The sequence below is a fragment of the Papaver somniferum genome, chromosome 2 (genome assembly GCF_003573695.1).
Source record: "Papaver somniferum cultivar HN1 chromosome 2, ASM357369v1, whole genome shotgun sequence".
Classification (NCBI taxonomy): domain Eukaryota; kingdom Viridiplantae; phylum Streptophyta; class Magnoliopsida; order Ranunculales; family Papaveraceae; genus Papaver; species Papaver somniferum.
Window position 1 is genome coordinate 7,559,604 of NC_039359.1, and position 144,179 is coordinate 7,703,782.

Consider the following 144,179-nt stretch of genomic DNA (forward strand, 5'->3'; position numbering starts at 1 on the left):
CTAGTAGGTAGGATTTACCAAAGGATCATGAGGGGTTCTGTTAGAAACAATATGTGAAAAGGTCACAATATGTTGAATCGGTTTTGGTTTAGCATAAAAGCGTATGTGTTTCGACGGTTTTCAACTTTTGCTTGCAATTGTTAAAACCGGTTTTCAACCTTTCTCTGATAAAGGTTGTGGTGTGTTGTTATTCTTTTGTTTATGCATAAGGATGACAACATGGTGATATTTCGATATCAATTCTCCTTGGACGAAGATGCTATCATACTGGAGAAGTGGATGTGAAACTTGAGGTAACAATCTTGTTAGTTAATTGTTTCCCTGTTTAAGAAAAGCCTGAGTTTATATTATATATATTTGTTGCTTTTGCTTAACAAAATTTCGGTTCAATTGATATTTATTCCATGATGTGTGTGTGGAGGTGTGTTTCAGTTGGTTCCGGTTAAGAAAAACTATTGTTATCTTGCTTTATTGTGTGGTATCAATTGTTTAGGCTTACGAAATTTCGGTACAATTGATGTGTATGTGATTCAATTGGTTCCGGTTAAGAAAAATTATTGTTATCTTGCCTTTGTACGGTGCAATTGCGGTGCTTTTAATGTCTATGTTGTTTCAATTGCTTCCGGTTGAGGTGAATAATTATGCAAGTTGATTTATTTTGGTTTGTATGAATTATTTATGGCTTAACGAAATAATTTGTGTACGAGATGAGTTGTTTAGTCCAATTCGATTCCGGATAAGAAACTAATTTAATTCTGATCTTAGTTTGTCTTATCAAAGTGAGGTTTCGGTTATTCAAGTCTAATCGAATGCCTAAACACAGAATGCTAGTTAACTAACCTAGTACTTGTCTTTTTTAAAATTGAAAGGTCTAAGTTTATGGATAATTAGAACCTGATGAGAAAAATGGAGTTTATCTTTATTTTGGTCTTATCGAATTAAGCGGTTGTTTTTGAACAATCGGTTTATCAAAGGGACTAATGTGCTTAGTTGTTTTTAGTTTGCTAAACTAAATTCGAAAAATTATTTCGGACAATTGTTTCCTTGGTAACATATCAAAATAAGACTACTTATAGTTTCAGTTTCGATATTGGTTATCATAACGTGATGTGTGGAACCCTCGTTCCTAACTCTACAGGTTTGCAAGTCTATTCTGAGATTTGTAAGATTCTTTTCGTGTTGTCCTTTTTTTTCTTCGTTTCTTTGTCATTTTTGAGACAAAAAGGGGGAGAAATATATGGAGTAAACAGGTGATGCTGGAATTGATTTTATATTGATTGGCATCGCTAGGGAAAAAATATTGGTACTTGAATGTTTTATCTAACGAAAGAGTGAAAACACAGACTAAGGGGGAGTAACATGTCATATAAATTGGTATAACAAAGACGTGCGTATTTAATATCTACCTATCTTCCTTAGGAGGGGTATTAGCGTTGTTATTATAATGTCAACAACGACATTTTCAAGGATTGAATGTAAGCAGTTTTACTGTGCTATTGAATCGAGAATCAAGCGGATTGTAATGAATTCTTGTAATTTGTTTATCCATATGATGTAAGAGTTTTGTCACTAAAATTGACAAAAGGGGATATTTTTAGAGCATTGCTCAGTTGAACCCACTAAGCGTTGGTATGTCAAGTTTGGTTGTCATATTTTAGTGAATCAAAACTCATGTTAAGAGTCGCTTGATTATGTACTAGAGTCAACTTCGTTTAGGTTAGCTTGAAATTATTAGGATATGAGACATTACAAGTATTGTGAAGTCTTGAAGATGTGAAGAAGCAAGAAGCTACAACGATAACAATCATCCTTCCACTTGAGGTTAGTGATATTTGACTTGAACTGTTTCATTCCCTAACATATCTTTCAAGTCGTGCATATTGAAAACATAACTGCGAAGCATATTTGAACTCTAGGTAGACATAATATTAAGGAATACAATACGAGGTTTATTTCTTAACCATTAAACTTTGTAGATAAGACATCGCCATAATCATTTGAAGGAACAATGTTTACATGTGTTCTAACGAAGTAAGTTCATAAACTTGTTTGTGGACTAAAAGGAAATTGCCAGGTGTTATTGGTTTTGTTATTTATTGCATATCTTATGAACAACCAATATGTGTGATAGAGTATAACCGCTCACAACTTGTTATGTTCTTGGTAGAACTATTCACAAAGGCCTGACTTATGTACTGGTATAACTTTTATTAGTAAAACCGATATTAAGTAATCACTTGTGGTATGATCGGATTTTGTATGTCTGGCCAATTAATAGGAAAGGGAACCGATCCTTATAAGGGGTGCAGTACATCAAAGGGAACCGATCCTTGTATGGGGAGCATCAAGGTTTATATCAGAAAGGGGAACCGATCCTATGGACATGTGCAACACGTTTTTAGGAAAAAAGGAACCGATCCTATGGACATGTGTAACACATATAAGTTAGATACCACATATATGTGGGGAATCGATCCTAGTACCTAGTCAACCAAAAATTTTGAAAGCTAGTGTGACTATGCACAGTACTCGCATGGAGGTATAACCGAAACTTGTTTTGGTAGAACCGTAAACCCATGATTGTGATTGAATGTTGGTTTGATCAATCACATAGTTCTTGAAAGTCAGATGAACCAATTCTAAACTTGTTTGGAAGTGTGGAAAATCAATTTCAAGGTTGTAAGTGTGAAAGAGAACTTACAAAGTTAAGATGTCGACAAACTTTGAACACGTGCTGTGAATGTTTATTTCTTTAATTGTTCAAAGATATTCCTTAACGTCTAAGGGAAGAGAATCCCAGGATTGAAACATAAGTAAGTTAAGAATCTTTTAATTAAGGTTATTAATTTCATTTTGTAGGGAAATTACAAAATTAGTAATGTGCATTTACTAATTAGATTTTCCGAGAGATTCGATCGTTATTTTTGGACAGAGCATTTCTAGGAATTATGAAAAATGAATATGTGCTTTAATGAGTATCTTGAGAATATTTTCGGTTTTGGAAATTCCTTGGTGTCCAAAATTCCTTGTCTATAAATACTCTAAGTTTTCCTTTCTAGCAAACTAATCCTTCGTAACAACAGATTTACTCTTTTGTTGTTGTTACTGGTGTAGCCGCCTATTCGGAGAGGAGAGTAACCTAATTAAGTGAAATCTCTTACAGCCACTCAGTAAAGTCTTATTTGGGATTGAGAAGCTCTAGCGCGACCCGTTGGTGGGAAACTAGATAATTGCGGTTTATCTTTTGTTTTCAATTGATTTGATTGACTAACGGTGGTTGAAATCTGATTGCACCTAGTTTGTTTATTCCTGAGAATCTTCTCTTCTGGTATAAGATTCACTCAAACTAGTTCAGAGTTTCGACAGGGATCTTTAGACTGTTGTTAGTTTTAAATACGATCTTGTGATAATCCATTTTTAACAGACTCTGTTCTGTGCGTGATTGATCACAAGAGATTCAAGTGATTGTGTACAGGTTTTTATTGAAGATTTAAGAAGATTTGAAGACAAAGAAGATATTGAAGATCTAACTTGGGTATTATAAGTTTTGGTGTGCACAATACTTGTTTCGTTAAAAGAGGATCCAATTAATAATCTGTTTATCCTTGTGGTAGATTGGATTGATTAATTGAGTAGATCGACATCAACACGATTCTTCGGATTAAAGGTGTTGTTGGCTTAATATTAATCGATTACCTTTGGGTGATTGAATATAAGATAGATTTAAGGACCTGACGAAGGAGTTTATGTTGAGATAAACGGAAGATCCTTTGTCCGACTCATATCACTTGGTTGAATAGAGTTGATACCAAACAGATTTGTTGTTCCTTTACTGTTTGGAATATGAACCAAAGGAATTGTTACAGGTACGTGACTTATTTATAAGTTGGAGGCGTGGGAATACAAAGGGAACTAGGTGAACTATAGGGTTAGTTACTTGGTCTCAACTATACGAAGTTAGTATAATTTTGTGTAGCGGCTTAATCCTGAGAGTATTCAATTCTGGACTAGGTCTCGGGGTGTTTCTGCATTTGCGGTTTCCTCGTTAACAAAATCTTGTTGTGTGTTTTTCTTTTATATTCCGTATTATAATTGTTTTATTATAATTAAAGTAAATTACACAAACTTTAATTCCTATTTACTTGATAAGCAACCCTATTGTGTTTGGTTAAGTCCGAACCTTTGTATCAAGTAAACATACTTCGTTGTTGTATTGTCTCGATCTCGTATCCATAGACGATCACACGAAGTGTGAACCGATTAGTTGTATTGTCTCGACTCAGTCCATAGAAAATCACTTTCGGAGAAAGGACTTATAGATAGGAAAAGTTTTAGCTTGAGGTATATTTGGGTACCCTCGCCTTTTCATTATCCATCTTTAAACATTTTTGGTGTTGTTGAACACTTGGGTTGGCAATTTTGTTCCAATAGTGGTTGGTATCTTAAAGTAAGTAATTCAAAAAAAAAAACCGTTTTATTCAGGTGTATGTGCATCTGTTCGTGTTTAAAATTCAAGTCTTCTTTGGTAGGTGTAATTATGTCCGATTTGTCTCGATTCTATATATTGTTAGGGCTTATTTTTGTACTTATTATGGTGTTTTATTTATTTGTAGGTACTTTTGGCCAATAAACATTTTTGGAAAAAATTGGCTCGAAAAGTTGTCGGAAAACACCCGGAGGACACTTGCTATTCGGACCCCCGATTTGGATAAGGGACACCCCCATGACACCCCTTAAGGCAGCTGCTAAAGGAACCCCTACTCTGGATAGGGGCGCCTCTTCTCAAATTTGGCGGGAAACTGTTGCAAGTGAAGAACATATTTGGGTTTAGATTTTGGACGTGATTTTAAGAGATTCAATCACTAAACTCGATTGGGTTGGACCTGTTTATCTTAAACAGGGATGGTATGACTGCTTGGATCGACTAAATTGGGCTAGGTATCGATCAGAAACAAAACAGGGGAGAAAACTATTTACGGAAACATGAAAATATTTGGTCGATGTTTTGTTGGATTTTCTCAACTGTTGGATTTGGTACTAGTTGTAACAACACAACAGGATTTCTACGCGTGCTAGAATTGAGAGAAAATAGGAGTTGTCGACAAGTCAGGAGACATATGCTCGACATTGTTTTGATTTATCTTTGGAATTTACGTGCAATGGGAGAAGGTATAATCTTCATGGATTCGTATCTTCCAGATTTGGGAAGTTCATAACCATCAAAAGACGCGTTAACTGAGGTGGCAGAGTTATTATCGTTACTTGGAAGAAAATAAAAAAAAGATAACTCCGTAACTTTTGGTGAAAGGCATGGGAGATTTTATCGAGTGTTTTTGGTCCTGTTTCCTATATATAGGTTGAGAAGGAGTCATCACAGGGTAATTGAGAGTTGGGGGAATTTTGGAGAAGAACAGAGAACGAAATCAAGAGTTGCAGGAAATCGTTTCTGCTGGTGCACATGGAAGAACACGAAGAACAAAATGCCATTGAAGACAGTCGTTTCTGGGGTCTTAAAATCAGCGACAAAGCAACAATATTTACAACTGTTTTCTGTAACAGTTCCATTGTAACAGCTGTTTTGTAACTCCGATACACTGTTGCAAATAGTCTGTGTTATTACTTTTCACTCTTTTAATCATCTTTTGAGCAACAAATACATATTTTGAGACCATGATTAATATGAGGAGCTAAACCCCATTGATGAGGCGATAGAGGAAGCTATTTTTCCAGCAAAAAGTGGTATATTTTATTTTATCTTTTTATTTGCAATAATTATATGATTATTTGCCTTGAACTATTATTGAATATGATTTTTGTTTGAGTGATTGTGATCTATTTTGATGGAGTATGCTTATTTTTAAGACTTTTGATGCTTCATACTTGGTATTTACAATTACTACTTTTGAAAATCTACTTGTAGCAATATTTTAGAATCAAATTAAACGAGAAAATTGCATAAATATAAGTATTGGTTTAATCACTTTGAACTTGGAAAATAGTGGAATCTTAGCCTCAGTGTTTCTTTTAATATTGATATCATCTTTGATTGAGTTTGCTATAATTTTCTGTGAGTTTTCTATTTTAGTTTTGAATTTAAGTCTAAAAAAATCTTTCACAAGTCTGAGAATCGAACCACTTTTACCACTATCAACAAATCACATCAGTGTCTTCACCTTGGCTTGATTGTTTTCCGTTTAGATCCAATGGTAACCTTATTGTTTTAGCATTCTTATGTTTGCGAATTTATAAATTAATTTGAATAAAATCATCATCACAATTTTGGCCAGTCATAAAACCACATCTAAACATGTGCTCCTCTGACCAGATAAAACCCAAAGGTAAGCTGACTTTATATTTTGATTTCATTCTTTCAAGTTCCTTCCATCTTACTATAAATTTTCTTATGTCGTAATTTATTGTATTCAAGATTTTTTGTGTATGCTTTCTGGCGATTCTATCTGAAGTGCTCTCTACTGTTTCAATAATCAAGAATTGACAGCAGGAATTCAGGTAACAAAAGCTTGAGGTTTGTATTCCACTTAAGCTTTTGACTTCTAACCTCTTATTTAAGATAGTCCATTGTTTTATCAATTCCATCCTTTTTTCTGCTATTTCTTATTATTGTTTTCAATCATTTGTCTTTCATTATATGCTTTTACTATTTACCTTGTTAAATATGCTAATAATTGTTGTTCTGCTAATAGGTACTATTTTGTCTTTGAAATTTCTGTTTTGGTTAATAACAATCATGAAAATACTTGCATGGAATATCCAAGGATTAGCGAAAAAGTTTTCAAAAGATCATCTTGTTGTTTTAATTAATAATCAAAATCCGGATTTTCTATTTCTCTCTAAAACAAAAGTTGATAAAGATAGGATGTTAGCTGTTGCAAGTTCCATAAATTACTGTAATCATGTCATCATTGATAAAATAGGATTGGTTGGTGGTATTCTCCTAATGTGGAAAGATGGTATAAAATGTGATATACAAGAGGCTTCGAATAATATGATCCATGTTGTTACAAAAATTTATCCAGCTAAACCTGAGGTGCTTATTAGATTCATGTATGGTTCAACATATTTAGATAATAAAAAAGAACATTGGGAATTCATGACAAGAATTAGTGAAAACATTATGCAACCATGGTTAGTTATAGGTGATTTAAATGTTCATTTACATAGTCTTTCGGATTCTAGTAGTGCTACTATAGAGGATAAGTATGTTCAGGAAAAAATTAATTTTTGTTGTCTTATGGACCTAAGTTTTGTAGGTAGAAATTTTACTTGGTCCAGCAATAAATTTGGCACTGGTAAGAGGAAATCTAGGATTCATATGGCTTTAGAGCATCCACAGTGGGCGAGTATAACCAAAAATTTGGGATGAGATCGTAACACAGTGGGACGGAGTAAAGATCAAATCCCAACCAAAGATCAAATTCCAGACCAAATATGGTCGCGACCAAATCCCAAATTCTAATATAGTCGGGCGTAAATTTAAAGTACGCTTGTTGCTGGGCGTAAATTTAAAGTACGCTTGTTAACGGGCGGAGATTTAAATTACGCCCGATGAAATTTTAATTAAATAAAAAAAAAAAAGAATGAGGCGGACTTTTAAAGTCCGCCTGTTAAAATTTACAAAGAATGGGGCGGACTTTTAAAGTCCGCCTGATGAAATTTTAATGGGGCGGATTTTTAAAGTCCGCCTGATGAAATTTATAAAAAATGGGGCGGACTTTTAAAGTCCGCCTGATGAAATTTTACAAAATAAAAATGGGGCGGACTTTTAAAGTCCGCCTGACGAAATTTTAATCATGTACCGTTGCGTCACAACACGGACTAAACCCAAATTTTGGTCTTTTTTTTGATCTTTGATCTTTGGTTTTGATCGCACCACTGCAGTTGCTCTTAGGTAACCTGGATTGGATTAGAAATTTTCCTCAAGCTAAACTCTTTCACTTAGTTCAAGATGGACCATATCATTGTCCCATCCTTCTTACTTCTGAATAAGAAGCTAGAAATAGTTGGAGACCTTTTAAATTCTTTGCCATGTGGATGAAACATTTTTCTTTCAGATCCCAGCTTGAAATTGCTTGGAATTTGGATGTTAATGGCTCCTTAGCATTTCAATTGTCCTCTAAACAACATTGCACTAGAAAACGACTTTCCCTCTAGAATAAGGTTGAGTTTTGTGATATTGATAGAAACATAAATTCTTTGCAATGCTAATTGGATTTGGTTCAAAAAGATAACTTCTCTATTACTCAGTATGATAAAATTGTTAATATCACTAAGAATTTAGATAACTGGTTTAGTATTCAATCTGAATTTTATAAACAGAAATATGGAGATAAATTCATTACTGAAATGGATAATAATACCAAGTATTTCCACACCCTTACTAATAGAAGAATGTTCAGGAAAAACATTGACAGTTTGTGTGATGATAATGGTGTTTGCTCATAATGATAGAAATGACATATATAATATGCTTGTTTCCCATTTTAGTGCTGTGAGTAACACGTCTAATCCTTCTTTTTCTGACAATACTTTTGATATTATTCCTAGTATAATTTATGTCCAAGATAATATCAATCTCACTAGAACTCCATATAGTGATGAAATTCATCTTACTTTGAAACATATGACTGCTTGGAGCTCTCCAGGCCTGGATGGCTTTCAAGCTGGCCTTTATCAATCTAAGTGGGACATAGTTGGTAACTCTGTTTTTGAAGTTGTTCAAAGTTTTCTTGAAAATGGATATATGCCCCTTGAATTCAATAGGACTTTTCTATTTTTGGTCCCTAAAACCGATGATGCCAAGAGTCCGGTAGATTTTAGAACAATTGGTCTTTGTAACACTGTCTATAAGGTGATTTCTAAAATTATAGCTGATAGAATTAAACCTCATATCAAGCACTTGATCTCACCCTATCAAGCTGCCTTTGTTCCTAGGAAAGCAATTCATGATAATATAATATAATAGTAGCGATGATTCATACCATGAAGCATAAAGAAGGTTATAGTAGAACTATGGCTGTAAAACTTGATCTTTCAAAGGCTTTTGATAGACTATCCTGGTCTTTTTTACTAGGTGTCCTTAAAAAATTTGGTTTTGATGATAAATTCTGCAAGTATATTGATCAATGTATATCTACCACTCAGATTTCCATCCTCTTGAATGGATATCCTAGTAATAGTTACACTCCTACTAGGGGTATAAGGCAAAGGGATCCTTTATCCCCTTACCTCTTTATCCTTGGCATGGAATATATTTCGAGACTTATTTTGAATGCAGAAACTAATCATATGATTTCAGGTGTTAAAGCTGCTAGAAATGCTCCAGGTATCACCCATCTTATGTTTGATGACGATATTCTCATCTTCACTAAGGCGGATATGCACATAGCTGGTATTATGATTGTTTTATATCAAATTGGTAAGGTCTCTTGTCAAATGCTAAATCTTGGTAAGTCCAATGTTTATTTCAGTAACAATATTAGCCCTGGTGCTAGACATGATCTTGCTAAAGAGCTTAACATGTCTGAGATGTTGGATACTGACAAGTATTTGGGTGTCACTCTCCTTTTAGGTATAAACAAAACTAAACCTTTTAAACCTATCATGTATTCATTTGGTTCTAGGCTTAAGATTTAGAAAGGGGAGACTATGAATCATTCTGCTAGGTCCATTATGGTTAAACATGTTCTTAATGCATTGCCATCACATCAAATGGGGAGTTTTAGAATTCCTAAAATCACGATTACTCAAATGGAAACAATTCAGAGACAATTCTGGTGGGGTCATAAAAACAATAGAGGTATCAATTTTATTGGTTGGGATAAACTTAGTATTCCTAAAGCCTTAGGGGGGTTAGGTTTTAGAAATCTTGAACATTTTAACACGACATTACTTACTAAACTTGCTTGGAAAGCTTGTAGTGATGAAGATGCCCTTTGGTTCCAAATTGTTAGAGCTAAATATGGCAGATATGGTAGTATTATTCATTTAGACAAACTCAAAGATAAGTGCTTTTGGCTCTGGAAAAGTATTTATTCTGGTCTTGAAGTAGTCCAACTCCACTTTATGTGGGCAGTTAGGTGCGGTACTGAAACTAACATTTGGTTAGATAGATGGGTTATTGGTTATAATAGCTCACCTGTTCCAGTTACTGGATTTTCTAGCATGTTTTCTTATAATCTTGTATGTGATTATTTCTACTTGACACTAGAGTTTGGAATATTGATCTCATTAACTCTTTATTCTCTCCGGATACTGCTAATGCTATTCTCAATATGAGAATTCCTCTTTCTGGTGAGGATTCCCTTTTATGGAAACCTGATAGAAAAGGAAAGTTTTTTTGTCAAAAATGCCTACAATACTATTTGCAGCAACTATGTCAATGATCATGTCATAGGGACCTTATTCCTAGCGATGTCTGGAAAAACCTTTGGCATGTTAGAGCCCCTCACAGAGTTCAATTGTTTGTTTGGAAATGTCTGAAAGATATAGTACCCACTAGAGATAAAATTGCTAGATACAAACAAGATATCGAGTTGCATTGTAGTTTCTGCAATAATAGTATATAAACTGTTAATCATTTGTTTATGGAGTGTACTTTTTCCAGAGCTATTTGGATGGGTATGGATGTGAATATCTCTGCCATTATACTTAGATTTACTACTTTTCATAATTGGGTAATTTGGTTTACATCCAATGATATGCACTTGAATGATAGTTTTATGGATCATGAAAGAAATATTTGCATATTAATGTGCGCGTTTTGGCATATTTGGAAGGATATATGTAGCTTGGTGTTTCAGAACACTAAACCTAATCCACATGGCACAATAATCATGATACATAATTTAATTCAGCAATGCAATCTTACTATTTCAACTAGTAACACAAATACAAATTCTACTATCCTGATCAAACAATGGTTACCACCGGACAAGAAATTTTTTAAGATTAATTTTAATGCTTCATATAAATATGACACCAAAAAAGGTAGTATTGGCCTAGTTGTTCATGATTTTGCAGGGCTATGCTTAGGAGTTAAAGGATTCAAGCTGGAAGAGGAGGTGGATGCGGAATTCAGAGCTGAATATTTTGAATGCAAAGCTCTGGATAAAGCTGTGGAGTGGATTGAAGAACTTGATACATTCAAGTCGTTTTTGAGCTGGATTGTGATAACGTTGCAATCTCTATTAACTCTCACGAGTTGCAAGTTCACTGGTTCAATCAAGGCTTAATTTCTGCAATTAAAAACAATTTTTCAAGTAATGATTTATGGTTTTGTAAGTTAGTTAATAGGCTGGGAAACAACGTAGCTCATGCCTTAACAAAAAAAAAAACTAAAATAGAAGACGATAACTTTTGTTTCTTAAGTAATTATCCAACTGATATAATCAAATGGATAGAAGAAGACGAGTGCAAATTTGTGCACCCCTCGTATACCGGGGTGCACGTTACAGCTGTCCCTATTCGCTTAAATTCTTTGCGAAAACAACTAGTGGGTTTGTTTTCCCCAATTTATTTTCCTTTTCTTTTTTCGTTCCTTAAATCAAGTGAAAAATATAAAAGAAGAACAACCCAAATTAGTAAACCTCCATTAACTTCTCTCTTTTCCTCGCTCTCCGTGTGTCTCCGTTCTCCTTTCCCTCTAGACCTTCTGCATAAAGTACTTAATACACATAGAAGATGCGAAACCAAGATCTCCATCCAAAAACATAATCAAATATTAGATTGGATTGATATCTACTGTATTAAAAGATCTTAAGTAATGGCCAAGTTTCTCAATTATGATATCTACTGTATTAATTGATCCAATGTTGCCGATAATTTTGATCTCTTTGATTTCATTTGTTATCAACGATTTATATAAGATTTAGATTGGTTTGTCAGAAGTCAACAAATATTAGGTATGTTGAGTTTCATGGATGAAGATTTTGGTTGAGAAAAAAATGAATCCAATAGTAGGAATGAAAAAAATTGATTGTATTGCATTCAAAACTCTAGCAAATTCTTATACAAGCTGTAGAGATTATAAGTTATTTCAGAATTATGTTTAGTGAGAGACTATGAAATCATGATAGAGAATCTGATTTTAATCAATCTTATTGTAGAAAGGAAGAGGGAAGTTCTGGGAGAGAGCAATATTATCTTTTGTAATTTCCAAAGAAAGAAACAGTAGAAAAGTAAATTAGGAAAAAAAAAACCCACTAGTGGTTTTCTCAAAATATTTAAAAGAATAAGGGTAGCTGTAACGTGCACTCCGGTATACGAGGATGCACAAATTTGGACTCGAAGAAGCCCATGTACCATCAAACCAATAAAAAAATTTAGTATAAAAAAAAAGAAAAAAAAAATAAGGATATTTAGATTTTGGGTCTCAACTTTGTGACCAACTTTGAGTTTGGGTCCTGTGAAAATTTTAATTAGAGTTTGGGTCTCAGGATTGTCATTGACCGCGTTGACAGTTATGAAACTGGTTAAAAGAGGAAAAGACCAACTAAATCTAACGTTTCTTTTTATTTACTAACTATACCTACCGTTTACACGTGTGTGGAGGAGAACTGCCCAAGAATCGACGGTTCAAGATAAAAAAAAATTTGACCTAACTATATATCGAAGAGAATAGTAAAACTTACCATTTTTCTAGGGTTTTTTTTCTACGCTCAACACGGACATTTTTCGTCTGAAAAATGGTGATTTACTAAAATCGACCACAGAAATGTGTTTAAGCCTGATTTGAGTTGAGTGTGGTCTTATTATTGTCGTTGTACAAGACTTCTGCAGTTGATTCATTGTTTGATTAATCTGATTTGAGGTAAGTTAAAAAGTTTTATTTTTGGGGTTTTGTAGACCCATTGATTTGGGTTTTTTCTGGGTTGTTCTGATTGATGTCTATGAATTTTAGGACAGGAATACTAATTTAAACGATGAATTTTGTTTTTCACTTTGTCTTTTAGGGTTTTGTTCTGTTCAAGTATTTCTTTAGATTTTCCTTTTGATTATTTTTCTGCTTTTGTCGAGTGATGTTTAAATAAAGAAAGGGAACATGGAATAGTTAATTCACTGATGGAAGAGTTTTATTGTGGTCCTTGTTTTGCCTTTAATAATTTCTGTGAACTGTAAAGAAAGGAAAAGGATTTTTTCCTGTGTTGTTGTACTGTGGTTGTTTATCAATTACTGAAAATTGACTTCACGGTAGAAAGAAAAAAAATTGTTCCAGTAACATGGCTAAACTAAAGGACAAAATAAGTAGAGAAATGAAGTAATTTTATGGTTTGCTGAATAGATTGGTTGTTTTCTTGATTTTGTATAGGTTCCATAGAAATGAGGTCACCTGGGGTAGTGTATGAAGACTACTCCAGTGGGTGGAAACTTCACTCCCACTTCTTAGAACTATTCATGTTAAACATTTCGGTCATATATAGTAGCTTATACCGAGGTGGCATTACTGTATAAATGGTGCTCACGCAGAAAATAAGATCATGTACTCGGTTATATTGATACTATTTTGACATTTGAGGTGGCATTATTGTGTTCTATGTTGTTGTACTCCAAGTACCGTGGTTGTGATTTTTTTTTTTGGATCAACTATTGTGGTTGTAGTTAGTGTGTGTTGTTGAGTCATTGTTGGGTAACTAATGCAAGTATGTGTGGGTATTAAAATGCAGGTACCATGGATGACTTGTTTAGATATTATCCCACTAGAGGTGGATATCTTGTTGGAAAATATAAAAGATCCGAGCATCCTAATTTGGAGAAAATGCCTGACTATAGACCAGAAGAGGACTTGGACTTCCTTCCTATTTTGTACCCCAATAAAACTGCAACACAAGGAAGCTGTCAAGTTGAGTCAAGCACAACTGGAAGTCAAGCATCTGGTGTTGTAGACCCATTGCAAAGTAATGAAGTTTTTTCACAGGTTGATGATGATGAACTATTTTCTAGTACATACAATACTAGTGAGACAGTCAATATAGAGGAACAAGATATACCTGATGAAGACTACGATAGTGAAGATGTGGAACTCTTACATGAACCAGAGATAAATGATGATGAAGAGATTGATCTCACTGGTAAAATTCAAGAAACGTTAAATTCAACCCTTGAATTCAAGGAGTTCGTTGAAGATACACATAAGATTGATGGCGACTTCAAGTTATCTGAAAAGCAAGAATTTGTGGAGAAGCTATTTGTTGGGCAGCAATGGTTGAGCAAACAACATTGCAGGGATTATTTGAAGGATCTAGCACTTGAAATGAATTATTGTATGGTACAAAAAAAGAACAAGGAAAAGATTCAATCATACAGATGCAAGGATGAAACTTGTGAATGGAAGATTTACTGCTCTGTACTACCTGATGGGCAAACATTTGAATGCAAAGCAGGTTAGTAACTCGAATTTGCTTCTATTTTACATTTATAAGCTTGACATACTTCTTTATTTCATGTTATCTTGTTGTTTTTGAATTTCATGAGTATCCTGTATTGACTTGTAGAGATGGTCCTACTTTTGAGATTGACTTTATGGTGTTCAAAATTTCAGGTCATTTCATTCACACCTGTGAGTCTATACATGGGCTCAATCATCCATTAGCCAATGCAAGATGGGTGGCCAAGGTGATGTTGGAATGCTACAAGGCCCATCCTAACTACAAGCCCAGGGACTTTATAACTGAGGTGAAGAAAAATCATAAAGTTGATATTTCTTATTTTACTGCATGGCATGCTTTCCATTTGTGTAATGAGAAAATTATGGGTAGTTACGAAGAAGGTTATTCTTTACTTCCTGCTCTATGTGATCAAATTAAGAGAGAGAATAGCAGGAACATAGTTAAATTGAAAACAGACCCTGTAACCGGGAGATTTGTGTCATTATGTATTTCATACAGGGTGTCTTTAGATGGGTTTTTGAAAAATAGACCTATACTAGGACTAGATGGATGTCATCTAAATGGTAAATATGGTGGTGTATTGTTGGCAATCACATCTCTTGATGGCAACAATGGTTTATTTCCCATTGCGATATACATTTGTCAGTCAGAGTGTAAAGAAAGTTGGATAGATTTTCTGAGTATAATGGCTGAAGAGTTAAAGCAACATCCAATGGCTCTGACTTTCATTAGTGATAGACAAAAGGGGCTGATTGAAGGTGTTTCAAGAAATTTTAGTGATGTAAATCACAGTCATAGGTACTGTTTTAGACATCTTTACAAGAATTTTAAGAAATCACATCCTGGTAAGAACCTAGAGTTTATTGTATGGAGAGCAGCAAGGTCATTCTCTGAAGTAGGTCATAAAATTTGGATGGACAGACTTAAAGAGGCAAAGCCTTCTGCACCAGAGTGGTTTGACAGAGAACCAGTTGAGACATGGGCAAGATGTTATTTTGATAGGTCATCAAAGTGTGAGCATGTTACGTCTAACTTCTGCGAAGCCTTCAACTCATGGATTCTGGATTACAGGAAGATGCTTGTATGTAAGTTGGTGCAAAAATTTCATTTACTTATGATGCGAATATTCTTTGATAGAGAACAAGTGGGTGAGCAAATGCCTGATGGTGGTGTGGTCCCTAGAGTGACAAATATCGTAAAGAAGCATTTGTACTTCAGCCACGAGTTCACTAAACAACAGTCAACTAAGCATCTTTGGTCGGTCTCTGATACAAAAAAGGACATATCTTGGGTGGTGAACCTGGAGGAGCACACTTGCACCTGCAATGCATGGCAAGTATGTGGAGTACCATGTGTACATGGTATATGTGCAAGTTTATATCATAGAACAAAGAACCATGACAAGTAAGTGACAAACTGAATTACTGAAATCACTGAATTGAGCTATTTTGCTTTTAACTCTCAACTGTTTGAATACTAATTACTTAAGTCAACTGAATTTATGTTTGCAGGTACGTCCATGAATACATGTCTGTTGACACCTACAGAAAACTATATGCTCCTTCTATTGAACCTCTATTGGGTAAAGCTTTATGGGAAGTGGTAACAATCTTAAACAATGTTGTTTTTTAATATGACATCTCTTATATATATCTCTTATACATCTCTTATTCATTTTTATACAGAATCCCATGGACGTGAAACCTCCTAAATGCTCTAGGCCACCAGGTAGACCTAGAAGTCAAAGAAGAAGGGACAGAGATGAGGGTGGGAATAATAGGAAATATATGTGCGGGAAATGTTATGTCTATGGTCATAATAGGGTAACTTGTAAAGGGGCTGCTGCTGAGGACCAACATCAAGGTAATATATATGTGTGGACATTGACTGTGTATGCTCTGAATTACTTTGAATTTGGCTTATGATCAAAATTCCTTGTGCTAGGATTGTTTTTGCAGCTCCAGCCACCTTCAACAGGTCCTCATGTGAGGCCCAATCCAGCATTTAGGCCACCTCCACCAACACCAGCTACTGCATCAAATTCTGCATCAAATTCTGCATCAAATTCAACTACGACATCAGCTCGAGGTGGTGGTACCAGAAAGAGGAGAGGTGGTGCAACAACATCAGCTCCAACATCAACTACTGTTGCACCTTCTTCAGTTGTCACTGCATCAACTTCAACTACACTAGCAGAACAAGGTCATGCAAAAAGAGGAAGAGGTGGTAGGGGTAGCAGAGGCGGAAGAGGAGTTTCTACTGCACCAGTTGAACCTGTTGTTCAAGTTCAAGCATCTACAACTGTTGCCTTTGGAAGAGGAGTTGCTACTACCAATGCAAGAGGTGGTAGACCAAGAGGAAGGGGATCTAGATCCAATGCAAGGGTAAGGCTTGTGCATAGAAGACATGGCGAGATTGTTGGTTTTGGTATATTACAAACTGAACCGCCAACACTGCGTAGAGAACCAACACTAGCTCAGGTAACATTTAGGCTCAATTTATTCCCGTTTGTCATTCTTTACAACTTGTAGTTTCTTGTTGCTTGTCATTTTTTTGTAATTTACAATTTCTTGTTACTCAATGTTTTAGGTATTCAATACTGGCAGAGGGGGTGGCAGAGTGGGTCGCGGAGGAGGTGGCCTAGTGACAAGGGGTGGAGGTATATTTTCATCATCATATGGAAGGGGAAGTAGGAGGTTCATAGACTGGTTTGGCACACCAGAGCAGTGGTCCAATGATTAAAACTAAATGCATCAGGCTTGTTTAAGCTCTTCGTAGTCTTTTATTTAGCATACAAGTTAGTTTCTTTTGCAGACATCTTACTATGGGATAAAGGCGAAACATTGTCATCTTTCTTTTGAGAATATGAACAAGTTGCAGTGACAAACAAGTTGGGTACTATTGAATCTGATAACTCTTGGTTTATGAATGCAACTTACCTCTGGTTCTTGTATTCATATGTTCTTCATTTTATATTTGTGGACATATATGTTGATGTGTGAAATTGTGAGCTTAAATCTGTCCGCAGGTGTAAAGTTGATGTGTGAAAAATGGTTGAAACCTGGTTTGTGCAGAGGTTTGAGGTTGGGTGCAACAGTCAGGTAACAGATGAATAATCCAGACCGTTGGTGTACATCTATTCTGCACCGTCAGATGCGTTTCAGGAGATACTAAATAACACGTGTGTTTCACATGTTTGACGGCAACTTACGCCGTTAAGTAAATATAAATTAATTTTAATTATAATAATTTTCTTAACTGTCAAGACGGTCAATGACGGTCCTGAGACCCAAACTCTAATTAAAATCTTCACAAGACCCAAACTCAAAGCTGGTCACAAAGTTGAGACCCAAAGTCTAATTATCCCAAAAAAATACTAATCCTAGGAGTATGGTATTTCCACCGTTCCCGAATGCCAGAAAAGAAAAAAAAAATCCAAAAGAAACCGATAAAGTAACCTCTTTTATCCACTCCCATTTTCCCTCTCTCTTTCTAAAACCAGAAGCAGAGAAGATATGATTCTTCTCCCTCCATCACCACCACCACTTCCTACTCGCTCCACTTCACCACCAACAACTGTTTTCTCCTTAGTTCTCCGCCACCACCATATCTTTTCTCCATCACCACCACTAACCTCTACAATCACCACAACCGCCATTGCTTCAACCTCTTCCCTCTATTCTTCTTCTTCTTCATCATCTGCAACTGATGATTTAACTTCACTTCACAACCGTCGTTACGATTTCACACCACTAATTAGATACCTATCATCATCAAATAAACCCACCAATTTCAAAACTGAGAATTCCGAGTCGCCGATTTCATTAGACCCAATTGAGATAAAATTGGCTGAAACATATAGAGCTGTATCAGCTCAACTATGGCATTCCTTACTTAAATCATTATGTTCATCAAAATATACTCTTGATACAGCTTATTCCTTGGTTACTTGGTTACAAAAACATAATTTGTGTTTCTCTTATGATCTTCTTTACTCTATTTTAATTCATGCATTAGGTCGTTCTGATAAATTATATGAAGCTTTTTTGTTATCTCAACAAAGAAGTTTAACCCCATTAACTTATAATGCTTTAATTGGTGCTTGTGCTCGTAATGGTGATCTTGAAAAGGCTTTGAATTTGATGTCTAGAATGAGAAAAGATGGGTTTCAATCAGATTTTGCAAATTATAGTATTATTATTCAATGTCTTACGCGTGGTACGAATACAGTTGATTCGTCTGTTTTACAGAAATTGTATCAAGAAATGGAGTCTGATAAGATTGAATTAGATTGTCAGTTGATGAATGATTTAGTTGTTGCATTTTCTAAAGCTGGGGATCCAGATAGGGCTATGTTTTTCTTGGCAATGATTCAAGGTCAGGGTTTGAGTCCTAAAACTTCATCACTTTTGTCTATTATATCTGCATTAGGGAATTGTGGAAGAACTATGGAAGCCGAAGCGATTTTTGAAGAGATGAAAGAGGGTGGATTGAAGCCCAGAACTAGGGCTTATAATGCATTATTGAAAGGGTATGTGAAAAATGGGTCTCTGAAAGATGCTGAATCAATTGTGTCTGAGATGGAAAAATGTGGAGTTTCTCCAGATGAACATACTTATAGTCTTCTTATTGATGCGTATGCTAATGCTGGACGATGGGAAAGTGCAAGAATTGTGCTGAAAGAAATGGAAGCTAATGATGTTCAGCCCAATTCATATGTGTTTAGTAGGATTTTAGCGAGTTATCGTGATAGAGGGGATTGGCAGAAATCATTTTCAGTTCTTAAAGAGATGAAAAATAGCGGGGTTAAACCTGATAGGCATTTTTACAATGTCATGATTGATACGTTTGGTAAATATAATTGTTTGGAACATGCCATGGCTACTTTTGAGAAGATGAAATCTGATGGAATTCAACCCGATAATGTTACATGGAACACATTGATTGATTCTCATAGAAAATCAGGGCATCATGGAATGGCCGAGGAGTTGTTTGATACAATGCGAGAGAGTGGATGTCCTCCTTGTGCCACTACATATAACATTATGATTAATTCTCTAGGGGAGCAGGAGAAGTGGGATGAGGTCAAGAGCTTGTTAGGGAAGATGCAGGGCCAAGGCTTGATACCGAATGTTATCACTTACACTACGTTGATTGATATATATGGGCAATCAGGAAGGTTTCAGGATGCTATGGAGTGCTTAGATGTCATGAAATCTGCTGGTCTAAGACCCTCTGCACCTATGTACCATGCGTTGATCAATGGATATGCTCAAAGGGTATGTTTGTGCATCTTAACCTTATATATGTGTGTGAATCTGAATATAGTAGTTATGCTCGTATCCCCTTCGTCTTCAGTGTCTTAGCCTTGACATATTAACAGTATATAAATCACCAAACGTTTTGGTTAATATGTATGTGCTAACAAGTTTTCCCCACGTAACTGCAATTTTCAATTCCCAAGGAAGAATATAGCATCACTATGGTACTATTGGCTCAGTGATATTAATATTTGGCCAGAGAACATAGATCAGTACTAAAATCCTCCAATTGTTGACAGGGTTTGTCTGAATTAGCAGTAAATGCTTTTAGGATCATGAGAGCTGATGGATTTAAACCTAATGTTCAAGTTCTGAACTCATTAATCAATGCTTTCGGCGAGGATAGAAGAGATGTTGAAGCGTTTGCCGTGTTGCAGTTTATGAAGGAAAATGTGAGTTCCTGACTACTTATTTCGGTGATGCTATTCTTCTTTCATACAATTTTTTCCAAAAGCTCTTTAGCCTGTCTCTTGATCTTCTGTTTATTTCTTGTAACTGTAGCATTTGAAACCAGATGTTGTGTCATATACGACCCTCATGAAAGCACTAGTCCGTGTTGAGAAGTTTGAAAAGGTAAAGTGCTGATCTTCTGAAGCTTATTTAATATATCACATGAAATGTTTACTTTTATTTAATGATTATATGAAATTTTTGTGTACTCACACTACGGTCTTGTTTAGCATTATCAAGTCTAGGATTGAAGTATTATGTTATGCAGTAGTACATTTGAAACCTCTGCTAGGACTTTCAATATTCAGATAATCAAGGAATGCCAAGCTGAGCTCTAACATAGCCCTATATGTATTCATCACTACATAAATATCGCTCACCAGATTTTGCCATGTTAAGTATTATTAGACGATGATCAAAGATACTACTGTAGTTTTTAGGTTTGGTTAGGATGCTCAATTTGATATGAAGGTGCAATACTGTTGTACCTTCTCCTTTATGTAGTTTTGGTGATAAAGAGCTCAGTGCAATTTATTGGCAGCTTGACTCGTCAAGTTGGCAAGCGTCCTACACTTAATAACCCAATCGTAATTATGTTAAAAGTGCTTTCAAATTTGCATCTAACCTTTGCACTTGGAGACTAAACTAAGTGTCCAGGCGTGGTTCTTGCCATGCTGATTTGACTTGCTTTTTTTTTTTTTTTGCATAACATTGTTCAAGATAAATATCAAGTGAATATGCTTATGGAGCAGGTTCCAGCTGTGTACGAAGAAATGATACTGTCTGGTGTCTCTCCCGATAAAAAAGCTAGAGCAATGCTGCGATCTGCACTGAGATACATGAAGCACCTTCTGAATTCATAGCACAACATTGAAGCACTCGGGGAAACAAATAACTGCTTAATTGCTATATCAGATTATTCAAGGCCCATTTCAGGTAGATTTCCCCTGGTTTTTGTAAATAGGGAAATTGGATGAGTACACTTAGGATATACCACAAATTAGGGGTCTTTTTAATCTATATGCTGGAGTTTCCCATACGATGAATTCTGTTGTTTCTGAATTTTGTTACTGTTTGTTCTCAGGTAGAAAACCTGTACTTGATGAAAGGGGCGGCAAAGAATACATGTTTCAACATAGTTGAAAGATTTGAATTCATGTTTCTTCCAGAATATGTTTGTATGTAATTTATTTCCAAAAGGGATCACCATAGTATGGATAGCTTGTACATGAATTTCCAATTGATCAATACTAATTCTGTATTATAACCATCAAAGATATGAAGTATGAACAATATATTGTCGGTCTTCTGGTTCACCGTTGTATTATAATCGAAGTTTCTTTGTTTAATTGATAATGACAGAGATTTGTTGAATTGTGATAATCTTCATCTTTATTTGGCAATGGTTTGAGATCTCTACTTAGAGTGAGCATAGACGATGGATAAACCAAAGTTCATTTGGGACATCCAGTACAAACTAAATAATGCTTAGGCCTATTCCTGTGCACATGTCAAGCAGTTGATTTTGCCACTTTAGCACCCACTATGGGTGTGTCAAACATACCTACATATATGTCAAATATAGACATACACAACAAACTTTCCAGCAAGCGATAGAGTGTCCACTGCTCAGCTTTAGTCAGTATGTCGTTCGCTGACTTTATCGTCGCTCATCAGTTCCTCATCCAACGGCTATAATTTCCCCCCTCTACAAATACCGAAGTTCAAACTCTATTCAACTCACAGCAGAATTTCTAAATCTCTCTAGAATTTCTCAATCTCCAATTCTTTTCATCACTCTTCCAATAATATTTCAAAGAGCATAGCTGATAATATGAACATGTCTGAGTACATAGCAAACCAACATGCTGCTGAAAATCTTCGTGTCAATGTGCAAAGTCGAATTAGGAGGCGATTACCAAAATTTACTATTGAGGAAGATGAATGTCTTTTGTACTGAGACTATATTCGTAAATGCTTCCCGTCGCAATTTTTTTGGGAAACGATATTTAGAAAATTTCAAGAACTAACAAGGAACCCCAACAATCGTGATGTTTCAGCGTTGTCTCATCGCTTCACTGTAATGAATAAGGAAATAGTAAGTATCTTGTTTTACTTCAGCAAGAAGGTAAAATCATGAGGGATGGTGAAACCATGATGGAATTTGAACAAAGGTGTCATGTGGAATATCGTCGCATCAACGGAAAAGACTTCAAAATTGGAAGTTGTTTCGAGTTTTTAAGAGGGTTTCCAAAATATGATCCAATATTTATGTTTCAATTTCTTAATTGTCAACTTAAGTCTAAGTATTAAGTTTTAATATTTGTCCTTTACTTTAAACTAGATGACCGCTACCACAGTGGGTCGGCCGACCGAAAAAATTGATGCAAAACTAAATTTTGTACTCGCAATTAAATCCTGCCATAATGGCACGGAGTCGGACTTGTAAATTTGTAAAGCAAACAGATATTCAAACAAATATATCATATTTCTAAAATTGTATACAAATGAAAAGTTAAATTGAATTCAGTTGATAAACAAAGATATCATATTTCTTAGAAAATTTAGAGATTGTCAAAGGAATAGAAGATCCAGAGAGAGCAAAGTTGAAGAATAAGATAAATGTGAGAAAATTAAATCTAAGGTGGACCATCTCCAATGGAGAAGATGTTATGGTTATGCAGGGTCTTCGGCCTCACCCCAATTTGAAAAAGCTGGATTTGTTTGGATTTCCGGGTTTAATCTTCACATGTGGATGGGCCTCCTTTTGAATTTGATGGCATTAAATTGTATAAAGATCTAACGGGTTTAAATTATTCAAACAAATATATCAGATTTCTTAATAAAGAGGTACAAAAGAAATTTCTAAAATTGTATACAGAATTACAGATGAAAAGTTAAATTGAATTCAGTTTGATAAAGAAATTGAACCGCCAAACCGGACCGAAACCGATATAACCGGATTGAAATCGAGCCGAACCGTTCATCCAACGGTGGGTCACAGTTTGGATTTTCATAACCGTTAGGTTTTCGGTTCGGTTAACAGTTTGAACCTTTAAACCCGAAGAACCGAACCGTATGAACCGTGATAATAATACCCATTGATATAAAACGTAATTAGTCATGTACGTTTATCATGCATATATATAGGGTTGTTCATGGTCGGTTTTGGCTCGTTTCCAGCCAAACCAAACCAATACCAATACTATCGGTTTCTAAAAAATATTTCCATCACCGAACCATTAACCATTGGTTCGGTTTCTTAATGGTTTTAGCTGGTTTCGGTTTGTTCCATTGGGTTAATGGAAAACCGACTGTATGTCTCAAATCTTAAAAAATAAATAATCACAGTAGAATTTTAACCTACATGTAGAATGTAATTAACACAAGCATAGTTCATATTTCAAGTTTAGAAGCACAGTTCAAATACATAAGCATTACAAATTCAAAAAATATAAACAATAGAGAGATTGAGGCTAAGAAACTGGTCGATGATATCTAATACCAAGGTTAAGAAAAACGAAGGGTGTAGATTAAATCTTAGGTTTTAATCTAATGGTTAAACATAACCAGTTTTACATTGGTTTTTTGTTTGGTTTTGCGGTCAAACCAAAACCGAATCAGTAATGTCGGTTTTCAAATCATTTTACCATAACCAATCCTTTAGTAAATAGTTCGGTTCAGTTTCTTCCTAATTGGTATGGTTCGATCCAGTTCCGTCAGAAAATCAAAATCATGTTCAGCCCTGGGCACGATGTGTCTTACAGACAGCATACCAAATTGTAGAAATTAATCGTTTGTCCCAAAATTATTGGGCTTTGGATGCTCTAATCCTACACTTCCAGGCCTGGTACTGATTAGTCCTAATTTATCCAATAACGAACGAGTTGGTCCAGATTTTAACGATTCAGTCCAAATTGAATTTCGGCGATGACTAAAATGACCCTCTCCTCTATTTCCTTCTTCCAGTCAGTTTTCTCTTCCCACGATCTCCTTTCTTATCCACTGAAAATTTGCTCCCAAATCGTCTCTATCATCAAAACTAGAGTTTTTTAATCGATATAGTCTTTTCAAAGGCGATGAAGAGGAAATCATCATCATCATCATCTGTGAAAAAAGAGTTGATGTCTTTAGTTTTAACGAAGATGATGCACAAATTTAACTTCTTTCTAAATCAAATACTAAGAAATTCCAAAATGGATCCAGTCTTTTAAGATCTTCTCAATTGTTGTAAGTATTTTTGTTTTATCGATTAATTGAATCACTGTAATTATTTTTCCCATCTTTTGTATGATGTTTTCGAGATTCTGTTGACAACTTTTGCTTATTTGGGTTCTTATGTTTCAGTCAATCATTGATATAGATGGAGCAGTCACTTGGCAGTTGTTGAGTATGTTTTTTATTATGAGGATGATTCTTTTGGACTGGTTAATTGAAATAGATAAAAAATTTGAAAATTGGTTCAATTTAGGGATTTAATTCCATTTATTTTTGAAAATTAGATTGGTTAATTAATGAACAAATGATTTTTTTTTATTTTTTTTTGTGATTCAGGTTAGTTTGAGTGCATTTGCATTCTTGTTTTCGGAGCTAGTACAATATAATCAGACTCAAGTCGATAACATTGTCGAGTTATAACGAAGGTTAGCTAGCTTGGATCATTTGATCGTTACTTGATATCTAAATTTTGAACTGTACAGACACATTTCTTATTTTCATTTGTACACTAAGAGAGCTAGTTACATATTTCTCGTTAACATTGCAGGCTAGATAATGCGTGGTATGCTGTTGGAGCAAGAATTCATGGACTTCTTTTCCACAGAGATAAAGTACTCTGATCATCTTTATTTTATTTTTCTTTGGTTAATCTTTTTCCCTTTTGGAAGCACCGAGTGAATGGTGCGGCTTAAACTTGTTAAAGTATCACTAGTGATGGAAATACTGTACTAGGAAAACAAAGGATAACTCACTTAACGATAGAATTTAGAAAATTAGAGATCATACTTTTAACTTGATTTGGAATAGGTAGTAGTTGTTGGTGGCGTAATCTGAATTGCACATATGTTTAAATTCTTTGTTTCAAAGTTTAAGCTCTCATTCTAAACCTTGACTCTGTCTAAGTCCCAGACATTTTTCTGCTAGTTCTTTTTGAACTGTTGCTGGCGTTTCAGCAGGTTTTTAATTTGTACTACTACCTACTTGGAACTCCTCTGCTGGAACTTAAATATAGTAGCAAGTTATGTTTGTGTAATGCTTTCTCGTAAGGGCTAATTAAATTAGTCTTGTCATTTAATTGATTTTCTTAAAATCATCAGGTACCTAACACACTACTATAGGTTTTACCTTGGAATCTGTTTAATTGAAGTTTGAATCTGGGCAGTGAACCACTAAGTGAAATTAATAGCTAATTATATACACTTCCTTATGAAATACTTAGTTGTTTACGTGTATGTATCCTTCGTCCAATTCCTCTTGCAAGTCCAAGCACGTATTTTAAACTCAGGCTCCTTAATCATTTTCTTGTTGTATAAATCAAAATTAAAGTGTTATCATCTATGAACTTTCGTTTGTGACCGATGGACTAATTGGTCACTTCTAAATTTCAAAGCATATTACATACATGGTTCATGCCAAATCAAATGTGTAGTGTCGCTTCTTATTATATTGAATTCTTGCTACCATTCTTTTGTATGTTACGTATCATATATGGGGCTTGGTATTGCTAAATGGATTAGTGCTCAACTGCTATTGAAGAGTCACTGACTGTTGGTTATGATAGAAATTAGGTGTGTACATATTGGTACACATATAATATAAGTGTACATTGTTGTATGCATGTGACATAAATTACATGTGTGCATAATAGCCCACTATAGGATCTTAATCAAATTTTAGTGAGCAATCTTTTTTCATTTTTGGATGTCGAATCAGTGATGCTATGAGTCACTGGTTGTTGATTATGATGAAATTACATGTGTACAGATTAGTACACTTATAATATAAGTGTACATTGTTGTATACATATGACAGAAAAATACGAATGATGATGTATATATATATATATGTGTAAATTGTCTCTTCCTTTACTTTCTGTTGTCGTTCACCATCATTCGGTAGTTACCCTACTGTTGCAGCCGTTATGCAAATGTTGCTTGTTGCACTAGTAGTATCTTTTTTTAATAGAATCTACTGCGCTCTCCAAGTCGAGTCCACCCGTAGCTGAACCAGTAACTTAACTCACTACTAGTGTAACGAACCTAACGATTGAATGTAGTAAAACTGAGTTGTAATGGGAAGTGAATAAATAACTTAACTTAATTGAGTACTTGACATTGACAGTGTCATGTAAAAGCCTAGCTGGTCTTTTTGACCTTAACTTTAAAGAGTTTGAGAATGAGTCCAAATGTGTAAAAGTATATAGTCAATTTCTGTTTGGTTTTTACTTTCATTTTAACTTGGACTAAGACAAAATGAGATCATGGCCTCATGTGATCAAGTGTAAACGAGAATGTTGTGATGAAGTGTCTGCTGAACATGGCATTAGAGAGTGAAATAGGAAATAACTATAATCATCGGTATCATTTAAAATTGCTGAACATTTAATTTCTACCTATACCTTTTACAAAGAATAGCATATTTCTTGACATATCATACCATCTATGTATTTGCTGAACATTTAGTTTCTTGATAAGAAGGTGGATGAATTGGATAAGGCGATTGTTCTGGCAGCTAGAGACCCTTCCTGGTATTGCATTGATGAAGTAGGGCTTGAGAAACGTAGACGATGGAACTGCTCGCACTCCGGTATATCACAAGAATCCCTTCCTGGTATGGCATTTGATTAGCACAACACTCGTTTCATAAAATATATTCTATATGATGGATCAACCTTCATGTGCACCAACATGATGGATGTAGCTTAGTGCTTGTTTTTCCTTTGCTTTATGTATACTGGTTGTATATGCATTAAATATTCAGGGACTCAATAGGCATCAAAGAGCTTAGTTAACGCATCTAGCATGTATTGGGTAAGGGTCCTAGTGAAAGCTTTATTAGTCTGAGTTGAATAATTTAACATTTAGTTGTAAAGATCGTCTATAAAACATTCATTTACCTAAGATTTGTATGTGTTAACATCAAATAAAAGGTCACTTTATAGGTGTAGTAAATCATGTATAGCTGGATTAGTGCTCGGCTGCTATTGAAGAGTCACTGACAGTCGGCTATAACAAAAATTACTTGTGTACATATAGGTACACCAATAATATAAGTGTAAATTGATGTACGCATGTGACAGAAATTATGTCTGTGCATAGTAGCCCACTCTAGGACTCTTAATCGCATTTGGTGAACAATGTTTTTTCGTGTCTTGGATGTCGAATAAGTGATGTTAAGAGTCACTGACTGTTGGTTATGACAGAAATTACATGTGTACATTTTTGTACACCTGTAATATAAGTGTACATTGTTGTACACATGCGACAGAAATTACACGTGTACATAATAGCGTACCTGTAATACAAGTGTACATTGTTCTACACTTTTTAATACAGGTGTTGACTGTTAGGCACCTGTTATATGGTGATTTAGAAAAGGATTTGAAGTGGTTTTAGCTTAGAAGAACATAGAAGGGTGTAGTTTTAGCATCTGGTATGATTCGGTTTGAATTTGTGTTGGATTTGCTCCGAATTCTTGAGCTGCGAATCAATCAAAATAAGTTATTACATGCCAAATTTGTTTGTGGGTATGTGCCATGAACTCGGGTGTCCCCATTGGACATACTGGGATGGGTTTCGGTGATTGGTAAGAACGGAAGTGTTGGATGCAGATTTGTTTAGGAATCAGTGAAGGTGGTAGCTTTAGATTGCTGGTTTGTTACGGAGTTAGTGGTCTGTTTAAAGAAGATTGGCATTCCTCTGAAATTGAAGTTGGTAATAGTTAATCGATGAAGCTTTTTAATTTAAAGAGTGTGAATTTGCAATTCCATCTGATGGCAGACATGCGGTTCCCATGGGCGATGAGTGATCGATTTTATGCATGTTTTGCAGTGGTGTACACATTGGTGCACCAGTGTATTTTCCATGAAAAAATAGGTTTGTGTGTGGTTATGAAGGATCGATTTTAGGTATGTTTTAGCAGGGGTAAACCTATTATTGCACTAATGTAATTTCTCATGAAAAAGTAGGTTTGGTGCAGTAATATGTATATGTATGAATGATCGATTTCAAACATATTTTTTTGTAGGTGTGTACAAAGTAGTGCATGTGAAAAAATGATTCCATAAGCTCATGCAAATTTTATGCATCTTTATTTTGTTTTGTACATATTAGATCGGATAACAAAAATTAGATTTTTAAGAAATGAAAATTATAGTCATATGGGTACCCTTTTTGCAGGTCTCGGAAACAGCTTGTGTGGTGCTAGATGGACGATTCGAGTTGTATGCGGTGTGCAAACTGGTGCACTTTGTCTTTGGATTTTTATAGATGTGTACATGTTTGTACACCAGTGTAAACTAAGATTAAAAAAAATGAGAATTATATAGTCATATCGGTACTCATTTTGTAGCTGTCGGAAAGAGCTTTCCGAATATATAAAGTTTGTGAATTTTGGACGAACTGTTCGAAAGATAAATTGTTTTTAATTTTTTTTTTATATTATTTAAAATTATTGACATCTTCGTGAATCATTTTGGACTAAACTTCAAATAAATGGACTAAATTGTAATCATGAAGATTATTTAAGTACTTTTCATAAAAAAAAAAAAGACTAATTTGTATTTAGTTGAATGGGTAGGACTAACTAGTATTTTTGGATGAATTTTGGACTAAACCATATATTTCCCTGCCAAATTTAGGTTGAGGCAGAGAATCGTGCCACGGTTATTTTTTATTTAATGCCACATGTCGCAGAAAAGCTAACGGTGTGAGACACGCGTGTAAAATTTTTGTAGGTTAAATTTTCTATGGATAAAAGACGAACATACCTAATCTTTCTACTCCACCTCTCACTTTCTCTTCATCTTTTTCTTTGTCGTTTTTTTAGGTGCTGCAAGACTTGCAGTCAATCAAATGCGTTCGAGTGAACGGATTTTGTTAGAAGTTGGGAACTTATATTTGATATATTTGGCAGAAACTAATCATTTATTCCTTTGATTTGATGAAGTTTATGGATTTGGAAAAAAAAAAAAAAAAAAGTGTTGGTAGTGGTGGTAGAGGGGTTGGCGGCGGTGGCCTGAATATATAGTGTTGACGGTAATTTTGTGTTAGTGGTGTAGAAGGATAAAGAAGAAGAAAAAAGGTCACCCTCACTCTCTCCCATCTTCACCCACTAAAAGATAAAGGTCAAAATTTTCTGGAAAGAGAGAGAAACCATGAGCAAATTTTAGTCGATCTTCTACTCTACTCTCTAGTATTTTCATTTCTCTCTCTCTAAAGTTTATCAATACAGCCGGAATCTGAGGAAATGAAACCGGGAGAAACAACAATTATCCGATCAACACTCGATAAACCCTTACAACAACTAACAGAAGATGATATTTCACAACTGACTCGTGAAGATTGCCGGAGATACCTCATACAAAAAGGTCCCTTTTATTTTATATTTTATTTATATCCCTTTTCGGATTATATTAGAACCTAAATTTCAGGAAAAGAAGAAGAAGAATAATTACTTACACGTGTCAGTTGTTCTATTTTGTCCGTACATGTATTCGACAGGTATGAGACGCCCTTCTTGGAACAAATCACAAGCTATAGAACAAGTTATCTCCTTAAAATCTTTGCTAGAAACTGCATTTGACGACGCTTGCAGTAATAACAACACCTCTGTTCGTCCCCCATCTTCTATTCCAATTTCAAGTCCGGTACAAACCCAAGTAAGTTATTTCTTGAATTAATAATGATGAAAGATTAATTAATTTTTTAATGGAACTTTCGTATTGTATGCAGGTCCCAAGCACTACAGCGAGTGCTGATTTCCAGGTATCATCTCCTAATAACAATGAATCGGTTTCACATAGGCGAAAAGATCACGGGTTATCTGGTGATTTGTCTTGTCGTTCACCAGTTTCCGACAATAACACCACTCCTCCTCTTCCTCTTTCCAGGTTTATCTCTCTCGTGTACTGCTGAAACTTGAGCTGTGTTTTGATTATTATTATTTAAACCTTTCTGTTCGATTTGGAGTTTAGGATTCGTTTTAGATAATTAATTAATTATAACTAACTCCACAGAGATACTGAAAAAACAAGACCACACTATAGTAGTAATTGTTCAGTACTGGGCTTACCGGGCTCCAGAATGACCATACTAGAAAATGATTGAAAACTTGGGTTTCAGTGGGTTCTCTGTAGCTCAGGCTCCACAGTTGGGCAAAAGATGGAAACCTGTTTTGAGGCATACATCTGTCTAAGTTGGTCTGAAAAGTTATCAGCCGAACCTTGAGTTATCAGCCGAACCTTGAGTATGCCTCAAAATATGAGCATAAATGAAAGGGGATAATTTGTTTTACAAGTTATTGAACAAGCTACCCTGCAAATGTGTATTGTGTTAAAGAAGAGATTGGGATGACCTCAGAGATGTTGGTGTCACGGCATATTATGATCTTTTGACGTATAAAATGGGTAACATGGTCTTTTTTGGTAATTGCTTTGCAGAAATATGGGTGCAGCAAATGAGTTAGAGAGTCAGATGACGATTTTCTATAGTGGCAAAGTGAATGTTTATGATGAGGTTTCTGTTGAGAAGGTATGTATTTTATTTTCTTGATTTTGCATTGTAGTTTAATTTTTGTAGATATTTAACGTATCTAGTAGAATTGAAGAATAAAACAGATAGTTTATCTAGTAGAATTGAAGAATAAAACAGATAGTTTTTTCTTTCATCCACCTGCTGATGAATGTGCAGGCCCGAGTTATCATGCAATTTGCAGCGAGCCCATATCATTTTCTTGAGGACGATTTATCTGCTGGAACTTCAGTAGTTCCACCATGTCGATTACAAGCAGCATCTACCAGACCAGGTTCGAGTTGCAATAACTCCTACCTTGCAAATGAATAGACCTGATTCTTTGTTCATTTAGAAATTGTAACATGTTTTAGTATCAATTATCATCCTAACATGTCAAACCAAATGATCCTTTTGTTCCAAGTCCTGAAGATTATTAGTGAGACAACATGCAACCTTTGGTGCCTTGTGTAAATCACCCTCTAACTGCTGATTCATGGTATTGCTCATGCTTGATGGGGTAGTTGAATAGCTAAGGTTGGCTTCTTTACCTTCTAACTGTGTTTGTAATTCCACAGCAAGTGCTGAAATTTCTTGGCAATATGGGAAGGAAGGAACAGTGTCTCGCGGTGCTGAACCAGGTGAGACTTTTTTTTTTTTTTGAGATCTTAGTAATGCCTCTGGAATTTCTGAACATTCCCTTTATGTTGTTATATATAAGTACAACTTTATCAATACTTGATGGACCACTTATGTTACATGCAAGGTAACAACTAACAAGTGAGGGGCTTGAGTCCGATGTGATTAATGAGTTCCATTAGAATTCATACTAACAGTAATGTAAACTGAAGTAATACAAATTCTCAGAACAATTCAAACTGCTCAACAACTAGACGTGTTGTTTCTTATTTCAATCTGATGTGTCAAAACTCAAAGAGACTACTTTAATGTCGTAAAGCCTTATGGTCATTCTTTAATCCGTTGAAATATAACATTTTCTACGTGCCATTATTACGTATCACATTGATGATCAAATTCTCGGTGTACTAAGTGCTTCTGTTATGCAGAAGGTCCAGCAAGCAGAAAAGCATCATTGCAAAGATACCTGGAGAAGCGCAAAGATAGGTATTGGTTTTGGATATACTGATTTCTCATTTTCCTATTTAATAATCATATATGCATGATAATACACTATCATTGCTTCTTCAAATATTGCTTTCATTTATAACTAGGGGAAGATTTAAGGTAAAGAAGAAACTTGGGGGGTCTTCTACGAGCTTGGAGATGTACGTGAATCCTCAAATGAAGTGTCAGAACCCAAATGAGCAATTAAGTCCGAGTGGCACCTGCTCCCCTTCAAGGGATGGACATATGTGAGGCTACGTCAAGCTGTAACTAGTCCCAGATTCATTTGTAGTGTTGATGGGCTTGTATTTTGTTCTCAGCTTGTAAACAAGTTGGGAAGAAGATTTCTGACTCTTCTTCATTAATGGCACCAAATTGGTCACTAATCTCAGCCTCCCTTGATCCTAGTTGTTTTTTCCAACACGTTTTCCTGATCTAGTGTGGATTCATTCACCATTTTTTCAAGAGTGCTGGTAGACCATGGAAATGGAATCCTTTTGTGACCACGTCTTATGATGGGTTTCTGCCTTTTAGTACCAAATCTGGTAGGTATGTTAACTGAGCTCATTGAGCTCGGTGCTGTAATACACTAATACTCGAACTCATGTCCATAGGTTGGATCTTTCACACAGATTTTAGAACTTTCACGTATTTGCCAGTTTCGATACCAAATGAAAAATCCAGGGCCTTTTTTTTACAGGGCTGAATTGCAAAAACTTTTTCATATCTTTGAGCAGGCTATGATTGGAACTTTATAGCTAGGGAAGCACATTGTTTAAACTTTTCATACCTAGAAGGAGAACCAAGAACATATTTTACAACTGACCTTATCCTTTTAACAGATTCATTAAAGAGTCGTACTGCATCTTTTATGACAAGAGCAAGAACATGGGCTGAACACCTCACCTGATAACAATAAACAAATAATCAATAAAAATTAGTCATAACTCATAAGATGCATGTGACAAATTCCAAAATAAATTAATGATGTGAAATGAAATGAGAATGTTACATGTAAATATTTAGCTCTAATTGGTGATCTTGTCCAGCTAGTAACAACTTGCTTCAGATGATCCATAGCTACTGTGTTGGCGCTGACATTGTCTAGAGTGACACCAAATATATCTTTTAGACCCCAATCTTCCAAACAATCCACCAACTTCTCACCGATTGCAATACCTGTGTGACCTTCAACTTGACAAAACATGAGTATTCTCTTCTGCAGTTTCCAGTTCTGATCAATGTAGTGAGCGGTTACACAAATATAATTAAAATTATTTGGTGATGTCCATGTATCAAAGATACCCTCTGCTTAGATGTCAAGAACTAAGTTTTTTGGCTATTCTTCTCTTCTACATACATCTTTAAAATATCCCTATAAATTGTCATACATCCTGGAACCTTGAACCTAGGTTGTGCCTCTTGCATCAATGCCACAAAGCCTGACCCTTCTAATTTTCTAAAAGGAATTTCATCCATAATTATCCACTCAACAAGACGCCTTCTTAACCTATCATAATTGTAAGTATGAGCAATAAGTTTACCATCCTGACCTGGTTTTGGGGGTGGCATCAACAGAGATGGTTGTCCCTTTTCTTTCTTCTTATTAGGATTCTTTAGACATCTATTCAAATGCTTTCGCAATCCAGAAGTGCCATTATTGTCATTGTGAGCTTTGTATTTATTGTGGCAATAACGACATTTAGCCCATTCATCATCTATCCTAGTCATTTCCAACCAAACAGATGATCTCACTCTGCCGTGCTTCTTTTTGCTATCACCAACTTCAACTGCTTCAGCTCTGCCTTTACTTGTTGGAGTTGCAGTTTCAGTTTCAGATTCATTTGTGTGAGATGCAGCTTGAGAGGATGATCCAACTTCTGTTTGTTGAGTTGTACTTGTAGTTGGAGTTGCAGTTGCATTTGTAGTTGGAGTTGCATTTGATGTGGTCATTTAACAAACATAAAACAGAACCAATTACATTCAGATTATTGCAATCACACACCAACAATTACAAATTTACAATGCACAGAATGTCCTACAATTTTACATTCTAGCTAATACATAACACAGTAAGAGTGTAAGACTAGTTCCCAATAAGAAAAATGAGAAAAATGAGAAGCAATTTAGAAAATTTACAAGTAGCATGGTTCATATCACTACCAATACATAACACAGTAAGAGTGTAAGACTAGTTCCCAAGTACCAACTAACATTAACATTCTTATAATAGAACTATCCCTGTGTAAAATCTAACACAATTTCTAAAACTTCAGAAATTACACTATACGCTCCTTCTCAGCATCAGTGTACTGATCTAGTTCTTAACACACCACTCTCAAATCCACCCAAGATGCTTTACCCTTTTATAAAATTTTCTTGATATTTCAAATTCTATAAACCCAGAATACAAGCATTAACCTAACACAATTGAGAAATTTTTATCAAATAAATGACATCCCATAAGAATTCAAGCATAAAAGAGCAATTTTTATCAAATAAAACAACTACAATTGCAACTGACTGTATTTATAGCCATAAAAGAGCAATCTTTATCTTCCATGTAATTCTAACCCAACACACACAACAGTGTCAATTTATGGCACTGAACATTTATCTTTGATTGAAATAAGATCAAATCACAGAGGAAGAATAGAAAGAACGATTTACCTTCACTTCTTCACGCCACTGAACATATAGATCAAATCACAATTCTGTAAACAAGTAAAAACCCTAAATCAATCTAAAATCAAACCCTAAATCAATATACAATCAAACAATTCGAACCCTAAGGAGAAGAATACTGACCTGATAGAGATGGTGGTGATACACTGATAGTGATTTTCAATCTAAATGATTCAAACCCTAAGAGAAGATCAGAAAAATCCAGCATGCAGCGGTGCAGCCTGCCGCCTTCGCTGAGAAAGTGAGAAAAAGAAACGAAGAAGAAGAAATGAAGAATGTTTATTCTGTTTTCTTTTTCTCGACATATTATGTCTTGGACGGCTAGGATTAAAACCCTATACATATCTTGACGGCTAATAATAACCGGTACATATGATCCGGTTCAAGTCCGGTTCTCCCCAAGAACCGGTGTCTGTACCGGTCAAGTCCGGTTCTCAAATTTCAGAACCGGTGTCTGTCCCGGTAAAGCCGGTTCCGGTTCGGTACCGGTCCGGTATCACCGGTTCTACTCCGGTCCAGGTCGTTTAGACCGGTTCTTGTGCATCCCTAAGCATCGGACTGCTCTTTTAATCAAGTTCACTCTGCATTGAATGAAATCACTATTTCTTTCGTGGTTTGGTACATCAGCTGTAAATATATCCATAACTCTGCCCCAAAACTCGTTATTTGTAATTAGAAGATTTATGTAATCCTGATGTTGTGCACAGGTAAACCACGAACTAATCAAGGCTACGTCTTCTCTCTCGCTAAAGTTCACCATAATTCTGAAGATGGGGAAAGAAAAACTCTATCACAATAATATTTAAGAGGAGAGAGAAGATAAGTATAATCTTTAACTCGGATAGAAGGCTGGCTTGGTTGGATATGTGTTACTGGGAAAATAAGGATCCTCTTTATAAGGGTTTTTGAATTATTGATGTCACTGTTTTGTGTCACAAAACGAATTGATAATACGATTGCTCACAACACTATAAGGATCCAAATCAAGTACTATTGATTTGATCTAAAAAGGCTAGTACATCAATTGAAAATAAAATCTGGAAAAAAAAACAAGACTAATTTATTAAAATATGCCATTGTCGCTGGGAACACGGTTGCACTTAGCCCGTGCAACAAGCCTTTAAACCCCCAGGTGACCCTGGAGGACGAGTTGTGTCTCGTGAGGGATTACTTAGAGGTATACCCACAAAACCTTTGATTACACTAATACAATGGGAAAAAAATTAAAAAAAAAAACAAACAGACGTATTACATTATTAATTATTCAAATACGAGTATTAAATAATTCGTTTGCGCCGAAATTTGTAAAAGGATGCTTCTTTTCTGCTTCATATAGGGATAATGCAACCACTTGGTCACCATTTGCGAGAGACATATAATGCCTAAATATCTTACAATTTCTTTTTAGTATTTTAAGGCGATGCGTCAGAGATTGCACCGACCTGTGGTTCTGGTTGCCATCGACAAGAACAAACTCCTCCCTAACTCGATCCAGAATTGGCTCTACTCTGATTCCTTCCTGTCATTGGGACCAGATCTAACACTTTGCAAAAACTTCTAACGAGGTCATTATCTTCCTCATTTGAATATGCCATTGCAGTGAATGTTATTGCAATTTTTTTTTTTAAAAACTTGACAAGCTTGGGGTGAGAAAGTATGGTTGAGTATTTTAGTTTATATAGCATTACTACCTGATAGGATTACTGGTGAAAATGTATAAAGTTGTCATTCCCCTATTTATGGACATCATGCAAAGCAATAATAAAAGGAAAAAAAAAATCTCTCTGACAACACAAGATAACGTTGAATAGAAAATAGTTTGGTGTGGTTATAAACAAATATATGTTGTCTGAATTAATGAGTACATATAACTCCTGGATAAGCTACATTATTATTCTGAGGGCCATACATTGTTGTGACAACACAACGTCACACTACACCATAAATATAACGACAATGCAATTGCACACTGCACCATAAATTATGCATAGGGTATTGTTTACAAGTCAAATATAAATCGAAATATATATAACATACAAACAAATTTATATTAAAGAAAAAAATCTAATACATTTATTGAAAAAATATTCTGAAAAAAGAAACAAGACAAATTTATTAAAATATGCCATTTTCGCTGGGAGCACGATTGCACTTAACCCGTGCAACAAGCCTTTAAACCCCCAGGTGATCTTGGAGGACGAGTTGGGTCTCGTGAGGGCTTACATATAGTTACACCCACAAAACCTGTGATTAAACTAATACAACGATAAAATAAAATTAAGAACCACACGACCACGTTATTCGGTTTTATATAGGAGTACCAAATATTTCATCGCATCCGGAATGTTTAAATGGACGCATCTGCTTCGCTTGATACATTTCCATCGCCATATCCTTATCACTATTTGCTAGAACAACATATTGCCTAAAGAGCACACAAAACCTCTTTAAGATGACAAGCCGGTGCTGGAGTTTCATGAGTTTCCTAATGGTATCATTGGAAATTGTACCATTATAATATTCAGTAACTCGATACCAAAATCGCCTTCCCGTTGAACTGTTTCCCTCATCTAAAACTTTACAATAGCTTCAGACCAGACAATAATCCTCTGCAAGTGAAAAGGCAGGCATTTCGGTGGTGATTCAAACTGGAATATAATATGGAACAACACAAGTTTGGGATGAGGAGGTTACACTAACTGGATGGGCTTGAAAAAGAGGGGGTCTAACAACCTCACCCAATATTTCGATTAGCAATCTGTATGGACTAACTATAATATACTTTTAAGAGAATCAACTAAACAGTTGGACTCAATCTTAATAAAAATTATATCGAGGAGTTAATATCTCAATCTCTTGATTTAATACTCAAGCAAATAGAAATCTGCGAGTCTAAATAAAATCAAAGAGATATAAACTTGGATGGTACCAAAGACCAATATCCAGGATCAATCAATTTCCAATCAACAACCAAAGGTTGGATTTCACAATTGATCGATACAACGCACAACCTGTGATATTTCAATTATAAAGATAAACAATATAATGCGGAATAGAAATAACACAGACACCAGAAATTTTGTTAACGAGGAAACCGCAAATGCAGAAAAACCCCAGGACCTAGTCCAGGATAAACACACACTGATTATAAGATGTTACACCAATTTCCTACTACATATTCGGACTAGATTTAATACCTTCTTCAGCTGTATTCAAGCACTTAATAAAACTCCTAGCACAACACCGATTGTCTTTAGGAATTCTCCATGCAAATCTTCTAGCAGAACCCGAGGCTCTCTTTAGAAGATACCACAACACGATTGATACGATTCGATTTTTTTTTTTGCATAAAATACCGGTTTGATTTCCCTTTAGATGTAAATCAAGGTTTTGTAAATCTTGTGTTTATTTTGATAAAAACAATTACTAGGTAACAGTAATATCAAAACAAACTTGTAGATTAGGGTTTCAAGTTACAATCAATATACGTACACACAAGGAGTCTGTGAACCTGATTTCCGTAAGTGAACTTGGGCGATTCCAAAGATCAATTTCCAAGTTAAGAAAACCCTAATAATTCTACAACAAGAACAACTAGATAAATCTAGAGATATCTTGTTTAAAACTTCTTAAGGATTTTTTCGAGATACCTTAATCGAAGTTTTCTTTCTAGCTTCCAATTTAGACTAACAAGTGTTGGTATATTATCGGAAACTGAAATCTATCAAACCTAGGGTTTATGATCAAAAACTCTTGAATGGTTTTATATCAGAAGAGAAAACCATAAAATAGACAAGAGGTGAAAAACCTGGATTACAAGTTGTATGATCAATCACGAAGATTAAATCCAACTCGGCTTTGTGATCCCCAATACAAAGACTTTTATCTCACTCTTGTTCACGAAGAACAGAAGACATGGAAAACAACCTTATGAAGCTTACACCAATTTTCCAAAGGGGATGAAAAACGTGAAGACTCATAAACCCTTTATTTATAGTGAAAAGTTAGCTTGAAAACTAAGCTAGGGTTTAGGCTATTTTCCTTTTTCAAGACTCTCCTAATTATGTGAGTCTTTCCTAAGTTACAAATATTATGCATAAATAATTAAATAAATAATTAATTAGAAAATGTTTTATTTATGTGAATAAATCACATTTTAACTTAGACAAGAATTGAAAGTTATCACAAACATTTTAATATGGTAATCAAATATGTTTGGATTAATAGTCATCTTGCCTATATAAGGAAACATCACCAACTTGACCAAAAATACCTTTTAGTCACGTAATTGGGACCAAGTCCATGAACTGTTATAAACAGTCCATGGATTGTTTCCTACTAACGAACTTTAACAAATCACTCATAACTTCATCGTTATAACTCGGAATTGAGTGATTTTTGGCTCGTTGAATTCGTAAGCTCATTCACTATAACATGAGAATCTTTCCAAGGATAAAGGTTATTATCACAAAAGTCGTGGATCAAATAACCTCAAGTATATATACATAAATGTATATTAACCGTCATTGGAATTGTTCCATAGAGTGAGCATTTACTTGATAGATTAGAAAGGTAGAATTGAACAAGAATCCAAATGAAATTAATCACATACCTTTGTTGATGAAGTACTTGTTCGTGTCTTCTTGTAGTCTTCGATCTTCATCCTTTAAGGATAACTTCGATTCAACTTTTTAGACCTAATCTAGTCCGAAACTATCTTTAGTATGCTAAATCAAGAATACTTTTTGGAAACTAAATTTGAAAACTAGATTGACATACCAACGCCAGTGGGTTCAACCAAGCAATGCTCTAACAGGGTTTATATAACTGTGATGCTATAGAGGTAATTTGGAAGACGGCAGATTGGAATTATTAAAAGGACACAGTGCTGATCGACATCCTACATAGATTTTCAATAACATAAAAAGGATAAGAAACTAACAAAAATGGTGGACCACAAGTGTAATTGGAAAAAGATAAACTTTTTATAAAATAGTGGATCCCCGGTTACGGACAACATATAAAGCAACAATAGAAGAAAACACACAAAACTAAAGACAACTCTTATAATAGAGATACTCACTCAACACTCAAATAAAATACTAATCTCTTAAACATATTAGCCCCACCTCCCTTTTTTTGGAGGTGCTCATAAATTCGGTGGGTTTTTTAAACTAGAACGGTACTAGACTACCACAATGATTTAATTTAAAAAGCATAAAATAAAATTTCTTTATTTCTTAGTGCGAGATTCAAATATCAATGCGTCTTCGAAATGATAAAACGACTCTTTTTTCCAGTTGGTATAAGCATCCTGTGCCGCAAACCGGTCATCTCTGTGCCTGGCGAGAAACTCATTGTACTTGGTGCACAATTTCCTAACATGAACAAATCTATCACTTACGTGGGAAGCTTCATAATGAAAGCGTGGTTCTTTCCGGTTATCTCCCAACCTTCCCACAAAAGGACCATCCCTTACCTGATGCCAAAAATAAACTCTCATATTGATGTTCTTCAGGAAGATCCTTGAATATGTAATAATTTTTAACCCATTCGGTATCTTCCTCAACTTGCTTCATTCTTTCCCTTAGGTTACGTTGATCTTCACCTCGTTTCTTTGACGTCATTTTCTCTTCATATTTTTTCACATCCTCTGGCGAATTTATGCTTTCATAAGTTATAGGTTTTCGTAAGTTAGGTGATGAAGACGAAGTTGCATTTGAAGCTGCCTGTTTGCTTCTATTCCGTATCTCTTCTTCCATTTTCGTAACTAGTTTGGTTGTTCTCTTGCATCTTCTAAGTATGTTTTCGATAGTTGATGATGATGGAGTTGACATCTTAAAATGAAAAAAATTAGCAGTGGAGAAAGATTTCTGTAAATAAGGTAGTGTGTGATACTGATTAGGGTATCCTATATATATACACACACAAGGAAACAACGGCTATAATTTTAAATTCATTTGAAAAATAGTTGTAATGCTATATAGATTATTGGGAAAACTGCTTATACTTTTAAATTAAATAACCCCCCTTTTTTCGACATACTGACAAGCAATATTCACCGAATGAGACCTTGGAAAATTAACAAGTTGGAGGGCCAATAATTTATTTGGGAAAACTACGAATATTTTTAAATAAGTACATTATTTTCGGAATATGCCAAGCTATAAAAGCTGAAGGAGACGTTGGAACCCGGGAAACGCGGAGAGCCAACACTTTTATTGGGATAACGACATAAAATAAAGTTGGTTCTTTTGTAAAATCAATAAAGCAGGTTTGAATTATTTATTACAATATTGTGTTGGATACCCTGCAGACACTATTAAAGGAATCAGAGTGAACGCAAGTTCGGAAGAAATCAGTGTCCCCTACCACACAAAATAACCACGAAAGACCCCTACCACAAGGTGTATCACAACCAAATTATACAGATACAAAAATGTCCAAATACGTCTAGTCAACATCACACTAAATATGGCAAAGAAAATTACTAATATAAAAAAGTTTTTTCTTTAACATACATACTAGTTTCGACAAACTTTTTTTGTCATTTGAAGCTCATGAACCAGGTGGAGTATCATAATAACACCATCAAAAGTGCAATCCATCGTAAGACCAATGTTGAGATCCATACCCATCGGGTCATCTACATGACTCTCCAAACCGATATCCATATTTCCTTGATATTCATTTGCATAGGGGTCTTCCATGGTTGAACCGGCTGGTGACATTCTTCGAGATTATACATAATAGTACATGATGGTTGGGGAGTTGCCGCAACACCTTCATGTTGTCCAAACGTGCCGTGTACTGCCTGTTCCTCTGGGAATTGGGGTGAACTACTCCAAGTCGGTGTCCCGCCCGTGGTAAAACCGGAAGAAGAAGAGCTCCCACGAAGACAGTACTTTCTTGTATGATCCTTAACAATTCTTTTACATTCATTAATAAACATGTGTTGCTCGAAAAGCTTGTTCAACAAATCCTCCTAAAAATAAATATAAATTAAACAATTAATCTATTTCACAACAAATTTAACAACTAATCAATCAAACAAGGGAAAAAAAAGGTAACGTTCTTACCCGTCCGACGGTAATATGATCATAATTATAGGGATAAGATGTAGGCCTCGACACCGCCAAATCTGTAAGATCACCATTCATGTAAACAGGGATACACCAATCGACTATTGGTAGTTCACTCACCGACTCGTCCTCAGGATAATCTTCGTAAGACTGAGACATCATGTCGGGAGGTGTACGGGATGGTCGGAATAGACGTGTACTATTAACTACACCTATCACATTATGGTTATGTATGTGTGTAACTCCTTCAAAATACCATGTTCTAAAAGTCTTCCCCTTCCACCATGCATTGTACATCTCGGCATCAGGGGGAAACCAATAATGATGTACTCCTTCAAAATCGATCGCCTGGACAGAATCTAAATCGGGGGATCACATGGGATGACTATTTCACCCGTAATCTGATGCACAAATCTCTCACCTAGGTACACACTCAACCTCTCACCCTTCCATCCATATAACACAACTCTTTTCTTTGATAAGTTTCTTGCCTCCAACACCTCTCTAAAATCGCTGTACTTATCATCTCTCCAAGGTTGCCATATTACAGCTTCTCTAGTTCTCGTGTCAATATGGTGTCGGGCTGTACTAATTGAATGCTTAAAGCTATCTACTTGACTTTGACGATTTTCCTTCCTAAATAATAAAATTGCGGGATACATGCACTGATTATTGATGATAGTCTCGTCTATCCTCAAAAGTGGTTGGCAATTGCGGAAATAAAAATAGTACCAATACTCAAGAATATTTCACATCCCACCCATTTCATTACGATCGCTAGAGGTCCATCTGTCAAGGCAGTCATACAAATTTCCTAATGTGGCACTACCCCAATCATATTCGCCCAAGTTATAAAAATTCTACAACAATTCTATCCATCCCTTATTTACTCTTGTAGTGGTATTTCCTAACAGAAATCTACCAATGCACCACAATAAAAAATTCTAGTCAATTCTTCCCATACATCCCCGTTGTCTTTGTTTTCCATACTATTAATGTAGTGTACAGGAAAACTGATTGGAATGGCACTAGCAGAAGAATCCCATAAACCAACTTTGTCACCCTTACGACCTTCTCTAACCGCTTGCTCATAGGCAGCTGCTCTTTCACCATGGTTTTCCTTCACACAAGAAAGATACGTGCTATCATATCCTATATAATTTACCTTCTTCAAACCGGCAGGTATTCCTGGCAAGTTTCGGCCACCACCTATTGGAATACCAGTTAGCCTTACAAAACCTAAAGGTGTGATTCCTAACTCGAACTTCGGAAAATGAAATGACCTGGGTTTCTTCCGACATCTCTCCATAAGTGCTTCGGTTAATTTATAATCGGCACAAGATAAATCAAATTCAAACACCGAAGAAAAACTACACCTTTGTAACACATCCAAGGCTTGAGGATTATCTTTCACCACCATGTCATAATATTTCTTCACCTGAGACCAACTTGTTTTAAATTGCAAACCCCTATCTACATCCTTAAAATTATCCTTACTTTTACGATTTTCATCACCCTTCCTAGACAAAATCTTACTTGACGCCATGGCCATTGACTACAATGAAAACAAGCACAACATATATTACTCTCATTCTCCAGTTGTGATTATAAAGTTTTCATCTGAATTGAAAATTTTAAAAATTAACCAACCATTACGTTGTATATCATTAACAATTCTTTCACTACAAATATCAGTAACAATCACTACAAGGGACAATTCAATTTACCAAGAACAATTCAAAAGTTCACCAAGAACAGTTCAAAAATTCTAAAAATCAAAAAAAAAAAAAATCACAAATAAATGTTTTCAAATTCCTAAATAGATGTTTGCAAGCAATGAATCAGTAACAATCAATCCAAAATACCAGAAACAATTCAATAAAATCCCATATAGGTGTTTGCAATTCAAAATTACTCTCATGCTCCAGATAACCCTAAAATAAAAAGATACCATGAACAATTCAAAATCAAATTAAATAAAAAACACATCCATCAACATATTATTAACATAATCAATAAAAATCACTACAAATACTACAATAAACAATAATCAACATAATTAGTTCAACTACATACCTCAATGAGTTCTAGGTCTTGAAAATCAAATTAACTTAAACCATATGTTCACCATCCCATATTTGTTAAATCCTCCAACGATTTCGCTTAAGATTTCACCAATCACCCACAATCAATCACCAAGAATGATGAAGATAAAACTCTAGATGAAGAAGAGATTTTGAGAAGAATTACTGATGAGGTCGAATGAGGAGTACAAAACGATGCTGCCGTCTGTAATAAAACTGGAGCGAGGTCTAGCTTGTCGCTTCAATGCTTGTTAACCAGTCAAGCGAGGTCACAGACCTTGCCTGTGTTGAAATTCCCTCCCCTACCGCTACACTCAGGCCTCTCTTCAGCGTGACGTGTCAACACTGCTCAACCATACCTTCCCTTCTCCATTACACTCAGCCTAAGAACAATCCATCGACAAGCTTCCTAATGTTGGCTTTGTGGACAACTGTTACCTTCTTTCTGTTGTTAAGATAAGCATATTCAAAGGCATATTTTGCAATACGTTCTGAACAAAACTTTGTGATTACCTAGCAAAACATATGTATCAGAAAATAATATACATTGGAAGTACACAATTGCTATGCAAACTTACATGATCAACTTTCGAGTATTTGATATTAAAATTCTGTTCACACAAATAAAAGTCAACATGGTGATTTAAGGTATGAGGAAGACTCAATGAAGATGACTATACATACACGAATAATAATACTGTCATATTTTAGGTAGAGAATGTTTTCAACGAATACAACCAAGACAAAAAAGCTCCATTCCATGAGTCTCAAAGACAAACCTACAAAACAATTCTGCGCATACTATCTGATGATTCTATACAGTAGCCAACTTAATAAACCCACCAATATCAGACTATTCCTAACATCAACACCATTTCTTTATCAACTCTAGCATTATACTTTCCTATCAAAAAAACTCCAGCATTAAACTACAACTGTTGCTGGGAAACCCATAATATTCCCATAACTTCTGGTGACCACTAACTTTTGCTATTAGATTATCAGTGGAGACAATTAAAAAAAACTATGAGAGCAGAGCTATTAAACTTCCATATCAATAGCCGAAGTTTTATGCTTGAACAAAAACATCAAACAACCGTACCCTACACAAAAATAATTGAAATGTTACCTAACCTATTCATTTGAACTATTAAATAACACCCCCCCTCCTCCCCTATACTAACCAAGTATATCAAAATCCATGGGTCATACCGAAACAAACAACAATAAACACCATAAAATGATTTTTGGAAAATGATGAAATTACCTTAAGACTTTCAACAACATCCCTGAGAAGGGTAGAAATGTCGATTTTAACCCCTTTAAAAAAATAAAAAAACAGGTAAAAGTCTTTTCAATACCATTACTCGAGGATATGAAAAGAATAAACAAAATTTCAGAAAACCAAATTCATAATACAAACTAGAAGAGTTTCTGACCCTAGAGCCCGACTGTGCACAACTCTTGTCTCTGTTCAAAATACGGGCACATGAGACAAGATGCGCTTTCAACACAATTAGACTGTGTTGGGGTGAAAATAATCTGTTCACCATATGGTTCCTGCATGGAATTTTCAACACCTCTTTTTATAGGTCGTTTCGACCTAGTTCTTTTCTGTAGTGATCTAACTTTTTCCTTAGAAATCAACCTCTTAGGAGATGGGTTAAGTTTACATATCTCGGATGGGATTTGACTTTAGAACAAGTTTGATCTTGTTTGCTAATTGATTATCTCTCCGTTGCAGTTTGTTGACATACCTTACTTTATGTTTTACTTGAAACAATTAGAGACTTAATGACCCTTCATAGTACAATAAGAAAATGTCAATGTGGAGGATGGCTCAGGCACCATAATCGAACATGCTGCTAAACAAAGCGAAGTTACTGAAACATGTGAGATAGAGTTTTCATTAGATAGAGTAAAATCCATTTCATCCTCCAATGTGGTCGATGAAGTTTCTCCAGGAAAAATATTAAGGTTGATGTGAGTATTGCTACAACTATCAAAATTAATATTTTTGCCAACGAGTGCTACACTTGATTTTTCATCTTCAGTCGAATTATAGTGATCAGACATTTCATCAAGAGTTGCAGCAAGACCTTTGTTCCCAGTGTATTTTCTACAATTTGGACACTCATTAGCCAAATGACCAAAACCTTTACACTTGAAGAACTATGACATATCCTCAACATCAATGTCGACGGTATCCCTATTTTTAGGAGAGACATGGTTATGAGGCTTAACTGATGATCTAGGTTTATCTCCGGTGAACCATTTACTTCTCTTCAAAACAAGATCTTTAAACTGTCTTGTGATCAGAGAAACTGAGTTGTCAAGATCTTGACTGATGATTCAGTCTCAATAGGATCATCCACAGAGTTGCCAACACTTTTACTTTTATCAAGTAGTTTAGTGTTCTTTTACGCTTTGAACGCAAAATCCTTTCCAGTTTTGGATATATGCTCATGATCAAAGATCTTAAACTTTCCAACAAGATTCATGGAAAGTGTTTCAAGGTTATTTCCTTCTACGATGGCATGTTTCTTAGAATCATAGCTAGCTGGTAGAGATCTGGGAATTTTCATTATAATGTCCTTTTTAGTAATATTCTTACCCAATGCAAAAAATGCCTTAACAATTTCAGACACTTTGTGATTAAACTCATCAAATGAATCTTTATCAGTCATACGAAGGTTTTCCGATCAGAATTTAGGTTTTGAATCCTAGCTTTTTTCTCAGAGGTATTCCCTTCAAATACGGTTGCTAAGATATCCCAAGCATCTTTAGACCGAGTGAAAGTAGTCACATGGTGCATAATACCTGGGGTAATGACATGGATGATAGCATTTAATCTGTCAGAATTTTGCTGTGTAGCAAGAATCTCAACATCATCATAATCACCAATATCCTTATTTGCAACAGTTACACGGTCTACTGTAACTAATGGATGATTATAGTCATTAACAATACAAACCCATGATTGAAAATATCGCGCTTGAAGAAAGGCACGCATAGCTGTATTCCACCATAATTAATTTGAGCCATCGAGGACTGGTTACAAACACAGACTTATGAGGTCTTAGCGTGTTTGCCTGTTATGATACCAATTGAAAAGGCGGGGGTGTAACAACCATACCCAATAATTCGTTTGGCAATCTGTATTGGACTAAACCCCAATATAATTCTGAGAGCACCAACTTAAAAGTGAGACTCGATCAAGATATGTATCAAAGAGCTTTATCTCTTTCTCAATACAATCAACAAATTAAACAGATAGAAATCTGTGAGCCTGATTGATATGAGAAATACTTGGACGGTACCAAAGACCAATGCCCAAGTGTCAATTAAGTTATATCCAACAACAAGGTCGGAGTTTTCAACTGTGATTGAGCTACGCACAACCTGTGCTATTTCAATTATATAAACAAATACAATGCGGAAAACAAATAACACAGACACCAAAATTTTGTTAACGAGGAAACCGCAAATGCAGAAAAACCCCAGAACCTAGTCCATATTTGAACACCACACTGTATTAAACCGCTACAGACTCTAGCCTACTACAAGTTAACTTTAGACTGGAATGTAGTTGAACCCTAACCAAGTCTCATACAGATTAAGGTACAGTCGCGTTCCTTACGCCTCTAGAAACACAGTATATTCTGCGCACTTGATTCCCTTAGCTGATCTCACCCACAACTAAAAGTTGCTACAATCCAAAGTCGGAGACTTATAGACAAATCTGTCTCCCACAAATATGTCTATTCTTGGTTTTGTTTCCGTCTTACGATAAATCAAGGTGAACAGGAAACTCAACTAATTATCCGGTCTTATACTCCCGAAGCGCAGCCCAGAAATAGTAGTCTCCTCACAATAACCTAACTGATTAACAGATGAAGCTATTGCGAAATCACAAGAGTCTGAGACGAAGAACTCTTGTGATTACTTTTTATATCTTACCTATCGGAGACGAATTTCGCGAAAATCGTAGAGAAGATAAAACTCAATACGATAGAACAAGTAAGATCATAGTATTTAATCAAAGATAAAATAGTTGGATCTGGCTTCACGAATCCCAAATGAAGTCTTTAAGTCGTTAACCTAATAATGGTTTTGGAAAACATAGGTTAAAGGAGAATCGACTCTAGTTTGCAACTAGGACACACGGAAGTGTCAGAATTAGGTTTCCCAGATGCTAGAGTTCTCCCTTATATAGTCTTTCAAATCAGGGTTGCTTACAATCAAAGATAAGATAGCTTAGTAACAAAGCATTCAATATTCACCGTTAGATGAACTCCTGATTTAAGATTCAAGCTAAGTCTGCTTAGAAATTAAGAAATCAATCTCCACCATAGGATGGTATTAACTTGATACACACAAATGAAATGTACTTATATTTAGATATGGACGAACCGTACCTAAACAGGTATACCTTGTTTGCTCAATAATAGTTAACCGAAGTTATCCATATTAACACTTATAACTTAGACATATTCATCTAACACTTTTGGATCAAATATGATGATCAATCAATCATGATAGATAATCAAATGAATCTAAATGTGTTTTAAAGAGAGTTGTTCAAATGTTCATCATATTATAGGAATATGTATATGAACCATTTGAAGCAAAATCGGTTTGGTTTGTAATTGTAGAAAGTACTTATACAAGAACCAATTCATGAACATAATGCCACGGTTTGTAAAACTAGTTCACATACCTTAATGCATTAAAGTTCCAAGGACTTTAGTTCGCAAACGAACCTGAGTTCATGAGTGTGAAAATCATACTTCACCGATTTTAGAACATAACCGCTATGTTCGCAAACTGAGTACGCGGACAAGAGTTCCGGACTTTGGCTTTGTCTAGACGTTAGCAAACAGCATACGCGAACAGGAGTTCCGGACTTTGCCTTGTCTAGCCCGTTCGAAAACAGGGTACGGGAACACAAGCTCCGGATCTTTTCACATGTAAACCAAGTCATAAACAGAGTTCACGAACAATAGTTCCGGACCTGAACTAGACTTTCACAGTAAGTATACAACCTGTATTATATCCATACATGGTAGTTCCAAAACTCTCATTTAATTATTGAAACATCCTAGGAAGACAATAATGGTAATCTCACAGAACCACTAGCTTCAAGTAATTCTCAAGTGATTAATCGATCAACACAAAACTTCCCAAGTCGACATCAAATGATTGTCTCACAGAAATCATATAAGATGTTTCAAAGTAATTTTCACATGATCATCTTTTGACTTAATATTTAGTTTCCAACAAATAAATTGTCCCAACTAAACTCGTCAAGAATACGATGAACTTAGCTAAAGTTAAAAGCTTCCAACACATATTTCGAGAAATAGATAAGCGAGATAAACTCGACTCGAAATATCAAATGTGTATAATGTAAATGTCTATATAGCTATACGACGTAGTCTCGAAGATAGAATAGACTTCCGAGTGATAGATAAGTTTTAATCTCCACATATTTTTTGTTGATGAAGTTCCTCCAAGCTCTTAAGTAGATCTTCTTCTTCAATTGGTGAACGTCGTGAAGTCTAAAGCTCAACTACACGCTTCTATATATCCTAGTCCGAGACATAGCTATAAGTAGACTAGAAATCAAGTATATAGTTTTGATCAATTAAACTTGACAATCAAGCTTGAGATAGCAACGCTTGCGAATTCGACCGAGAAATACTCTAACATTAACAACTAATCATTGTTATTAACATTAATACTAAAAAGGCATAATTATCAATACAAAAAAATATTTGATCAAGGGGCTTTTGAATTTACTACCTGCATCCATTTTTGTCCTTATTCAGTATCTCCTGATAGGTATATGCGCTAAAACAAGATTCCCCAAAAAAAACCTTATAGTTAATTTATATTTTCGTACGCACACAAAAAAAAGGCCTAAATGGATAGAATAAAAAGTATTTGGGCTTGGGGAAGAGGCCCTATATTTTCCTACGCACACAAAAAAAAAGCCCTAAATGGATAGAATAAAAAATGTTTGGGCTTGGGGAAGAGGCCCTAATAATAAGTAAGAACTAGGGCTGCACATACCCGACCCAACCCGCCGACCCAACCCGTACCCGACCAAAAATACCCGCACCCGACCCAACCCGCCGAGGCATGGGTCGACTATGGGTGAGGCACGCCATAACCCACCTATTTTGGGTCGGTTGCGGGTAGAAACTTCCGTCACCCGAACCGACCCACCCACCCGCCCAAAACTAACGTAGGATCCTGACCCTTAGATCTAACCTAGGATGGATTATCAGAGCCGTTGAATTTATGTATAAAAGACCTAACTTAACCTAACCTAATCGCAATCTCCTTCTCTTCTCTTCTGCGGCCTCTCCCTCTTCTGAGTCTTCTCTCCTTCTCAGACAGACTCATCTCCATCCAAGTCTCCAACTCCATTCTTTTTTCTTCTCTCAGTCTCAGATTCTCTTTGTGGATCATCGGCATCACCAGAAGCAAACCAATAACGGAAGGTAAGATTAGGAACTCAGTAATTTTCAATTTAGGGTTTATCTGTTTAGGGTGTTGTTTTTTAATTTCAGTTTGGAATGAATTGGTATGATGTTACTATGTTAGAACTCAGTAATGAAGAGTTTAATCAGTAGATTCAAAGGATTCTTGAATGTTTATGTGTTTAGGGTTTGTCAAGATTGAAGAACTGAATCTGAATCTAATACCCTTTATTTTATTTTTCCATGTTAGGGTTTGTCAAGATTGAAGAACTGAAGTTCAGTTCATTGGAGCTTGAAGAAGAACTGGTCAGAGACTCAGAGTTGGTTTAAGAAGAACTAAGAAGGTATATCCAACTATGAAATTGTTTTGATTATTTAGGTTCCTTTTATATGTCCTTTCCATTTTATGGTTTGTTCACTTTGTTGTTTATCTGAATCTAATGTTTTTTTATATTCCATGGTAGGGTTTGTCAAGATTGAAGAACTGAAGTTCAGTTCATTAGAGTTTGAAGAAGAACTAATCAGAGTTGGTTTAGGAAAACTAAGAAGGTATATCCAACTGTTTTGCTTATTTTGGTTCCTTTTATATTGTTTAGGTGAAGTTTGATAGAATCTCATTGAGCATGATAAAAATGGTCCTAGCGGTGAATCGCAAAAGCTACTTGTAGCTCATTCTCTCTTTGTTGAGAGGATGTTTCTGTCGTTAACATAAGGCCTTCGGCAACCCTACCGCTAGGACTCAGTTGAAGCTACATGTTAGAAATACCTAGTTTATATGGACTGAATTGATTACCTAGCAAGTTCTAATTGATTTTTTAAATCAATCTCAGTTCTTTAGTACAACCTAGTTAATTTATTTGGTATTTGAACTAAGTCATGAGTATTTTGTTCAATTCAGTATGGTGTTAGTACTTTCAATTGTTTCTTTTGTGCAGGTTACCATGGTTGAAATCTCAGAAGATGATTCTGCTTCTAATCTTCCAATTATACATGGAGTGGCATCACAAATGGGACCTCCCCATCCACGTCCACCGCGTTCTGGACAAGTGCATGGACCATCAGCAGGGACAGGGAGTACCGCTGGCTCATCTACCCTTGGAGTCGAGGAGGAGGAGATTGATATTGCTGAGTCTGGTATGTCTAAATTTTCCTTGGCTCTATTGTTGTTCATGACACTGTGAGTTTTACTGCAGCATGTTTATTACATGAAAGTACATGGTTTACTAAACATAATGCATGCTATGTGAATAGATTAACTGCCCTGTTATGTTAACTGCCCTGTTATGTTAGTAATCTATAACAAAAATCTTTTGAAATCCGAAGATCACTCATAGTTATCTCTATATCAACATGTCAGAGGCATTGTCACAATGTCGTGTACCTCATATCAATTGGATTTCTTAAATTCAGTTATCTGTTTGATGTTTGTTATACTGTTTTCTATGGTTTGAGAATCTTGAAATTTGGCTTTTCAAATTTTGCTTTGATCTGTATATTGTCTGTTATCTTGATGTTCTTAGTATTAGGATATTTTATATGTTCTTATAGTTGAATTTGGATGTTGAGATTATGATGAAGCTGAGTTATTCAGTTTAATTGTTCATTTGAATCATTTCGCTTGCAGAGCTATTCAGTTTCAGTGACCTTGCTTCTTCTTCTATCGTCATAGACTCATAGACAAGGTAATGACGCCAAGGCCCAAGGGTCATTGTCAGTAGCTTGATATTTCTGAGTTCATCTTTGTTACTGTAACTAATTTACAGACTTCGTTTTATTTCAGGCTTTCAGCCATTCGGAGGTAAAACATCCACAAACTTGCAGGCTTGCAGCGACTCGCTGTTGGTCGCTTTATATGATATTAGGCTTTAGTATAGTACGCAATACTCAATAGTAATGCACTCTTTTATCTTTTGAGCTTTGAACAATTGAACTCTGTTCCTTTTTATTGTTAGCTTTATCAACTTTGTTATACACTTATACTGTTATACAGTTATACACTTATACTCAATAACTCTGTTCCTTGTTAATGTAATGTACTAATGTCATTTTATTTTATGGTGGGTAACCCACCACCCACCCGACCAAACCCGCCGTCACAATGGGTCGGGTGACAACCGACCCATTGTGTTGTTGGGTCGGTTGCGGGTGACAACTTCTGTTACCCGCCATCAGTGGGTCGGGTGGTGGGTGAGGCCAAAACCGACCCATGTGCAGCCCTAGTAAGAACGTGGTTTTTCTCTGGGTCGGGCCTTGTGCGTCACTTGGGGGAAATGCATGGGAGCCCTATTTGGCCATTTTGTGCAAAGAAATAAAAAAGGTTGGTGGTTAGTGGTTACTAATACTATGTACAAATTCATCTGATTGATGAACGAGTATCCGTCTTTTCACTGTTTTCAGGATGACTAGGATGGATTTAACATTAGGTTTTTTATGAATCACATTTGAAGCCTCATGCACAGTGGAACAAGAAATGCCACTCCTGCGGGCCTTGTTACAAACAGGGGATATTTAGAAGTAGCCAGCTTTTCCTGTCTTACAGTCATCTACTGGTAGTCAAATCAGCTAGAATATTCATTCGCCAAGCAGGTGCACCAGAAGATATTTTGCAGGAGTGAAAATAACCGATTCCGTGTTTTCTATGAAGATAACAGAACACTGAATATAGAAAGAAAAAGGCTTCTTATTTTGCACTCCAAATTGTGGCTCATATAAATGAATGAGGACTCGAGTTCAATTATTTCAACAAAAATTCGCCAACATACGCGTCTGATTTGCGACCTCTTCCAGGAGGTGAGTTAACCAGTAAATACTGTAAAAAAAAAACAAGTAAATAGTATACTCTGCAAGAGAGAGAAAGGGAGGCTTGTTGGAGTTTCTCTAGCTAAACAGACCATAACAGGAAAAGAAGGTAGTGTGTAGGTTGTTAGGCCAGAACATCAATAACAGCATCGACTACCTCTTGGGTGGTGCTTGTTCCTCCAAGATCTTTGGTCCGATACTTTCCCTCTGAAACTACGCGCATTACGGCACATTCTAACCGGTCAGCGAATGATGGAAACTGCAAATGCCTCAGCATCATAGCAGATGATAGAAGCAGGGCAGTAGGGTTCGCTTTCTTCTGCTCCACCAGCTCAATTTTCCCAACATTTCCAGCCGAAGCACCTTGCTCAAAAATTGCATGATCAGCACCGACATTTCCTGCAGATACCAAGCAGTCAATTTTAATTATAATTCTGCAGATGGCACAAGGGAAGATTCTAAGCATGATATCAGGGGACAACAATATTTGACTAAGGCAGATGGAACAAGGGAAGACTCTTAAGCATGATTCCAGGGGACAACACTATTTGACTAACAGCATGGTGACTACGTCCGCTTTACCCAATAGCAGCAACAATGCGTTGCAAACAACTTTTGTCTGTACACATCGCTCTAATAGATAATTCACCAGCAAGGTCTTATTTCACCCAAGGTGTTGTCCTAGTTATTTGAATTATGCATTTACACCTAGCTACATATGGTCTCGAAGATATAATAGATCTAAGACGGTGGCCTGTAATTCTAAGGATTAAGTTTGTAGTGAATGCGGGAGGAAATTATAGTGATGGATAATAGACCAATTTACTCTCAATAGTAGATATACTACAAGAAGTCATCATGAAAGTTGCTCATTCAGTAAAAGTACAGAATTTGAACCGAGCCAATGATCATGAAAGCATACCAAAAGGGTAAGCTATTCTTAGATCTAAAGATTAACATGCTTTATTATAGTGAAATCACTATTTAGACTGACAATGAGTTACTAAATGCATTCTATCGACTATCTCCCAAGCAGGGCATTCAATCAACTTCAGAAGTGGAGAGATTTTGTGTGCCCTACCTCCTGGCATGACACCAGTGCCTCCAGCAATACCTGCAGCTGTATTTGCCACTAAATTACCATATAGATTTGGTGTTACCTGCAAACCGGAAACAATTATTAGTCGACAGCCTGAAACTAGCAATGAAAGAAGTTAAGGAACAAAGTAGTGTTTCTACTGGGCACCCTCCGGGTCTGACCCTTGCAAGGTGTCTGACACAACAACTTCGAACAACACCAGAGGCAAGAAACATGGATCCCACTACAATAACTCATAATTACCAATCCTACAAAAACTATGGAAACCCAATGAAAAGATTCCCCTCATTTGAAAAAGGTATAAATGGCTATCTATCTTCAAAAATATTGGGTCTGAATGCACATGGGAAGATACAAAGAAAGAAACTACAATTCGGTTATTGGATACTTATCCAATTAGACTAGGAGTAGTTATGAATCAAATAAAGGTCGGGTTGTGAACATTGTGGGAAGTTAAAAGCTCATAGAGAGAGTGAAAGGCCATATTTGCTTTAATCTGCAATAAAGAAGATTAACTTCATGGATACACATCAAAAAATTACGCACGAGTGTAGCCAACTGTATTTTTAATTTTTCACACAATCGGCCTTACGCCTGCTTAAAACCATTGTTACACACAGTGTTAATCTAAATGAAGACATATAGAAAAGTAGGTGCGACAAAGAAATGCTGCCAGGAATGTCCACCATCACATGTGGAAGGGAACACTTATGACTTTAATGGAACTGAAAAGCCAAGGTTCTAAGCATAAAAAACAGCTGACAATTGACAACTGAAGGAAAATACTAGAGACATAAAAGTCAGGACGTGACATACCATGACATCAAACTGCTCAGGCTTTGAGACAAGTTGCATGCAGCAATTGTCCACAATAATCTCATTATATTGTATTCCAGGATACTTCTTGGCAACCTCACGGCAGGATTCTAAGAACAATCCATCGGCAAGCTTCATAATGTTGGCTTTGTGGACAGCTGTTACCTTCTTTCTGTTGTTAAGATAAGCATATTCGAAGGCATACTTTGCAATACGTTCTGAACAGAACTTTGTGATTACCTAGCAAAACAGCTGTATCAGAAAATAATATACATTGGACGTACCCAATTGCCCTGCAAACTTACATGATCAACTTTCAAGTATTTAAAATTAAAATTCTATTCACTCAAATAAAAGACAACATTGTGATTTAAGGTCTAAGGAAGACTCGAATGAAGATGTCCACACATACAGAAATGATAATAGTGCCATTTTTTACGTAGAGAATGTTTTCAACAAATACAACCAAGAAAAGAAAAAAAGCTACATTCCATGGGTCTCAAAGGTAAAACCACAAAACAATTCTGTGCATACTATCTGATGATTCAACTATGACATTTAGTAACAGGGAAGATCATAAAATTACCAGAATTTCGTCCAATATCTTGATAAGCTTTTATAAACAGAATTTGGTTACCCAACTCTATACAGTAGCCAACTTAATGAACACCCCAAATATCAGACCATTTCTAACATCACCACAACTTCTTTATCAGCTCTAGCATTACACTTGCTGATTTGAAAGAAAAACTCTAGAATTACACACTACATGGTTGCTGGGAACCCATACTAATTCCATAACTTCTGGTGACCACTAACCTTTGCTATTAGATTATCAGTAGAGACACAATTGATGTGGCAACAAAAAAACTATGAGAACAGAATTATTAAACTTCCAGCTCAATAGCTGAAGTTTTGTGCCAGAACAAATGCAATACGCTAGTTTCACAGTAATAGCTATACACATCAAACAACCATACTCTACACAAAAACAATTGAAATATTACCAAACCTATTATCACTTGACCTAGTTGACCTAGTACCTCCGTCCCACTATTAGTTGACCTAGTAGCACAATTTAGAAATGATTTATCTCTCGATCTATATACCACGGATATTCGTAAATTTTATATCATTGAAAAGCATTTTAAAACATCTACGTAACAAACATAAACATGAGTATCAAATTATATAAAATCAACTATTAATTGGACAAAATTTAAAAACAACTAGGTCATCTAATAGTGGGGCGGAGGGAGTATTAAATAACACCCCCTATTCTATTCTAACCCAGCATCTCAAAATCCACCAGTCATATCGAAACAAACAATAATAAACACCATAAAATGAATTTTGGAAAATGATGAAATTACCTTAAGACTTTCAACAACACCATCAACGACTTCATGCTCAAGACCAGCATATTCACCTTCAGTATTCTCACGAATAACAACAATATCAACATTCTCATGTCTAGTAGCCAAACCAGGAAGATTAAAACAATTAACAAGAGAAGCAAAAAGATCAAGTTCTTTCCTCAATTCAACATTCAAAGAACTAACACCACCACCAACTGGTGTTGCTAATCCACCTTTCAAACAAACTTTGTTTTTCTTAATCGATTCCATAACTTCATCAGGTACTTTCGGCATATCACCATGTACTTCAAATTTCTCAAAGTAAATAGGTGCGTGCATCGCTTCCATTACTTGTTCAACCGCACCTGTTACTAATGGTCCGATTCCATCTCCTGGTATTAGGGTTACTGCTCTCGGTGTTCCATCACCTGGTCTTGGCATATACGTTACAGATCTCTTTGGTTCATATCTTGTACCTAATAATCCTCCTCCAACAATACTAGGATTCAATAAAGATGAAGATTCTGATGATGATCTCTGCAAGAGTTGCTTTAGGATCGGTAAACTTCTTCTTGCCATTTCTTTTTCCTGAGATTGAAATATTTTTCTAGGGTTAGGTTAATTGATTCGGTCTAATTTGAACGAACCAGAGAAGAAGCCATGAAAAATTAAACAAGGAGGAGAGAATAAATGAAAAGAGTTTTTATAAATGGAATAAAATAATATATTCATTATTTTTGTGATAATTCCAGGTCAATACTTTTGATAACGACAGAATGAATCTCCACCCATCAAACAATAGGACCCACAAAATATATACACTTTGATACTCCGTTGGTGAATCGGTGCATCTCATTGAGATACCTCCCTGTTTGATCTAGTAAGAAAACTTTTCTCTCACGACAAGCCTGGCTGGCTGGCTGTTTGTTGATTCCTGGTGTTTACTTGCATTCGCACAGACCGGGATTAATTTATTTTTTTTGGTCTCCACAAATCTATTGCCATGCCAAATCTAGGAAAATGAGGTACCACTACCAACCCTTTTGTTTTTTTGACTCTACCTTTCCATAGGGTATCCGAGACAAGAAATCCTTTCTAGCCCGGTCCAGGATAAAACTTCCCAGTCACAGTTAAACAATTTAACACAGCTACAATTGGAGGTTGACAATGTTGGCAAGTGGACTTATTGTATTCAGACCCTAGTTAGTAAGTTCGCGAATTTTACCGTTTTATTCGCGTATATTTGCAACTCCGAACCCAAGACGCGTATTATGTGGCATTCCCGGATTATTCGCGAATCGTTCACGAACTTTACGTATCCCGAATGATACGTCCGCTTAATTCGCCAGAAATTCTTTAGCTTTTATGTTTTCAAAGGCACTATTTTTTTGGGCTTTACTGCCTCCCAAGCATACACGGCCCAATATTAGACGTTGTTGTAATTTTTATGAAACAAAAATGACAGAAGGTGAAGGTGAGAGAGATCTAAACCACTATACCACGTCCTCTTTGATGACTAATGTTGTATATATTATTAATATCATCATATTAAGTTTATTTTTTCTTTAAATAACTCACATGTATGCTAAAAATTAGTCTATGACCTTATAAATACTAATTATTTATTATATATAGATACCGAATTTTCAGATCCGAACTCACATTTATAAATCAAATTATACACGTATGTAAGCCGTTCCGAATTACTGACGAATCACATTCTGTTGACCGAATTTTGGACCGAATTTGGGTTTTACAAAACCGTATAATACTCGTACGTTTGCCGTTCCGTACGTTTGCTGAATCCCGAATTGCTAACTAGGATTCAGACTCGGTGTAATGGTTGGCGTTTGACCTCAAAAGAGTGGAAAAAAGGGGGCAGAAGCCGCAGAACCTTCTTTTAACAGGCTGGAATGAGAATCTATGCTTAGAATATTAATGAAAGAACAGATTCTGAAGAATAAAAAACTTACAATAGTATTAAATTAAGGCTCTAGTCTGCAGTGAATCTTCCTTTCGGTTCTTTAAAGGGCAAGCAACAGATATTATCCTGCACTGGATCGACTCTTTGGGAAGAGGTTCAACATGACCTCGGAAAAACACACAGATATAAATAATCCTAAGCTGAGAGACCCCTTGGAGAAAAGAAAGAGGTTCAACAGGATCTCAGCAGAGTCAGAACCATGGAACAGAGATTCCGGAAAGCAACTCTCCATCACCCATGGGGTACTGGCAGGAAAATTATGATTGAAGTACCAAGGTGCAAGTTCACTTTAGTACTTCACCTAAAGAAAAAGAGATTACCATTACGAGGTTAGAGAACTATAACAAGTGAACCCTTTACATGACAAAAAGGTTCTCAAAAATAAACATAACAAAATGGGAGCATCAAATATCAGATAAAGATCTTAAACCCCCTTTCAAATGGAGTAGCTTTAGCTCATAAGGGCACCGACAAAGCTAATGCTTACCTAGATTGTCATTTCTTAAATCATCTCAATACTCTGACACTAGTGCAGGAAGATCTGACAAACAAAAGCTATACATAATCTCAACACAACAAGTCGAGATATTTAGTCTCTCCCCTCAATATTCTTCTACTGTGTTGAACAACGTCAGTACCTGATTCATTTTTTTCACTCTTGAAATATGCTCAAATGACACTACCAAAGTGATTATATAATTGTAATAAAGAAGGAAATTGTACGACAAGCACAATCTAAAGCTTAAAACTTGGAATAAAAAAGACATGCTCTCCTAATTATTGATCTGAATATTTCTCAAATTTCAGCAAGTATATGACGGTATGCCAGTTGAATTAAAACAAATTCACAATTGAAGGCCAAATTGAGGGAAATCAGCATCAGGAAAAGCTACTCACATTAATGAACATAAACGACACTGCTCGCCAAAATAGTGTTTTGATTCTTGTTCACTTGGAAATCGACACGTTCATCTTGGACATTACCAAATCAACACAAATCCAAACTTGCTTCACAGATTTGAGCTCCAATTACACAACTGAGTATGCTATAAGTATATTGACCTTCACTAATTTGAACATTGTAAGCAAATGTACTCACATATATGATAAAACACGTAAACAGCAAAAGTTAAAACTGGTCCATGAACCTCAGTTAGAAGGAGGAGTCACAGTACTCCCATATCCCATTTTCTGACCCAAGATTGATAGCTGATCTACGAACTCGATTCCTGTAAGAACTTCAGTTGTTCCATATATGATATGCTTGGCAGGTTGTTGTCGTGAAGCAAACTCTTGCAGACCCCCATATTCAACATAATTTCCACCACCAATCATGAACACGATTGCTTCCTTAAATGGTCCTTTCAAATGGTTACTAACAGCATTCGAGCTTGCTTTTGGCGAACGTGGATCAAAGAAGTGGTAGGTTTCAGTTTCAGGGACTGGCCTACCCTCCATCAACGCTTCTACAGTTCTTGTTAATGCGAGTTGCCTATCACTTGATAAGAGATTCTTGACTCCTGCTGTCACAGCATTAAGAGACTGGCCGTATAACTTCTCCGCCCAATCAACAATGTTACTCTTACTTGCAGAATTTGCTGAAGCCAGCGACACATTCAAGGATTTTATCTTCTTCACATACTGAAATGCACAAGTATCCACCTCTGCCTCCCTTAATGCTGCCTCTACTGCCTCCACTTCGGACTGGGGTGTAGTCTCTGTCGAGAGAAGATAGATTATTGCAAATCTAAGCTTGTCGGTCTTCGTTCCTTTACCTCTTAGAACACTAAGTAGTTCATTCCGATCAATACCTCCTTTAGTTAACATATCATTCTCTTTCTTAGCATACGAATCCAAAGATCTCTCTTTGATCTCGCCCAACAAAACAGTTGCAATGTTGGTGTGCTTATCTATCACTTGCTTCCTCTCGGTCAATTCAGGTAGTGAATTCACTGCATTCATCAGATGCTTGGTATTCCCAATCAAATCTGTACCATCGAATTCAGCTCCTTCATGTCCACCAGTTCGCCTATTCACCTCATCAACATCTTTCTTATACTTTCCTAGTTGAGTCTCAATCTCCACTGCAACTTCTGGAAATTCCAAGTTCCCATTCGCAACCCAAAACGGATCTGAACCATCCAACTCGTAAGATCTAGATCCACCCTTCTCTCCCTTCACACTAACCGCATTGAGCTTCAAACCAAGAAGATCATGAACAAGTGGGCGATACTTAAAATCATGTTCAATACCCACAGAAAGTTCGAAATTTCGATCAAAAATACACAGAACAGGGCGCTGAAAAGAACTACCCAAGTTCCCCCCTTCTGAAAATAAATTATTCTTGGAAATCAAGTGATCGCGCAACCTTAAATCTAGAGCTCTAGCAACCATCTCAGCAGGTCCATCTTTAGGGCACCTAATAATCGGAACAACAGCTAATGTAGCTAAAACACAAAATAATCCACTTACTACTTTCTCAATAATTTCTTCAATTTCTTGATCACCAGCTGAAGGATCATTCAGTTGAACATAACAAGATGGTTGTGCAAGTGAGAATAAATTATCTTCTAAAGTAACAAACTCTAAATACTGATCAAATACCTTAGAAATCCTTTGAACTGAATCAGTTTTTAAAGTTCCAGAAGCAAGATCTTCAAGCAATGGACGAGGTAAAGAGGATGAAAAATTCAAGTGAAAACTTTCATACAATGAACGAGAAGCATCTAAGACAATTCGCTGAATATTTGATTGAGTAGGTTGAACGAAGTATACAGCCGGTACATCAGGAATTGTTTGACGTTCTTTGTCAATAATAAAATAAAGAGTAACTCCATGTTTTCGCAGATCTTTAATGTGAATTAATGGTGATAAAATATCTCTACAGAATTTGTCGAAGATTAATACTTTGTATACTTCTTCATTCCCAGTTCCATTAGAGTTCGGTGATTGATTCAGATTTAACATACGAATGATACAATCTGTACAATAAAAACGAATCACAATTCAATAAAAATATATGAAAATTAGGGTTTTCATGAAAATTAACAGGGAGAGGTAGAAATTCTTACTGGTCTGCTTCTGTCGAAGATTCAGCGCCATTCTTCACTACAGAAAAGATTTTCTAGGGTTACGGTTCCGATCTGGAGTTCAAATCTACGAGAAAGCTAGTCGCGGAAGATAGTAACACAGATCTAACAATGTCTCTCTGCGTGGTAAATCTCAATTACGCAAATAAGAAGAATATATTTGCTGCTTCGAGATATCCATATAACGCTGATGGGTCTCTCTATAGGGGCCACGGATCGGACCGTCCAATCCGAACGCAAACAATACGCATCGATCGCATACCACTTTGACAACTAAGACCCAAGTTATAAAATGTCGGGAATCCTTTCTCCACAACAAGAAAGACCAGGGCAAATTTAAAAGAATTTGAGCCACCAAAACAGTGGCATCAAATATACATAAGGTTACAAAGATGTGTGCAATACAACATCCAATTACAAAATATTTGGACAAAATAAAACTTGAAAACATGGTAGAGCTTAAATCCCCAGTTAAACGACAAGCATTTTACATCTGCAATCAATGAATTTGAATCCTTAACTAGATCATTATATAATCATTGAATGCACCACCAGATAGCAAATGAGAGTAGACTTTGTATTCTCCTAATCATGTTTTCGGATTTCTTTGTTGTCTCCCCGTCCTCAGAGATTAGTCTTAACATCAGCGGATAAAACCCAATTGATACCATAACTACTTAAAAAGTATGTCCTTACCTCAAAAACGTAGCTGGAACGAATGAACAAATGTTCATTATTTGTTTACACAAGAGACAATTGAGGTCCTGGATCGACTCGGCAGCATTCAACTTATCAAGGGTCAGAGCTCTATTATAACAGAGAGTGCGAACTAAAAAGGAAATCTTCAACGAGACTTTTGAGTTGCAGAGTTGATTATCGGAAAAACTTAACAGGCCAACTGTTTATAAGAATGACATTCATATACTAGTAGTTTTCCTTCATAGATAATTGGTGCCATCAAATCCTGGTGGCATGTTAATAGAATCGAATTTTTATTCACAGATAATTGGTGTCATCAAATTCTGGTACAATCGAATTTTTGTTTATAGATTGGATAGCTATAAACTCGTACTTTTAGGTGTTGATTTGCTCTGATGATACTAATTGAAAAGGAAAGGGTACCAAATACTCCACCAACTTTTGCGTTCCAACTTAAGACATATAAACAATATGTTGATGATCTTAATCAAAATTATAATCCCCAAGGGTGAACAACACACTACTCGTAATTACTTTAGTTGTATCAAATAATTAAACATAATGAAATAAAAGTAAAGAGAAAGAAATCATAACGGTGAAATCTCGGAATGATATTCCGAGCAGTTTTTTCAAATTTCTACATATAACTCTCTATATACTTAATTTTTTCTACCGACCCCGCATATGTCCACCTGCTAGACCTCATATTCCACATGGCAGTCGTAACTATAAGTGAATAAAGTATCGGTGAAAATGCATTTTTAAATTCTTAAGTTCTTAATTGAAAATTCACATAACATTTTATAGGATCTTCATATTCAGTACTCAACCTAAAAAAAAATAACTAACTTGATTCGACAGTGAACTCGCTGATAATGGTGGATGCTAACTCTGAACAAGACACTTTCACTAAAATAATAGTTATATAGGACCAATAATATATAGATAAGGCAACCAAAAAGAAGCAAGTAATTAACATCAACTATAGAAATATCATCAAACACTTGATGAGCATGAAAACTACAAAATTAATCATGCTTGCATGACATGCATAAAATTCCATGAAATCTTCATTCCATAAATCATCAAGTATCGTCAAGTAAAGTTTATTTTTCAGTTACTCTTTTAAATTATCTATCAATATATTAATGTTTGAGAATTCTGGGCATTTAGAATAGAAGCGGACTCCATAGTGTTCAGTAAGATTTTTTAAAAATCAAACTCATTAGACACACAAACTTGTATTGTAATTTCAAAGTATTTTTCTACTGACTTGTAGATGGATTGAGACAAAGTGGTCTTTCCCGATCCTCCCATACCCACTATGACTATGGATGTGATAAAGACTTTTCCCCGTTTGTCAGAATTTTTGGAAGATAATGATATTGATAATGTTAACAACGGCTTTAATCGAGGCAGATATGTATATAAATGGAACCACCAATTATGTTAATGGAGTTTAGATCAAGTGAGGGATGTTAATCGAGATAAATACATGATGAATATGTAATTACAACGGGGATTTAGGGTGGGGGTGTAAATTCGGGCAGGCCAGGCCGCCCGGCCCAAAAACTAACAGGGGATTAGTCGTGGGAGAGTTTGGAAGATTTTAATGGAGTTAGCAAATCCCCTGTTAGTCGTGAGAGAGTTTGTCAAAATCTTTTAAAATCTCTGTTAGTGGTGAGAGATTTATAGGGAGTTTCTAAAACTACCTCAAAATCCCTTAAACTCCTTGTTAGTGGTGAGAGATTTGATTAGAATCTTTTAAACTCCCTGTTAGTCGTAAAACACTAGAATCATAGGGAGTTTATAATTTGGGGGAGTTTGAGGGAGTTTCATGATGTTTTTGTGTTTGGACAAAATCTCTCAAAAAACAAGAGATTTCTGGGGAGTTTGGGTTAAACCCCCCAAATTGCCTAGACTCTCTCACACTCCCTCTAAATCCCTAGAGATTTAAATACATTAAAATCTCTCAAACTCTCCCACGACTAACCCCCTGTAAGACAGGCCGGGCATACCCGACTTAATATTTATGAGCACATAAACAAATTCAGGCCGGGCAGGCCGGATAAAAGTGGATAATTTGCTACTCAAAGACCGCCCAAAGCCCGCTTTTTATACGGGTAGGCCAGATCGGGCCGGACATGCCACTGTTTTGAAAAAAAATAATATTTTAAGTTTAAATTTTCAAATAAATGATATTAAATTTATTTATTTTTAATACAATATCCTATCCTTTCTAACATTGTATACCGTAAGTGATAGTATTATTTTATATTTAAATTACAATGAGAAACTTTTAATTTTAGCCTATAATAAATAATTAATTAGAGTACAATAAACTTTCTAATAACAAAATATATTACCATTAATGTTTTGAAAAGGTTAACTATAAGTAAAAACAACTGTATATTTTATTTTTCTTGACACAAAATTGACAATTGTAAAATGGTAACTTTTAACTCTTTTTAAGATGATATTAAATGATTAATGGCACATAAAAGGCTTTCAGGCCGGACACCAGGCCGGGTATCAGGTCGGGCATCATAATTGATTGCAAATCCCGAGACCGCCCAATAAATTAATCCAGGCCAGGCCGGGTGGCCCATGACGGGCCATAACAGGCTTTAGGCTACTTCGGGTACATGCGGGTTCGGGCAGGTACAGGCAGGCCGAGTATTTTCGGATATTATTTACACCCCTAATTTAGGGCTCAAAACTGTCAAAGTCGACATATGAGATGTTTTTTATTTATAAAACCCGCAACAAGATTCCCGTTTAACTTTCGGGTCGGCTACATCTCGGCCTAGTCAAGCGAGATTTTCGCTTGAAATTTCATCTTAATCTTGAGGCAAGAGCCAAAGTCCCAGCTGAGATGACCAGGATCAACTATGTTGCTTAGAACTAGTCTTAGGTTGTATATGATAAGAGTAAAATGAATAATTTCACGGAAAGTGTATTCTATGGAATCAATATCCTGAGGGAGCAAGGAAAGACTTTTCATAGAATTCCATGAAATTAAGTTGAAAACATAATTTAGACCATGTTTTATTGTAAACGGGTCCACCATTCTATGGAAATAAATTTGTAATTAAACGATGGAAAACATGTTATTTCGAACGGAAAGATAGCTAATTCCATTGAATTAAATCCCATTGAACACATCCTTAGATAAATTATATGAAAACTTTGAATCTAGATTTCGATGTACAGAGTTAATATGCAATCATTGATGAAAGTTCTATAATATCTTGAATTAGATTAGTAATTTTTGAATTACCATATATCATACAAGAAGCGCTTTACACTATACATAAATTATATAAACAATCAATCAAGAGACTTGATTTGAAACCATGACGATGATGTTCAGCCTGTGTTTCAGGATCCTCAACTAAAATCTTATCTTGTTCTAATCTCAAGAACCTAGGGTTGGAGGACGGACTCTTATGCAATAGATGTCCACTATTTATAGTGAATGATCAGATCTTGGTTGCTTGAGATTGAAGCAAAGAGTTTCTTATATGTCTAAAACTATTCCTTAGTAAGAACTTAACTTGCATTGAGGTTCTTTCCTAAGTTTAGAAGCATGGAGAATTAAGTCCTAAATGATTACCAAAGTGACTGCTTTCATATATATATATACCTTTTCACTTGCAACAGTTAAATTTATGCAACTAGTTGCAACTAACTAAGTTAAGATACAAACTCGTTTAGTAGAAAAGATTATATTTTTACCTCTTAGAATCACACCACTTATGGTAACAAAAAACCTGCAAAAAGTTATCCTTGAAGCAAAGAAGATGTAACGCCCAAAAATAAGCTACTTATTAAAATAAGAGATCAACTACATAATGAGGCATTAAGGTTCTAAATCATATATTTAAATATCATATTAAAAAATTGATACAAAGCTTGACCCAAATCTATCCCAACTAACTATAAACGAAAATCTCTCAATCAATATAAATAAAATATTGTATTTGTGTTTTACAAAATATATAAAAATAAAATGATTCACAACGTCTCTAGATTGCTAAAGCTTTAAGATACGGAAACGGATATCTTCACGTAGATCATCTCTTATGATAACTGAAAACTGAAGTGGAAACGAGTGAGCACATCATCCCAAAGGGTGCTCAGTAGAAACAAATACAAAATTCGAGTAACCATTAATAAGCTTCACAATTCTACTATAGAAAACGATTAAACATCTTTAAACACAACTTAAAGCAGAAGATTATTCCAATTCACCTTCCCAGATATTACAATATCTATAAAAGACCATTTCCAGATGATCTACCTAAACATATGTTATCCCAACCTCGCCTTACTTAATACGGAAAACGATGCTAAGATAACTGCAATATCAAATGATAGCGTCATCTACATGAAATGCGTACACCCCATGATTCAAGAACTACCATCAAAGTCTAGAATACATAAGAAGAGTTTGATTACTATGACCCGACTCCGCACAACAGTTTCCCAAAGGGTCCCATCCGATCATGAACATTTAGATAATTTCTTCCGAAAGTAAGAACATAGTAACCCAGTCATATCAGTAAGACTAAATGATCAAGTATAATATGCATACAACCAATCTCCCCAGATAAAATATGAATATATATCGAGCCGGCGGTATCCAGATACCCTGTGATTGAAAAAGCGGGGGTCTAACAACCACACCCAATATTTCGTTTAGGCAATCTGTATGGACTAACTCCAATATAATTTTGAGAGAACCAACTAATAAAGTAATCTCAATCAAGAAATATATCCAAGAGTTATATATTTGTTTCTTAATGTAATCAACAAATAAAACAGATAGAAATCTGTGAGCTTGATTATTATAAGAAACAACTTGGACGATATCAAAAACCAATATTCAAGTGTCAATCAATTCAATCAACAACCAAAGGTTGGATTCACAATTGATTGAACTTACGCACAACCTGTGATATTTCAATTATATAGAAAACATAATGCGAAAAAGAAATAACACAGACACCAGAAGTTTTGTTAACGAGGAAACCGCAAATGCAGAAAAACCTCGAGACCTAGTGAAGATTTGAACACCACACTGTATTAAACGTCTACAGACACTAGCCTACTCCAAGTTAACTTCGGACTAGAATATAGTTGAGCCCTAACCAATCTCACACTGATCAAGGGACAATATCGTTCCTTACGCCTAATCCCAGCAGGACTCTGCGCACTTAATTCCCTTAGCTGATCTCACCCACAACTAAGAGTTGCGACGACCCAAAGTCGAAGACTTGATAAACCAATGTGTCTCACACAGAAAAGTCTATTGAACAGATAAATCTGTCTCCCACATAAATACCTATAATTTTATTCCGTCTTTTGATAAATCAAGATGAACATGAACCAATTGATAAACCATAATTATATTCCCGAAGAACAGCCTAGTAATATCAATCACATCACAATAATCTTAATCGTATGGTAGCGAAACAAGATATCGTGGAATCACATACGATGAGACGAAGATGTTTGTGACTACTTTTTATCTTGCCTATCGGAGATTAAATCTCGAGCAAATCTTAGAGAAGATAATACTCAATACGATAAAATACAGCAAGATCAGAACACGCAACTACAGAGAAAATAGTTGGGTCTGGATTCACAATCTCAATGAAGTCTTCAAGTCGTTAACCTCCAGGGTTTTGGAAAAAACCTAATAGTCGCAACTAGTATCACACATGAGGTGTGGGGATTAGGTTTCCCAGTTCCTAGACTTCTCCTTTGTATAGTCTTCAAATCAGGGTTTGCAATCAATGTTACTTTGGTAACAAAGCATTCAATAATCACCGTTAGATGAAAACCTGATTAGACTCAAGCTAATATCTTTCAACCGTTAGATCGAACTTAGCTTGTTACTCAAAAATGAAAAGTGACTTCATTTAGATATGAGTAACCGTACCTAAATGTGTACACCTTGTTGGCTCAATAATAGTTAACCGAAGTTAGCCATATGAACACTTTCATATCAACCTTATTCATCTTAACCATAACTAGTTCAAATGACTCAAATGAAACTAATCTAGAGATGTTCAATTGTTTATATTCTCATAGAAGTATATAAGACACAATTGAAGAAAATCGATTTTGAATCACTCGAATCAGTTCATGAACATTGTAGACATGGTCTGCAAAAGATTGCATTCCTTAATATATAAATGTATTAGTTCATGAACAAACCTATTTTAAATCATAACCTACTCAAGTATGCAAACGGGTACGCATACCTAAGTGGCCGGACTTAGTTTGGGTTCGCCAGTATGTGAACGGGTATGCATACCTCCAAACTCAGTTGAATTTCCGGACATGAATTTTACGCCAGTACGCATACGGGTATGCATACTAAGTTCCCGAACTTTCATTAAACCAACCAGTACACTCACGGGTATGCATACTATGGTTCCCGGACATGAAATAACTTGCAACATTTAGCATACAAGTACGCATACTATGTTATATCCAATCATAGCTAATGTTCTAAACTCCCATTTCAATTATTGAAACATTCTTAGAAGACGACAATAGTTGTCTCTCACAAACTATTAGCTTCAAAGCAATTTTCAAGTGATTGAATGATCAATACGAAACATTCTGAGTCTACATCAAATTACTGTCTCACACAAATCATGTAAGATGTTACCAGACGATTTTCACATAATCATATTTTGACTTTTGTCAACAATATAAGATGAACTTGGTTAAAGCGAAAGCTTACCAACACATATTTCGAGAAATATGTAAGCGTCTTAAGCTCAGCTCGAAATATCAAATGTGTATAATCGAAGTTTATATAACTATACGACCTTTGTCTTAAAATAGGAGATAAAGTAGATAGACTTTTGAGTGATAGACAAGTTCAAGTCTTCACATATATTTTGTTGATGAAGTTCCACAAGCTCCCCTTAGTAGTTCTTCGTCTTTAATCGATGAACGTCGTGAATTCTAATGCTCAAATACACTTACTATCTTATTCTGAGACTTTGCTATAAGTATACTAGAAATCAAGACTTATAGTTTTGGTAACTAAACTTGACTACAAGCTTGAGATAGCAACGCTTGCGAGTTCGACCGAGCAGTGCTCTAACAGTGATAACCTGATGTGTCCCTCGGTACTCCAAAATATTGGACCCCTTATGTAACACTCCGTACTTTTAGCATGGCGCATGCTCAAAGATGCGCCATGGCCTGGGATGAAGCTTCATCCAAAGCTTTCGTTGCGTAGTAATTGAAACACTGGCCTAGGACAATACGGTGCCAAAAATGGCATATTGGCCAAAGTCTATTTTCACATTAAATGGTGTATTAAGCCAGTTGGGTAGATGGCCTTGAGAGTAGTAAGTGCTAACATATCACATTATGCAGGTCATTGTCCCATGGACAATATCGCACCACAATATGGTTCAATAGGCCAGAGCAGGATGGCCTCGGAAATGTACAACCATCATGGTTGGACATTGTAGTGGCCTATGGGCGAAAGCCGGAGGTACATCCATCACGACCCTTCACTGGACCTGGCTTAGTAATGTTCAGCCATCATATCCGGATATTGAAATTGGCATGTGAGTTCGACCGAGCAGTGCTCTAACAATCTCCCCCTTTGTCAATTTTAGTGACAAAACTATCAATACATATGGATTAAAAAATAAATAAACTTTGTAGCTTCTCATCCAAATGCTTGATTTCCTTGGTTTTTCAACATTACCCGAAATCTTCGTCACTTCCAAGTACTCCAGTGATTCTGAACGTGTTCAACTCAGCATCATAATTGTTGAAGATCTGTAGACATAACAATAAGAAAACCATTGTTCTGATCAATTATTGTTATACAATGTCATAGTATTATTACACAACATCAAAGTCCAATTGTATCACAACTTTGACAACAATACTATGGTGATATGTATCACTCCCCCTTAGTCAATACTTCATCTCACATGAAAACCACTCCCCCTTACATAATGATTTGTAAACCATATGTATTTGTAGTGTGAACTACACATTAATTCTCATCTTTTTTGTCAATAAAAATTGGCAAAGGTACGAAAACTAGTGGGATCCTCATGAATTTTTCAAAGAGATACTTCATGAATAAAAGAGAACAACATATCAACTAGTGGGATCATAATGAAATTCTCATAGAGATACTTCATGACTAAAAGAAAACATATCAAATTTGTTTCGTTGATTTCACATAGTCGAAACTTAGTGTATTCATCAAGAAGTTTATAAAGATATGATGAACACGCAAGTGTGACACATTTTCACCCATAAATACACTAGTTGGGACTCATTTTATCACTAATAAACTTGTTTGTAGGTGTTTTTGGGCAAATAAACGTTTTTAGAAGAATCAACTCGAAAAACTGTTAAAGGCACCTCCGGATGACAGTTGCTATTCGAACTTTCATTGTTGGCTAAGGGGTACTCAATTACTAATGGGCACCCTAATTTCTATTCACACCCAGGACACCCCATCTACTAAAGGCACCCATGTTTTGGTTAGAGGAAGCCTTTTCTTCCCCGTTTGAATTTGTTTTTGGCAGGAAAATTATTTGATGAACAACGAACTCGGAGTTATTGACTGGATTAAAACCGGAGAGTGATGATTGGACCTTTCTTGATTATTTTGATTGTTATGGGCCTATTACGGGTAACACAGGGCCGGTAAGAGTTTCATTGTCAAAGAAAAAAGGAAATTCACGTGGATTTGGATTAATACGGGGAATTCAATATTAGGGATTCTGTTGGAAATATTTTTGGTACTTACGTGAGTTCTACTTCTGCTGAAACAAATATTAAACGTGAAGGGAGTGTGCAGGTTTCCATCCTACTCTTGAGAAGATAAACATGAAATAAAATATTCACCGAGTTCTTCACAAGGCTGAGAAATCTCTGGAAAAGATTTGAAAGATATTCTATAAGATTTGTTCACAAGATTTGATTAGGATTGACATGTTTCCACTAAACATGGGTGGTAATTGCGTTGAAATCAAAAAGGGAAGGATATTTTATCGTTTCGAGCAAAACAGGGCAAGGAAGATATTCATGGGTTTCTGTTATTTATCTTTGAAAGATTTTGCGCATTAATGGGAGAAGATATTCTGTCAGACTTGGTTTTATTCTCACGGGAAGTTTGAAAAGTTTAACAACCAACAAAAGACGCGTGAAGGAGGCAAGAAAGGGAAGAAAATATCTCGAAGATATATTCTTTTACTGCCGAGTAATGGAAGAATTTTTGGAGTGATTGAGCGATATTTCTTGGTTCGGCTGGCTTTATAAAGAGTGGTGTTGTTTCATAGAAGGGTATCGAGAGTTGGGAGAGTTTGTAACGCCTGTTTAGCGGTTTATGTTATTTTTCTCCTTTTCTTCATTGTAAACACCATTTGAGCTATATAAAAAATATTTTGAGAGTGTCTACATCATGAGTAGCTAAACCCCAACACTGGGACGACGGAGGAAGCCGAATTTCATACATGAGTAAAATTATTTTATTCTATATATGACTTCTGCACTAATTAAAATAGAATTATGATTTTGATTAATTAGTTGTCATTTCATTTGATGGGTCATGCTTTCTTAGATGTTTTGATGTCCCATACTTAGGATTTACAACTAATATTTTGAGAATCTATCTTGGCAAAAATAAGAGTCCATGTTTTTATTTATTGAGCTAGAACTGTTGAAGAATAAATAATTTAACTCGATGATATGAATTCGGTGAAATCCTAGTCCCAGTAACTCTCGCTTTTATTTATCATTTTCATTAAATCTATAAATTTAATCTTCACAAGTCTTAGAGTTCGAATCTTTATTACTACAACAACAATTCAAAATCACACCAAGATACAAGAAAACTCCTACAATATTCCACAGCCGCATCCCCACAAAGATTTGGCAACTAAGCACAAGTTCAATTAAAAACTCTCCCCCATAAAATGTCATTCCCGAAAGAACAACAAGAGCGACCTTACTTTTGCAAGAAAAGAATGATTTATTTGTATACTTTGATCCCTAATAGAGTTGTTATCTACGTAGAAACAAATGCGAAATTGAAACAATACTACACTGACGTTCTAAGCCTTGATTGCCCAATAGATATAAATGAGTCCATGGGCAAAAGGCTAGAAAACTAATGAACCAAAACAACACCAATAGACTGTAGTAAGTGTTGAAACGTAGCAGTATCTAGAGGTTTGGTGAGAATATCATCCAATTGTTATTCGGAAGGTACAAATTCCATATTGATAATACCATTTTCATATAGATATCTAATAAAATGATACCTTATGTCAATGTGTTTAGTTCTTGAGTGCTCAATAGGATTATGAGTGATACGAATCACACTTGAGTTATCACAAAAGATCTTCATTACACCAGTGTCAATTCCATAATCAGCAAGCATTTGTTTCATCCACAGAAGTTGAGTACAACACGAACCTGCAGAATGTATTCTGCTTCGCATATAGACAAGGATTGTGAGTGTTGTTTCTTATTATTCCATGCCACAAGATTAAACCTAACATAGTAAAATCCCCTTGAAGTACTCTTTCTGTATCCCGCACATCTTGCCCAATCTGCATCTAAATAGACTGTAATATCAATGTTAGTATCAAAAGTATAAGATAGACAATACTCAATAGTGTGTTGGATATATCGCATGATCCTCTTTGCAGCTGCAAGATGAGATTCCTTTGGATTAGCCTAAAATATAGCACAACAACCAACACTAAAAGCAATATCAGATCTAGTAGTTATAAGATATAAGAGGCTTCCAATGATAGATCGATAAAAATTTTTATCCATATTTACTTCTTTCTCATCTCGATGTAATTTACCAGTAGTGGGCATAGGTGTCAGTTTTGGAGTTGACTTATCAAGACCGAATCTTGTTACAAGATCCTTAGCATATTTTTCTTGAGATAAGTAAATTTCATCCTTATGTTGTTGAATCTGTAATCCTATAAAGAATTTTAATTCACCAACATTGCTCATTTCAAACTCCTTACCAAAAGAGACTTGAAAATCTTTTGAAAATTTCTCAGAAGTCGATCCATAGATGATATCATCTACATAAACTTGAGCAATGACAACATCTTTCCCACTCTACTTGTTAAACAAAGTTTTATCAGCTCCACCTCTCGAAAAACCTTTCCTGAGAAGAGAAGTAGTTAGTTTTTTGAACCAGGCACGAGGTGCTTGTTTCAACCCATATAATGCCTTTTTGAGATTAAGAACATGATCTGGGAAATCAGGATTTTCAAATCCCTTTGGTTGGGCTACATAGACCTCTTCCTTTAAATTTCCTTTTAGGAATGTTGATTTTATGTCCATTTGAAACAACTTAACCTTAAGAAAACAAGCATGAGCTAATAGAAACCAAATGGACTCAAGGCATGCTACAGGAGAAAAGGTTTCGTCAAAGTCGATACCTTCAATCTGTGAATATCCCTGAGCGACAAGTCTGGCTTTGTTTCTGACAATATTGCCAAATTCATCAGACTTGTTCTTGAATATCCATTTGGTACCAACAACATTGACATTGGAGGGACAAGGTACGAGCTCCCATACATCTTGTCTTTGAAATTGATTTAACTCTTCATGCATTGCAGTCACCCAGAAGGGATCGCTAAGAGCTTCATCAATATTTCTAGGTTCTACTTGCGAAAGATAACAACCAAAATTGTAAATATTTTGAAGTTGTCCTCTTGTCTTAGTTGTAGAATATTTTCCCCCAATAATACTATTAGTATCATGATTCCTTTGAACCCAGAGGTGTCGTGGAGGAACACGTTCTTGTTCAACATGAATAGCCTGATCAGTGCTCTTCTCCCCGTCATTGGAAATATCAGAAGCAGCGACTATTGGAACAACTTCAACTGATTCTGGGATTTCCTTGACTTTCTCAATTGTCCCAGTTGGAGGCAATTCAGCAGGAGGGATATCATGACAAAAATTGCTCAGATCATCAATGATGACATTTGCAGATTCCATCATAACTTGGGTTCTGAGACGAAAACCACGACAATCAGATGCATAGCCAAGAAAGATACCCTCATCGCTTTTAGAATCAAATTTCCCTTTTTGTTCTCGATCTTTCAGAATGTATCACTTACTTCTAAACACTCTGAGATAATGTAAGTTGTCTTCCTACCGTACCACAACTCATAAGGAGTGTTTAGGGTTTTCGACCGTAGGTATACACGGTTGACCAAATAATATGCTGTGAAAACAGCTTCCACCCAAAACCTTAATTGGTAGGTTTTTGTTATGGAGCATTACCCTGGCCATTTCCTGAATGTTCCTATTCTTACTTTCTGCAACTCCATTAGCTTGAGGAGTAATGGGTGGTGAGTATTGTTGAATAATCCCCTGTTTGTCACACAATTCAAACACCTTATTGTTCTTGAATTAAGTTCCACGGTCTCTTATAATTTTCTTTAGCTTGCGACCTTGTTCATTCTGTATTCTATTAACAATAATCTTGAATTCACCAAGGGTTTCATTCTTATGAGCTAAAAATGCCACCCAAGTAAATATGTTGTAATCATCTATCATAACTAAAAGCATACTTCTTCCCAGCAACCGTAGGTTGTTGAATAGGGACTAAGAGATCCATGTGAATTAAATCAAGTGGAGCTTTAGTGAGAATATCTCGAGTTGATTTATGTGGAACTTTCGTTTGTTTACCCTTTTGACAGGCACCACATACACCATCAATCTTTGCATTGATTCTGGGAACGCCTCTAACAAGTTCTTTGCTAATGATCTTAGTTAGAAGGCGATAATTGATGTGACCAAAACGCTCATGCCAAAGATGTGCAGATTCCACCTTAATCAAATTGTAACAATTACTAAACTGAGTATTAAGAAGATAACAATTATTTTTACCACAAGTTCCCTGAAAAATTACTTTTCTAGTTTTGTCTACAATGTCACATCCATTCGCATTGAAGACAACCTTATGGCCTTTGTCACAAATTTGACTAACATAAAGAAGGTTTGCAGTCATAACTTTAACGCACACTACATCATGGATTTCAGGAACACCAGGAAGTTTGATTGTCCCCTTCTTGCTTATATAGCAACAACTCTCATCTCTGATTTTTACAGGACACCCTTCAAAGTTGCTTGAATTCACAAACCACTAAAGATCTCCAGTCATATGTCGGCTACATCCACTATCAAGAAACCATTGAAAGGGTGATGTTAATCTTAGAGAAAAAGCTCCCATTCTAACACTACTATCCCGTTTGGGATTTCTTGTTAGATTTGTATGCCTTTTTAGAGAAGTAAACAGTTGTTCAGCTTTCTTATGAAGATTACTCGCGACCTTTAAACTTTTCTTGAAAGATGTACATATATGTTGAAAATGATTATGAGAATCACAAAACATACATGGACCAACATCTTTAGACTCATCTGAGTAATTATGAGTCACATCAAGTTTCACAAAGTCTAAACCTCACTTATCCCCTGACTTGCGACAATTCCTCAGGGAAGAATTAGAGGAGTTATTCAAATTCATTAAAGATACTTTGACAGACTTCAAATCCTTATACTTTGCGATTTCTGCAACTAGATCAAAATTGATCCGGATTTGTTCATCCAAATTCTTCTGAAGATTAACTAGCTCTTCAGAATGTTGTCTAAGATCAGAGTTAAATCCTGGTGAAGCATTTATAAAGACTTTACTATCCATAGATTCAGATTGCTACAAACACAGACTTATGAGGTCTTAAACGTGTTTGCCTGCTCTGATACCAATTGAAAAAGCGGGGGTCTAACAACCACACCAAATATTTCGTTTAGGAAATATTTATGGACTAACTCAAATATAATTATGATAGCACCAATTAATAAAGCGAGTTCAATCAAGAAATACATCCAAGAGTTATACTTTGTTTCTTGATGTAATCAGCAAATCAAACAGATATAAATCCGTGGGCTTGATTATTATAAGAAACAACTTGGACGATATCAAAAACCAATATCCAAGTGTCAATCAATTAAATCATTAACCAAAGGTTGGATTCACAATTGATTGAACTTATGTACAACCTGTGATATTTCAATTATATATAAAATAGAATGCGGAAAAGAAATAACACAGACACCAGAAGTTTTGTTAACGAGGAAACCGCAAATGCAGAAAACCCCGGGACCTAGTCCTCATTTGAACACCACACTGTATGAAGCCGCTACAGACACTATCCTACTCAAAGTAAACTTCAGACTGGAATGTAGTTGAGCCTTAACCAATCTCACACTGATCAAGGTACAGTCGCGTTCCTTACGCCTCTGAATCTCAGCAGGACTCTCCGCACTTGATTCCCTTAACTGATCTCACCCACAACTAAGAGTTTCTACGACCAAAGTCGAAGACTTGACAAACCAATCTGTCTCACATGGAAAAGTCTATTGAATAGATAAATATGTCTCCCAAATAAATACCTACAAGTTTTGTTTTGTCTTTTGATAAATCAAGGTGAACAAGAACCAATTGATACACCAGACTTATATTCCCGAAGAAAAACCTAGTAAGAATCACCTCAAAATAATCTTAATCGTATGGTAGCGAAACAAAATATTGTGGAATCACAAACGATGAGACGAAGATGTTTGTGACTATTTTTTTATCTTTCCTATCAGAGATTAAATATCGAGCAAATCTTAGAGAAGATAATACTCAATACGATAGAATACTGCAAGATCAGAACACGCAACTACAGAGAAAATAATAGCGTCTGGCTTCAAAATTCTAATGAAGTCTTCAAGTCGTTAACCTATAGGGTTTTGGAAAAAACCTAAGGTTAAAGGAGAATCGACTCTAGTCGCAACTAGTATCACACATGAGGTGTGGGGATTAGGTTTCCTAGTTTCTAGAGTTCTCCCTTATATAGTCTTCAAATCAGGGTTTGCAATCAATGTTACCTTGGTAACAAAGCATTCAATATTCACCGTTAGATGAAAACATGATTAGACTCAAGCTAATATATTTCAAACGTTATATCGAATTTAGCTTGTTACACACAAATGAAAAGTGACTTCATTTAGATATGAGTAACCGTACCTAAATGTGTACACCTTTTTGGCTCAACAATAGTTAACTGAAGTTAGACATATGAACACTTACACATATCAACCTTATTCATCTTAACCATAACTAGTTCAAATGACTCAAATGAAGTTCTAGAGTTTTTCAATTGTTTATATTCTCATAGAAGCATACAAGACACAATTGAAGAAAAATCAATTTTGATCCACTCGAATCGATTTATGAATATTATAGCCACGATTTTCAAAAGATTATATTCCTTAATATATAAATCTATTAGTTCATGAACAACCCGATTTTAGAACATAACCTACTCAAGTATGCAAACAAGTACGCATACCTAAGTTTCCGGACTTAGTTTGGGTTTGCCAGTATGTGAAAGGGTACGCACACCTCCAAACTCAGTTGAATTTCCGTACATGAACTTTACGCCATTACGCAAACGGGTATGCATACTAAGTTCTCGGAATTTCATTAAACCAACCAGTACGGATACGGGTATGCATACTATGGTTCCCGGACTTGGAATAACTTGCAACAGTTAGCATACAAGTACGCATACTGTGCTATATCCAATCATGGTTAATTGTTCTAAACTCCCATTTCAATCATTGAAACATTCTTATAAGACGAAATAACTTTCTCACAAAAACTATTAGGTTCAAAGCAATTTTCAAGTGATCGAATGATCAATACGAAACATTCTGAGTCTACATCAAATGACTGTCTCACACAAATCATGTAAGATGTTACCAGGCGATTTTCACATGATCATATTTTGACTTTCGTCAAGAGTATAAGATGAACTTGGTTAAAGCGAAAGCTTACCAACACTTATTTCTAGAAATATGTAAGCGAGTTAAACTCAGCTCGAAATATCAAATGTGTATAATCGAAGTCTATATAGCTATACGACTTTTGTCTCAAAATAGGTGATAGAGTAGATAGACTTTTGAGTGATAGATGATTTCAAGTCTCCACATACCTTTTGTTGATGAAGTTCCACAAGATTCCCTTAGTAGTTCTTCGTCTTCAATCGATGAACGCCGTGAAGTCTAATGCTCAACTACACTTACTATCTTAATCCGATACTTATCTATAAGTATACTAGAAATCAAGACTTATAGTTTTGGCTTCTAAACTTGACAACAAGCTTGAGATAGCAACATTTGCGAGTTCGACCGATCAGTGCTCTAACAGTGATAACCTGATGTGTCCATCGGTACCCCAAATATTGGACCCCTTATGTAACACCTCATGCTTTTAGCATGGCGCATGCCCAAAGATGCGCCATGGCCTGGGATGAAGCTTTATCCAAATCTTTCGTTGCGTAGTAAAGGAAACATTGGACTAGGACAATACGGTGCCAAAAATGGCATATTGGCCAAAGGCCATTTTCGCATCAAATGGTGTATTAAGCCAGTTGGGTATATGGCCTTGAGAGAAGTAAGTTCTAACATATCACATTGTGCAGGTCTTGTCCCATGGCCAATATCGCACCACAATATGTTGCAATAGGCCAGAGCAGGATGACCTTGGCAATGTACAACCATCATGGCTGGACATTGGAGTAGCCTATGGGCCAAAGCCAAAGGTACACCCATCACGGCCCTTCACTGGACCTGGCTTAGTAATGTTCAACCATCATGTCCGGATATTGTAATTGGCATGTGAGCCAGAACTGAATGTACAACCATGATATCTGGTTATTCCGAGAAATATGGCAACGACCATGTATAGTGAAGCAAGCACCTCAAAATGGTACTTGGTGAATGTCTTTTTCTTTCCCTAATATAAGTTGTATAAATGTCTATAAAACATATATAGGCATATGTGGACCATGCACCAAGCAAGCTTCATAGCTTAGCCGAAAGAGTATAAATGATGCTTAGGCCTCATTTATAGATTCATAGTCTAGAAAATGGAGCATATTAAGCATGGGCATCACTATACCATGTCGCGGACTTAATATGCATCACTTGGATGCATTTTGACGGAACGGCCTACGCGGACTAGGCCATTACCATTATTGTTTGGCCACGACCTTGCTAACGAGTTGGCTTAAGTTGTTGTCCCCTCGAGGATGAACTACGGTCAGTGCTTCATCCCTTTAGACTATGGAAGGGTACGTAGGCATCCACAATGAGTTGCAGTATTGCCACTCCAGCACTTTGTCGCTCATATCATCTAATTGAGAGGTGATTGCGGCATATTGGCCTCTCATATCATCTGGATCGGTGATGAGATGCAAGAGATTATTGTTTCCACACTTGATGAGGCTAGTTGCATCACATTCACTGGATGCTCATACTACCTGTCAAGCTACACGGAGTTGGCTTATGCACCAATTGAGAATTGGGCTTGGCCAGGAAAGTAAGCTACCTCAATATGCAAGTAAGTGGATCTTGCATAAGCCTAAAAAGAGTATGGCATGAGTCTGATTGATGCACCCTTGGAATGAGCAAGACAAGTGCATTCTTTCAGCAATTCCTATGGTAGGTAAGAAAGGTGTAATTAGGCATGTAATGGCCAAAGGCCGGAGATGCATATAAACATGCATCGACTATAGCCTTAATGACTTTAAACCCTTCGCAGAACATGGGGTAAGTTGGAACGGTGTAGAAGCTAAATCAGATGCATCATGCTCCTCGAGCATGCTTGCAAGGCAAATGAACTGTGCATTTGCATAGCTTTAAGGCCCAGATTATACTATCAAAATGGCGCATCGAGGAAGTTATGGCCTGCACACCATGACATGCTAGGCGTAATTAATTTTCCGGTCCGTCACACTTACTCTTATAATTTGCATGAAATAAATATAAAATAATAATATTATCGCGAAAAATACTAATATTGTCCAATGGCTAATCAAGTTAATATTGCGTTCCCTTACTCACCTTTTGTAATATTGTGTGCCTTTCTACACCTATAAACGCTTAGCGTTGGATCTAAGGAAAACACAGTCACTCCTCGTAGGGAGACTAAATAAAGCATATCAGGCAACATGTTCATTTGATTGCATGCCTACATATTCATACAAACATGCTCACATAAAATAAAGACACATCATTCTCGTAAATTAAACAGACTTAATGATTATAAGAAATTTACAAAAGTTCCACCTGTCTTGATGACAAGCCATACTTACCTCGGGATCCGCATTCCACTAGTTCATGCTTTGAATCGATCGTTATTAATAAAGACTAATTGTTAATCACATAAATACTATAAGAATTTAGCCAATTAGCTCATATAATGTTCATAACATGATATCATACAAATTTACAGTTAATGCCTAAAGTTTCCAGTTAATGCTTAAATAAAAATCATAATAGTTCTATTTTTATCAATAATCCTATAACCCGGTATTTAATAATTTTGGCATAAATCAATATATACCTATCCAAATGACGTGAATCTTGGTGTCATTAGAAATCCCTTGGAAAACTCTATATACGAGAAACCGAAAGCTAATTCGGACTATAAAAGGTCCAAAAAATCAAATGAATGAATCTGGGCCATATCTCTAGTCCGCGGGATTATCCAGACCGGCTCGCTATACCGGTCCATATGACTCGTTCTGAATCATGAGTAAGCTAATCTAACTCCTTGCATCAACTCGGTTTGACTCACTGAATTGACTCAGTGAATCAACTTTTCTTCTTCACGTATACCTGTAAAGATTTCTAAGTATTCAGATTTAGGTATGTACTTTCTAACGATCATATATAAGTCATCTGATGCTAAACTAAGCGGGAAACTTATATCCTGTTAGAATCATGGAATCTCCCTCGAATTATGCCCCAATATATATCAAATTCTAACTCTAACCTACGTTAAAGAGCTCGCGAAAATGGGAGTCCATGTCTGACTTCCATTTTTACAATTAGTATCTATTCATTACCATCTACTCTCCCCACATGTCATTCATATTTTTACATCTATTTTCTCTTAACATTTACTTATTCTAATATCTTTGTTCTTATGTGTTTCTTGTTAAACCTAAAACTATACAACATCTTCTCCTTGGAAATTCGTACGATTCATATTCGAGAGGAAATCAGCTACTTACATCATCTACTCCATCTATCCAAAACAAGGAAGAGGTATACTTCATGCACGTAATTCTAAAATCAAATATATATAGCCCTAATAAATTAACTTACACCTTATTTACACTCCATCGAATTTGCGTTTTCTATTTTAAACTTCAAAGTTGACTATGATTTGGTCTAATGGGCTGGCCCGTTAATGCATTATTTGCATCTCTAAAAGTCTTATATCCCATACAAGATAAATTTGTACGTGTAAAACTCTTGAGTATCATATCTTTCTCGTATGGTGCCCGAATAACGCGTTCTAATAGTCCATTTCGCATAAATTTGCGAGGTCTATCTAGTGGTATTATTTGTATGCTCAAATTTTTATTTTATTAATTACCATATTTAACATTCAATTTCGATCAAATAGGTTATTACACGACGTAATCATCATTTGGCCAGTCAATGACGCGCTTGAGGGTCTTTACAGAAGGAAAGTGAAAAAATTACCAAAAATAGTTTTGGTCAATTTTCTCTTTATGTTCCCAAACTCAAGTGAGAAAAAAGTATCATGGAGATATAACTCCAATTTAGGTTCCCAAACTGAAAAGAGCAGGTTCGGAAACTCAAGTTGTCGTCAGGCTCCAATAGAAATCATACTAACTTAGGTTCGCCAACTCAATATGCAAAATCGAATTGCAAAGTATTCTTCAGTAGAAAATTACTAGACTTAGGCTCGCGAGCTCAACCGAGTAGGTTCGCGAACCTAGTGAGAAAAAAGTTTTCAGTAAAAAACTACACGATTTCGAATCTTGCCAAGCTAGAGCCAAATTCCAAACAGAATGTCCATAGCTTGACAAGATTTCACTTTTTTAATTCTATACATAATTCTCTCATTATTAGAGAATACTCGACACAAAGTTTAATTATTAGTATAATTTTCTTCATCACGATTGTACAATAACCTTTATCAAAAACGAAGCCGAAGTAACTAAAAAATCTTTAGCACGTGCATAAATATCAAATACTAAGTTAAAATCATCTATAATATATTAGTTTAACTTGTCAATGCAAATATGACGATGATGTCATGGCAACATATTTTACTTAGATATGCAACAACGAGTCTTCATAATTAAATATCATATAATCCTTGTCGTCGGGATATGTGTTGAAGATTGGTAGTGCTTTCCGGTCAACAACTTGATTTTCTTGATCTTGTCGCGGAATATTTAGTTCTTCTTAAAATATTATTCTTTAATTAAAACTCAAAGATCGTACGTAGGTGGATTTAATATCAAACTGATGTACCCCAGATGTAGAAAAAATATCGATTTGACGCGAGTAGAAAAAAATGTATACATAAACAAGCTAATTTTCAAAGATATTCACTAAACCATAAGCACTGGTGATCACTTCATAAAATAATTAATGACATGAGCGTTATACGATTATTTATACTTCGGTTTGCGGATTATAGATAATTACTTTATTAAACTATGTTAACGATTAAAAATCATTATATATTAATCAAATCCAACAGTTTTACACATTCAATTCAACTTATTTAAATGGTCTTCCAAAAACCTTAACTTGGATGCTAAGAATGCAAAATAATAGAAACTTGAAGTTTGTTATTTTTATAAAATTTTATATACTCTAAATTCCGATAATACTTACAAAGCAGTTACAAGTGAAAAACAAGATTTGTTGGATTGTAATTATTCCTAAGCTCACCATTCCAAATCGACTATCCATTGAGTCCACTGACTTTTGATTCAATAACAGTCGCTCATACACACTTCACGGCCAAACTTCTCAAATAATAACATTATAATTTCATTTACACAAAATTGAACCTTAAAATGTTAAATCCATAAAACTTCTTCAATGTTCTTCATTAGTTTATTTTGTTGACCAATTCCTCTTCTCTTTTTTTTCATCTCTTAAACTCTCTGCATTGAAATTACCTTTTTGATTATAAAATTTTACCTTTTTGTCGTTATTGCATATTGAGTTCAAAAGTTATTGATATTAATAGGTTTTTATGTGTATTTGATCAGTAACTCGCGAGAATTTTTGTAATATGGTATCTTGTTCTTGAGCACAATTGTTTCATGATTTTGTTTTGATTTGTTTAATGATTTACTTACTTTGCTACCTAGTTGATTAAAGAATTAAAGAATCTAGTAATTTTGACAGCGCATGGTTTTCTTCACATTACGTCTTTCGACGTTCTAGATGGTGTCGCCAGTAGTGGTGTTCGTGCTAAGATAATTGAAGTGGGGGTAGGGCATGTTGGTGGGTTATGATTGTGATTGTATCTAGTGCATTGTTGAGCTTGGTGCATTTCATCTTAGGCTCAGGATATGGCTAGTTGATCAACTTTTTTTTTGTGTGGCACACCCATTGGATAGCTTCGTTGATATATATATATATATGTTTAACTTTACATTTTTGTCATGTGCATGACTTTGAGTCTTATTTGTTAATTTTTAATAAATATACAACGAATTAGTTCAGTTAGGTGTAAAATTATTAAGTTCTCTTATTTTTATTGAAAAAGCGTGGGTCTAACGACACCACCTAATATTTCGCTTAGCAATCTGTATGCACTAACTCCGAAATACTTTCTAGAGAATCAACTGGACAGTCAGACTCAATCTAGGTAAAAGTATCTCAAGGAGTTAATATCTCTCTCTTGTTTTGATTTACTCAAGCTAATAGAAATTAGCGAGTCTTTAATCAAACACAAGGAATAACTTGGATGGTACCAAAGACCAATATCCAAGGATCAATCAATCACAATCAACAACCAAAGGTTGGATTACTCTAATTGATGATCCAACTCACAACCTATATTATTTCAATTATAAAGATAAAACAACATAATGCGAAAATAGAAATAACACAGACACCAGAAATTTTGTTAACGAGGAAACCGCAAATGAAGAAAAACCCCGGGACCTAGTCCAGATTGAACACACATTGTATTAAGCCGCTACAGACACTAGCCTACTCCAAGCTAACTTCGGACTGGACTGTAGTTGAACCCCAATCAGTCTCCCACCGATCCAAGGTACAGTTGTACTCCATACGGCTTTGATCCCAGCAGGATACCGGGCACTTGATTCCCTTAGCTGATCTCACCCACAACTAAGAGTTGCTACGACCAAAAATCGCAGGCTTTGACAATAAACAAATCTGTCTCACATAGACAAGTCTATCAAAGGATCAATCTGTCTCCCACAGATAAACCCTAAAGGTTTCGTTCCGTCTTTTGATAATAATCAAGGTGAACATGAACCAATTGATAATCCGGTCTTATATTACCGAAGAACAGCCTAGAGTTGTCAATCACCTCACGACAATCTTAATCGTATGTTAGCGAAACAAGATGTTGCGGAATCACAAACAATGAGACGAAGCTGTTTATGATTACTTTTTATATGTTGCCTATCGGAGATATCAATCTCAAGCCAATCAACCTGATTATACTCGTACGATAGAAGATGCAAGATCAGATCACACAAATACGATAAAAGTAGTATCGGTCTGGCTTCACAATCCCAATGAAGTCTTTAAGTCGTTAACCTGGTTTTAAAAGAAGAAAACCAAAGGTTAAAGGAGGATCGACTCTAGCACGCAAACTAGTATCACACGTAAGGTGTGGGTATTAGTTTTGCACAATACTAGATGTCTCCTTTATATAGTCTTCCAAATCACGGTTTGCAATTAAGTTACCTTGGTAACAAAGCAATCAATATCCACCGTTAGATGAAAACCTGATTTAGATTCAAGCTAATATTTATCAACCGTTAAATCGAAAACTTATCTTGTTACACACACTTGACAATGCACGTTTCTAGGTTTGTTAACCGTACCCAAACGTATGCACTTGTTGGTTCAACAATAGTTAACCAAAAGGTTAGCCATATGAGCATTTCATATCAACCATGTTCTTCTTCACCATAACTAGTTCAAATGACTTCAAATGAACTAGTTAGAGAGTTGTTCAATTGCAAGGAAATCTTATGTACTACACAAGACACAATTGAAGCAAAGATGATTTGATTCACTTGAATCGGTTCATGAACTTTTATAGCCACGGTTTGCAAACTGCATTCCTTAGTATTTTTAAGTTTAAGTTCATAAATCATCTTTAGATATATAACCTTCTCAAGTTCGCAGACTAGATTCGCGGACTTAAGTTACCGGGCAGAGTTTACAAACTCCAGCAGAAATTCTCGGGTATGAGAACTTCGCCGGTTCGCGGACTGGGTTCGAGGACTTAGCTTCACACAGGTAGTTTGTTAACTCCAACATTAATTCTCGGGTTTGAGAACTTCGGCAGTTCGCGGACTTGGCTCACGTCATTCTTCCGGTTCTCTTGATCAACAAAGTTCACAAATTTTGGTTCAAGGAATAGGACTTATACATAAATGTGTTTCCACAACAATGCTTATGTCCACCATTGGATATGTAATCTAAACTCTCATTTCAATCATTGAAACATTCTTAGAGGACGTTATATAGTTGTTACACCATTTCTCGTCAAAGGAATTTTCAAGATGATTGAAACATATCATGACTTTCGTCACATGGTAAAGATAAACTTGATCGAAGTGAAAAGCTTACCAACACATATTTCGAGATATATATAGGCGAGGTATACTCGGCTCAAAATACCAAATGTGTATAATCCAAGTCTATACATATAGCATACGACTTCTTGTCTCAAAGAGTAGGAGATAGAGTATATAGACTTTTGAGTAATAGATAAGTTCAAGTCTTCACATACCTTTTTGTCGAGAAGTTCCACTGGTTCCTTGAGTAGTTCTTTTACTTGTATGATGAATCACCATGAAGTCCTTGAGCTCAACTACACTTTTTATCCTAGTCCGAGACTTAGCTATAATAGACTGGAAAACAAGACTTATAGTTTTGATCACTAACATTGACAAACATGCTTGAGATAGCAATGCATGCGAGTTCGACCGTGCAACGCTCTAACATCTATATCAATTAAAATTATAATTTTACAAAGAAAATCTATAATTAAAACAAGACACCGTAATGACCTTTAGAAATATATCTCAAAATCGAGTTTAAGCTAATATATTGTAAAATGAACGATCTATATATCAGACTTACTAATCCTATGAAAAGATGAAGTGACACAGTATTAGAGTGTTACGTTGCATTAATATGTTGATGATGTTAAGAATTCTTTCATACAAAACTATACTTCGGTTGTCATGTTTTTATATATAGAATAGAACAATCTCATTACATGCAAGCATTAAAGGGTATATTGTGTTTGACTGATAATTTTCATATTATACGCATGAGTCCATTTTACATTGTAAAATAATGAACAATTCTACATAGGCTGATCCTGGTGTTGTTAAAATCTATACATGTTTCAAATACCAACATATATACTCCACTAATGGTTATGGTGATGCTAGTAAAAATTCAAAATTGAATAATAGTTTTTTTTTTCAGATGTGAGACTCCTTTGGTAGCTTAGCCAAATTAATTATGTACAACGAGTTTTAGCTTATGAAGTTGCAGAAAATTTCTCCGGCAAAACCCAAATATGAGTGATGAGAGGTATTGTTGCATAAAAATAAGGAAACTGGAGAAATCATACCGTGTTCTTTTTTTATTTTTATTTTTAGTAAATCGTGTCTAATGATATAAAAAACATTAATTGCAGAATCTCTAAAGAAATGGTAAGATTTTTAACTAATAAGATTGCATAAAAATGAGTTTGGTGACTAACGTGGACAATTATTAGTGATAGTAATTTCAAGGGAAAAATTTAATGAACAGTAAATAAGTAATGTCTATGTACAAAAAAATAGGTAAACCATTAAATTCCATTCATGCAATAATTGACTCTATTTATGCTCTGCCTCATTTGTTTTATAAAAATATATTTCATTGGTTTAAGCCTTTAAGGTTATACTAATTTTGTAGTTAAATATTGTTTTAATTCTTACCTTGGGGAAAATTAATAATTGCTTTGAAAACATTCAAATTGCAGAAAGGAATAATCAATTGAAAGTAAGAAAAAGCCTCTCTATAAGTAGACAAATTATTTAGAACAATTTTCAAAATAAGTACGTAAAAATGATTGATATCACTCGAACTTAACACAGTACGCCGTGCCTAGGAAACTTTGGTTTGATGGATAATCGATCAGACTATCTTAATCTTCAACCTTAAATCTTTCCCATGCAAAATCTCTAGTTTATTAATAATTTATGTCACTTTTGTACCACAAGTATTATTCCTGAACCGAAGAACACAAGTTGATTTGTACACGGTTAAGTATATTGTGAAACATCGAGAACATAGCGACCATTTTTTATTGTTTTTATCAACTAATTTAATTGATATGAGGAACCCATAAACTCTAATCACTCTTTGTATAATAATACATTAACCTATGCATAGCGGTAATAGATTTCTGTTAAAGTTAACCAAATCAAACCCTTTTTTTCTTTGAACGCAGGGGGAAAAAAACAATTAGCTTGTACGTTGCTACATTTAAGAGAGTAGAAATACAAGCAGGAGCTTGAGAGCATAAACCAAGATGCTTCCTTCAGTAAGCCTTATAGCAGTAATGATGCTTCTCGAGTAAACAGTGATGCATTCTTGGGTAAGAATTTATAACATAATGATGTATACGCACCAAGATGCTTCATTCGGTAAGCTTTATAGTCGCAGTCATGCTTCCTTGGGTAAGCATCATTGAAAAGCGCGGATGTGACACTAAGTATCCTTCTACAAATTAATTTAGTTGCGAAAGTAAATGTGGTAGATTTATGAGTTCATCTATATCACTCCAAACATATATTACAATCGTTCATTTTGTCCTGTGTGGTGTATTTATAATTTTGCATATGTGTGAATTGGTTAATATGAATGTATATCACACACTTGATTTTCACATATTTAAAAAATTTGTTAACTCTTAAAAGATCGACTTGTATTCAGTGACAAACTAAGATCACAAACTGATGGACGAAGTGAATTATCCATGCTAAAAACTTATTTTGCGATAATATTTTATCAGTTATCAACCAAAAAAGGAAAACCAAACCATTGTTTTCACAAGTTAGCTCTGTGATAATTGTTTACAATAAATAATAGTGTACTGCAATTAAAAGACGATATATTTATATCTCGAGAATTATCTGACGGCTAGATCAAAATGCAACAAAACATAACTAGCATAAACAAAGCAACATGATCTCTCACTCCTTTACTTGATCCATACATGAACATCTTAAGTTAATCTTCTTTTGTTTATTATTAATGTTCATCAAACATGCAGATTGTTAAATTACTGTGTGGGATCTAGTGATAAAGACAAACTATGGACCTGAAATGTAACTATGTGGTATGAATTAATGTCAGATTTTATTAGAACTTGTTATGTTTAAAATCAAAGTTATGATATTTGAAAACAACTTATAGACCTGAAATATATCAATTATTAAGTTTTCTATTTGGATAATACGACATGAATATTTCCTTAGATAAAGCTTCTAATTCTGACAACTATTGTCATGTTTATGGTCGCATTATTGATGTCCTAGGATCCTTAATATGATTGTTATATAAAATGAGTTATTATCGTGGATAAGTATTTATTTTGATTGAAGAAAAATTTATGAGTAAAGTGTTCATTGAATAACAAATTTAGGAATGCATTTTAAGAGTTTTCGGTCATAATATATAAACTGTATTTGGTTTCATGAACTTGTGTGGCCTTAATTTGGTTGGGGTTTAGCTTTACTTCATAGGATGCCCTAGCCAAAATATTTTCATATAAATTCATTTTCTGGATGGGTGAGGGGTGACGGTCCCCTAGACATCGTCACATGCAGAAGCAATATGTGTTGTTAAAACTTTCATTCAAATCATATTTTGAACTCGAACAAACACATTCTTTCCCATCAGACACCCATTACGCCTATTAATGGTATCTATTTGAGATGAACAAAGATATCCAATGGATGTGAATAGCTTATAAGTAGTGATGATTCATTTCCATTTAACACAAAAAGCATTCGGTTTTCTTTCTTCTATAAAGCATCATCAAATGATAAATTATTTGTTCTTGGTCAAATCAAGGGAGTACAACCCTTGAATTCGATTTCGTTTTTAAGGCTTCATTTTACCTATAAGACCTTAATTCGATTTCTACTACAACACCCACATTTTTCGCATGATGCATGCTCAAAGATGCGACATTGATTGAGATAAAACGTTCATCTCAAGTTTATGTTGCACGTATAGTTCATGTTGGCCCAGATCAGATGTTCCACCATAATGGTGCATCACTCCAGTGGAAGTTTGACCAAGAGCGATATTGCTATGGTGCAATACTCAAGTTGGTCATCGGGCCAGAACTGTTTATACACCACCATTGTGCAATTTACTAAACTCATTGTTGCAAAATCAGGTAAACTTGGTACATGTCCATCCTCTCCCCTTTTTCTAGTTGTGGAAATAGCATTAAGACATATATAAGGAAAGGTTGTTGGTTGAAGGTGCATTAAGTGGAGATGCATCTTTAAGATATAAAGCTTAGCTGGTAGAGCATACATGATGCGAAAACATTATATGTCGTGTTGCTAAGACAAGGTTGCATAAGAGTCATGCAAAACAAAGGAAATGTGAATGTTCTAATAATTGGCATGGCCCGATCTAGAGAACGCATACTCGCGAACTAAGTGACCCAATTGAAAAAGCGGGGGGTCTAACAACCACACCCAATATTTTGTTCGGCAATATGTATGGACTAACTCCAACAAAATTCCAAGAGATCCAACTAGATAGTCAGACGCAATCCATGAAATATATCCAAGAGTTATATCTCAATTTCTCAACACAATCTGCAATCGAACAGATAGAAATCTGTAAACCCGATTGATATGAGAAATAACTTGAACGGTATCAAAAACCAATGTTCAAGTGTCAATAAATTTCAATCAACAACCAAAGGTTGGATTTACCAATTGATAGAATTACGCATAACCTGTGATATTTCAATTATATAACAAATATAATCCGGAAAAGAAATAACACAAACACTAGAAGTTTTGTGAACAAGGTAACCGCAAATGTAGAAAAACCCCAGGACCTAGTCCAAATTTGAACACCACACTATATTAAGCCGCTACAGACTCTAGCCTACTACAAGTTAACTTCGTACTGGAATGTAGTTGAGCTCTAACCAATCTCACACTGATTAAGGTACAGTCGCGTTCCTTACGCCTCTGAATACCAGCAGGACTCTATGCACTTGATTCCCTTAGCCGATCCCACCCACAACTAAGAGTTGTTACGACCCAAAGTCGAAGACTTGATAAAAAAATCCGTCTCCCCCAGAAAAGTCTATTCTGATAGATAAATCTGTCTCCCACAGAAATACCTATGAAGTTTTTTTTCCGTATTTTCATAAATCAAGGTGAACAAGAACCAATTGATAACCGGTCTTATATTCCCGAAGAACAACCTATAAATATCAATAACCTCACAATAACTTAACTATATGGTAGTAGAACAAGTTATTGTGGAATCACAGAGAATTAGACGAAGAGCGTTGTGATTACTTTTTATTTCTTACCTATCGGAGATAAATCTTAAGCAAATCTTAGAGAAGATAGTACTCAATACGATAGAAAAAGTTAGATCAGAAGACACAACTAAAGAGAAAATAGTTGGGTATGGCTTCAGAATCCCAATGAAGTCTTCAAGTAGTTAATCTATAATGGTTTTATGAAAAACCTAGGTAGAATCAACTCTAGTCGCAACTAGTATCACATAAGAGGTGTGGGGATTAGGTTTTCCAGTTGCTAGAGTTCTCCCTTATATAGTCTTCAAATCAGGGTTTGATAACTTTGAAACAAGGCAATCAATATTCACCATTAGATGAAAACCTGATTTAAGATTCAAGCTAAGTTTGCTTAAAACCAAAGAAATATCTCTCCACCTTTAGATGGTCTTAGCTTGATACACACAAATGAAATATACCTTCATTTAGATATGGGTAACCATACCTAAACGTGTATATTGAGTTGGCTCAATAACAGTTAACCGAAGTTAGCCATATGAACACTTTTATATTAACCACATTTATCTTAACACTTCTAGATCAAATAATAAACAAATGAATTTAATTGTGTTACTCGTAGATTTTTTCAATTGTTTATATTCTCAAAGAAGTATACAAGACACAATTGAAGCAAAATCGGATTGATTCAAAAGAATCAGTTCATGAACATTTTAGCGACAGTTTGCAAAGATCTCATTCCTTAATTTATTAATAGATGTATTTTTTCATGAGTATGAAATCATATTTAACCGATTTTAGAACTTAAACCAACTCAGTTTGCAAACGGATACGCAAACTAGATTTCCGGACTTTGATCTTTTCCGACAGTTCGTAAACGGGTAAGCATACTGTCGTTCCAGACCGAACTCAGGTGAAACAGTTTCCAAGCGGTTACGCAGACTTGGTTCCTGGAATTTAACAGTTAAAACCGTTTGCATACGGGTATGCATACTTGGTTCCTGGACCTGAATTATTCTTACAACAGTTTGCATATGGGTATGCATACTATGCTATATCCAGACAATGGTTAATTGTTCTAAACTCCCATTTCAATCATTGAAACATCCTTAGAAGATGACAATAGATGTCTCACACAAAATATTAGCTTATAAGTAATTTTCAAGTGATCGAATGATCAATACGAAACATTTCGAGTCTACATCAAATGACTGTCTCACGGAAATCATGTAACATGTCACAAGGCGATTTTCACATGATCATATTTTGACTCATTATTTGGTTTCCAACAAATAAATTGTTTCCAACTAAACTTGTCAAGAATAACGATGAACGTAGTTAAAGCAAAAAGCTTTCCAACACATATTTCGAGAAAGATATAAGCGAGTTAAACTCAGCTCGAAATATCAAATGTGTATAATGTAAAGTCTATACAGATATACGATTTAGTCTCAATAAGAGATAAAATAGAATATACTTCTAAGTGATAGATGAGTTTAAGTCTCCGCATACCTTTTGTTGATGAAGTTACTCCAAGCTCCCCTTAGTAGATCTTCGTCTTCAATCGATGAACGTTGTGAAGTCTAAATCTAAACTACACATTCTATCCTAATCTGAGATATAGCTATAAGTAGACTAGAAATCAGGACTTATAGTTTTGACACCTAAACTTGACAAACAAGCTTGAGATAGCAACGCTTGCGAGTTCGACCGCGCATTGCTCTAACACCAATGATGCACACTCTCGTGAGTATCTTGCGAAAGACTCTTTGGAATACTCAGGCTAGGCTTTGCTTAGCTTTGGATTTGCAACACCAGTTGGATTTAGTTGTTTGTCCCGCTGTTGATGAACTATAAGGTCCTTGCTTGATCCCTTCAAGGTACAGGTAATGGTACTAGGCAGCCGCAATGATCTTGCACCATTATTGATCCAATACCTTGTCGTTCATATCATATAATTATAAGGTGATTGCGACATTATGGTTACCCATACCATCCGGCTTGGCAAAGCGAGGCAAGATGTTATTGTTTCCATACATGATTAGGTAGTCCATTTCTTGAATGCTCATATTTCATATCAAGATGTTTGACGTACGCATGACCAATTATAAATTAAGAATGACCGGGATTTTCCTTTAGCTATTAAGGAATATATTTGAACAATAAAAGGTAAGAATTACTGCACATGTTCAAAGTATGTCGACATCTTTACTTTGTAAATCCTCTTTCATATTTACAATCTTGGAACCGATTTGCCACACTTCCAAACAAGTTTAGAATTGGTTCATCTGACTTCCAAGAACTATGTGATTTATCAAGAACACTCAATCACCAAACATGGGTTTCACGGTTCTACCAAAACAAGTTTCGGTTTTACCAAAATAAGTTTCGGTTCTACCTCCATGTGGGTACTAGAATTAGTCATGCTAGATTTCCAGAATTCGGTTGACTAGGTACTAGGATCGGTTCCCACATATAGATGGTATCTAACTTGTATTTGGTGCACATGTCCATAGGATCGGTTCCCCAATAACTAAAAACTTGTTACACCTCTTACAAGGATCGATTCCCCTTTTGTTATCGGTTGCACCTCTTCATAGGATCGGTTCCCCAATGTCTACAGTTGGTCATACCAATAACAACAAATTGATCATACCATCTCAGGTGATTACTTAAGATCAGTTTCACTAATAAAAGTCATACCAATACAAAAGTCAGGCCTTGTGAATAGTTTTACCAAGAACATAAACAAGTCATGAGCGGTTATACTAATCACACATATTGGTAATCCAAAGATTTGCAATGAATAACAAATACCAATAAGCCTAGCGATTTCTCCTAGGATGAAATCTTCACCTTTACCCATACACATAATCACAATAGCATTCATACGATTATGTCGATGTCTTATATACAAAGTTCAAATTAAGCGTTATACTTCGTATTATATCCCTTAATACTACGTCTAACTAGAGTATAATCATTCATAGCTTCGAAGTTATGTTTTCAATACGCACGACTTGAAAGATATGTTAGGGAATGAAACAGTTCAAGTAAAATATTATTAACCTCAAGAGGAAGGATGATGTCGTCGTTTTAGCTCCCTACTTCTTCATATTCTTCAAGTCTTCACGCAATACTTGTAATGTCTCATATCCTAATACTTTCAAGCTAACCTGTACCAAGTTGAATCTAGCATATAATCAAGCGACTCTTAAATGAGTTTTGGTTCACTAAAATATGACAACCAAACTTGACATACCAACGCTTGGTGGGTTCACCGAACTATGCTCTAACAATCTCCCCCTTTGTCAATTTTAGTGACAAAACTCTTACATCATATTGATAAACAAATTACAAGAATTCATTACACATACGCTTGATTCCCAAATTCAACAGCCAATAACATGTATACATTCAATCGATAAATGCCGATGTCGACATTATAATGACAAAGATAATAATCCCCCTAAAGGTAATATAGGTAGATTTTCAATCCGCACATCTTTGTTATTTCCTTATCAATATGATATGCTACTTCCCCTTAGTCTATGCTTTACTTTTTCGTTATATATAACGTTTAAAGCACCATTGTCCTTTCCTTAGTGATACCAAATCGATACAAATCAATACTAATATCACTTGTTTACTCCATATATTTCTCCCCCTTTTTGTCACAAAATGACAAAGGTACGATCAAATAAAGGACAAACCGAAAGGATCTTACAAATCTTACAAAGAGACTTGCAAACCTATAAGAGTTAAGCACGAGGTTTCCACACACCATTTTAGATAACAATATCAAAACCGAAACTATAAAGTAATTTTGTTTTGATATGTTACCAAGGAAACAATTGCCCGAAGCAATTTTCCCTAATAGTTTAGCAAACCAAAAACCGACTAATCACCTTAGTTCTTTTGCTAAACCGATTGCACAAATACAATCGCTTATTCGATAAGACCAAAATAAAGATCAGAATTAACTCTTTTTTCTCACCAGGTTTCAATTATTCAAATAATAGCTTAGACCTTTCACTTTTAAACAAGACAAGTACTAGGTTAGTTAACTAGCATTTCTTGTTAAGGCATTCGATTAGACTTGAATAATCAAAACCTCCACTTTGATAAGTCTAACTAAGATCAGAATTAATTTAGTTTCTCTTATTCGGAATCGAATTGGACTAAACAATTCATCCCGAAAACCTTTTCTTTCGTTAAGCCATAAACAATTCATACAAACCAAATAAATCAACTTGCGTAATTATTTATCTCAACCGGAAGCAATTGAAACAATCATAAAGCACTGCAATTGCACCGTAAATTTTGTAAGCCTAAACAGTTGATACCAAAAAATAAAGCAAGATAACAATAGTTTTTCTTAACCAGAAACAATTGAATCACACACACATCCATACACAAACAATGGAATAAACATCAATTGTACCGAAATTTTGTTAAGCAAAAGCAATAAATATATGCAATAAAATCAGGCTTTTCTTAAACAGGAAAACGATTAACTAACAAATTCGTTACCTCAAGTTCCGCATCCTCTTCTCCAATTCTTTGCATCTTTCCAGGGAGGATATCATCATGTTGTCATCCTCTTGCAAGACAAAAGAACAACAACAACCAACCTTTACTAGAGAAAGGTCGAAAACCGGTTTTTAACTAATGCAAGGCAAAAGTTGAAAACCCCGAAACACATATGCTTTTATGCTAAACCAAGACGATTCAACATATTGTGACTTTTTCACATATTGTTTCAATCGAAACCCTTAATGATCCTTTGATAAAGCCTACCAACATGGGATAGAACTTGATCCCACTAAACCAAAAAGTCACCCAAACCATAAGGGTTCACAACATATGAGATCGAATATCAAGTTTAGAAAACCGAAATCATACATCCCATACACATACATAGCAATAAGATAAAGCATTCAAGCATAGGTTATGTAATCAAAAACTATCACAAGAAAAATTATAAAATAATAATTTTATTCATAAATACTAGATAGTTTTATTCCAAATAGACCTTATACAATTATTGAAAGAAATCAAAAACTGATGTCTATTTTCTTTGATTAAGCATATGACTTAATCTCTAGTGGTGCTCTTATTGTTCACCGAGGTGTCTTCAGTGTTCAAACTTTTGAAGCATGTCTTGTAAGACTTATCTGCCACCACTTTCTGTTTTTCGAGTTCTTCAACTTGAAGTTTCAAGTCAGCAAGCTCACTTTTTGTCTCTTTTATTTTACCTTCTAGTCCATCACGATCTTGAACCAAAGTAAAAAGATTTGGTTCACTAAAATATGAAGTTGTCGTTGTAGCTCCTTACTTCTTCACATTCTTCAAGTCTTCACGTACTACATGTAATGCCTCATATCCTAATACTTTCAAGCTAACATATACGAAGTTGACTCTAGCATATAATCAAGCGACTTTTTAAATGAATTTTGGTTCACTAAAATATGACAACCAAACTTGACATACCAATGCTTGGTGGGTTCAACCGAGCTATGCACTAACAGGGATCACTTCATAAATTTAAATAATCAACTACATGAACGTTATATGATTATTTATATTTAGGTCTGCCGACTACAAATGATTGCCTGATTAAACTCAACTAACAATTAAAACTCTTCGTATGTTAATCAAATCTTACTATCTTCTACATTAAATTATACTCAACTAAATAATCTTGTAAACCTTAACTTGGATGCTAGGAAATCAAAATAACAAAAACTCAAAGTTTGTTATTTTATAAAATTCAAAATTATGTATTTTAATTTTTGATAACATTTACAAAGTGATCCCAAGTTAAAAATATGAATTGTACGCCCAAGTTACTCCAATGTCCATCATCCCACAGAGTCTTGAATCTTGATTTAACAGTCGTCCATTAATACTTCACGACCTAACTCATCAATAATAGTCTTATAATTTTGTCTACAAAAAATCCAACCCCAAGATGTTGAATGCCTAAAAATTCTTCACTTCTTCGATTTTCTTTGTTATTTTTCATCGATCAATTCCTCCCTTTTTTCCTTCATTTAAATTCTGTGCATTAAGAGCACCTTCTTATTCACAAAAGTTTACGTTTTGTCCTTTTATTATTGCCTATTGAGTTCAAAAGTTATTTTTAACAATAGGTTTTAAATATATTTGATCAGTAAGTCACGAGCATATGTGTAATGTGGTATCTTGTTGTAGATCTTAATTTTTTCGTGACTTTAAATTGATATGTTTAATGATTTCATTACTTGGCTAGTTGATATAAGTGGCGAAGAATATAGCAATTTCAGCGGAACATATGAATTTCCTAGTTATGTACTTCTAGGGATGGTAACGCTTGTGGTGGTGTTTTTGCAAAGACAGTTGAAGTGGTGGCCAGGGTACATAATGGTGGGTTGTGATTGCGGCTAGTGTATTGTTGGGCTAAGACCGCTAGGTCCATTTCATCCCAGGCCCGATACGTGGCTAATGACTTAATTATTTTTTGTTTGTTTGTTTAATGTTTGTGCTTTAGGATTTGGCATGGGTGGCACACCCATTGGCTAGTTTCATGAATATCATCTTGGGTTTACATTATTACCACGTTCAAATTTTTGAGTTTATTTGATATTTTTGTTTAAATACATATTTTTCTCATTGTTAGAGAAGACTTGATTAAAACTTTATTAGAGTAGTTTTTTCATTACGATCATACGATAACAATTATAAAAACTGAAGCCGAATTAACAAAAAAATCTTTAAAACGTGCATATAGATTAAATGTTGAGTCAAGATCATTTATGATTCATATTAGTATAACCTAATCATTGGTGCAAAAATAATGATGATATCATGCTAGCTTGTTTGTGCTTAAATATGCGACAATTAAGTCTTCATAAGTAAATATTATATAATCTTTATCAGTAGGATACAAGTTGAAGATTGATAATGTGTCTCATTCAATAACTTGATTTTCTTAATATTGTCGGGAGGAGTATAATTATTCTTTAAATATCATCATTTATTTAAAACCCAAAGACCGTACGTAGATTTAATACCAAACTGATGCATCACGGATACATAAACATTATCGAATTAACACAAGTAAAATAAAGTGTTTAAGAAAACCAATTCATTTTCGAAAAAATGTTTAACGGAACTATAACAATCAGGGATCACTTCATAAATATAAATAATCAACTACATGAGCGTTATATAATTATTTATATTTAGTATGCCGACTACAAATGATTACCTGATTAAAGTCAACTAACAATTAAAAGTCTTTATGTGTTAATCAAATGTTACTGTCTTCTACATTAAATTATACTCACTTAAATAATCTTGTAAAACCTTAACTTGGATGCAAGGAAATAAAAATAACAAAAACTCAAAGTTTGTTATTTTATAAAATTTAAAATTATATATTTTAATTTTTGATAACATTTACAAAGTGATCCCAAGTTAAAAATATGATTTGTACGCCCAAAGTTACTCCAATGTTCATCATCCCAAATCTATTATCCATTAGGTCCATTGAATCTTGAACCTTGATTTAACAGTCGTCCATTAATACTTCACGACCTAACTCATCAATAATAGTCTTATAATTTTGTCTACACAAAATCCAACCCCAAGATGTTGAATGCCTAAAAATTCTTCACGTCTTCGATTTTCTTTGTTATTTTTCATTGATCAATTCCTCCCTTTTTTCCATCTTTTAAATTCTGTGCATTGAGAGCACCTTCTTATTCATAAAAGTTTATGTTTTATCCTTTTGTTATTGCCTATTAAGTTCAAAAGTTATTTTTAATAATAGGTCTTTAAATATATTTGATCAGTAACTCACGAGAATATGTGCAATGTGGTATCTTGTTGTAGATCTTAATTTTTTGTGACTTTGAATTGATATGTTTAATTATTTCATTACTTGGCTAGTTGATATAAGTGGCGAAGAATCTAGCAATTTCAGCGGGACATATAATTTTCCTAGTTATGTTCTTCTGGAGATGGTAGTGATCGAATTTTATATAGTGGTAAGAAGGTTGTCGTTCACTCGGACTTGATGAGATTGATTTTAAGAATTAATAAACTAAAATAAAAGAAAAATATATGTACAAAAAAATGGCACAGGATGAAGAGAGTTACTGGGACTAGGATTTCGTCTAATTCATAACATATGGTTCAGTTTATTTATTCTCAACAATGAAAGCTCAATAAAAATAACATGGACTCTGATTTTGCCAAGGTAGATTCTCAAAAGATTAGTTGTAAATCCTAAGCATTATGTATCAAAACATTTAAGCTAAGCACTCATCAAATTAAATAACAACCAATTAATTAAGATCATATTTCAATTAAAATTAATGCAAAAGTCTTAAAGGAATTAAATAATTTTACCCATGTATGAAATTCGTCTACCTCCGTCGTCCCAGTGTTGGGTTCAGTTCACCATGTTGGAAACACGCTCAAAAATTAATTTCATTGCTCAAAAGTGCTTACAAAGATGAATATTAATAAAAACAGATATTTGCAACAAAAAAGGCGTCATAAAGAAACTATAGTCCAACACTGTCGCAGAACAACTGTGGCAAAGGGAAGGAAAGGTGACAGTCAATCAACGACTGTCGTTGACTGTCAACTATTCTTCTCCTTCTTCTCCTTCACCTGCTGCTGCTGAAACTCACTCTGCAGCTTTGTTCTTAGTTCTGTCTCGTACCCAAACTCTCCATGCCTCTCTGTGAGTACCAAGCAACTTATTTATACGCACAAGACCAATAATATATCCGTGTTAATGCAAATAATCTTCCATTAATCAATATTATCCTCGGCTGCCAGTTAAGGAAATATTTTCTTTTTCTCCTCACTTTCACGCGTCAACTACAGCTTGCACACTCCAAATTCGTGGATCACAAGTTCCGGAAGAAGTCAGACTCCCTCTTTCCTCAAGCAAACCTCCAGTGATGCACACAGAATCCCGGTAATATCTCTTGACTTGTTTTCTTTAAACTCGGTGATACTGTTAGCTGTCAAACTCCAATAGAGATAGAATTAAATCTTCAGAGTATATCCTCTCCCATTTTATCCACGTAACTTCCAATGGTAAACACCTAAAGAAACTCCAGTGACTCGAGTATTTCTTCATTCCCTGTTTCGAAAAGGAAAGAAAATCTTCCCTTATCTCACGTAACCAAAGTCGTTATCACACCTGTATTGATGCATCAAGGTGATACCAAATCATTCCCGTGAATGAGTTCCCTAGAATCTTGTCCAAAACCAATTTCACAAAATACGCAGGTGCATGGAATTTTTCCCGCCATTTTTTCTATATTCAAACGTAGAGGAAGAAGTCCCCTTAACCAGAACTGAGGTGCTAATAGCAGGTAGGGTGGAAAAAGAAAAGAAGGTGCCCCTTATCCGTGAGGTGCCCCTTAGCCAAAACTGGGGTCCTATAGCAAATGTCCTTCAAGAGTTGCCCCGGGCAACTTTTCGAGCCGAATTTTCCAAGAATATTTATTTCCAAAGATACCTAAAAATAAAAAAAAAAACAAACAAAATTAGTACAAAAATCGAGTTCCAACAATATAGACATTGAGGACAATTCAGACACAAAAATGTGTCCATCAAATACCCCCAAACTTATTATTTGCTAGTCCTCGAGAAAAACTACTCTAGAAAATAAAATTCTAACTCACTAGGTGGCCATAGTAACCGAGTTAATCTCGGGAGGGTTTACCAGAGGTGTACCCACAAAACCATGACTTCTAATTGGTCACGAGTACCCAAAGAGCTATGAGGACGTATATATTCTCAACCTATCTCCAAGTAACTAGAATGCCAGCTCTAAAGCTGAACAAAGAATAGGGGAGACACATCCGCAACACTACTAGATAAAGAGATATTCACTACACAGCTAGATAAATATTGTAAGATGCATCCGCTTTATAGTTGGATAAGATTGGGAGAGAGATAAAGATGAGAGGGACATCTGCAACACAGTTGGACTAATTACGTGTGATGAGTTGAACCAGTGCTAGAAAGATCTTGTGTCAGATGGAACGCGGACTAACAAAGCAACCAATATGCATCTCTCTTCGACTCTCTCATAGTGCTTAGTAGAAACAATGTCTTCTTCGGCTTCAAATGTTGATGATAAACTCTAGAACCTCGTAGAACCTTGACAATTAACTCTTCTCCTTAATTTCTTGCTTGAAACTTCCTTATAAATTTCTACTTCCCTATGGCCTTATTGAACAAAAACCTAATTATAGAACAAAAAGAACGTAATGATGATTTATTTTCTTTATTTTATTTTTTTTCATTTTTTTCATTTTCTGTTCTTTCTTTTTTTTCTTCTTTTTTTTAATTTTTTTAACACAAAAATAACAAGACAAAAATTTAAATGATATGTCTTGGTATCATGAACTTCAACAACTTATATCATTTGCTCTTATAACTTCTTGTAAAAGTCTTCAACTTTGATTTTTGAATTATTCTTTTCTATTGTTGCTTCTAAACCTTAAACGTCTTCAACATTCTTCGTAGATTTTGATGTCGCTCCGCTTGTTGATGATGATAAGTTTCTACTGAGAGAGATTCGTAATCCATTAACTAAGACTACATTGTGAGGTTGCTTTGTCTTTCTGGCATTTCCTTCTGACCTACTTGCCTTTCCATCATGGATGGTTAGGTCCATCACGGTTACCCTCTAAAAGGAACAAGTTCTCTCCTGAATTTCAAAGATCTCAATGTATTTTTCTCTAATGTCTCAATAGAATGTTATCCTTAGCAATTCCAATTTCTATCTTTTCGGTTAGAAACAGTATGTAAACTTAGCTAACCGGATACTATGTGACGCTAGAAGTTTCTCCCTTACCCCCAAACTTAAATCTAACATTGTCCTCAATGTTCCAAAGATAAAATTAAAAAAATGAACAAGGAGAAACTATTACCACTTGAGGAAAAATAAATAAGGAAGAATATTACCGTGTCGCATGAAAATGGGTTACCTCCCAAGAAGTGCTAAGTTTAAAGTCTTCAGCCAGACTAAGAAAGCATTAGTCACCTTATAAAATCATAAAGTAATAGACGGAATAACTGCGGATCACCAAAACCAAAAAGGGCTATCACAAGTAAAAGGAATCTGCAACATAAAATTGACATATAAAGCACACCCTTATCTAGTTTGCTATTTAAGACAACCACATCTAGCTGTGGTTCAGGTTCAGGCTCTATGAAAGGGTCTAGATAAAATATTTTCATGTGCTGGAATTCCTCAAATCTAAGATCCGGTTCAGGTATTAGAGTCTGTAAAAACTCAACTAAGAACTTAGAAGCACATAACAACAACCTGAATAATTGGGGATCCTCTAAGTCAATCAGATTTGACTCACATAGTTGACCATAATAATGGTCATTCTTAAGCAAATTTGTCGACCCTAATATCCTAAAGTAATTAGGTTTAGTCTCAAAACTTAATAATTGACACATCTTAAACTTATATGTTACCACATTTGGTTGAAAAATATTTGGTGGAAAAACAAAGTCAATGATGGGTTTCTAACAACTGAACTTCTTCCTGGACATTATTAGGTTCGGGAGAGATAGTATGATGGTAATCTGGCACAATGGTTGAGGCACATATATCCAATCCCAAGTGAGGGACCTTTCTAAGAGTTAATGCACATGAAGAATGATAATGACCCCCAAACTTAGAGTTTTTAGTGTCTCTAGAAAGACTAGTCACAACTTCCCTAATTTCTAGGTCATCAGATTCCTGGAAATAGTCAATTGATTCTTCCAAGTTGGGTTCATCCTCACTCATCTCTACGAGTTCACTTTCTTTGTCTAAGACTATTGTTTCTAAATCGCTAGACTCAAAATAAACTCGTTCCTCTAAACCTTCGTTGGGTTTTTGAAAAGGAAATATTACATCGTCTAAAACGGGGATATTTCTAGTCAAATACTCGTCCTTTTGAATAGGTGAATAATTATTAAATTTTTTTTTATTTGTACTAGAATAAACATTATCATTATAAAGCTCATTGGGAGTAACATATTCCTCATCACTATGCATATATATTTTAGATTCTTCATCAACACTATCCACATTATAATAATATGAAAATGGTTGAACTTCATCTAAATTAGTGTTACCAATTCTAACCTCGTCATCTTGATAAAAATTATCCTTATTTTCACGGGTGATATAGGAAAGAATGTATTGGCAATCAAGAGTAATTCGAGCAGTTCTTTCTTCCGTCTCTAAATCAAGCCTACGTGTTGACTCAGCAAACTCACGTGTTAACTCAGTTAACTTACATGTTGACTCATCTAATTTCCTGAGGTTTTCTTCTAAAGAAGTTTCACTCATTTTTACAGTTCTTTCGTCCATAACTAAGTCATATGTGTTCGCTAACTTATGTGTCGACTCAAGTAACTTACGCGTTGACTCAAGTATCTTACGTGCTTCATCTAGAGGAGAGGAATTATAAGAACCTTGCTCGTATGACCGGTGGGCATGTGGATAGTAATTGGGCTCACCATGGTATGACCCATAACCTTCAAAAGTTTCGTGTTCCCAACCACTATTCACACTATGGTCATAAAAAGAATAATGTTCATGTTGCTCAGTCGAATAATCATTGTATTGGCTATACCAGTTCGACATCCTAACTGCAAGGGAATTCTAAACAAGCACAAAGAATGATGACTCGACTACAACAAGCTTATTTTATCTAGCAAACAAAAAGCATGATGGCTCCACTTAGATTGTTTATAGACTAGCTTCTATTCTTTCGAAAAGGAATTCGTTACAATCTGAGCAAACTTCTCTGGAATCAATCCGAGTTAAAGTAAGTTGAATAGAGACGGGGGAAGCTTAGTGGAGCTTTGACACCCAAGGCCTCACCGCCATTACAAGGCGGCGCATTCAATTTACAGAAACCATCATGAACTTCGAAGTATGCTCAATGGAGCAACCAATAGTTTTCGAACGAATTTCCTATTAATCTCGTTACCCTATCGGTCTCGTTCTAGTCCAAATTTGAAGGCTTAGGTTTGCGTAGGTTACGTGTTCCTAAGGCGGGAAAGAAGGAAACGGTGATGAAATCCGGGTCTTTATCTTGATTTGGCCAGGCCTTGCCCTTTACTAGAAAATTAAATCCGATTTCAGGTCCTCAACATATATGCATACAAAATCATCTAGTAAACCCACTGACAGGGGATTCACGGGTGTTTAGAATTCTTACCTCCCGTTCCAGATGGGTGATGAACCGTCGAAGTCGACTCGGGCCACCGACTGCAATGTCAGTGTACGATCCCGAGGAGGCGAGACAGTATCGTAACTGTAGTTCCCTGTGTAGTTTATATTTAAACCAACCCTTCCTTAGGGTTTTAAAAATAAAGTCCCATGTTCAATGTCCTAAAGAAAAAAAATGTCCAAAAATAAAATATTACAAAATAAAAACCTTAATTACGGTTTCTAAAAAAATAAAACAAAATAATATACAAAATCTTCTTCTTCACTCCTTTTGGATTTCTCTTTTCTTTCTTTTTTGGGTTTTTCCTTTCTTTTCAGCACTTTCTCTTTTTCTTTAGCTTAGCTCCAAATATGAAAGCAAACAAAAATACCAAAACACGTAAAAAGAACAAATAAAATAAAACCTAAAAACAAATCCGCGTCGGCGACGCCAAAAATTGATCGAATTTTATATAGTGGTAAAAAGGTTGTCGTTCACTCGGACTTGATGAGATTGATTTTAAGAATTAATAAACTAAAATAAAAGAAAAATATATGTACAAAAAATTGGCACAGGATGAAGAGAGTTACTGGGACTAGCATTTCGTCTAATTCATAACATAGGGTTCAATTTATTTATTCTCAACAATGAAAGCTCAATAAAATTAACATGGACTCTGATTTTGCCAAGGTAGATTCTCAAAAGATTAGTTGTACATCTTAAGCATGATGTATCAAAACATTTAAGCTAAGCATACCTCATCAAATTAAATAACAACCAATTAATTCAAATCATATTTCAATTAAAATTAATGCAAAAGTCTTAAAGGAATTAAATAATTTTACCCATGTATGAAATTCGTCTTCCTCCGTCGTCCCAGTGTTGGGTTTAGTTCATCATGTTGGAAACACGCTCAAAAATTAATTTCATTGCTCAAAAGTGTTTACAAAGATGAACATTAATAAAAACAGATATTTGCAACACTAAAAAGGCGTCAGAAAGAAACTATAGTCCAGCACTGTCGCAGAACAACTGTGGCAAAGGGAAGAAAAGGTGACAGTCAATCAACGACTGTCGTTGACTGTTAACTATTCTTCTCCTTCTTCTCCTTCACCTGCTGCTGCTGAAACTCACTCTTCAGCTTTGTTCTTAGTTCTGTCTCGTACCCAAACTCTCCATGCCTCTCTGTGAGTACCAAGCAACTTATTTATACGCACAAGACCAATAATATATCCGTGTTAATGCAAATAATCTTCCATTAATCAATATTATCCTCGGCTGCCAGTTAAGGAAATATTTTCTTTTTCTCCTCACTTTCAGGCGTCAAATACAGCTTGCGCACTCCAAATTCGTGGATTACAAGTTCCGGAAGAAAGTCAGACTCCCTCTTTCCTCAAGCAAACCTCCAGTGATGCACAAAGAATCCCGGTAATATCTCTTGACTTTGTTTTCTTTAAACCCGGTGATACTGTTAGCTGTCAAACTCCAATAGAGATAGAATGAAATATTCAGAGTATATCTTCTCCCATTTTATCCACGTAACTGTCAATGGTAAACACCTAAAGAAACTCCAGTGACTCGAGTATTTCTTCATTCCCTGTTTCGAAAAGGAAAGAAAATATTCCCTTATCTCACGTAACCAAAGTCGTTACCACACCTGTATTGATGCATCAAGGTGATACCAAATCATTCCCGTGAATGAGTCCCCTAGAATCTTGTCCAAAACCAATTTCACAAAATACGCAGGTGCATGGAATTTTTCCCGCCATTTTTTCTATATTAAAACGAAGAGGAAGAAGTCCCCTTAACCAGAATTGGGGTGCTGATAGCAGGTAGGGTGGAATAAGAAAATAAGGTGCCCCTTATCCGTGAGGTGCCCCTTAGCCAAAATTGGGGTCCGTATAGCAAATGTCCTTCAGGGGTTGCCCCGGGCAACTTTTCGGGCCAAATTTTCCAAAAATATTTATTTCCAAAGATACCTAAAAATACAAAAAAAAAACACAAAATTAGTACAAAAATCGAGTTCCAACAATATAGACATTGAGGACAATTCAGACACAATAATGTGTCCATCAAATACCTCCAACTTATTATTTTCTAGTCCTCGAGCAAATCTACTCTAGAAAATAAAATTCTAACTCACTAGGTGGCCCTAGTGACCGATTTAATCTCAGGAGGGTTTACCAGAGGTGTACCCACAAAACCATGACTTCTAATTGGTTACAATTATCCAAAGAGCTATGAGGACATACATATTCTCAACCTATCTCCAAGTAACTAAAATGCCAGAGAAATTAAAGGTGACAGCTCTAAATCTGAACAAAGAATAGGGGAGACACATCCGCAACACTGCTAGATAAAGAGATATCCGCTACACATCTAGATAAACATTGTAAGATGCATCTGCTTTACAGCTGGATAAGATTAGGAGAGAGATAAAGATGAGAGGGACATCTGCTACACAGATGGACTAATTACGTGTGATGAGTTGAACCATTGCTAGAAACATCTTGTGCCAGATGGAACACAGACTAACAAAGCAACCATTATGCATCTCTCTTCGACTCTCTCATAGTGCTCGGTAGAATCAACGTCTTCTTCGGCTTCAACTGTTGACGATAAACTCTCGAACCTCGTAGAACCTTGACAATTAACTCTTCTCCTTAATTTCTTGCTTGAAACTTCCTTATAAATTTGTACTTCCCTATGGCCTTATTGAACAAAAACCTAATTATAGAACAAAAAGAACGTAATGATGTTTTTTTTTTCAATTTTTTTTAACACAAAAATAACAAGAAAAAAATTTAAATGGCCTGTCTTGGTATCATGAACTTCAACAACTTATGTCATTTTCTCTTATAACTTCTTGTAAAAGTCTTCAACTTTGATTTTTGAATAATTCTTTTCTATTGTTGCTTCTTAACCTTAAACGTCTTCAACTTTCTTCATAGATTTTGATGTCGCTCCGCTTGTTGATGATGATAAGTTTCTACGGAGAGAGAGTCGTAATCCAGTAACTAAGACTACATTGTGAGGTTTCTTTGTCTTTCCGGCATTTCTTTCTGACCTACTTACCTTTCCATCATGGATGGTTAGGTCCATCACGGTTACCCTCTAAAAGGAACAAGTTCTCTTCTGAATTTCAAAGATCTCAATGTCTTTTTCTCTAATATCTCAATAGAATGTTATCCCTAGCAATTCCAATTTCTATCTTTTCGGTGAGAAACAGTATGTAAACTTAGCTAACTGGATACTATGTGACGCTAGAATTTTTTCCCTTACCCCCAAACTTAAATCTAACATTGTCCTCAATATTCTAAAGATAAAATTAAAAACATGAACAGGGAGAAACTATTACCACTTAAGGGAAAAGAAATAAGGAAGAATATTACCGTGTCGCATGAAAATGGGTTACCTCCCAAGAAGTACTAAGTTTAAAGTCTTCAGCTAGACTAAGAAAGCATTAGTCACCTTATAAAATCATAAAGTAATAGCCGAAATAACTGCGGATCACCAAAACCAAAAAGGGCTATCAGAAGTAAAAGGAATCTGCAACATAAAATTGACAAATAAAGCACACGCTTATCTAGTTTCATGTTTAAGACAACTACATCTAGCTGTGGTTCAGGTTCAGACTCTATGAAAGGGTCTAGATAAAATATTTTCATGTGCTGGAATTCCTCAAAACTAAGATTCGGTTCAGGTATTAGAGTCTGGAAAAACTCAACTAAGAACTAAGGAGCATATAACAACAACCTGAATAATTGGGGATCCTCTAAGTCAATCAGATTTGACTCACATAGTTGACCATAATAATGGTCATTCTTAAGCAAATGTGTCGACCCTAATATCCTAAAGTAATTAGGTTTAGTCTCAAAACTTAATAATTGACACATCTAAACTTATATGTTCCCACAATTGGTTGAAAAATATTTGGTGGGAAAACAAAGTCAATTTGGGTATTATTGCCTGGGTAAACCACATCAACCAGAGGATGGGTTTCTAACAACTGAACTTCTTCCTGGACATTATTAGGTTTGGGAGAGCTAGTATGATGGTAATCTGGCACAATGGTTGAGGCATATATATCCAATCCCAAGTGAGGGACCTTTCTAAGAGTTAATGCACATGAAGAATGATAATCACCCCCAAACTTAGAGTTTTTAGTGTCTCTAGAAAGACTAGTCACAACTTCCCTAATTTCTAGGTCATCAGATTCCTGGAAATGATCAATTGATTCTTCCAAGTTGGGTTCATCCTCATTCATCTCTACGAGTTCACTTTCTTTGTCTAAGACTATTGTTTCTAAATCGCTAGACTCAAAATAAACTCGTTCTTCTAAACCTTCGTTGGCTTTTTGAAAAGAAAATATTACATCGTCTAAAAAGGGGATATTTCTAGTCAAATCCTCGTCCTTTTGAATAGGTGAATAATTATTAAAATTATTTGTATTTGTATTAGAATAAACATTATCATTATAAAGCTCATTGGGAGTAACAGATTCCTCATCACTATGCATATATATTTCAGATTCTTCATCAACACTATCCACATTATAATAACATGAAAATGGTTGAACCTCATCTAAAGTAGTGTTACCAGTTCTAACCTCGTCATCTTGATAACAATTATCCTTATTTTCACGGGTGATATAGGAAAGAATGTATTGGCAATCAAGAGTAATTCGAGCAGTTCTTTCTTCCGTCTCTAATTCAAGCCTACGTGTTGACTCAGCAAACTCACGTGTTGACTCAGTTAACTTACATGTTGACTCATATAACTTCCTGAGGTTATCTTCTAAAGAAGTTTCACTCATTTTTACCGTTCTTTCGTCCATAACTAAGTCATATGTGTCCGCTAACTTATAGGTCGACCCAAGTAACTTACGCATTGACTCAAGTATCATACGTGCTTCATCCAGAGGAGAGGAATTATAAGAATCTTGCTCGTATGACCGGTGGGCATGTGGATAGTAATTGGGCTCACCATGGTATGATCCATAACCTTCAAAAGTTTCGCGTTCCCAACCACTATTCACACTATGGTCATAAAAAGAATAATGTTCATGTTTCTCAGTCAAATAATCATTGTATTGGCTATACCAGTTCGACATCCTAACTGCAAGGAAATTCTAAATAAGCACAAAGAAGGATGACTCGACCATAACAAGCATATTTTATCTAGCAAACAAAAAGCATGATGGCTCCACTTAGATTGTTTTTAGACCAGCTACTATTCTTTCGAAAAGGAATTCGTTACAATCTGAGAAAATCTCTCTGGAATCAATCCGAGTTAAATTAAGTTGAATAGAGACGAGGGAAGCTTAGTGGAGCTTTGATACCCAAGGCCTCACCGTAATTACAAGGCGGCACATTCAATTTACAGAAACCATCATAAACTTCGAAGTATGCTCAATAGAGCAACCAATAGTTTTCGAACGACTTTCCTATTAAGCTCGTTACCCTATCAGTCTCGTTCTAGTCCAAATTTTAAGTCTTAGGTTCGCGTATGTTATGTGTTCCTAAGGCAGGCAAGAAGGAAACGGTGATGAAATCCGAGTCCTTATCTTGATTTGTCCAGGCCTTGCCCTTTACTAGAAAATTAAATCCGATTTCAGGTCCTCAACATATATGCATACAAAATCATCCAGTAAACCCACTGACAGGGGATTCGCGGGTGTTTAGAATTCTTACCTCCCGTTCCAGACAGGGGATGAACCGTTGAAGTCGAATCGGGCCACCGACTCCAATGTCAGTGTACGAACCCGAGAGGGCGAGACAGTATCGTAATTGTAGTCCTTCCCTGTGCAGTTTATATTTAAACCAACCCTTCTTTAGGGTTTTAAAAATAAAGTCCCATGTTCAATTGTCCGAAAGAAAAGAAAAAAAATGTCCAAAATAAAATATTGCAAAAATAAAAACCTTAATTACAATTTCTAAAAAAATAAAATAAAATAATATACAAAATCTTATTCTTCACTCCTTTTGGATTTCTCTTTTCTTTCCTTTTTGGGCTTTTCCTTTCTTTTCAACACTTTCTCTTTTTCTTTAGCTTAGCTCCAAATCTGAAAGAAAAACGCATAAAAAAGAACAAATAAAATAAAACATAAAAACAAATCTATAAACAAATCCGCGTCGGCGCCACCAAAAATTGATCGAATTTTATATAGTAGTAAGAAGGTTGTCGTTCACTCGGACTTGATGAGATTGATTTTAAGAATTAATAAACTAAAATAAAAGAAAAATATATGTACAAAAAATTTTCACAGGATGAAGAGAGTTACTGGGACTAGGATTTCGTCTAATTCATAACATAGGGTTCAATTTATTTATTCTCAACAATGAAAGCTCAATAAAATTAACATGGACTCTGATTTTGCCAAGGTAGATTCTCAAAAGATTAGTTGTAAATCCTAAGCATGATGTATCAAAACATTTAAGCTAAGCATACCTCATCAAATTAAATAACAACCAATTAATTCAAATCACATTTCAATTAAAATTGATGCAAAAGTCTTAAAGGAATTAAATAATTTTACCCATGTATGAAATTCGTCTTCCTCCGTAGTCCCAGTGTTGGGTTTAGTTCATCATGTTGGAAACACGCTCAAAAATTAATTTCATTGCTCAAAAGTGCTTACAAAGATGAATATTAATAAAAACAGATATTTGCAACACCAAAAAGGCGTCACAAAGAAACTATAATCCAGCACTGTCGCAAAACAACTGTGGCAAAGGGAAGAAAAGGTGACAGTCAATCAACGACTGTCGTTGACTGTCAAATGTTCTTCTCCTTCTTCTCCTTCACCTGTTGCTGCTGAAACTCACTCTGCAGCTTTGTTCTTAGTTCTGTCTCGTACCCAAACTCTCCATGCCTCTCTGTGAGTACCAAGCAACTTATTTATATGCACAGGACCAACAATATATCCGTGTTAATGCAAATAATCTTCCATTAATCACTATTATCCTCGGCTGCCAGTTAAGGAAATATTTTCTTTTTCTCCTCACTTTCACGCATCAACTACAGCTTGCGCACTCCAAATTCGTGGATTACAAGTTCCAGAAGAAGTCAGACTCCCTCTTTCCTCAAGCAAACCTCCAGTGATGCACACAGAATCCTAGTAATATCTCTTGACTTTGTTTTCTTTAAACTCGGTGATACTGTTGGCTGTCAAACTCCAATAGAGATATAATGAAATCTTCAGAGTATATCCTCTCCCATTTTATCCACGTAACTTCCAATGGTAAACACCTAAAGAAACTCCAGTGACTCGAGTATTTCTTCATTCCCTGTTTCGAAAAGGAAAGAAAATCTTCCCTTATCTCACGTAACCAAAGTCGTTACCACACCTGTATTGATGCATCAAGGTGATACCAAATCATTCCCGTGAATGAGTCCCCTAGAATCTTGTCCATAACCAATTTCACAAAATACGCAGGTGCATGGAATTTTTCCCGCCATTTTTTCTATATTCAAACGAAGAGGAAGAAGTCCCCTTAACCAGAACAGGGGTGCTGATAGAAGGTAGGGTGGAAAAAGAAAGGAAGGTCCCCCTTATCCAAAACTGGGGTCCGTATAGCAAATGTCCTTCAGGGGTGCCCCGGGAAACTTTTCGAGCCGAATTTTCCAAAAATATTTATTTCCAAAGATACCTAAAAATACAAAATAAACACAAAATTAGTACAAAAATCGAGTTCCAACAATATAGACATTGAGGACAATTCAGATACAAAAATGTGTCAATCAGGTAGCGCTTGTGGTGGTGTTCTTGCAAAGACAATTGAAGTGGTAGCCATGGTACATAATGGTGGGTGCTTAATTTTTTATTTTTTTTGTTTGTTTAATGTTTGTGCTTTAGGGTTTTGGCATGGGTGGCTGATGTGTTTTCAAAGTTGTTGTGGTGATATGATTCGTTCAAGACTTGCGAAAGCGGATTTTTAGATTTTTTTTTTAATAAATAAAAATAGCGAACTAAATTAAAAAGATGTTGTGAAAATTATGGAGAGAATGGGGCTAGGATTCCACCATTGGTTGATATTAGTGATTTAATAAAACAATAATTATGCAACTCAACATTCAAATTGATTCTAATAGTATTGCCTAGACATGTAGATTTCCAAAAGAATAGATGTTAATCCAAGCATAGAATATCAAAACCCTAAAGCAAGCATATTCTATCAAGAGAAAATACACCTATCTAATCAAAATCATATAAACAATTTTTTGTTCAATGCAAAAATCATAATAGAGTTGTTGTAATTAATTAATAGAAATATATCACTTTTACCGAAACAACGGCTTCCTCCATAGCCCCAAGGATTGGGTTTACCTCATCATGATGTAGGAAACATGCTCAAAAGTTGATTTCATTGCTCAAAGTAGGTGTACAAATGATGAAATGGAGAAAATGATGAAAATCGGATGTTTGCAACGTTTATAATTGTTGCAAAACACTATTACAAAGAACGATAAATAAGAACTGCTGTTGTTATATCTCTGCGACCCTCGTGTGGCTGTCGTTGTCACTGTTGATAAACGACTGCCTCTGGTGGTCTTTTGTCCTTCGTGTTCTTGGTGCAGCAGCAGAAACAGAGTTCTGAAAACTCTTGATTCACGCCTCCTGAGCTCTCCTATCGACCCCAAACTCTCCTCCCCCCTTCTCTGCAACACCATAACCCTTTATATATCTAGTAGCACCAAGAAATCTCGCTATAACTCAAGATAATTCTCTCTTAACTCGGCCTTGATGAAAAATATTCTGGGAATATTTTCTTCCCTGATTTAGCTTCTCACGCTGTTTCCCCATGCCAAATTACTCTCAACGCACCCAGTCATTGTCCAGAAGTGTTCCAACATGCAGCAGCCACGCGAAAATCTCTTGGTCACTCAAACAGGACTCGGAATGGAAAACCAACCCGTGATGCTCTGATTTCATATCTTGGATTATCTAGCCAAATTTGATCGAAACAAACACCCATACCAGCTCTGTTAGGATATATCACAACTACCCATGAAGTTTCAGCGATTGAATCGCATAAAAACTCCTCCAAAATCCGATCGAAAAATCTGCCTGTGAATGGAAATGTTTTCCCGCCAAAATATTTTTTTGAAATGTTGAATATGAAGTGCCCCTATCCTTTTCTGGGTTGCGAATAGCAGATGGATGTTGAGGACAAATTTTGGTGCTGAGGATGAAATTGGGCTACGCATAACCTTGGGTGTCCCTTAGCCAAATCTGGGGTCCGTATAGCAAATGTCTTCCAGGGGTCCAAATAGCACTTTTTGAGCAACTTTTTCCGCACAAGTGTATTTCTCCAAAAACACCTACACAAACATAAAAACACCATAGTAAGTACAAAATCAAGCACTAGCAATAGAGACACTGAGGACAATTCAGACACAAACATGTGTCTATCAAATACCCCCAAACTTGTTATTTGCTAGTCCTCGAGCAAATCTAATATTGAAAATAAAAATGACTGCACTTAGCACGTGAAGCAAGTCGTTAAACCACTAGGTGGCCCTAGTGGCGGAGTGTTGTCTCCGGAGGGTTTACCAGAGGTGTACTCAAAAAACCTTTACTCCAGACCCTAGCTATCTACGCAGAAACTTGGAAAGCATTAAAGAATCTCCTTGGTTGGCATACTCTCATTGACTACAGGAGGAAGTACCCTGATGCGAAATTCCAGTTGTTGTACACGAGTTTGCACTCAGCATACTAAAATTCATATATAAGCGCCAGAGCTCTACTCAGATAGTTTCTGTACATCATAACCGGAGTCAACCAATCACATGGAAAGATTAAGAAGATGGATAAAGAGATGGTTAAAAGTGAACGATGTTTCCCATATCTGTCTGAAGGCCTCTGCCAAGGTGAACCTATCCTAATGGACTGAGATACCGGTCTGACTAATATCAGCACAACTGGCATATACAAGGGGACCAGTGGTCGATAAACCTGACTCTAGGTCAACACAACTGGCACATACAAGGGCACCAGTGGTCGACTTTATTGAATTTATTCCGGTTGGTCTAATGGTCTGGTCTCGTTTTTTTTTTTTGGTATCTCAATCACTCTATTCCACCCTAGCAAAGGTAACAACTTGAATCGTGTGCCCCACCAAATCACTTAAAAAATAAAAACAGAAGGATTAGGATTCAACGAGATATGGCGAAACTACTATTTTTTTTTTTTTTTTTTAATTCTAACAGCTGAGCTCTGTGCTTTTATGAATAGACTCTTTAGATGTTTCCATCTAATAAGATTGGTTCCTCAACTCCTACAACCAAGATGTTCCCATCTACTTAGATTGGTTAGTGCCAACCTTAATAAGAATAAATTTCTAGGCTCTGGAGTTTATTTATTGCAACTAAAATCTAACAAAAAATTTCTTCCTATACCCCCAAACTTAAATCTAACATTGTCCTCAATGTTCTAAAGATAAAATTAAAAGCATGAACAATGAGAAATTGTTACCACTTGAAGCAAAAGAGTTAAGGAAATATATTACCGTGTTGCATGAGTACCTCCAGGAAATGCTAAATTTAAAGTCTTTAGCTAGACATCAAATACCTCAAAAAGGATTGTCACCTTCCAAAGTCATATATCAATAGTCGAAACAATTGTGGGTCCATAAGACCAAATAGAGCAGACACCAGTATGAGACAACTGCACTGATTCAGAAAAATGAAAAGAAGGAGCACGTCCTCATCTAAGTTTTTGTCAAGACAACTGGGTTTATCTGCGGTGCGTAATTGAACTTCATATGTGTGTCTCGATAAATAGATTCATCCGAAAAACGGGTCTCTAATACCTGGGTTACCTCCTGGACAGTATCAGGAGAATCGGGTTGCGGAGTCTGAAAAGACTCAAGTAATATCTCAGATGTACAAGGCTCGAGTCCCAAGTTAGGGACTCTAATTAGGGATACGATACAATCACAAGAACCATCACTACCCCCAAACTTAGGGTTCACAGACAAACCTCTAACTATTTCTTGAATTTCCGGATCTTCAGAGTCCTTAAAATACTCAAGAGATTCTTCTAGTTCTCTACCCTCAAACTTAGGGTCATTATTCTCAGAAAAACCTAAAACTATTTCCTGAATTTCTGGGTCCATAGAATCTTTAAAATACTCAAGAGCTTCTTCTAAATATTGATGACATATCTGATCTAAGAGAATGGTTTCCTCAAAATCATCTAAAGAATCTACCGGTAAAGTGTCAAGCCAATTATCCTGAACCAAATCCTGAACTAAAGTCCTAATCATATTCACTTCTTCTAAATCATCGTTCTCAGAAGGTTGTCTAGTAACATTAAACACATTTAGTTCAGTGGTCATATTACCAAAGGATATGTTCATAAGCCCAGTCCTACAGTTGATGATAGCGTTAGCCGTGGCTAAAAATGGGCGACCTAAAATCACTGGGATTTGACGACTTGGGTCCTGAACAGGCTGGGTGTCTAGAACAACGAAATCCACAGGATAAATAAACTTATCAACCTCAATCAGAACATCCTCTATGACACCACGAGGGACTTTGACAGACCTATCAGCTAATTGTAGTGTCATTTTAGTCGGTTTCAACTTACCAAGACCTAGCTGGGTGTATACATGATACGGAAGTAAGTTAACACTAGCTCCTAAGTCAAGTAAAGCTTTATCAACCATGTGATTACCAATCGCACAAGATATGGTGGGGCATCCAGGATCCTTATACTTAGGGAGTGTTTGGTTCAGAAGAATGGAACTTACCTGACCAGCTAAAAAAGCTTTCTTATGGACATTAAGCTTACGCTTTCGTGTACAAAGATCTTTAAGGAACTTGGCATAAGCAAGCATCTGCCTAATTGCTTCTAATAGCGGAATGTTGATGTTCACCTTCTTAAAAGTTTCCATTATATCGTTGAAAGCCGACTCCTTCTTTGTTGGGGCTAACAAATGTGGATATGGGGCTCTAGGCACAAAGGTAGACCTATCAGGAATTTCTTGGGAATCCTTAGAGACTGTTTCAGTTTCCTCGTCTACGGGCTCCTCTTGGGAAGTAGAAGGTGGAACTAAAGTATGTCCACTAGGCATGGCTACCTTATTGTCTACCGTTTTACCACTCCTAAGGGTTGTTATCGAGTTCACATGGTTTGATGATTTCTCACCAGCCAAAGATATTTGATGGACCCCCCTAGGGTTGGGTTGTGGTTGACTAAGAAACTTTCCCTTTTCTCTTAATGCCTCATTTATCTGACTAACCTGGGTTTTCAACTCGGAAATAGCCTGAGAGTTAGCTTGTACCATCTTTTTATTTTCATTTAATCCTTGTGCAACCGATTGATGAAATTCTAAAGTGTTCCGAGTTAACAAGGCAAGAGACTCTTATAAACTCATGATTTTCTTATCTGAAGGGATCTGAAACTGCGACGGAGCTGAAGGATTCTTAGTATAGCCAAAACCTGGGGGAACATGAGCATTACTAGACTGACCTTGATTCTGGCCCTTGGACCAAGAAAGGTTTGGATGGTTTCTCCAGCCAGGGTTATAGGTTTCTGAATATGGGTCAAAATTCTGTCGGTTATCAAACCTAGTGTTGTTATAAAGAGCATTGGATTGCTCTTCAACAACATGGCCTTCCCAAAAAGGCTCATTTCTTCCACTACTACCACTAGAATGACCTAATTCTAAGGCTTCCAACCTTTTGGCTATAGCTGCTATTTTGGCATCTGACTCATAAGATCCTTCTACCCTATTAACATTTCCTCTACTTAGAAGAATTGTTTTCTGGGGTTCCCTACTATTTTCCCATTGTTGGGTCTTATCGGAGATTTCATTCAAAAACGTCATCGCTTCATCAACAGTTTTATTCTCAAACCCACCTGTGCATAAAGACTCGACCATGGTTGTTGTTGAATAATATAAACCCTCGTAAAGGATCTGAACTAACCTAACCTTCTCCAAACCATGACGAGGACATTGAGATATCAAGTCATTGAACCTTTCTAAGTACCTATATAAAGATTCTCCCTCTTGTTGGGCAAAAGTACATATTTGTGTCCTAATAGACGATGTTTTATGTCTTGGGAAAAACTTATGTATAAAGGCGGAAGTAAGTTGGTCATAGGTTTCAATTGACTCAGATTCCAAACTGTACAGCCAATATTTGGCTTTATCTTTTAAGGAAAAGGGGAATAACCTAATTTTCAACGCATCATCACTTAGGTTTTTAATTTTCAGAGTACTACAAAATTCCTCAAATTCCCTAACATGAAAATAGGGGTTCTCATTCTCCTTACCTAAAAATATTGGGAGCATCTGTAAAGTCCCAGGTTTCAGTTCATAATTTGTCTCGGTTTCAGCTAACTTGATACAAGACGAACGAGAGGTCCTAGTTGGGTTTAGCAAAGCTTTCAAAGTTGCCATTTCTGGAACTACCAAAGGACTAGGAGTACTAGGGGTACTTTCCTCACGAAGAGACAGATTCTCAAAACTGAAGTTTCCAAAAACGGGGCTCTCAAAAGAAGAGTCTTCGAGCTCCCCGCCTTCACAAGAAGAACTACTAGGTTTTTCACTAATCAAACGACCTAGAGTGTTTCTTTTCCAAGCCCGTTTAAAAACTTCGGGCATACACTAGAAAAACAAAATCAAAAAGAAAAGTCCTAAAAAGGAAGGGATGTTCTATGCAAACACAATCAAGGCTGACTCCACCACAACAAATCTACTGATTTCTAGCAAACAAAAAGCATGGTGGCTCCACTTAGATTGTTTCTAGACCAGCTTCTAATCCTTCGAACGGGAATTCGTTACAATTTAAGTAAACCCCTCTGGAATCAATCCGAGTTAAAGTAAGTTGAATAAAGGCGAGGGAAGCTCGGTGGAGATTTGATACCCAAGGCCTCACCGGTATTACAAGGCGGCGCAGTCACGCATTCAACTTACAGAAACCGTCAAGAACTTCGAAGTATGCTTAAAAGAGTAACCAATATTTTTCGAATGATTTTCCTGTTAAGCTCGTTACCCTATCGGTCTCGTTCTAGTCAAAATTTTAGGCTTAGGTTCGCATTTGGTGTCGTTTTCCTAAGGCGGGAAAGAAGATAACGGTGATGAAATCCGAACCCTTATCTTGTATGGACAGTCCTTGCCCTTTACTAGGAAATTAAAGCAGCCGTTTTCAAGTCCTCAACATATATGCATACGAAGGAAGACAGTAACTCGCTGACAGGGGATTCGCGAGTGTTTCGACAAACTTACCTCCCGTACCAGATGGGGGATGAACCTTTGTAGTCGACTCGGGCCATGACTCCTATGTCATGTACGAACCCGAGGGGCCGAGTTGATATCGTAATCACCGTCCTTATATGCAAACAGTTTATATTTAAACTACCCTTCCGTAGGGTTTAAAAATAATGTCCCAAAATTTAAAGTCCAAAGTCCAAAAATATAAAGTGCAAAAGAAAAAGAAAGTCTAAAATAATAAAAATCTACAAAAATAAAAATGTCTCTCTTTTTTTTTTATAAAATAAAAAAAAATCTTCTTCTTTCGCTCCTTTCGCTTTGCCTTTCACTCGAAGTCTTTAAGTATTCACCAAAAGCTTTGGCAAAATTTTCTTTCGCTACAAATTCCGAATTCTGTAAGAAAAAGACAAAAACCCAAAAACGTAAAGAAGAACAAATAAAATAAAAACCAAAAAAAAATCTAAAAACTCTAGCCTAAAGACAAGTCCGCGTCGGCGGCGCCAAAAATTGATGTGTTTTCAAAGTTGTTGTAGTGATATGATTTGTTCAATACTTGTGAAAGCGGATTTTTAGATTTTTTTTTAATAAATAAAAATAGGGAACTAAATTAAAAAGATGTTGTGAAAATTATGGAGAGAATGGGGCTAGGATTCCACCATTGGTTGATATTAGTGATTTAATAAAACAATAATTATGCAACTCAACATTAAAATTGATTCTAATAGTATTGCCTAGACATGTAGATTTCCAAAAGAATAGATGTTAATCCAAGCATAGAATATCAAAACCCTAAAGCAAGCATATTCTATCAAGAGAAAATACACCTATCTAATCAAAATCATATAAACAATTTTTTGTTCAATGCAAAAATCATAATAGAGTTGTTGTAATTAATTAATAGAAATATATCACTTTTACCGAAACAACGGCTTCCTCCATAGCCCCAACGATTGGGTTTAGCTCATCATGATGTTGGAAACATGCTCAAAAGTTGATTTCATTGCTCAAAGTAGGTGTACAAATGATGAAATGGAGAAAATGATGAAAATCGGGTGTTTGCAACGTTTATAATTGTTGCAAAACACTGTTACAAAGAAAGATAAATAAGAACTGCTGTTGTTGTATCTCTGCAACCCTCGTGTGGATGTCGTTGTCACTGTTGATAAACGACTGCCTCTGGTGGTCTTTTGTCCTTCGTGTTCTTGGTGCAGCAGCAGAAACAGAGTTCTGAAAACTCTTGATTCACGCCTCCTGAGCTCTTCTCTCGACCCCAAACTCTCCGTCCCCCTTCTATGCAACACCATAACCCTTTATATATCCAGTAGCACCAAGAAATCTCGTTATAACTCAAGATAATTCTCTCTTAACTCGGCCTTGATGAAAAATATTCTGGGAATATTTTCTTCCCTGATTTAGCTTCTCACGCTGTTTTCCCATGCCAAATTACTCTCAACGCATCCAGTCATTGTCCAGAAGTGTTCCAACATGCAGCAGCCACGCGAAAATCTCTTGGTCACTCAAACAGGACTCGGAATGGAAAACCAACCCGTGATGCTCAGATTTCATATCTTGGGTTATCTAGCCAAATTTGATCGAAACAAACACCCATACCAGCTCTGTTAGGATATATCACAACTACCCATGAAGTTTCAGCGATTGAATCGCACAAAAACTCCTCCAAAATCCGATCGAAAAATCTGCCTGTGAATGGAAATGTTTTCCCGCCAAAATATTTTTTCGAAATGTTGAAGATGAAGTGCCCCTATCCTTTTTTGGGGTGCGAATAGCAGATGGGTGCTGAGGACAAATTTGGGTGCTGAGGATGAATTTGGGCTACGCAGAACCTTGGGTGTCCCTTAGCCAAATCTGGGGTCTGTATAACAAATGTCCTCCAGGGGTCCAAATAGCACTTTTTGAGCAACTTTTTCCGCACAAGTGTATTTCTCCAAAAACACCTACACAAACATAAAAACACCATAATAAGTACAAAATCAAGCACTAGCAATAGAGACACTGAGGACAATTCAGACACAAAAATGTGTCTATCAGTGACACACCCATTCGCTAGTTTCATAAATATCATCTTGGGTTTACATTATTGGCATGTTCAAATTTTTGAGTCTTATTTGCTATATTATTGTATTATTTTACTTTTATATCAATCAAAATTTTGTTTTACAATAAAAAAAGAAGAAATGATTGCAATTAAAATAAGAAAATATAATGACCTTTAGAAATATATATTTTGTAAAATGAACACACTGTAAAACTTATTAAGCATGTGAAATAGCAAATTTAATATGGAAGAATATTATGTTATGTTACGATGTTGGTGGAGTTAAAGATTCTTTCATACAAAACTATACTTCGTAGTCATGATTTTGTATAGAGTGTTAGAGCATTGATCAGTTGAATCCGCAAAGCATTGGTATGTCAAGGTTGGTTATCATATTTTTGTATCAAAACTCATAAGTCGCTTGATTAGATTACTAGAGTCAACTTCGTTAGGTTAGAATAGGATGTTTATAAATGTTGAGAAATATAAGTATTACTTTGAAGACCTGAAGATTCTGAAGATGTATGGATATCAATGATGACATCATCCTTCCATTTGAGGTTAATAATACATGACTTGACTTGTTTCCATTTCTATATCGTAAGCTTACAAGTCGTTTCTGATTGAAAACATAACATGTGAAGTTATATACATAAAACTCTAGTATAATAGACTTTATCATCATATTGTGATTATATCAATAGTGAGAAGTACTTTATATTGGTACATTGAATTACAAAGTATAATGCTTATCTTTTGAACTTTGTAATTACAACATCGACATAATCTTTGTAACTCATTACGAGATTGTGTAGTGAACATAGGTTTGATTTCATACCTAGAAAATTATGTTTAATTAGATGATTTTCAGGAAGTAGATATACGAACTTGTTTCGTAGTTTAAAGGAAATCAAAAGGATTGAAGGTCCGGTTTTCATTGAAGATCTTTAGGTTGGACCGATTGTAACCTATATATGGAATCAAGGTAGAACCGATCCTAGCTTATGTTGGGAGTCAAGGTAGAACCGATCTCTACCTATATTGGGAGCCAAGGTAGAACCGATCCTAACTTGTTTTAGGAGTCATGGCAGAACCGATCCCAATAGGCAAAACCGATTTCTTCAATTCACTTACAATTTATGGTTTGTGTTGGGAATTGGGTTTGTAAAATAGAAAATTTCAAGATGTCGACATAATGAGTAAATTGAATATATGCTGAAACTTTATTTCTTAATTTTTCAAAGATATTCCTTGATACTCAAGGTGGGATCCCAAACCGAAATAGTAGAGAATATTTTTTAAGATGTTCGAAATAAATATGTTTTGTTTTACCAGCAATCAAAGCATATCTCTGGAATGATATATTAGTTAAGTGCTAGCTAATATTGAGTTGTCCATCAAGATTTAGGTCATACAGTTGGACACTGGTTGGAATTAGACGAAACTGAATTCAGGTGCTTTATTGCATATCTTAAGAATATTTTTGTTATTTAAATTCCTTGGTGTCCAAACTACCTTGGTCTATAAATAGTGAAGTTTGTTTTTCTTACAAACTTATCCTGATCCCGGCTGACTTCATCTTTGTTGTTTCTGGTGTAGCCGACTAATAGTATTCTCGTAATACTATCTTGGAGAGTAACCTAGTTAGACGAAATCTCTGACATCCGCTAGTTTAAATACTTCTTTGGGAACAAGAAGCGTCTACTAGTACCGTTGGTGGTAAACTATAATTGCATTGTTATTTTAGTTTTCAATTATTGATTTGATTGACTAACTATTTGTTAACTTTTGATTGCACCTAGTTTGAATATTCTTGAGAGCCTTCTCTTCTGACATAAGGTCACTCAAAATAGATAAAGAGATTAGTGGTAGTTCAGATCTGTCTTTAGATCTGACGTTGAATTATGATCATCCATTGTTAACAGACTTCGTTCCATGCGTGATCGATCATACGTCGGAATCAATTTTGTTATTATACATGTATAGAAGACTACTGAAGATTTGAAGACAAGAAGATTTTTCCTATTGGTTTCGTATCTTTGTGATTTTCTTCGTGCACAAACTTGATAGGATGGGATCCGACTAGATCTAGTGTATCTTTTGATAGACTTGTTATTGCTAGTCATATTTAGATCGACAAGTTTGACCCGATCTGGTTAACTTTTTAATCCACATCTTGGAAGATCTAAACCCGACAAAGGAGTTTAATTGATATTAAACAGAAAAGCCTTTGTCATGCTCAACTACAATATCTCTGATTGATTTCCTGAGATAGGAGAGCGGTTACTAAACATATTAGTTATTTACTGTTTAGAAGACGATCGAAAGGGTTGAGTGCTTAAAGTCTTCATAGAGGCTGAAGCAACTTAAGATAGTGGACTCTATCTTAGATTCACGTGCGCTGGCCAGATTCGTTGCAGGTGCAGGGATATATACTGAGGAAACTAGGGGTAGTTTACTTGGTCTCAACTATACAAAGTTGGTAGTGTCTTTGTATAACGACTTAGTTCTTAGAGTATTCAAAACTGGACTAGGCCCCGGGTTTTTTCTGTATTTTTGGTTTCCTCGTTAACAAAATCTTTTTGTGTCTATACTTTTACTTTCCAAAATTATAATTATTATTTTAGTTATAATTAAAATTAAATACATTGTATGTTAAACCCAAACACTTGAGTTGATCCCTATAACTGTGTTCGGTTTCAAACTAGAAATTTATACCAAGTGTATATCTTGTGGTTTGCTATCTTCTTGACAGTTCCTGTCTATATTAGATCACGCAAGATATTAGACTTATAGGTTGATATTGAAAAATTGTGATGTATTTGGTACCCTCTTCATTTCATAGAGAATAAATATATTTTTTCAGTGTAAGCACGGAAGGGCATATTTTGTTTGGGTGATAATTTTAATATTGTGTACGTGGATCCATTTTACATAGTTAAAAAAAAAAAACAAGTCTACATGGATTGCGATTTGGAACATCTTAAAAATACAGTGCAAACGGATTTGAGTAATAATGAGTTTTTTTGGGGTGAAGTGTGGGTCTAATACAAACGTGAACCGCTAGAAAATCGGTTTTAAGAAAGATTTGTTTTTCTCAGTCTAACAAGCACTTTCTGTGAAGCAAGTCTCTTGCTAATGTGAGACTTAAATTAGTTTTTGTTGCACGTAACTCACTTCATTTTGCATTAGATTCTTAATGACAATCTGGATGCATGGATGTATTTCGAAGATCAACAATAATTTGCTTTGGTTTTGAGCTTTTTTTCTTTCGCTATTTTTTTAGCATAGATTTGTTTGGCTAGTTCTTGGTACGATTTAGCATAGATTTGTTTGGCTAGTTGTTGGTACGATCATATAATCCAAGTGCATACATTCCCCTAATTAATGGTTATGGTAGTGGTAGTAAAAGTTCAAAATTGAGTTAAATAGGTTAGCAAGTGTGACACTCCCTTGGTAACTTACGCAAACTACATATATCTAGTCTTAGCTTACGCAATTACAGAATCTTTTTATTTCGCGGAAACCAAATATGGGTGGCAAGAGAGGCGCTGTCGAATAGAAATAAGGAAATTGGGAATCCAAACAGTGTTTTTTGTTGTTATCATATTTGTAATATATTATATCTAATAACAGAAAAAAAACATTAATTGCAAAATCCCTATAGAAATGAAAAGAATATTAACTATTAGATTATATTAAAATGAGTTTGGTGACTGATGTGGACAATTGTTAGTGACAATAATTTTATTGGTAAAATTTAATGAAAGCCTAAATAAGTGATGTACGTGTACAAAAAAAATAGGTAAATAATTAAACATTATTCATGCCTAATTGTGCTCTGCCTCGTTTGTGTTATAAAAATAAATTTTGTTTGATATTAAGGTTCTAAGCAATTTTCTAGTTATTTGTATTTTTAGTTTCCACTTTAGGGAGAATTAGTATTTCCTTTGAACACATTCAAATTGCAGAATAGAATAATCAACTGACAAAAGATTCTCTAAACCTAGACAAATTATTAAAAAAAATTGCAAAATAAGATCGTAAATGATTGATATTACTGGAACTTAATACAGTAAGCCACGCCGCAAAAGTTTGGGGTGATAGGTAATTAATCATCTTAATTTTCAATCCTACGCCTTTTATGCACATGCAGAAACTCTAGTTCATTTAACGAATTATGACGCTTTTGTACCATAGATAGATATTATTTTCAATCGAAGTCTACATGTTGCTCCATACACGGCTAAGCATATTGTGAAATATCAAGAACGTATCCAATATTAAAAATTCCAATTTTTAAATGCTGAAAAAAATAATCAACTGGCAAAAGATTCTCTAAAACCAGACAAATTATTAAGAGAATTTTACAAAATAAGATCGTAAATGATTGATATCACTGGAATTTAATACAATAAGCCGCGCTGCAAAAGTTTGGGATATTAGGTAATTGACCATCTTAATTTTCAATCCTAAACCTTTCATACAGATGTAAAAACTCTAGTTTATTTAACGAATTATGTCGCTTTTGTACCATAGATAGATACTATTTTCAACTGAAGTCCACATGTTGCTATGTACACGGCTAATTATATTGTGAAATATCGAGAACGTAGCGAATGTCAATCCATTTTTTTATCAACTAATTTAACTGGCATAGAACCCATAAACTCTAATCACTCTTTACATAAATACATTAACCTATGCATCGTGGTAAAGAAAATCTGTTAAAAGTTAAACAAATGAAACAATTTTTCACAGAATGTTTTTCATTTTCATTCTTTGAATGTGACACCCATAATAATTACGTCCCGAAAATGTAGCTCATAGTTTCACGCTTTTGAACAAAATGGCCTTCTTTTTTTGCTTCTTTTTGTGGGTAACGCTAACTACATTCTGAAGTACTTTTCACTGAATTCCTCCACAAGTGAAGAATTCTAGGTCAGCGCACAATTCTACTTACTCTTCTCTGTCCCAATAAAAGCCGACTTGTTCCGGAGAAAAAAATAAATAAAAAATCAGTGTTTTTTTTTTCTTTTTCCTTTTCCTTGCATAATTCTCCTGATTTCATTTCCAGTGATCAAATAGCCATGGATACTGATGCTTCTTATTCTTCTTCTTTTTCTTCTAACAGTAGTAGTTTAATAGTTGACAACAGTGATTTGATTGGTACGAGAGTTTCATCATCATCTAGTAGTACCTATGGAACGCAGAGTGCTAAACAATCTCGAGACGTTCGTGTATTGCTCATCGATTATGATAAAATAACCCTTCATGTCATTTTAAGAATGCTTAAAAAGTTCGGTTATGAAGGTACCGTTTTGGTTTTCTGTTTCTATATATCTTAACTCTGAATGCATATATGGGAACATGGTCTAGCTAGCCAGATCTTCCGAATTGTTTTTATTACAAAAAATATTTTTCGCACTTGATTATTACAATGCTCGACTCACAAGTGACAGTCTCAATATAATGTTATTGTCTTTATTATTCATAGATTTGGTTTCTTTATAGCTTTTGAATTCTATTTCTTCTTGATTCATCATCATCCTGATAAGTTTAATGTATCTCTGGTTTTTTTCTATGATTTGGTATCTATGCTGCTACGTTTGATGTTCTTCTTTTGTGTTTCTAGATAATTGAACGACATTCACGCCTATTTATAAATAGTGATGAATCTAGATAAGAATCCAGATAAGAACAAGTGATGCCAGTGCAACCATATCTAAGAAAATGCAAATCCGTCAGGCAGGATATAAAGACGTAGAACCGGTTCCATGTCCGGTTGAAGATAGGGTTGAAGGTGGCATTAGTTTATGTGATCAACATGTTTTTGTTGGGGACACAAGACATCCATGGAATTTCTGATGATTTGTGGCACTTGGGTGGACAACCTCTCAGAGTTCAACAATTATCCATGGGGCGAGAGGGTGTACAAGGCGACTCTGTTTCAAAATGACTCTGCAATTAAATCTCAAATGAAAAAAGGAACTGTTGGAAATATGATTAGTAAACCAACTGTCAAGACAAAAGGAATGCCACAAGTGTTGGTGGTAAGAGTGATTGGCCTGATATTTTCTGCATGTCTAGTATCTGGTAATTGTTGTTTTGAATAGTTTTTGTTTGTACCGCAGGTTTGGTTCCTTATGTTGTTCCCGGGTGTGCGCGAAGAATGGGGAACAAAGTATACAGTTGAAGGGTGGCGCCCTCATGTTCTTGACGTGTTGTGCACGGAAGTCGTTCGACATCAACATCTATGTGAATCAGTGACACGTTCAGATGTGAGTGAAGAAATGATGTGTTATCGCAATGATTCAGAACTGTTAGTAATTCTTGGGGTAGCTGAAGGACCCCTCAGTTATAAACAGTAGGAGGATCTCGAGGCTGAAGGACCCCTCAGTTATAAACAGTGGGAGGATCTCGAGGCTGATGGTCTGTTACGAAAGTATGAAGGTCGTGTTCCGGGAAATGCGCCTGATGGTCTGGAGCATGAAGATGAGATCCTGGAAGATGGGAAGACGAAGAGTATGGAAAAAGCAGCACGTGATGAGAAAGGAAATGATTCTTATTTAGGTCAATTTCGTAGCCAGATAAATGACGTTAAGATTCAACTAGGGCATACTAACGATCAGACTAGTGCAATGTTGCGGATACTGATCGAATTGAGACATGATATGACCGTGATAAAGAAAACTATTGTGAGTAAATTTTCAAATTGTGGTTGTGCTATAGGTTAAAATATCAGATAAATCTTGTTAATTTTTTATGCATATAAGTTAAAAGGAAAACTTGACTAGTGATGAATCCAGATAAGAATGGTTGAAAACGATTTCCAGACACCGTGTTTTTATTTTTTGTTTTGTTCGGTGACTTCATGTTAATTTGACTTTGTTTTGATATAACATAGCAGGGTCGTCCTTCAGAAACAGATGTAACGCCCTCGGACGAAGAAATACCTCAAGATTTTGATGCGTACTGGAGACAAATGGAATCTTATAAACTTGAGGCTGGTATTGAATCTAAAGACGATAGCCAGATAGATAACCAAAACATTTTTAATGAAGGAAGTTGCCGATATGATTCTTGTGGATATGAACAACACGATAAGTAACTAACTACTATCTTCCTGACATCTGTGTTATATTTCCAATTTATCTAGGATGTTGGTTGTTGCAAGTAATAGATAATGGTATAATCTGATGCCAACTCCATTTATGCATATAGTAACACCTAATGCGACATTAGTGGAGGCGATAAGGAAGAATCAAGCGGAGCTGGTTCATATGACTCTCTATCTGGCGGCTCTGAAAAAATTGCAAATATTACGTGCATGTCTTCTTTGGGACAAATAAAAATTTATGTTCAAAATTAGGGTTGTTAATCTGGGTGTATGTTTCTCTTGATGTTGTTAGATTAGGTTTATTAATCTGTGTGTATCTTTCTTTTTATTTTTAAGATTTTTGTTTGTTCTATAGTAGGGTTTGTTGATATGGGTATATTTTTCTCCGACCTGTTTCTCTTTGATTGAAATTCCATTTCATTGTCTCCGGACCTCCGTGAAAATGCGGGGGTTTAACAACCACACCCAACAATTCGTTTGGTAATCTGAGAGGACTTACTCCAATACACTTTCTAGAGAATCAACTAGACATTCAGACTCAATCTAGAATAAAGTATATCAAAGAGTGTAATATCTTGATCTCTCGATTTAATTCTTACTCAAGCAAATAGATCTGCGAGTCTAATTAAATACAAGAGAGATAACTTGGATGGTACCAAAGACAAATATCCAAGTGTCAATCAATGTAAATCAACAACCAAAGGTTGGATATTCTAATTGATTGATCTAACGCACGTGATATTTCAATTATATAACAAATTATAATGCGGAAAAGAAATAACACAGATACCAGAATTTTGTTAACGAGGAAACCTCAAATGCAGAAAAACCCCGGGACTTAGTCCAGTTTGAACACCACACTGTATTAAGACGCTACAGACACTAGCCTACTACCAATTAACTTCGGACTGGACTGTAGTTGAAACCTAATCAATCTCACACTGATTCAAGGTATAGTTGCGCTCCTTACGTCTCTGATCCTAGCAACATACTACGCACTTGATTCCCTTAGCTGATCTCACCCACAACCAAGAGTTGCTACGACTCAAAGTCGAAGACTTGATAAACAAATATGTCTCACACAGAAAAGTCTATAGGATTGAATAAATATGTCTCCCACAGAAAGACCCAAGAGTTTTTGTTCCGTCTTTTGATAAATCAAGGTGAACAGGAACCAATTGATAAACATGACTTATATTTCCGAAGAACAACCTAGTATTATCAATCACCTCACAATAATCTTAATCGACTAGCGAAACAAGATATTGTGGAATCACAAACGATGAGACGAAGATGTTTGTGACTACTTTTCTATCTTACCTATCGGAGAAATAAATCTCAAGCCAATTTTACAATTGTAATCATACGATAGAAACAACAAGATCAGATCACACAACTACAAGAGAAGTAGTATCGGTCTGGCTTCACAATCCCAATGAAGTCTTCAAGTCGTTAACCTACAGGGTCTCGAGAAGAAACCTAAGGTTAAAGGAGAATCGACTCTAGCAATACAACTAGTATCACACAGGAGGTGTGGGGATTAGGTTTCCCAGCTGTTAGAGTTCTCCTTTATATAGTTTTCAAATCGGGGTTTGCAATCCAAGTTACCTTGGTAACTAAGCATTCAATAATCACCGTTAGATGAAAAACCTGATTCAACCAAGCTAATATCTTTCAACCGTTAGATCGAACTTAGCTTGTTACACACAAATGAAATGTACCCTCATTTAGGTTTATGTAACCGTACCCAAACGTGTACACTCATGTTGGCTCAACAATTAGTTAACCGAGGTTAGCCATATGTTTACTCTCATATTAACCTTATTCTGCTTATCCATAACTAGTTCAAATGACTCAAATGAAACTAGTTAAAGAGTTGTTCAATTGCATAGAAGACACAATTGAAACCAAATCGGTTTGATTCACTCGAATCAATCATGAATATTATAGCCACAGTTTGCAAAGATTGCATTCCTTAAGATTTAAATGTTTAGGTTCATGAACATACCGATTTGACAAAATAACCAGCTTAAGTATGTGTACGGGTATGCGTATTAAGCAACTGTATTTGAGTTTGTTAAGTTTCTGAACTCAGCAGAAATTCTCGGTTCGAAAACTTCCGCCAGTATACGTACGAGTACGCGTACTTAAAGTGACTAGTTTAGGAGTTTGTAATTCCCAAACTCAGCAGATATTTTCGGTTCGAAAACTTCCTCTAGTATGCGTACGTGTACGCATACTTAAGGTGACTAGTTTAGGAGTTTGTAATTCCTAAGCACAACAGATATTTTCGGTTCGAAAACTTCTACCAGTATGCGTACGGGTGCGCATACTTATGTTGTCTCCTTCACCAATTTTGTGTACACACATATGCATACACTTGGTTCTCGGTTTATGGATGTATACATTAATGTGGGAACACACCATATATGCTTATATCCAAAGATGGTTATATCATCAGCTCTTAATTTCAGTCATTGAAACTTTCTTAGAGGACGTCATATAGTTGTTGTTCACAAACTATTTTTCGCCAAAGCGATTTTCAAGTTATTGAAATTATCATAATGAAACATTCCAAGGCAACACCAAATGATTGTATCACACAAACCATGTTAGATGTAACTCAGAAATTTTTATATGATCTTATTCGTACTTTCGTCACGAATGTAAGATGAACATGGCTAAAGCAAAAGCTTGCCAACACATATTTCGAAATATATAAGCGAGATAAACTCAGCTCGAAATCTCAAATGTGTATAATAGAAAACTATATCGTAACACGACTTATGTCTCAATATAGGAGATAAAGTAGAAATAGACTTTCCAAGTGATAGATGAGTTTAAGTCTCCACATACCTTTTATTGATAAAGTTCCGCAAGCTCCCCTTAGTAGTTCTTCGACTTCAAATGATGAACGCCGAGAGATATAAGATCAACTACACTATCTATGTCCTAGTCCGAGACATCTATAAATAGGCTAGAAATCAAGACTTATAGTTTTGATCACTAACATTGACAAACATGCTTGAGATGCATGCGAGTTCGACCGAGAAATGCTCTAACAATCTCCCCCTTTGTCAATTTTGTGACAAAACTATCAATACATATGGATTACAAAATAAATAAAAATTGAAGCTTCATCCACATGCTTGATCTCCTTGGCATCTTCAACACGACTCGAAATCTTCGTCACTTCAAAGTATTCCAATGATCCCAAGGGTTGTAAGTTTAGCATCATCGTTGTTGAGGATCCGTAGCTATAAAAATGAGAAAACAAATGCTCTCAATCATTGTTATAAAGTTCAATTGTATTTTAACTCTGACAACAATACTATGGTGATATGTATCACTCTCCCTTAGTCAATACTTTATCTCAACATGAAAACCACTCCCCCTTACATAATGATCCGTAAACCATATGTAATTGTAGTATGAACTACACATTAAGTCTCCCCCTTTTTGTTAATAAAATTGGCAAAGGTACGAAAATTAGTGGGATCCTTATGAAATTTCCACGGAGATACTTCAAGACCAAAGGTGTATTAACATGCCAAAAAATTTAGATGCAATCATAAAGCCGAAGCCAAATGCATTCATCAAGGAGTTTATAAAAATACAAGTTAACCCCTAAAATATTCCACAACCGCACTCCCCACAAAGATATGGCGATTAAGCACAAGTTCAAAGTAACTCTCCCCCATAAAATGTCATTCCCGAAAGGAACAACAAAGGCGACCTTGTTTTTACAAGAAAAGAAGGATTTCTTTGGATATAACCAAATCACATGAAACATGAATTTGTATCCAAAGTACACAATTAAATTAATCACAAGAGAACCTATGATTAATTCAATCGGAATACATAACTAAAAATTACCACAAGAGTGTGATCAATTCAATTGGTCATACTTGACATAAGAGAACTTACGGAGCAACACAACTAAACAAACCATGAAAATGATCAATTCAATTGATTATGCTCAATCATAAGAAAACTTATGAAGCAACACAGTACATACACAAAGATGTAGATCGGAGATCGACCAATACTGTGGAATATACAAGGATTCATTCTATCTTTCATCACTATTTGCATAATGACATATGATAGACTTAATCCTTGTGAACAAAAGTTCTATCCTTTCTCTTATCAAACTAGTGACATAAAAGGCTTTAACTTTTGTTTGTCAAAAGTTTATTCTATCTTTTATCAATACATTCATATCAATATAATAGAGATAACTTTTGAACAATCATCTGTACTTCTTATAGATCTAACACATGCAACAATTTTAATTTGAAAGATAAAAACATTCAAGGTTAAACATGAAAGTTGTTACAGCCAATAAAACAGCATTTAGAAGTAGTTCAACATAAGAAGTTTAACAGATAAACAAACAACAACATATCCAGTTCAGAAATTAATCACTCCTCCCATAGTAATCTCTTTCGATCTCATAGATTTTTTCTATTAGCTCTGGACAGGCGTTCTCAGCATAGTCTACCTTTTATCTAAGAACCTCATTTTCCTCTTGAATACGAGTGAGTCGGGCAGCAGCTGAAGTACTTGCAGAGTTTCTGGTTGCAGGATGCTTTATCTTCTCAATGCTTGACATACTCAGAAAAGTAGGTCCTCCAACATCAGATCCGAAAGGAGTAACATTAAGGTGAGCACATATCCTTCAAATGAGACAAGGAAAGCCAGGAGTTTTTCTTGAAGTATGTCTCACGCTTATCATTTGATCAATAATAAGACCACAAAAATCAATACTTCTCTTTTAAACAATATAATAGACAAATTCAGTGAGATCTCTGGTCCGTAAATTGTTGTCAATTGTGCTTGGCATCAAGTTTTCCACAATAAGTTTAGCAGCTGTTTTGAGGAACAACCCAGCTCCTTTAACATTGATTTTTCCATCACTGCAAGAAAGGTCTTTATTAAAGAGACGTTCAGACAACATTTCTGAAGATAACCGTTCATTCTCATGAGGAGGAAATCTAGGGAATATTTTTTAAGATTTTCGAAATAAATATGTTTTGTTTTACCAGCAATCAAAGCATATCTATGGAATGATATATTAGTTAAATGCTAGCTAATATTGAGTTATCCATCAAGATTTCGGTCATACAGTTGGAAATTGGTTGGAACTAGACAAAACCGAATTCAGGTGCTTTATCGCATATCTTAAGAATATTTTCGGTTATGGAAATTCCTTGGTGTCAAACTACCTTGGTCTATAAATAATGAAGTTTGTTCTTCTTACAAACTTATCTCGATCCCGTCTGACTTCATCTTTGTTGTTTCTGGTATAGCCGACTAATAGTATTCTCGTAATACTATCTTGGAGAGTAACCTAGTTAGGCGAAATCTCTTACGTGCGCTAGTTTAAATACTTCCTTGGGATCAAGAAGCGTCTACTAGTACCGTTGGTGGGGAACTAGAATTGCATTGTTATTTTAGTTTTCAATTATTGATTTGATTGACTAACAGTTAGTTAACTCTTGAATGCACCTAATTAAATATTCTTGAGAGCCTTCTCTTCTTACATAAGGTCATTAAAAATAGATCAAGAAATTAACGGTAGTTAAGATCTATCTTTAGATATGACGTTGACTTCTGATCATCCATTGTTAACAGACTTCGTTCCATGCGTGATCGATCATACGTCGGAATCAAGTTTGTTATTATACGGGTATAGAAGACTATTGAAGATTTGAAGATAAGAAGATTTTTCTTATTGGTTTCGTATCTTTGTGATTTTCTTCGTGCACTGCACAAACTTGATCGGCTGGGATCCGACTAGATATAGTTTATCTTTTGATAGACTTGTTATTGCTAGTCATATTTAGATCGACAAGTTTGACCCGATCTGGTTAACTTTTCAATCCAGATCTTGGAAGATCTCAACCCGACAAAGGAGTTTAATTGATATTAAACATAAAAGCCTTTGTCACGCTCAACTACAATATATCTGATTGATTTTCTGAGATAAGAGAGTGGTTACCAAACATATTAGTTATTTACTGTTTGGAAGACGATCGAAAGGGTTGAGTGCTTAAAGTCTTCATAGAGGTGAAGCAACTTAAGCTAGTGGACTCTATCTTAGGATTCATGTGCGCTGGCCAGATTGGTTGCAGTTGCAGGGATATATACTGAGGAAACTAAGGGTAGTTTACTTGGTCTCAACCATACAAAATTAGTAGTGTCTTTGTATAACGGCTTAGTTATGAGAGTATTCAAAACTGAACTAGGCCCCAGGTTTTTCTGTATATGCGGTTTCCTCGTTAACAAAATCTTGTTGTGTCTAAACTTTTACTTTTCGTAATTATAATTATTATTTTATTTATAGTTAAAATTAAATACATTGTATGTTAACCCCAAACACTTGGGTTGATCCCTATAACTGTGTTCGGTTTCAAACTAGAACTTTATACTAAGTGTATATCTTGTGGTTTGTTATCTTCTTGACAGTTCCTGTCTATATTGGATCATGCAAGATATCGGACTTATAGGTTGATAATGAAAAAATTATGGTGTACTTGGTACCCTCTTCATTTCATAGAGAAAAAATTATTTTTTCAGTACAAGCACTGAATGGCATATTTTGTTTGGGTGATGATTTTAATATTGTATATGTGGATCCATTTTACATTGTTAAAAAAAAAGAACAAGTCTACATGAATTGCAATTTGGAACATCTTCAAAATACATTGCAAACGGATTTGAGTAATAATGAGTTCTTTTGGGGTGAAGTGTGGGTCTAATACAAACGAGAACCGCTAGAAAATCAGTTAATATGAAAATCAGTTTTAATAAAGATTTGTTTTTCTCGGTCTAACAAGCACTTTTTGTAAAGAAAATCTCTTGCTAATGTGAGACTTAAATTAGTTTTTGTTGCACGTAACTCACTGCATTTTACATTAGATTCTTAATGACAATCTGGATGCATGGATATATTTCGAAGGTCAATAATAATTTGCGTTAGTTTTGAGCTTTTTTTCTTTCGCTATTTGTTTGAGCATAGATTTGTTTGGCTAGTTGTTGGTACGATCGTATAATCCAAGTGAAGGAATACATTCCCCTAATTAATGGTTATGGTAGTGGACTGCGGTAGTACAAGTTCAAAATTGAGTTAAATATATTAGCAAGTGTGACACTCCCTTGGTAACTTACGCAAACTACGTATATCTAGTCTTAGCTTACGCAATTGCAGAATCTTTTTATTTCGCGGAAACCAAATATGGGTGGCAAGAGGGGAATTGCCGCATAGAAATAAGGAAATTGGGAAACCAAACCGTGTTTTTTTTTCTTACCATCTTTGTAATATATTATGTCTAATGACAGAAAAAAAATCATTAATTGCAAAATCCCTATAGAAATGGAAAGAGTATTAACTATTAGATTATATTAAAATGAGTTTGGTGACTGATGTGGACAATTGTTAGTGACAATAATTTTATTGGTAAAAATTAATGAAAGACTAAATAAGTGATGTATGTGTACAAATAAAATAGGTAAATAAATAAACATTATTCATGCATAACTGTACATTGTCCATGCTCTGCCTCGTTTGTGTTATAAAAATAAATTTTGTTTGATATTAAGGTTTTAAGCAATTTTCTAGTTATTTGTATTTTTAATTTCCACTTTAGGGAGAATTAGTATTTCCTTTGAAAACATTCAAATTGCAGAAAACAATAATCAACTGAAAAAACATTCTCTAAACTTAGACAAATTATTAAATTTTTTTTACAAAATAAGATCGTAAATGATTGATATTACTAGAACTTAATACAGTAAGCCACACCGCAAAAATTTGGGGTGATAGATAATTAATCATCTTAATTTTCAATCCTAAACCTTTTATGCACATGCAGAAACTCTAGTTCATTTAACGAATTATGTCGCTTTTGTACCATAGATAGATATTATTTTCAACCGAGGTCCACACATTGCTCCGTACACGGCTAAGTATATTGTGAAATATCGAGAACGTATCTAATGTTAAAAATTCCAAAAAAAAAGTTATTTTCCCGGAAATCAAATATGGATGGCAAGAGAAGCATTGCCGCATGGAAATAAGGAAATTGAAAAACCAAACCGTGTTTTTTGTTGTTGTTATCTTTGCAATATATTATGTCTAATGACATAAAAAAACACTAATTGCAAAATCCCAATAAAAATGAAAAGAGTATTAACTATTAAGATTATATTACAATGAGTTTGATTAGTGATGTGGACAATTGTTAATGATAATAATTTATGGGTAAAATTTAATGAACAAATAAATAAGTGATGTATGCACACAATAAAAATAGGTAAATAACTCAACGACATTCACGCCTAGTTATACCTTGTCCATTCTCTGCTTTTGTGTCGTAAAAGATATTAAGGTTCTAAGCAATTTTCTAGTCAATCGTATTTTCAATTTCCACTTTAGGGAAAATTACTATTTCCTTTGAAACATTCCAATTATTCAAATGTTGAAAAGAATAATCAACTGGCAAAAGATTTTCTAAAATTTGCAAAATAAAATCGTAAATGATTGATATCACCGGAACTTAATTTGCAAAATAAAATCCTAAACCATTCATGCACATGCAAAAACTCTAGTTCATTTAACGAATTATGTCGCCTTTGTACCATAGATAGATATTATTTCCAACTGAAGTCCACAGTGATTTGATTGATATGAGAGTTTCATCATCATCTAGCAGTACCTATGGAACGCAGAGTGCTAAACAATCTCGAGATGTTCGTGTATTGCTCGTCGATTATGATACAATAGCCCTTCATGTCATTTTAAGAATGCTTAAAAAGTTTGGTTATGAAGGTAGTGTTCTGGTTTTCTGTTTCAATATATCTTAACTATGAATGTGTATACAAAAATATTTTTCGCACTTGATTATTACAATGCTCGACTCACAAGTGACAGTCTCAATATAATGTCATTGTCTTTATTATTCATAGATTTGGTTTCTTTATAGCTTCGGAATTCTATTTCTTCTTGATTCATCATCATCCTGATAAGTTCAATTATACAATCTTGATTCCACCTTCAGCTGTAGGTACAACAGGAGGATTACATGGCTTAAAATTACTCAGGGAGAAGCCATATTATTTTGATCTTGTCGTGGCTGCTGTTCAAATGCCTGGGATGAGTGGACTTGAACTACTCCAACGCATAAAGCTGGAATTCACCAATCTACCAGTCGTTCGTAAGTCCTATCACTTTTGTGAAGAAAAAAAATAAGGCGTTTTCATATCTTCTCTTAGGCCCCATTGATGATTTGATTATATCTAACTTACGTATGGATTATAAACAGTGATCTCTAATGATACTGATCCGGCAATGGCGGCAAAAGGATTAAGAAACGGTGCTGGTCATTTGCTATGCAAGCCTGTAACTTTTTACGACGTCGAAAACATGTTCAGAAGAGCAAAATGGATGAAACAGTAAATAAAATCAGATACAAAGAACAGACTGGAAGTGTGGGGCAAGATTCATTGCGGAGAAAAGAAAAGCATAGCGGATCGCCGTGATGATGAAGGAAACTCGCGAGTTGAATCAAGGAAGAGGAAGGGATCTTGTAAAGATCAGACATCCGATGATAAAAAAAAACCGCACTGGTACAAATAAGAAGCGAAGGGTTGTCTGGACTGCTCAATTACATACTCATTTCCCGAATGCCATTGAATGCCTAGGAGTTGATGGTAATCTTAACAAGAGACATTTTCTTGTGGTTGATAAATCAGGTGCTGTGCCGAAGAAGATACTAGAGTACATGAAAGTCCCTGGATTAACTAGAGAAAATGTTGCTAGTCATTTGCAGGTTTTGCTTCCAACTTACCTGGTTGAAGAGTCTTTGACAGTAAAAACTGGTCTAGATATCATCTCTTAATTTCATTCATGTATTTTCATTTTTGACAGAAATATAGACTTTTCGTTAAAGGGATCGTGGAAGGAAATCAAAACATGGAGCCGAATATTGTGAAGTCTTTAGCAACTAGAGCTTTAACTTTGCTTCAGATATGTCGCCTATGAATATGCAACATACTAATGCACCTCAACAGTCATTTACACCATCCCGAATAACAACCGGAGACTTTCAGGGTCAAACATGCATGTCTCATCGTGGTGCGCCTACTTTTAACACATCATCGTCCAGTGGCTATAATAATGCTTCATTTCAGTTTGGGCAATCATCGATGCTTCCCGTCGATAACCATCAAGAGTTTATAGCGGCATCAGCAAGACATCCTTGGCCTGCTAGTAATAGCAACCAGAATGCTATTACAGTTACTCCTTCACAATCAAATAGTAATGTGTCTATTGGTGGTGGAAGAAGTGGTAAGGGTACCATGGAGATGGTGCATAGACAAAATATGGTGAGATGGAGAAGCAATGCCCAAAGTACAGCCGGACCGCCGCTTAATTCGGGGACTCAGAGCATGATCAACAGGTTTAACTTTCAAAGACAAAACAACACTGAAATGTTGAGAAATATGGGAACAACAAGAAATGTGGGTTCAGCATCTGTTGGTAGCTTTGCCCAAGCCTTAACACCCAATACCAACAACTTCACAGGAATCAGGATTATCAATAATAATAGCAACTCCCCTGAAGCCTTACATATTGGTCCGGTTGCCCATAATGACAGCAACAATAGCGCTAGCAACTTGACTTTCAGCTTTGTTAACAAGCCACCATCTATATCACCAACTAACCAGATGACCGAGTTTCCCAACATGTCATCATCTGTTTCAGCAATGGAAGCGGCACCTAATCTTGTCCCCGAGTTTCCGGGCGTTCCATCCTCTGTTTCTGACATAGAGGAAATATAGGACCTGAACGACAAATATTATCTGACCGACCAATCTTCCACCCTTGAACAAGACGGAGTATCTAGAGCAAATCCTAAAATTTCAGGGATTACTACTACTGCTCAAAATGAAGCTTCTTTTGCTGGTGGAGTTTTGAATGCCACTCCACAACAAGGAACAGCTGATCCAACACCAGTAATACCCGTACCAGCACCAACGGCACTAAATGCAACAGAGGTGGAGCAGGCAGTGGAAGATGAAGGTGATCCGTTTGAAGGATTATTCGATCTAGCGAGGAGCGATTCTATCTTCGGAGTGAACTCACTTCCTCCACTGCTGGATGGGGAGGATATTACAGGTTTCCTGGAGAATTTTAAGCAATCTACAGCTGATTTCGATATAAGTATGTATCAACTAGACGTGGACGACAGCATATTCCAGCTGTAACAAATTCAGCTATGGAGATGGCACAAGAAGTTGTATGGTTGTATCAATTTATCTAGCTAGCTATTTAAGACATCCAAATGTTTAAAACGTTGAAATGATTCATATTTGTTGTAGATTGCCCATGGAGTAGTATCCCGGGCTTTAAAATTCTTATTGATATGCACAGCAAGCAATTTTGAACTCAAAACAGCTCCAGATAAGAGCTATTTGTTATTATAGTTACACAAAAACAGCATCTGCTGCCATCATTTACATGATCAGGCAGGGCATGCATGCATTTTACTTGTTTACATATGAAAATATCCATATAGTTCTAAGAAGCAAATACAAAGGTTCCAAGGCCCCGAATCGCTTGTTGTCGGACCGAGCAATACAACCCTAAAGAATCTGAAAGGAAAAAGTGCAGTGGGACCATTTACTGGCCATGACACATATTGCCCTGGCTTACATATTGTTTGGTCATTCTCATGCACTCTCAAGTTGGTCCAGTTTTTTTCATCCAGAGAACCCTGAAAACAAAATGATCCAGAAAATTCTAATCATCAGTATTGTCTCCCCTATATTAATTTGATTTTGGGAGCAAATAAAGGTATTGCTTCAATATTACCTGGAGAGCCCATGATCTCATGAATGCAGAAGAACCATCTTGCCTCAATGTGTAATAGTTGCACATAAGCTGAAACAAGTTAAAACAAGTAATGAGTTTTAGAACAAACTAAGAATTATGTTTGATGAGTTAAGCAAAGGTTCTGCTTTAGTATATACGAATGAATTATAAAGCGAAACTAAGGACTCAGGAATGCTCAAGTTCAGAAATCAAACCTGGTGATCTTCTCCAATGTCTACCATCCACCAAGAGCAATTCTTCCCATCCTCGATTCTAGGGCCAGCAAAAGAGGTACCCTGTTCCACGGATTAATAATTCAGTAATCATTTTAAGAAGTTCAACTCCAAAATGTGACCAAAGCTTCTCAAATATTTTAATCCCAATCCATACCTGGTATGTTCTGGATACAAGAGCCTTAGGGTCGGTGAATCTCGAAGCTGGGCTGCTAGCAGTTACAGTAATTTTCTACACCAATTGAGAGAGAGAGAGAGAGAGAGAGAGTTAAAATCACTGTGAAAAGTTACACCCAGCACCCGAATCTGTAATTTGTGAGCGAAACTGAGTTTGAGAAGTTTACCTTTGATAAAACGGGATTAACCCATTGATGTTTTCCATATGATGTGCCAGCAAAGTAAAGAACTCCATTGTTGTCGCCATCACATATGTATTGAAACTCCTTAAAAGTAGACTGGCGATGCTGAAATCTTACACTACAAGATCATGATGTAATAGCATACTGATATCATATAAGAGAAAGAGTTTTGAAGAGCAAGATTAAACCAAAAACAAAGATTTCAGCTAAGCTGAATTGCTTACTTTTGATTACTCCCTGGTTGTGTCATTTTAGAGACAGAATATTTGATGGCTTCCATCACCTGTTACATGAACACGTTAACATTCGGTGGGTCAGGAGGAAGGAGAGAGTGATAGAGAAAGGGAGCTATACTCACGAGCTCTTCAAGCACAGGTATCTGAATGCTAAGGCTGCTCTTCTCCAACTGCAACATTATCATATCGATACAAAATGTGGTTAGAAAAATTGACCATTTAGACCTCATGCTAAGGCACTGCCGCACTTGAGAACCAAAAGCTAGCTACCTTCTTGAGCAAGGTAATCGGCATTAATGGAAAACGCACTAGGGGCAAAAGCATGTTAACTGATAAAAGTCTCTCTCCGAAAAGGAGATCAGGTGTAGATGTTTTTAAGATTGTATCGACTGCTTCCCATCCAAGCAGATCGCTCGCTTCCATTCCCCAAAGTAGAATTGCATCAAGAATCCTTTCTTCAGATGTTACAGTCAAATTTGGACACTGCAAACCATATTCACGGTGAATAATTTCAAAATTAAGTTCAACCCTCTAAGTGAAAATTCTTGAGAGCAATTCTACCTGAAGAATATCACTGAATGAGGTCTCGTCTAAGAAAACAAAGTCAGTGTTGACAGTTGTGCAATAATCAAAATGCTTAGAGAATTTTCTCTCGCACGCTTCTTCAAGAGATTTACACGAAGGAATGGATGAAATCACTTGAAGAATCGAGCACACTGTGTCCTGCAACAAGCGTCAAAGAATCAGTTTCGTAACAACCAGTAAAAACTGCGGAACCATTCTTTATCTGTGTCCATAAAACTACAGCATTATTCAAATAAGTTTTGTGACCTTCATCCGTATGAAATCCAACCCTGCAAATATATATACAGAGACAAAAGTGTTAATATTTCATATTTGTTCAGCTTCATTTGGCTGCTCTTGGAAGTGTTCGATGCCCAAAACCGTTTCAAATCTCCGTTCCTCATTTGTTTGGGAAAGAAATATAAATGCAGTAAAGTATTGTTTGGGAAAGAAATATAAATGCAGTAAAGTACAAAGAAGAATCGAGGTACCTCAGAGAGACATTCCAAAATGGTCTTGCAGCATCCTTGAAGAAGTGGAGTGACTCCAAATTGATCGGCCAACAGCAGAATTTGGAGTAACAAGCTACCCTTGTCTGTTGCGTCTTGCACACCTAATTCCCCACTATACATGAATTGAAGCATTTCTATAAAAGCATCAAATGAGGTATCCCTTAAGCAGATCTTCGAAGAATTGCTCTCACACATTCCATTTGTGAACATCTGCAAATAAAAGAAAGGAAAGATTAATACTAATGAGAAAAATTAATCAAATAGAAAAAAAGAAACTAGTAGTCACAACCGAAACAACTACTACAAACTATGTTCACCTTTGTAAATGCAGCACTCCATAAACTTAAGATGACCTTATGCGAACGAGCAACAAGGCCATGCCCATCGATGTGTATCTCTACATCACTGAATTCACCAGTTGAAAGCCATTGCTTGAGCCTTTGCAGGTCAATGGGAAGCTCAAAGGGGAAAACTGTGCAGCGCTGAGGGAGGGAGCATGGATGTGAAATCTCCACTTTCCTACCCGAATCGAACAATTTCTTGTTCAGTTTAAAACGGTCTGTTATTTCCTCACACTGCTTAATAAGGGGCATGACTTCAAATTGTAAGCTCAGATCCCTTAAAGCACCAAGTTGTTCTTCCAAAACCTGAACGACGTTAAAAGAAACATGGGCAGTCAAAATACAATAGAAATCAAGATTTTCATCAGAGTTTGTACTTTGTACCACTACATTGATCTTAATATGGCAAAGCAAGGTTTTGTAAATGCATTAAAGGTTGTATTTCTTTTGTCAGAACATATACTAAAATTAAAAGTGAAACTTACTTGTGCCTGGCCAGTGTAGATATATTGAAGAAAAGCATGAAAAACAGGATAGGTTACACCAGGAAGCTGGATAACATCTGGATTTGATGAACCGAAACAAAAATTACCCGATGCACCCATGATAACTTTGTGCGCTGGGACAGCCTTTTCCTCATCCCCAACAATAAATAACACATCTGATAGATCCCAATTCTCAAGAAAACATTTTAGCCCCCATACATCTTCACTTTCAAGTCCGTCAATGAACCCATCTGCAATGTCCTCGTCTTCATCACATTCAAGCTCACCATTATCCATCTGATTCCACAACAAAATGTGATTCGACGTGGATGGTAATACATTGACATTTCTATACCCAACATGTTTGTCCCAACTGCTCAAGCCAATATACTGCACGCTACAGTTAGGATTTGAATCAAGCCACTGAAACACAAGGTTTTGAAAAGGGTACCTCCCCTTGCCAATACTGATCAGTCCGTCATAGATACTGATCCAGTAACTTTGGAAGGTCAAGGAACAACAAAGACCTACACCTGTCTCATCTACCACGGTTTTCCCATTCACTTCAATTTTCAATCTTCGATTTCTATGACTACCTAAAATTATAGTATAGTTCGGAGTGTTATCAGTTCTGTAATGATAGTGCTGGCTACCAACACGCTCCCTGAAAACCAATGTGACATCATTATGAGCTGAAGCTTCAAAAGCCACACAACCCCGACCAGCCTCCTTGAATCGCAACTCCTTCCGCCACGTACACTTGAAGGGTGGAACAATAAGGAACTTCTTCTGCTTCTTCCTATCCATCTTCTCTCACATAAAATCCAGTTGATTAAACCAAATCACCAACCTTCACTTCCACCTCCTCAAAACCAATAGAACAAGAGCATTAACTCATGCAAAACACTAGACTATCTGCAGATGAAAAATCACTTAATCAAAAGACAAAAAGAAACCCCCCAAAAAAAAAAAATTCAATGAACAAACGAGCAATAGAACCAATAAATGATTTCAATTGCGAGAAAACAATACGGATAATTTCATCTCATTACTCTTAAGTTTTAACAATCATCTATTCTTCATCAACTCTAAATTCAGAATCCTAAATCGAGCTAAGTCACAAAATCATGGGTTTTCTTTCTAAGTAACAAATGAAGCAGCAGAAGAACATCCTTACCTTCAGTCTCTATAAATTGATTACCAACAGTCGATCTTTATTTTATCCAAATCAAATCATGCACTTAAAATAGAAAAATGTTTCAACACCTCAATAAAAACTTGCACTTCCAATACAACTCACTTTAACAGAAAAATCCAAATCCAACCACCATGCTAAAAAGACATTGTTTCTTATTCTACACCACATTTTCTTATTCATTTTGATACAGACACACACACACAGAAATATCTACGGAAAATCATTAATTTATTGATAATAAAACAAAAACAAGTAGATGAAAGTGATGATGATGATGATGATGATGGATAAGAAGAATCCAGGTGTAGGTAATTATCGCAAATTATAAATTCAAGATTTGGAAGAAAAATTATCACAAGAATCCAATAATTTTTCATGGTAGATATATAGAAATATATTGTAATCCATACCTTGATAGTCATGTTCATGGGACCATATCTTTATCTGTGAAGCTGATTTTTTGATTCTAAAATGACAAGAAACGAGATAGAGAGATCAGAACAAGCCAACAACCATGATATTTAAGAGAAGCCCAATAAGAATTAAGAAAATTAGAGACAAGGAAGGATGGAGATGTTAACGGCTCCGTTTGCTTTATAAACAGTTTGTTAGTTTCTTACCAGATTTTTGAATAGTTTATCTGCTATTTTTGGATAAACTGATACTCTGCAGATGAATTTTTGGAGACACGTGACAACCTTTTAATAGTTCTTACGTATGAGTCATGTGTCCTTTCTGTTGAACTCTACGCACAAACACAAGTCAAAGTCCTAGAACAAGGTTTCTCG

General features: G+C 35.6%; 6 protein-coding genes and 3 long non-coding RNA genes across 15 annotated transcripts; 5 read left to right on the top strand and 4 right to left on the bottom strand.

Annotated features, from left to right (window-relative positions):
* Nucleotides 1-17,858: 17,858 nt before the first annotated feature.
* Nucleotides 17,859-21,492, top strand: LOC113346795 (pentatricopeptide repeat-containing protein At5g42310, chloroplastic-like). Its single transcript, XM_026590304.1, has 5 exons — nucleotides 17,859-19,684; nucleotides 19,966-20,118; nucleotides 20,228-20,299; nucleotides 20,929-21,112; nucleotides 21,261-21,492. The coding sequence occupies exons 1-4, from the start codon at nucleotides 17,921-17,923 to the stop codon at nucleotides 21,037-21,039; spliced, it is 2,100 nt and encodes a 699-aa protein (XP_026446089.1). The 5' UTR covers nucleotides 17,859-17,920; the 3' UTR covers nucleotides 21,040-21,112; nucleotides 21,261-21,492.
* Nucleotides 21,493-24,152: 2,660 nt separating this feature from the next.
* LOC113346796 lies at nucleotides 24,153-28,852 on the top strand. Its single transcript, XR_003358621.1, has 6 exons — nucleotides 24,153-24,406; nucleotides 24,524-24,566; nucleotides 24,731-24,819; nucleotides 24,942-25,005; nucleotides 26,872-27,004; nucleotides 28,573-28,852. It is a non-coding gene; the product is annotated as an uncharacterized LOC113346796 (long non-coding RNA).
* Nucleotides 28,853-29,184: 332 nt separating this feature from the next.
* LOC113346797 (protein TIFY 4B-like) lies at nucleotides 29,185-32,449 on the top strand. Of its 2 annotated transcripts, none has more exons than XM_026590306.1 (8): nucleotides 29,185-29,762; nucleotides 29,896-30,041; nucleotides 30,127-30,284; nucleotides 30,834-30,924; nucleotides 31,084-31,198; nucleotides 31,482-31,544; nucleotides 31,971-32,028; nucleotides 32,136-32,449. In XM_026590306.1, exons 1-8 carry the CDS (start codon nucleotides 29,642-29,644, stop codon nucleotides 32,278-32,280), a joined length of 897 nt encoding a protein of 298 aa, XP_026446091.1. In that variant the 5' UTR covers nucleotides 29,185-29,641; the 3' UTR covers nucleotides 32,281-32,449. The 2 variants fall into 2 exon arrangements, with proteins under 2 accessions (XP_026446091.1, XP_026446090.1); XM_026590305.1 differs by having other exon boundaries at nucleotides 29,187-29,762; nucleotides 29,896-30,053.
* A 905-nt stretch (nucleotides 32,450-33,354) lies between these two features.
* LOC113350630 lies at nucleotides 33,355-33,981 on the bottom strand. The gene has a single exon (XM_026594765.1). The coding sequence runs from the start codon at nucleotides 33,979-33,981 to the stop codon at nucleotides 33,355-33,357; it is 627 nt and encodes a 208-aa protein (XP_026450550.1).
* A 16,192-nt stretch (nucleotides 33,982-50,173) lies between these two features.
* Nucleotides 50,174-50,884, top strand: LOC113352946. The gene is made up of 3 exons (XR_003361000.1): nucleotides 50,174-50,388; nucleotides 50,618-50,711; nucleotides 50,832-50,884. It is a non-coding gene; the product is annotated as an uncharacterized LOC113352946 (long non-coding RNA).
* Nucleotide 50,885: 1 nt separating this feature from the next.
* On the top strand, nucleotides 50,886-52,324 carry LOC113352947. Its single transcript, XR_003361001.1, has 3 exons — nucleotides 50,886-50,916; nucleotides 51,992-52,049; nucleotides 52,148-52,324. It is a non-coding gene; the product is annotated as an uncharacterized LOC113352947 (long non-coding RNA).
* Nucleotides 52,325-53,029: 705 nt separating this feature from the next.
* Nucleotides 53,030-57,127, bottom strand: LOC113346798 (isocitrate dehydrogenase [NAD] regulatory subunit 1, mitochondrial-like). 2 transcript variants are annotated; one of them, XM_026590308.1, is made up of 4 exons: nucleotides 56,455-57,127; nucleotides 55,082-55,309; nucleotides 54,248-54,326; nucleotides 53,030-53,565 (listed from the first exon to the last, which is right to left on the bottom strand). In XM_026590308.1, exons 1-4 carry the CDS (start codon nucleotides 57,016-57,018, stop codon nucleotides 53,291-53,293), a joined length of 1,146 nt encoding a protein of 381 aa, XP_026446093.1. In that variant the 5' UTR covers nucleotides 57,019-57,127; the 3' UTR covers nucleotides 53,030-53,290. The 2 variants fall into 2 exon arrangements, with proteins under 2 accessions (XP_026446093.1, XP_026446092.1); XM_026590307.1 differs by having other exon boundaries at nucleotides 55,082-55,321; nucleotides 56,455-57,126.
* Nucleotides 57,128-58,314: 1,187 nt separating this feature from the next.
* LOC113346800 (SEC1 family transport protein SLY1-like) lies at nucleotides 58,315-61,672 on the bottom strand. Of its 2 annotated transcripts, XR_003358622.1 has the most exons (3): nucleotides 61,495-61,671; nucleotides 59,321-61,404; nucleotides 58,315-58,724 (listed from the first exon to the last, which is right to left on the bottom strand). XR_003358622.1 is itself a non-coding variant. In XM_026590309.1 (2 exons), the coding sequence occupies exons 1-2, from the start codon at nucleotides 61,523-61,525 to the stop codon at nucleotides 59,573-59,575; spliced, it is 1,863 nt and encodes a 620-aa protein (XP_026446094.1). In that variant the 5' UTR covers nucleotides 61,526-61,672; the 3' UTR covers nucleotides 59,112-59,572. The 2 variants fall into 2 exon arrangements, 1 of the variants encoding a protein (XP_026446094.1); XM_026590309.1 differs by lacking the exon at nucleotides 58,315-58,724 and having other exon boundaries at nucleotides 59,112-61,404; nucleotides 61,495-61,672.
* Nucleotides 61,673-138,964: 77,292 nt separating this feature from the next.
* Nucleotides 138,965-144,028, bottom strand: LOC113346802 (BTB/POZ domain-containing protein At2g30600-like). Of its 4 annotated transcripts, XM_026590314.1 has the most exons (14): nucleotides 144,012-144,028; nucleotides 143,802-143,857; nucleotides 142,194-143,108; nucleotides 141,685-142,014; nucleotides 141,347-141,577; nucleotides 140,853-141,014; nucleotides 140,562-140,774; nucleotides 140,414-140,461; nucleotides 140,280-140,338; nucleotides 140,041-140,173; nucleotides 139,854-139,928; nucleotides 139,679-139,759; nucleotides 139,464-139,532; nucleotides 138,965-139,365 (listed from the first exon to the last, which is right to left on the bottom strand). In XM_026590314.1, the coding sequence occupies exons 3-14, from the start codon at nucleotides 142,998-143,000 to the stop codon at nucleotides 139,144-139,146; spliced, it is 2,430 nt and encodes an 809-aa protein (XP_026446099.1). In that variant the 5' UTR covers nucleotides 143,001-143,108; nucleotides 143,802-143,857; nucleotides 144,012-144,028; the 3' UTR covers nucleotides 138,965-139,143. The 4 variants fall into 4 exon arrangements, with proteins under 4 accessions (XP_026446099.1, XP_026446096.1, XP_026446098.1 ...); XM_026590311.1 differs by lacking the exon at nucleotides 144,012-144,028 and having other exon boundaries at nucleotides 143,802-143,965; XM_026590313.1 differs by lacking the exons at nucleotides 143,802-143,857; nucleotides 144,012-144,028 and adding an exon at nucleotides 143,371-143,727.
* Nucleotides 144,029-144,179: the final 151 nt, after the last annotated feature.

Excerpts from the sequence above, each read along its gene's own strand:
- LOC113346795 (XM_026590304.1), top strand. The coding sequence starts at position 17,921 with ATGATTCTTCTCCCTCCATCACCACCACCACTTCCTACTCGCTCCACT. Across the intron at positions 20,119-20,227 it reads TGCAGTTTATGAAGGAAAAT|CATTTGAAACCAGATGTTGT; the intron begins GTGAGTTCCTGA and ends TTGTAACTGTAG. Across the intron at positions 20,300-20,928 it reads GTGTTGAGAAGTTTGAAAAG|GTTCCAGCTGTGTACGAAGA; the intron begins GTAAAGTGCTGA and ends CTTATGGAGCAG.
- LOC113346797 (XM_026590305.1), top strand. The coding sequence starts at position 29,642 with ATGAAACCGGGAGAAACAACAATTATCCGATCAACACTCGATAAACCC. Across the intron at positions 30,285-30,833 it reads CCTCCTCTTCCTCTTTCCAG|AAATATGGGTGCAGCAAATG; the intron begins GTTTATCTCTCT and ends ATTGCTTTGCAG. Across the intron at positions 30,925-31,083 it reads ATGAGGTTTCTGTTGAGAAG|GCCCGAGTTATCATGCAATT; the intron begins GTATGTATTTTA and ends ATGAATGTGCAG.
- LOC113350630 (XM_026594765.1), bottom strand. The coding sequence starts at position 33,981 with ATGACCACATCAAATGCAACTCCAACTACAAATGCAACTGCAACTCCA.
- LOC113346798 (XM_026590307.1), bottom strand. The coding sequence starts at position 57,018 with ATGGCAAGAAGAAGTTTACCGATCCTAAAGCAACTCTTGCAGAGATCA. Across the intron at positions 54,327-55,081 it reads CTGAGCAGTTTGATGTCATG|GTAACACCAAATCTATATGG; the intron begins GTATGTCACGTC and ends TCCGGTTTGCAG. Across the intron at positions 53,566-54,247 it reads CACTGGTGTCATGCCAGGAG|GAAATGTCGGTGCTGATCAT; the intron begins GTAGGGCACACA and ends TGGTATCTGCAG.
- LOC113346800 (XM_026590309.1), bottom strand. The coding sequence starts at position 61,525 with ATGGCGCTGAATCTTCGACAGAAGCAGACCA. Across the intron at positions 61,405-61,494 it reads TCTTCGACAGAAGCAGACCA|ATTGTATCATTCGTATGTTA; the intron begins GTAAGAATTTCT and ends TTTATTGTACAG.
- LOC113346802 (XM_026590314.1), bottom strand. The coding sequence starts at position 143,000 with ATGGATAGGAAGAAGCAGAAGAAGTTCCTTATTGTTCCACCCTTCAAG. Across the intron at positions 141,578-141,684 it reads GGAGTGCTGCATTTACAAAG|ATGTTCACAAATGGAATGTG; the intron begins GTGAACATAGTT and ends TTTTATTTGCAG. Across the intron at positions 139,533-139,678 it reads ACATTGGAGAAGATCACCAG|CTTATGTGCAACTATTACAC; the intron begins GTTTGATTTCTG and ends AACTTGTTTCAG.